This window comes from Salvelinus namaycush, chromosome 15 (assembly GCF_016432855.1).
Source record: "Salvelinus namaycush isolate Seneca chromosome 15, SaNama_1.0, whole genome shotgun sequence".
In the NCBI taxonomy this organism is placed as follows: Eukaryota; Metazoa; Chordata; class Actinopteri; order Salmoniformes; family Salmonidae; genus Salvelinus; species Salvelinus namaycush.
The window spans coordinates 27776321-27920499 of record NC_052321.1 but is presented as its reverse complement, the minus strand read 5'-3'; the positions used below and the strand labels follow the sequence as shown (position 1 = coordinate 27920499).

The window sequence follows — 144179 nt, the reverse complement described above, 5'->3', positions numbered from 1 at the left end:
CAGCTCTGCAGCACATCCCCTGCATGACATCAGCCCTCCTCCAACCCATGCCATAAACAACGTTATTTTTTCATGTTTGTTTCAGATATGTGCAAACGGATAAATAATGAATGAGCAGCCCTGACGGGACACATATTTCACTTAGCGGAAACGGCTTTAATGCAGTCGAGCTGGATTAGGCTCGCAATCACCCCATTTTAAGATGCAGCAAGGGGAAAAGGATGTTCAAACAACATTCAAAGCATGTTGGTTGAACTTTAGGTGTGCTTCCTTCCAATGATACTGACCTAGTTTTGAGATATGCCGTTATCTCTTTACCTGCTTCACTAACTGGAAGGGAATTACTGTAAGGAAGAGGCAGACTTCATCTCATTATTGTCAACATCTATGGAAATCTAGGAAATGTTGTGTCAAGATCATTTGTTTTAATGATACAAAATATTTTCAGAGAATTTAAGGAAATGCTTAACAAATAGAGGGGAATTATCTAAATTAAGGAATTGATTTTGATAATGAATAATTGCTTCCTCAATTTCTTTTTGTTTTATCGTAGCAGCATATCCCTAAGACATTACATTTTGGCCAGACTTTTTTCCTCAGACTACAAAACTGCTTTGCTTATACATTCCTCAACATTTGAATGAACGTAATTATTTGGACTTTTTGGAAAGGATATAGGCAGAAACTACTTCATATGCAGCTCCATGCAGTTCCGTTCCATGCTCTTTGATTTTAGGTATGCCAAAAGTCTGAGACGCAAGTGCAAAATCTTACCCTCATTCCATATTTATTTACATATTCCGAACAGAAGTGTTCTCATGGTGGTTTGAGGGAAGATTCGGCACGACTTTCCGTTTTTCCCAGGTCTCGATGGTTAAATACAACAAAAAAAAATCAGACGTTTTTTTTGGCGAGCGGATGGCTTTTAGAGGGTTTATCTAAACAAAGTTTGGGGTTTGTAAATAGCCGAGGTTATCTGGCCATCGAGCTGGGCCTCCAGATGCCTGCTGAGACAGACCACCTGCTATGGGAATGCCTTCACTGTGAAAGCAACACACTGAACACAGGCAGGCAGGGTGGAAATGGTCAGGCTGCACTCACTGACTGAATTTCCATCTCTCTGTATCTCATCTTCCTTCTCTTTCTCCCTCGTTCTCTCTCTAGCGCTCTTTATGTTTAACATGGCCTGACTGAGGATGAGAGGGAGACTTCTCTTTTCCCTCTCCGGAAGACAGATTCCCCTGTTAGGAGAGTTCCACCCCCCATAGTCTTCCCCTACCCCTCACCCCTGGCCCCTGGACAAAACAGCTGGACAGGAATTGACTCTGCTGCGGATCCAGACGATCCGATCATGTTAAAAAATGACAACTCTTTTGAAGTGCCGGGGAGATGGGCTGGAGGTTTGGGCGGGTGTGAGAAAACTTAAACAAAGGTTGTTTAATATGGTGGTTGCCAGTGGTAGATACTGTAGTTTGAGGGGGATTGCCACAAAAATGTTTTGCTTACAATACAACCCCTTGAAAAACAGCCTGCAGCCCGAAGCATGAAACACAACTCTGTTTTTTAAAGTCTGAACTCTGAGTGTTTTTGTTTTTTTACATCTCTGCTAGGGTTGACATGAAAGTCATAACAGTGCTAGTCCGTGTGGGTGAGGTTGATTCAAAGGTCTGTTTCTTTCTTAATTGCTATGTACTGTAATATATACTGAACAACAAAAAAAAATATGCAACAATTTCAAAGATTTTACTGAGTTACAGTTCATAGAAGGTAATCAGTCAATTGACAAATGTATTAGGCCCTAATCTATGGATTTGTCATGACTGGGAATACAGATATGCATCTGTTGGTCACAGACACCTTTAAAAAAAAAATGGGCCTCAGGATCTCGTCACGGTATCTCTGTGCATTCAAATTGCCATCGATAAAATGCAATTGTGTTCATTGTCTGTAGCTTATGTCTGCCCATACCATAACCCCACTGCCACCACGGGGCACTCTATTCACAATGTTGTCATCAGCAAACCGCTCGCCCACACAACGCCATACATGTGGTCTGTGGTTGTGAGGCCGGTTGGACATAGTACCATATTCTCTAAAACAACATCGAAGACGTCTTATGGTAGAGAAATTAGCATTCAATTATCTGGCAACAGCTCTGGTGGACATTCCTGCAGTCAGCATGCCAATTCCACATTCCTTCAAAACTTGAGACATTGTGTTGTGTGACAACACTGCACATTTTAGAGTGACATTGTGTTGTGTTACAACACTGCACATTTTAGAGTGACATTGTGTAGTGTTACAACACTGCACATTTTAGAGTGGCATTGTGTTGTGTTACAACACTGCACATTTTAGAGTGACATTGTGTAGTGTTACAACACTGCACATTTTAGAGTGGCATTGTGTTGTGTTACAACACTGCACATTTTAGAGTGGCATTGTGTTGTGTTACAACACTGCACATTTTAGAGTGGCATTGTGTTGTGTTACAACACTGCACATTTTAGAGTGACATTGTGTAGTGTTACAACACTGCACATTTTAGAGTGACATTGTGTAGTGTTACAACACTGCACATTTTAGAGTGACATTGTGTTGTGTTACAACACTGCACATTTTAGAGTGACATTGTGTAGTGTTACAACACTGCACATTTTAGAGTGGCATTGTGTTGTGTTACAACACTGCACATTTTAGAGTGACATTGTGTAGTGTTACAACACTGCACATTTTAGAGTGACATTGTGTAGTGTTACAACACTGCACATTTTAGAGTGACATTGTGTAGTGTTACAACACTGCACATTTTAGAGTGACATTGTGTTGTGTGACAACACTGCACATTTTAGAGTGACATTGTGTTGTGTGACAACACTGCACATTTTAGAGTGACATTGTGTAGTGTTACAACACTGCACATTTTAGAGTGACATTGTGTAGTGTTACAACACTGCACATTTTAGAGTGACATTGTGTAGTGTTACAACACTGCACATTTTAGAGTGACATTGTGTAGTGTTACAACACTGCACATTTTAGAGTGACATTGTGTAGTGTTACAACACTGCACATTTTAGAGTGACATTGTGTAGTGTTACAACACTGCTCATTTTAGAGTGACATTGTGTAGTGTTACAACACTGCACATTTTAGAGTGGACTTTAATTGTCCCCAGCACATGGTGCACCAGTGTAAATAAGGTTTTTGAGCAGATGGAACATTTCTGGGATCTTTTATTTCAGCTCATGAAACATGGGACCAACACTTTACATGTTGCGTTTATATTTTTGTTCAGTGTAATATATGTTGTAAATAACAACAAATGAGTTGAAGTAAGTGAGGTTAAGTTATTGATTTAGTTTAACTGGAGTGCTGATAGTGTGTGTGTGTAATGTATATATAGCCTACATATATAACCTACATATATAACCTCTCTGAATCCTCTCCAGCCCTGCCTGATTGGTTTAAACGGCACTCTTATGATCCTAGGTCACCGTATAGGACTGCTTTGACACTCCTCTTTGATCAATAGGGCCTGGTGCATTGTGGTCGGACAGAACAGACGCCCGTTCCCAGCACTGTTTGAGAGGTCACAATGAGAAGTAGCACAGTGCATCAAACAACCCCAACACCCCCTCACACCCCCCAACACATCATCTGACATGACACATGTGAGACAACACGGACCACAACAATGGCTGCCTCCCTTTGATGGATTGAATTCCTGAGTGTTTATTTATTATCGGAGAAGCTGCCCAGCCTGTCTGTCATTCAGCGTGGCGTAGTTGGGGCTTTGAAGTCGTGGCAGCGTGGTGGTGATGCATCATCTCTCCCAGTGAGATGCAGGGAGGCGGCCATCTTGGCAGCACTTCTTGGGGACAGGCCTCAGACACGACGTTTGATCAGGGAAACTTTTCCCTTGTGTCACGGCTCTGAGCAGCTGCAGTGTGGCCTTCGTTGTGGTACAGTATAGAATCTTGGTATATTGATGATTTACGATGGTATGGAACAGCATTTGACTTGCAATTGGCATCAAAGTAATTGGGGTTGGATCCTTTCAAGCTTGTTGTAGGGGTGCAGGTTATTCAAGGATATTTTTGCTCTGATAACATTGAATGGGAATTATTGTGGACATCATTGAAGCCAAAGGAAGTCGGTTAAGACTGCGTCTCATGGAGACATAACATGCCCAGTGTGAGCTACTCCAGGAAGTGAGGTCCTTGATATTCAGGGTCCTTGGGACATCCATACCGCATTGAAGTTGAAATTCAAAATGGTTAAGGTAAGGGTTAGGTTAGGATTAAGGTTATGGTTAAGGTTAAGGTTAGTGTAGAGACTTCCCAAGGATCCCAGATAACACCGACCCAGGAAGTGACGTTGCATGCTAGCTCAGCGCTGCCCCCTCTGATTAAAAAGTCAAGTTGAAGGCCGACCAGGGTACTGCAGGCTGCCAGTAGCAACTAAATTACACTATACTCTTCTGCGTGCGATTTTAAAATAATTGGTTCTAGGACATAAATCTGGTGTATTAGAAGTAATTATTGGTACCATGATTGTCTTCTAAATTGTATGTATTCAACAATGTCTTTAGTACTGTGGTCGGTAATACAATTCACCAAAATGTTGGTTATTTTTCGTTTTTTAAACAACTAATTGGCACATGTCAGTTCAATTATTTTATTTCCAATTCGTTTTTTGTTTTTTTGTGAGCTCAATGCGCACATTGTGCAGTTTCTCTAGAGATAAATCAGATCAAGTCCCGAACTGTGCGATGTAGTAGTAGTAGTTTCCAACAGGCCAATATTGTAGATAGTTTAGCGCAGAAAATGTGGTGATTAACTGAAATCGAACATAATCCATTGCGCGTCCACTTGACCGGGGGGCAGTCCCTACTACCATCATGGGACTTGTATTCATTGTTTTATTCTGTGTTGTTACAGCGTTCAACCCACATAATGCATAGTGCATTTAAAATTATCAAAACCAAAAACTGTGATTAATTTTAATAATCAAACAGAACCTGAACCGACCTCAAAAAGCACTACATCGCTCAGCACTAGGCTTCTAGGCTTTCTGAAGCTTCAATAAGAAGGGGCAGTCATTCTCCCCTGCACGGACCACACATACACACCACCACAGACACACACATACACAGCCAGGCACCAGCCATAGGCCTCATCCCAGCACATTAATTAAAGCTGAAAGGTTACAAAAAGCGGGAGCCAATAACAAGGACACATATTACATTTAAGTTGCCTCTTCTCCTTACACCCTCTCAATAATTCATGTTATCAGAGAGTCTACAAGGAAGTGGGGACTACTCCCAGCCCACCCCAGCCCAGCCCAGCCACAGACAGGGATCGTCTGTCCCCTGTACCCAATCTAAGAAAGAAAGTGTGTGCACCAATACATAGGCTGGCAGCCCAGCCTCATAAATAAATATGATGATTGTTAATGGGGTTTAAGATTACCCGGTCAGTGCTGCGTTCCCCAGACTCCTCCTAGCCCTGACATACGAGTGCATAGGGGCTTCTGTTCCCCGAGGTCCCCGAAAATATGACACCAACAGTGGTCTCTGGGACAACGACAAATCTGCAATATCACAATCTTTCCTTTTCATAATCTTAATCATAATCACCATCCTCATCACTATCATCTCTGTCTTCAAAATCATGACCTCCGTCGTCTTCATTTGCAGTACATGTTAACTTGTTTCAGGAAAGCTTTTTCTTTCCAGAGAAGAGTTTGCTGCAGTTCGGAACTATAGTCTTTTTTTCACTCTCTGTATTCCTCAGACGTTCACTAGTATCCAGCTTGCTGTACAGATATTCCTATTTGAAAGGAAGTGTTTACAGATTTCTATCAGTGTTTGCATGTCATTACATAGCAACTGAAGGCTTTCTCTCTAGCACTAGATTGTGTTTATCTTCGGCCTGGAATAGATTTCACTCTGTTTAAGCACTGATAGCCTGTTTCATCTTCTCTGTGAATACACCGCCTTGACATGGAGTGATATAGGGAAACCGCACATTTACATGCATATTTACATCAAGTCAAGCCAAAATATTGTTTTTGTTACATCATACTTTTTGTTATCATTTTGTGTCAATATGAAACATATTGCTCTTCTCATCCTCTTGTATCAGTTTTGAAATAGTACAACTATTTGGCTGGTAACACAGAGAGTGCCCAGACCATGTTAGGCCATGCAAATGTAAACTGTTCATAGTTCAAGTTTATATGAGTAATAATAAACATCATAAATTCACAGCATCTGGTCCAGAGGAAGAAACTGTTTATTTTTCTAATAGGGAGATTGTATCTAATAGAGAGATTGTATTGCACCCAAAACCTTAGCGATGCTGTAAATACTTGTACTAATTAACTGTAGTGTTGCAGAGTTGATAGTCATCCAAACCTGCTCTTTTTCAATAAGCCACCCTTTAGAACATATGGAAACAATACCAATAGTATTGTCTTTCATATACACTAGATTTCAAGTGGAGCATAAGTTTTTCAAAATGATGTACTGCAAGTTATTATTTATTGAAGTATTCTTTATTCACAAAGTGATTCTTACCATCCTGCAGCTTTTTGGGATCTGGGTCGTTCCACGAAATGGGTGCCTTTTGGATATGCAAACATTTAAGAAATGAACTTTATACTTTCTATACTGTCAACATTCAATTGCATGGAGGATATTTTTAGCCTTAGGACATTAAAATCCTATGAACTAAGAGTAAAACACTGTCTGTCAACCCTGCTACAGACACTTATGTAACTGCCTCACTATTTAAAAAGCATAAATCCAAAATGTTCTCATTGATGAAGTATCCCTTGTACAAATAAACTCACATATAGTATCAAACTGATAAAGTTACATTTGGGCATCTAACAAGATTGACGATAACACGGTTGAGGTTTTAGGTGAAGATCAGCCATTACTCATGTGGTGAAGAGCATGGGACCACACGTTGTTGATGAAAGGAGGAATTATACATATGTCCCACACATAATGAAAGTTAAATGAAATTCAAGTTTCCCAAACATTAATTGAGAGAACAGGGTTGACGTGTTGAGGTCGACCACCTCAGTCGAAGATAAATTGACCAAAAAGAGAGAAAATACTTACTACCCTTTCCACCATGCTGTTCTGAAGACACAAACCATGTCACCTGCTGTGAATCATTTAACTTGGTGGAATGGTCCATTATTTTAAAGGGGTAAATAGTTTGCATAACAGGGGTGGCCTTAAAATGAGGGACATAAGTAAATGCATCACTAATCACATGAAATAAATAATCATCTTCAGACATCACTTTGTCAAAGCAGCAAAATGACTAGGGCTTTACAATGATGGTGAGAACTTGGAGAAATGGTGGATTAAAAATTGGGTAAAATCTTCCTGGAAGTCACACAGGGTTGACGGAGGTATGTGTCAAAATGCTGCATTTTTTGCGCTTTAGCAAGCCTTTACTCACATAAAAAATCAGATGTATTGAATTCTCCATGTGGTCTATATTAAAGTGCACTAAAGTACACAGGCTTTTCAAATTCAATATTGGTGCATCATTTCTACTTAAAATATCAAAGGCACCCAATTCGTGGAATGACCCATCTACAGTATATATTTTCTTGGCTAATTGTATGACCACACCTGTGCCTATATGTTTGACTGTATGACTGTATGAATATATGACTGTATAAGCATGCTCCTTGACACCATGGCGTGGTGTTGTTTCTCTGGGTGAGCTGGTTGGATTGCATGCCTGTAACTCCCCCTCCAGGACAACTTGCACATGGTCTCCCTGCTCCCTGTTCATTGTTCCCTGCACCACCGGGGCTGGAGCTGGAGCCTGCCTCAGCCTCTCCCCCACTCCCTACTCCCCAGCCTCCAGTCCCCACACAGCCCAGAGCTGAGCTGATAACAAGTGAGCGTGCTCCCGGAATGATGGATGAGCCCTAGCCATAGGCTTGTCAGTAGAGGGTGGTGGGCCATATGGAACTGGCATATGGACCTCATAGTCTAAGATGGGCCGAGAGGAGGGGAGTGACAGCGATATACATTAAAGACACTCCTCTGCTCTTAAAAAATGCAAGGTTCATCAGTTTGGTGGGGGAATATTAGTTAGTGAGGCTTCCGAGAGGCGCCAGCCAGACAAACACAGCCAGATGGACCTTCTGTTGTGACTTGGGGAGATACTCTGGATTTATTCAATTTGATCTTCTGTCTCTAAGCTTTTTGGGTTGCGATAATTGCAAAGAATGGGATAGGCCTGATTTCAAGGCATTGAAATAATGTACTTTTTTTTATTCAAGGTACAACTGAGTGTAACATAGACGAAATTCATTGAAATTTGTGGTTTAACATTTTTGGTGTTAAAAATAGCCTGAAATGATTCTATAGAGAGAAATATGCATGCATTAATTATGCCTTTTGACCTAATCGTGATCATTCTATTTTTACTCCTCTCATTTACGATGTGTGTGTGTGTATTCAAGTGTTTTAGTGTGTCTGCCTGTGTGTGTGTGTGTGTGTGTGTGTGTGTGTGTGTGTGTGTGTGTGTGTGTGTGTGTGTGTGTGTGTGTGTGTGTGTGTGTGTGTGTGTGTGTGTGTGTGTCTGAGTGCCCTGTGGAGTGTCTGTGGGCCCTGAGGAACTCTGTTTGATTGTTTAAAGCCCCTCTTAATTGGCGCTTTGTCTGTGGGCTCCTAAATGAGCTGGGACACCCACCGAGGAGGTTCCCGTGGAGAGCGCAAGCCCGTTTGACAACCCCCATGGTGGGGCCTGTCCCGTCACCCCTCAAACTGCCAGCCGTGTGACAGCGGCCTGCACGCACTACAAACACCACCCTGCCCAATTAAAACTCAGCTGTCAGAGAGCAGATATTACACTGTCTCGACTTCGGTGTGTGTGTGTGTGTGTGTGTGTGTGTGTGTGTGTGTGTGTGTGTGTGTGTGTGTGTGTGTGTGTGTGTGTGTGTGTGTGTGTGTGTGTGTGTGTGTGTGTGTGGCTATGCATGCATGTCTGTGTGTATGCAATCGTTAAGGAATGAATGTGCTCCCTTTATCCAGGGCTCACTCTGTGCTTGTTTGTATATATGTCAATTTCTATGTCACCAGGTGTGCTCGGCCCTCATGTCCATGCATGCTGCAGCATATCCACCCCTAGACAGAGTGTCCCAGCCCTGTATTTGAGACAGTTTTTTTTAAAGCGTGTGTGTGTGTATTCTCTGTGAGTTGGGGTGCCGGCAGACTGGCTGGATTGGGTTACATGCAGAGTGATTTGTAATTCTGAGTAATCACTTAGGACAAGGTCTTACACCATTTTATCTGTTCACGACTGTAGGCTAAAGTCAATACTCATAGGATAGTAATGAGTGGAGGCTAACTGAACCCTTTTATTAAAGCTCAGAGGAGTGAATCTGATGCCGGTCTGCTTCCCTTTGAAAGTCTTTTCTCTTTCCTTCTCTCTCTCTTCCCCCCAAACAGACCTGCAGCTCCAGCAGCACTTCCACCTCTCCAACATCCTCCATTGCTTTGGTTTCCAAGTGGGAGGAGAGAGGAAACAGAGAAGGCTGATTTGCTATAATATCATACAAGACTTTATGGACAAGGTAACATGGTGTATGGTGAATTTCACAGTTTATGTTGGGGGAAAAGTAAGAAGACCCAACTAGCAGTGACATCACATGGCCCGACATGTTCTTCCCTAAGAATCTGTTGTTGACCTATATTCTTCTGGCAATTTTGGGGGGTATATTCCTGGTATTATATATTGTCATTACTGCTACGCGTCAAACATCGGGTCCAGTACTAATTGAATCTACATGATGATTTAGGTAAAAGTCGTGATTTACAGACATAAACAAGCAGACGTTATTCAATGGGATTATAGTGAAATACCAGAGATGAGACAAAATCCCCAACAGCCAGGTCCAGATGTGTAATCTGAGATTCAGACATGGGGTGTATACTGTTTTTAGTTTCATCCCTGCCACTGGCAAAATACACTTCTTGGAAACTTCTCACCTCCCCATAACCATGTTTCAGCACTGCATAAAAGCTCACCTCCACAATATCAATTCTACTGACTTTTCTTCAACAAAGGGGATCATTTTATGGTATGGTCTAAGTATTGAAGCTTGCATTTCTCTGAGGTGGATATGGTATATGTGGCGAACAACGTAACATTGTTGAAAAGGTGCACTAGTCCTGTACCCTTGGGCAAGTGTGTGAAAGAACATGATTTAATTGACATAGATATTCTATGGTGGAAATAAAGTCAAGTATATTCATTATTCAGCTGCTGTACTTATTTTATTTGATTAAATCTCTTTTTTATTATTAATTGTGTCCCATTTGATGCCAGATAGTTACCTATTGTGTTGAATTATTGGAAGTGAATACCAGTAAGTACCTACTAGTACTACACAATCTCTCAGTAAATACCATGTGAATACCTATACCTGTACCAGTTCTGTAAATCAAAGCACTGTTCTAACTAACTAATCACTTTGAATACAATTGAACACCAGGATCTCTCTGTGGCAGAAGTCATCTTCCACAGCATGGACTGTACTGTCATAGCAAAATGTCTGCTTTACACTTGAAAGCAGAGAAAGGGACAGTAAGGTCTGCCCTAATAGGCTACAGATGAGGACAGGGACAGTAAGGTCTGCCCTAATAGGCTACAGATGAGGAGAGGGACAGTAATGCCTGCTCTAATAGGCTGCAGATGAGGACAGGGACAGTAAGGTCTGCCCTAATAGGCTACAGATGAGGAGAGGGACAGTAATGCCTGCTCTAATAGGCTACTGAGCTCAGTGGAAAGGAATAGAACTGTCCTTTTCCAACTTAAACGAATCAGAGCCCATGAAGAAGTGGCCAGAGAGAGATAGAAGGGTTGAATTCAAGGGCACCAGGGGGACCAGTCCAATCAGTTCGGCCCACTTTTAAGACCAGTCCAATCAGCAGATCCTGCCTTCAGAAACAGTCCAATCAGTACGGCCCACTTTTAAGACCAGTCCAATCAGTACGGCCCACTTTTAAGACCAGTCCAATCAGCAGATCCTGTCTTCAGAAACAGTCCAATCAGTATGGCCCACCTTCAGAATCAGTCCAATCAGCAGGGCCCACCTTTAGAAGATTTACCTCCTCTCTGCCCTCATCAGAGCAGAACTGGGAGTCACTCACTCACACAGGTCATGCTGATGTACGGTATACCTCACATGCACTGTACATTCACACACACACACAGACACACACACACACACACACACACACACACACACACACACACACACACACACACACACACACACACACACTCACACACTCACACACTCACACACAGACACACTCACACACAGACACACACACACACGCACGCACGCACGCACGCACGCACGCACGCACGCACGCGCTCACACACACACACACACACACACACACACACACACACACACACACACACACACACACACACACACACACACACATGCACGCACGCACGCATGCTCACACACATACACAACACACACACTAATTATGAGAAACCCAGTTACACACCTCCAGACACTTTCCCATATCATCTCATCCTCTACAGAACCCACTAGCCTGCATCTGGAAGCGGGTCCATGAAAAGTGGCTTCTTCCTGATAGCTGGAACCATTTTCCAACCAGTGGAAAAGCTTCTTCTGCCTGCTTCTGCCTGGGACTTGGCCGACATCCAGGAACACTTTGGCTCTACAGCTGTCTTACAGCATTTAAAGCAGCATATGGTACCCAAGTACCATTGTTTCACCACTAAAGACCCGTCTTTTTCATCAAGGGAGAAAGGCTTTTTAACGTACATTTCACTGGGGAAAAAAGAAAAGTTCTGAAAATGAGGGCTGGATGAAAAGAGTGATATGTTTTTTTGGGAGGGGGAATTTTCTTCCACAGGCCATCACTAATGTTGGCAGTGATGCCATTTTGATTCTCAGCCTGTGAGTTTGTGAAACAGCACCATCTGTGTGCTTCCCCCTAATTAGTGTAATAGCCACAAATATTAAGGCAACAGTTTCACATGACAAGCTGTTAGACATGTATGTGTGAAGACTGCTCTGCTCTCTCTCCACTCACTAGAAGTTAACAGGCTGAGAAATACAACTGAGACAATTGCACATGTCCATCTATTGTATAGTCAGCATATTTCAAAATAGATCTTGCCGTATTGCTAAAAATGTGCATGATTGACAGATTTGCACAGAATTGTCGACATTTAATGGTATGCTATTCAACATGATAACATTGCCATTTTTACATGTGTATCATTTCTATCTTATCACCAAAGAAAGAAATCGGAACAAAATAAAAGCTTTTTGTTGAAAATGATGAGAGCAACAAGCACAATTAAACCTCTCACCTGCTGTGAAACACTACATAATCTCTAGAACAATATCATAACGATTCATCAAAGCCAAGATAAAATATTTCATTTATATGACACAATCATCCTCCTGACCGCCTTACCACCATTTAAAAAAATGATCTGAACCAAAAACTGACATTAACAAATGGAAGTTAATTTCTTTCCCTCGGAACACATTATAATCAGTCTAAAGGTTAATGTTTCTGCTAATTTATAAATGCTAGATGGCTGTCAGCGCAAGGGGGAAATGGTTTTGAAGGGGCTGACATAGTAAATTAAGCCTGTCAGATAGTGTCTCTGAGCTGGCGGATCAGAGTCTGCCGTACCCTATGATGTCAGACAGCCAGGCAAACAGCCCCAGGGGCCCGAAGCGCTCAGCTCCCTCGCTCTGCTCAATCCCAGACTTGGGGCACCAGGAATTTAGTGGCTCTTGAATGAGAGGAAAGGTAACGGGATGTCTCATCTTTGGAGCTGGAGCTGGATGGTCATTGGTCAAATAGATCTACAGCAGTGATGAGACGTTGGCCAATGGGCTACAGTCAGAGTAAAGGATCATGGTACCGGAGCTGTCTGGTGTGGCGCTGTAGCACGGTGCATTATGCGGGCAGTATGGCTGTTCTCTCTGACATGGTTTTGGCTAGATAGTGTAGCTACAGATGTAAGTGATGCAGCAGGTTATGATAATTAGGTTAAGGTTAGGAAAAGGGTAAGGTTAGGGTTAGCTACAATGCTACAGTTATCCCAGACGTGACTCGAACATACAACTTTTGATCTGTAGCTGTACTCCATCTAGCCACAACCCTCAGACATGACTGTCTGTAATTGTGTATGCCTGGGAATGGCTGTCTTGCATTGTCCCTTTCATCAAGCTATATCATAGGGAAAATATGCTCCATTTATTGGCACGCTGGATCCACAGATTAACTGGGTAGTTTAAGGTAATAATTGATGGCATGTGTAGGACAATTTAGGTATGAGAAAGTGGGTTGTGAAATTGGCTGTTTTAGTTACGGTCATACACTCAGTAACTGGTCATAGCTTCTATCTAATGCCAGACGCAACTGTCTGCTTTTTTCCTGGCTACCTTTTGGATTGGATGTCAAAGAATAGCCCAGTTTAATTGTGAGGAATAGCCCGGGCAGCACTTGCCAAGTTTGCATCAACTGTTTTTTCCTGAAAATGTCTCCATTCATGGTAAGTGTTACAAAGCCTTGTGGGATGGAAAGAATTACAAACATACAGTAAAGCCTGTAAGCCAATCAGAGACATGGAGGAATTGTTCATGGGGGTAGGGAGGCATAGCGAAGCTCTGACAACCACCGATCTAGTCACGCTGGTGAGATGATGAGGCCAAGAAGCAAGATAAACGCTATTCCAATTCTTGCGCTAGAAAATCCCAAAAATGTGATCCGGGCCAATTTCTCTATCAATGGGAGGAAATGGTAACCGCAAGATTAGAGATCTTCTACTGTAATCTATACAGACTTTTGAAATGTATACGGGCTGCGAGCCAAATACACACACACACACTCACACACAGACACACCGACACACACTCACTTGCGCACACGTGCGCACGCGCACACACACAGAATGACAGGAGGTCTGCCTTGAGAAACACAAGGTAAAAGGGAAGGCCAGTGTTGGCGCCATTTCCATCCATCAGGCATGTGAGGCGGTTGGTTGTAACGAGTGGTTTGTGTTTCTGTTTGTGGTGTGAAAGAGTGACATGCAGGGAAGCACTGCTGGGCCCTATCACTCACTCAGACTAGACCACAGAGAGCTAGAGAAGACTGGATGGGAGGATCTCTCTCCTCCGCCTAGAAAGGTCAGAGAAAGAGTGAAAGAGAGAAAGAAGGGGGAGATAGTGAGAGAGCGAGTGTAGCCCCTGTGCAAAACGTTAGAGCTCTTCTCTCCATCAGTGGTCATTATTGGAGCCTGTCAGGAGTCAGTCTAATGGTGCCTCACCTGACAGCCTCCCAGCCAGCTGCCGCCCTGCCCTGCACCAAGCAGCCAGCAGAGGAAGAGGGATGAGGAAGGATGGAGGAAGTGAGGTGGAGGGAGGAGGGAGGAGGGGAGCAGAGGGAGGAGGGGGAGTGTAGCGAGGAAAATGAGGAGCCAGTAAAAAATGCAATCGATAGCAAACTCATCTTACTGTTTTTCAATGAAGTGACAAAGCACCCAATTTATTGGCAAATCGCTGGTTTAAGGGAGAAATATATTCAATAAAATGAAAGCTCCCCCATCCCTTCTCCCTCCCACCCAATCTCTCTCTGCTTGCGGTGCAAATGTAGCTCTTTTAGGACAAGCCTCGGCTTCTTGTGTCTGACAACAAGCAGGATTATGCAGCTAGCGCCTCATAAAAAAAATTGCAATTATGGTGAAGAGGGCATTGGCGTCTGACTTGTTGGAGGAGGAGTGATTTGTTCGTCCTGTCCAACGCTACTGTTAACATCAATCTCTGCAAAACCCTCCGATAGGTGAAAACCACGCAAGAGGAGAGGAGAGCTTCCGTTGGGATGAGGGTAGATTGGATTACCGCTGTGCTGCTGCTGCTGTAGCTGTGTGAATAATGTCCAAGGTCCCCGGAAGACACCATCAGGAGGGAAAGGTATTCAATTGTCCCCTATACGTACATACTGGAACCACTGGTGTTGTTCTCTCTCGTTGAGCTATGACAGATGGAGAGGGTTTATTCAGGTGTGCTGAATTGTGCTTCATCATCCCGTGCTTTAGTTTTAAGTTGCGAATGACCAGCTTTTCCCACATACAAAACATAGCAATTAAATACATGTTGAGCATTACAAGTTAGATCGACAAGCGATGAGACCTAAAACTATGAATTGGGCATTGGTAACCTTTTGCTACCATTAGCAACTGTTTCTGTCATAAGAGACCATCCATTTTAGTCCTGGTACAGCTCAGCTCAGCGCTGGCAGAAAAGGAGGGCTGAGTCTGTTCTACTTAACTGACTTCTTTATTATTAGAGAGAGAGTGAGAGAGCGAGAGGGAGAGAGGTTGTTAGCTCTGTTCCTGGAGCGTGTGTCTGTGTCTTTGAGTTGACATTCCCCTCTCTGTCTCTGTGTCCCTGGGCCGTGATGACCCCATGCTGGGGCTCCGGGGCCCTGCCAGAAGGGCCCGAGGTGCTTTACCAGTGTGACTTATGGCTGCTGTGAGGACACTGGCTCGCACACACACACACATATGCGCACAGGTACACACACACAGGCATAATTAAACACAGACAGACACAATGGCATACACACACAGGCAGAGGCACAAACAGAGTGGTCGGGACAAGAGGAGAAGGGAGGAGGGTGGGTGTATTGCACACCTTCACGCTCTCTGGTAACAACCATAGCTCACTCAGGTTCTGGAGGCAGGTGAAGGACAACCAGAATTGGCTCAGGATGTAACGCTTGTCACAGCAACACCATATACCACAAACAAAGAATGTTATACCACCTCAAGAAATACACCGCAAATAGTGAAAATATTCAAGAAAACCTGCACTCTACAGATATCCAAGTAATGCTCCCAATGCTCGCAATCCTCCCCATACACCCTACACCCTACACACTCACACCAATGCCCCCTGGCCCCATGCTGTGTTGCACTACTGAGACATGGGGAGCGTGACGGTGCTGGGTGCGTGACGGTGCTCTCCCTCCCGAATTTACTAGGTGACCCTGGGCTTGGTGCTGTTGCTCCCGCTGCCTGCCTGGGTCCTGGGTTTAGCCAGCTGTAAAATGAGGTGCAGGCAGCAGCCTCTCCGCTGGTAATGAGAAGTGGCATCTCGTTCAGGACAACCTCGGGAAAATGGCCTCTATAAATACCTTCTATAAATAAGAGTGTACCTTGGCCCAAGCCCGAGCCTGGGTCTGTGACTGGGTCGTCTCTGGAAAGGTCATCTCTTGCGCCATCACCAGCGTGCTCCGCTCTCTCTCTCTCTCTCCCTCTCTCTCTCTCCCTCTCTCTCTCTCAGTGCAGGTTCATTTTATAAGGTCTTTCTCCTTTGATGGCGTGGCCGAAACCTTCTCTGTTGACGTCTCTGCCCCTCTGCCTTTCTATCCATCACATGACTCCATCCTTGATCTACGTTATGGTTCACGCCGCTGAGGGCATATACCTCAGAGAGAGAGAGAAAGAGAGATAGAGAGAGAGGGAGAAGGAGAACTATAAAAGGGGGGGATGAAGGGGGGCAGGTGTTGGGGGCGAGGAAGGTCTGCCCTCTGTTAATGACTTCCCTAAAGGGTTTATGTGTGTCCACTCCATCGTCATGTCTCATTATGTCAACACCCATGTAGCGTGTCACAGTCAGCTCCCACCACAGAGCATAGTGTTAATGTCATACTCCACTGGAGGTCAGGTTCACCTTCGAAATCTTGTACAATAACATTTTTGAAACATTTTAATGTGTACCTATCCTATTATAACATGAGTGTTTGCATCTGTTGTTGAGGTAGAGCATGGTATTACCAAAACAAAAAAAATCCTAAAGATTTTGGTCATGTTTCAAACACATTCTAAATCCATCTTACTCATTGGTCCTTGGCTTCCAGCTGAAGTCATCCAACAGTGACATTGTCCAGGCGTGGTACACAGAGCACCAGATCAGAGTCAGGAGACTGAGAGGAGGCCCCCTGTCTGTCTCCAAGACACTTCCCCTGGGCTAGGCTGTCCAGTCCTCCCCCTTGGGTCCCTCAGGTTTTCCAGGCCTCCACGACCCAACCAGAGCCCATCCAGAACAGAGCCCCCTCCCACTCCCTGTAGGTCAGCCATTTTAACACAGCTTAATCCCCATCTTAAACTGCCTGTGGCCAACTTAAACTGATTAGCCTTAACCTACCAGCTCTGTCTGACCTGACTCTTGGCCCTGCATCCAAAACCACTTATCAATCAATACCTATATTGATCAAGGCCTCCCATGTCGGACCAAGGGAAAGCATTGGTATTGATTTGACCATGTTAGCCGGGAAGAAATGGTGCCAAATCAGTTTAGACACACCGCATCAGAGGAATATGACAGCACATTTCACAGCATGGTTCCAGTGAGGATTCAATTTGATAAGCGTTAACTGCGGATTTGATATACCAATACAATGAGGTAATCGGCCGGTAATCAAGTCACAAGGTATGCTAATTTAGTCATGCCTGCCCTTTAAATGCAGACAGTACTATGAATCGATCTCTTTGTGAACCTAGCATCAGATCAAATACAGTTAATGGGCATGGCTAGGTTTCTTATGGGTACAGTTGCTGTGTTGAGGGCCCAGCAGGCCATAGCATTTTGACATGTCCCTCCGTCAACCCACTTAATCAAAAAATGTCTCCAAGTCTCACCATGATTGTAAAGCCCTAGTTCTTTTGTTTCTTTGACAAAGTCATTTCTGAAGATAATTTATGTCATGTGATTTTTTGTGAAGCTTGCATTCAATTGTCACTCCATGTTGAACACAACAAGCTCCATTCCCCCTGATGGCTGATTTAATAACCTGAACCAGATTACAGGCACTGGTTACAGTGAGCAGCTTCCTCTTGAGTGGACAGCTTGATGAAACCAGTCTATATTCAGGTCACCCAGAAAATAGGCCTCTCTGTTAACTTCACATACTAAGCATTGCACACATATTATCCTGATAATTCATGTTAAGACGAATTTGTCAACCCTGTTACGGTCAACTGTGTTATGGTCAACCCTGTTACTTTATTTTTGCACTTAATAAGCAGTTACTATCGTTATTTTTTATTCAACCTCTTGAGATGGGGAAATGTGTTTTTTGTTAAGTTAAACATATGCTCTGTGTCACGATCGTCGTATGGTGGAAGAGAGGAGGAGCAAGGCGCAGCGTGATAACAATACATCTTCTATTTATTTTATAACGAAGACGAAACGAAGAACACTGACAAACTATACAAAACAACAAACCGACGAACGTGAAGCTATACAAGCAACTAACATATAGACAGAGACAATCACCCACAAACTACCTAATGAATATGGCTGCCTAAATATGGTTCCCAATCAGAGACAACGATAGACAGCTGTCTCTAATTGAGAACCAATCTAGGCAACCATAGACATACATACACCTAGACTATACACTGCCCCATAAACATACAAAAACCCTAGACAATACAAAACACATACATCCCCCATGTCACACCCTGACCTAACTAAAATAATAAAGAAAAGAAAGATAACTAAGGCCAGGGCGTGACACTCTGTATGACAGAATGTTACATTTACATTTTTTTTTTACCAAGCTACACTTCTCAAAAGGCACCAAATTGGTAGAACGACCCAGTAACCGTTGAAGGAGTCTGGAATCAGAGGGTCGGTGTTCCTTTGACAGTGACCCGGAGTTCCTTTGACATTGACCCTGACTGACTGACCCATAGACACCACAGACACGATTGAGGGAGTCTAGGTCTTCAGAGTACCATGGTGGTGGTGGTGCTGCTGCTGTGGTTTGTGTTTCTTCACCCTAGAGAGATGTCTGTTGTTACATCACCACACACACACACACAAACACACACATGCACACACACACACTTCATTAGATAGGGCATGGGAAAGGCGTTCTTTCTCTCCTCCCCATAAAATATTGATGCCTTGCGCGAGACCAAACCAAATGAGTGAATAAGTCATGTAGCACTGAGACAACACACAAGAAAGAGCGTGTAGACTGTGGAGAGGAGAGCGGTCTTTTGCACTGTTGAATGTTTCTCGCCTACCACAGAGCTTCAAATGGGTGGAGAGAGAAAGGAGGAATATCATACCAGCTGGAGTGGTGGGCTTCATAAAAGGAAAGGGTTTCAAATGAGAGCACTAGAAATAGAAGTGGTTATTGAATTTAAAGGACATAGGGGTTTGATGACCATTTACAATACATTCAGAATACAACACATTCAGCCTTTGAAAAGGTACGAAATACATTATTTAATGCTTAAGATATGGTTATTCTAAAATAGATGGCCTATGGATATCCCCGTTTCCTGACTAGTGTTATGTATGAATTGGCAAAAGGTGTTGAACAAATGACTCCTAGTGGAGCCCTGTCTTTAAAAACTGGACGACGGCCATTGAAAAGATTGAGCTCCATTCTATGATATGCGCTCTAGCAGACGAGGAAATAGCCACTTCCCCTTGAAGCTCCCTGAGGGTCTCATTTTGCGGACATCGCTTTTTTGGGTCAGCGAGTTAATGCAAAAAAGATGTCCTGCCAAAGTCTCCACATTTATCTGGGTGGGTTTTTTGTGTCAGCCTCAGCGTGCCTAATTCTCCCAGGAACTCCCCTCTGTTGAGGAAGACAAGGCTGACTGGCAAACTCACACATTATCTCTGCAGTGAACCCATTCTAGCCTCCTCTTACAGGGCCCGTCGCCAAGCACAGCGCCATGCAGCACATCGGCAGCCTAGGCACACAGACACACTGCACAAGCACACACACGCTTGTATGAACACACACACACACAATGATCTGCTCATCAAAATGTTGTATTTACTAGTCATAAATCACACTTTTTTGTCATTGGTCAAGCAGCCATGTACATCAAATAAATGTTTATTGACATTTAAGCCACTCAGGTAGTGTTTTTAATAATAACACTAATAATAATTTGGTGGATGCTTGTATTTGTCCTATTTCACACAAGTAGAAGTGTGTATTAATACACGAGTGAATTGGAAATGTGCTTTTGCATAACCCACTCTCCCTGAGACACCCTCAGAGAGTGGGGTCACGGCCAGGGTCTGCAATTCAACGGTGACCCCGGAGAAATTAGGGTTAAGTGCCTTGCTCAAGGGCACATCGACAGATTTTTCACCTTGTCGGCTTTCTGGCCCAACACTTTCTGGCTTTCTGGCTTTCTTCACTGGCCCAACGTTCTAACCGTTAGACTACCTGCCTACCATACTTTTTGAAGTACTTTATATGGTAGATAACATAAAAAGAACAATTCTGACACAACCACGGTCCCCCAGGCAATGGCTAAGTGTACTTACTAACCGTCCTCCGTCCAAGTGGTATATTTTTTTTACCCATTAAGCCTTTTCACCCTGAAGAATTCATAAGGCCGTCAAGTGAAAGAAAGGGTCAAATGTTCCCGTTTACGGGGAACGACTGTAGCACAAAGGGGAGTGTGAGGAGCCATTTTGGTGCTGTCAGAGGGGTTTTGTGCTGCTAAAAGGCTGCTGTGATATGCTCTGACATGGGAGACCTTCCACAGAGCTTCTAAGAGCCGTACGTCGTGGGCACTCTCCCCATCACACTGGACGAGATGGACAAAAACACACCTGTCACCGACTGCTGAGCGCTGCTGCACTTAAGAGGTTTCTGGGGTGTTTTCAGACTGATGCCGGACGTGAGGTGTGAGGTGAGTTGGTGATAGTGTTGTGGTACACTTCAGCTCCTTTGTATCTCAACATAAAACGTATCTTTGTGATGATGAAAGGGCATTTCTGAGCTTCGATTATGTTCCATAGCAAGGTTGAGCTCAAACTTCAGGTTAGATTCCTGAGTTCAAGGTAAAATGATGAAGAGATGAAAAGTTGCTTGAAAAGGTGGGTTAACTTCATGTAACTTCAGTGTCTCACAATGGCACATAACTATTTGAGGATATGTCTGAGCTAAGATCTAAATGTAGGAACAACACAGTTCTTTCCTGTAGCCCTTCTTCACTTTACTTGCCTAGTGATTCAAACAGATTGTCCTTCCTACCATCCAATCCATTCAAAACCTCTCTAAATGTTCCCAATGCCTTTCGGGAAGGTTATGGCACTGAGAAAAAAACTGTCATTAGAGAATAGAGACAGACAATCCTCCATCAGCACACCCTCTCCTTCCCTCCCAGTCCCTTCTCTCCCTGCTACCTTTATTCACTTCCCTATTAACAACTGTTACTGGGCTTCTAATTATGCCCCTGTGATCTTGAAAAGTGGCGAGCACGTGTCATCTCCCTCCCAGGGGAGTATGGGTAATTACCAGCATCTATCCAAGGCCGCCCGCCTCCCCTGTTCCTCTATCACCGTGGCGATAATCATGTGGTGCGTCGCCACCAACATCTGTTCCTTCCCTGAGCGATGAGCCAGAAAGGCCTGAGTCTGTCACACTAGCTACTTCCTGTCTGTGTCCTAACCTTTGACCTTTGACAATGCTTCGCTCTGCTAATTTGTTTACTCTTAGAGGTAGGGGGTCTTACAGACATCCCAACAGAATGTAATTAAGTCAGGGTTTAAAAATAAAGGACCTCTACTTGTGTCTGTTAAACACTGTAAGTCTCTTCTCCTTTCTTTTCCATCCAACTCTTTCACACATGCAAACCTCTATTTCCTTAGATTTTTTTGCATTTATCATGCAGTGATATTATGCGCTAACATTATATATTTGTTGAATATGAAGTCATCTTCATAGGACTTCAAATACAACCATCTGCTCCCCAAAATCCAAATTGTCTACCCCAACCATGTCCGTTTTGGCACCTATTCTGATGGATAAGTTCAAATGCTTTGATAGAGTTCACATGGAATGAAATGTTTAAAGAGCAGCCTATATCTAAGATCACTGATTTATTTATTCATTTCATATCACTTCCATAAAAACCCCTTTAGAGTTGATGATGCCTTGACTGACAGCTCGCTCAATGCAGAGCTATCGACTTCTGCAAAGTGGTGAAGGGGGAAAGAGCATCCCAATGTTTTCAAAGATAAATAAAAAATGAATAAAAGGAGACTGTAGACAAAAATAACAATATGGGGTTCTGATAAAGAATGCATGAGGCATGCGAGAGAGTTTAATGTCCAAAATCAAGGAATGACATGGGGAGAGAAGATGACCGCTTTACATAGATATGAGCTGAAGCTATTCATATTTGGTCACTGCTATATCCACAGCAGAGTTTATCTGAGTCCACCTTTAGGGCCTCCTCGTCACTCATGGCCTTCTCACTAGCCTATGCGTGGACAAAGGCATTCAGTAAACATCTCTATAATGGAGCATTAATGCACTATTGTCTGTTGAAGCAGTGTGCTGGGAGATTTGGACATAAATCCCCAGTTTGATTGAGACCCTAACTTGCCCTCAACTGATTACGTAGCTAATGTATACTCTTTGATTCAGCATGATTCTGTACATACAGTGACTTAATACCAGATCTGCCTCCAATGGGAGACCCTAGATCTAACAGTGGCCTTTAGCCTCCTCAACCATTACAACAGAAAATAAAGAACTTGTCGAATTTCATCCATGTATCGTTTCAACCTCCCCTCCCTTCTTTTTACAGTGTGGATCGCAGCTCCGGTCCTCGGGCCAAGTTTTCATGGGAATAGAATAGTATGCAGTGACGGAGTGAGACTCAGAATTAGGGAGTAATCAGGGAACAAATCCTAGGAGACCAGAGAGTCATTTCCCCCCATTTCCACTGATGAGACCCAGCAGCAACTTTTACTTCAACTCTCAAAGTTTTCCCACATAATAAGAAGGACACTTAGCCACTTCTGACCGCACTCACTATGAGAAACAAAGTAGGGATACATACAGTATGGGTATGAAATAGATGGAGGGATACACGTAGGTAAATAAAGATGTATTCCACATGTAAGCTCAGACAAGACGGTAGGAAAAATCAGCAAAGCAGCTTATAATAATGAAGTGCTTTTTGATCAAAGAGGATGGGGGAAAGTGATGTATTTAAGCAGGTCAGAATCTCTCTTTAAAATATGTTTTATTTATGCGCTACTTCTGAAAAGAAAGTCATAGTCAATATTTGGCAGCTGTGACATTAACGAGCAACTTATTAGAAGGGAAAGAGTCATAAATATTCATAAAGATATTAGGGAGGGGTGTTAACGGTAAGCACCTGTCTACTTAACAGTGACAGGGAAGCACTGAGTGACTTTATGAAGACCCCCCCTCCCCTCCTCCTCTTCCCCTAGCCACATGTGTCCTTCCTTACTTAACGTCGCCTCTCCTCGCCACTGACAGCCCCGCTGACAACCCACACTTGAAGAAAAAAAGAACATGTTTTTAGAGATGTCAACTTATGATGGTGAAAGCTCAAGGTTAGGGTTGCTCTCTCGCTTGCTGACTCGCCCGCCTGCTGCCTCCCTCCCTGCCTGCCTGCCTGCCTGCCTGCCTGCCTGCCTGCCTGCCTGCCTGCCTGCCTGCTCTCTCCTGGCATGCTGTATGGATTTTGGCCATCAATGCATCCGCATATTGTGAAAATTAATAATGCATTTTCGTATTTTCTGGGCAGAGGAGATGTGGAATGCGGCGATACATCTGTCATGTTGTCTCCTAAATCCAAAAAGTCAAAGGGTTATGCATTTATTTTATTTTGTCAGAGAGAGATGAGGAGCTGTCGAGGGTATTACTTTGACAGAAAACGTTTTCTTGCAGTATGGGGTATGCATAATTTCATCAGAAGTTTGAAGATGGGGGGTTAATCATAGTTCTGTGTCCTCTGATGTGGAGTAGTCGCTCTTTCAGTCACGTACTACTGTGTGTTTGGGGTGTGTGAAAACAGTGATATGTTGTTTGATCCACAATGTATCATCAACTGTGTGGGCTGTTACTTATTTGGTAGGCTTTTGGACAAGGGGGCTACTTTCACGATCAATGTTATTAAACACTATTAAACATCTGTGTCATGGAATATGTACATTATCTTTATTAAATAATGTGCCAAACATTTATCACACAGTCACACTCTATTGATTCACTTAATTGACATGCTGATATCACAATATATCGTTAAACCATTGTATTTAAACAGCTTACGGAGGATCTGCCTATTTTACCAATGACCACATTGATATGTATGTTCTCCTGTGTTAAAGGCTGTTTGTGCCCATGCCTCAAAGTCACGCTGGAGTGAGTCCGTCCTTCCCTTCTGCTAGAAGGAGGAGGAAGGGGGCATCTGGGACTTCTCAACCTCACCTCGGCGTTTAGGAATGCTGGGAACTCTACAAGAGCGTCTACCTGTCACACCACAGGACTCCAGGCCCAGACAGACGCCGGACCAAAGGTGCTGCTGTTTACCGACGTGTTCCCTCTCCCTCTCCCTCCCTTTTCTCCTCATCCTTCTCTCGTGTTTCCCTCAACGTGAGCCAGACCCCCTTCTGTTCCTCAACAGTCAGAATTGTAGTGTCATGCCGATCTGGATGGGGTGATGGGAGGAGGAGGGGGAGGGAAAGAGGGTGATGGGGTGATGGAACGGAGGAGGGGGAGGGAAAGAGGGTGATGGGGTGATGGGATAAAGGTGGAGGAGGATGGAGGGAGAGAGGGAGGGAGGGAGGGAGGGAGGGAGGGAGGGAGGGAGGGAGGGAGGGAGAGAGGGAGGGAGGGAGGGAGGGAGGGAGGGAGGGAGGCAGGGAGGGAGGGAGGGAGGGAGGGAGGGAGGGAGGGAGGGAGGGAGGGAGGGAGGGAGGGAGGGAAAGAAAGGGGGGGTGAGGCAGCGGAGAGGGTTGTGGTGGGTCAGAGCCCAACAAGCTGTGCTGGGAGGTTGTCCCACCATGGTCCCTTGGCAGGAGGCTCTCTCTCAGCACCAGGTGGTGATGCCCACCCGCCTGCACTGCCAACCTGCCCACCTGCCGCCCCCTCGGCCCTTGCCACGTCTCATGCAGATTTGTTACAAAAACAAGGGAAGGAGGAGAAGAGGAGAGAAGGAGGGGAGGAAGGACAGACAGGGAGATAAACAGAATCCTAACGAGCACCCCCTCCCACACCCCACTCTCACCACACCATCATTCCCCCCATGTCTTTAAAATGCCTTTCAGAAGTTGGGATGCAGGATTGTGACATTGGGGATGTTTACTAATCGACACCTGGCAGTGGGTTCTCTCCTCTTGAATATGTTGCCTAGAAGCTTGTTTCTTACTGTACTCTACACTGAGTGTACAAAACATTAGGAACACCTGCTCTTTTCATGACATAGACTGATCAGGTGAATCCTGGTGAACTGTCCCTTAAATCCCTTATATGATCCCTTATTGATGTCACTTGCTAAATCCACTTCAATCGGTGTAGATGAAGGGGAGGAGACAGGTTAAAGAAGGATTTTTAAGCTTTGAGACATTTGAGAGATGGATTGTGTAAGTCTGCCATTCAGAGGGTGAATGGGCAAGACAAAATATTTAAGTGCCGTTGAACAGGGTATGGTAGTACGTGCCAGGCGCACCGGTTTGAGCGTGTCAAGAACAGCTACATTGCTGGGTTTTTCATGTTCAACAGTTTCCTGTGTGTATCAAGAATGGTTCACCACCCAAAGGACATCCAGCCAACTTGACACAACTGTGGGAAGTATTGGAGTCAACTTGGAACACTTTCGACACCTTGCAGAGTCCATGCCCAACGAATTGAGTCTGTTCTGAGGGCAACATGAGGTGCAACTCAATATTTGGAAGGTGTTCCTAATGTTTCGTACACTCATTGTATATAGAGATGACATAGAGATGTTACAGAAACAGTGCTGGTTGACCATTACCTTAATTCAGGGCTTTCTATGCCAGGCTGCTTTGGTTCATCTAAACTTATCACATCCTCTGTGTTAAGTTCCTTGGCGTCCACATCACCAACAAACTAACATGGTCCAAGCACACCAAGACAGTCGTGAAGAGGGATCGACAAAACCCATTCCCCCTCAGGAGACTGAAAAGATTTGGCATGGGTCCTCAGATCCTCAAAAGGTTCTACAGCTGCACCATCGAGAGCATCCTGACTGGTTGCATCACTGCCTGGTATGCCAACTGCTCGGCCTCCGACCGCAATGCACTACGAAGGGTAGTGCGTACACCCCAGTACATCACCGGGGCCAAGCTTCCTGCCATCAAGGACCTCTATACCAGGCGGTGTCAGAGGAAGGCCCTAAAAATGGTCAAATACTCCAGCCAACCTAGTTATAGACTGTTCTCTCTACTACCGCATGGCAAGCGGTACCGGAGCGCCAAGTCTAGGTCCAAGAGGCTTCTTAACAGCTTCTACCCCCAAGCCATAAGACTCATAAGACTACCCAGACTAATTGCATTGCTCCCCCCTTTTACGCTGCTGCTACAGTCTGTTATTATTTATGCATAGTCACTTTAATAACTCAACCTACATGTACATATTACCTCAACTAACCGGTGCTCCCGCACATTGACTCTGTACCGGTACCCCCTGTATATAGCCTCGCTATTGTTATTTTACTACTACTCTTTAATTATTTGTTACTTCTATTTCTTTTTTTGTGGTATTTTCTTAAAACTGCATTGTTGGTTAAGGGCGTATAAGTAAGCATTTCACGGTAAGGTCTACACTTGCTGTATTCGGCGCATGTGACAAATACAATTTGATTTGATTTGATTTATTGGCGTATGTTGTTGTTGTTTCTTCCCCTCTTCCTCTCCTGTCCGCTCTGTTTGTTCTTTTCTATGTTTTCTCCACTTGAAGAGATGCGAGAGAGGCCTCTGCGAGCCACGTGCACTGTCCTGAAAGCCAACCTTCATGTTGGATCAATACGTCTCTACAGAGGGCCAATTGTTAGTTTGCCTTCTTCTGCTCGCAGAACTACTCACTTGCTTAGATGATGAAATGTATCAAGCTAGATGTACTTTAACCCACTGATGTCTTTTAATACACTGCAGAGGTTTTAAGGAAATTCGAAGCAGAACTTCCAACGCTGCAGGGTGTTTATGTAAGGAAGCGCGATACCTACAGTAGTCAGTTGCACAACTGAATGCATTCAAATGAAATGTGTCTTCCGCATTTAACCCAACCCCTCTGAATCAGAGAGGTGTGGGGAGGTCCATTAATCGACATCCACGTCATCGGTGCCCGGGGAGCAGTTGTTGTTGGGGGTTAACTGCCTTGCTCAAGGGAAGAACGGAAGATATTTCCACCTTGCTGGCTCGGGGATTCAAACCAGCAACCTTTTGGTTACTGGCCCAATGTTCTTAACCGCTAGGCTAGTTGCCCACCCGTACAGTGTGTATGTGTGAGTCCGCATATTCAGACCATTAACAAATGACAAATGGAAAGGGGACATTGACTGTGCTTGATGACCACTTATTACATCAAGGTTCTCTCTCAACAGAGAGATTCCATGTTATGCTCTTCTGATCATTATTAAACTCAGAGTTCTCAGTCATTATGCTGTTCCATAAATAAATACACAGGCAAACGTTCCCAATTAGCCATGTATACACACAGGGAGGTTTCCTCTTCACTAACAGCTACTTGATACTCCCTGGAAAATGAGTCTGGCTCAAAAGATGGATGGAGCCTCCTTTGGACCGTCGGAGGTCAATGATTTCCCTTCCCATGTCAGAGGAGAAACAAACAGCAGGACACAGGAGGCTATTTCTGCTCTGCGACGCAGCAACGTGTCTGGACTCATGAACTCTGTTGTGAGCTCAAGATCCCTGCCTTCAAGAAAATAAATCCTCCCCTCCTCTCCTCTCCTCTCCTCTTGCTTGCCTTCACTCCCTCCTCTCTTTCCCTCCCCCTCTCCCCCCTCTCCCCTTACCTTCATTATGCATTTTTTTGTTTATGCTTTGGCGCAACTGTGGCTGCTCCTGATAGTTTGAGGTCAGGCGTGACTGGCTGCGGGTTACTCTAAATAAATACACAGGGACTAGCCAGGAAGGAGCGGGTAGGCTGCGCTTGCCGCCGAATCACCCTTGATTAATCAGATGGCAGATTCGGGGTGACTTTTTGTGTACACTCTCCCCCAACAACGTCCCATCAATCCCCCACCACCCCCTCCATCCCCTTGCTCCCTTGGAAGGAGATGGAGTCGGGCCGGGCAGACAGGCAGGCAGAAGGGGCATCATTTCCACACAATACTAGCCCACTACACACACACACACACACGCACACACGCACACACGCACACACGCACACACGCACACACGCACACACGCACACACGCACACACGCACACACATACATACAGTACATACACTATAGACTTTGACTGGCATTGCACAGGCTGTGCTTTACTATAAGTGATGCTAGATACTAGAACACATGGCCTGTGGTTACACAGAGACAACTCAGAACACACAAATGCACAGTGCTTGTGGCTGTGTGTTTTTGTGTTTGTGTGTTGGGAGAGAGTGGTGTGGGGAGGGAGGATGAGAAAGACAGCCTTCCCCTTTATTTGTTATGTAGCCATTATATAATGGTGGGAAGATTTGGTTATTTTACCAAGGAGATTTTGAACCTGAGAGAAAAACGGATTATGGTCTAATCAAACTGACCAAAGTCTCTTGAATCTTATCCCATAAACCTCACCTAAGAAAATATGTCAGACAGCCTATAGTCTGAATAACAGATGTATTGCATGCCATCACATGTTCAATCATGCAGTCATTTGATTATCTTTGATCATCCTCTCGTCAGCTCAGTGCACTACCCATCTCATCTGTTCTCCCTTCCCTCCCTCCTTCATCCTCCCTCCATCCGTCTATCCCTCCATCCCCCGCCTTGCCCTCTGGCTGCCATCTTTAGGCTGTGTTGGCCTTTCACCTGTCAGCTCCAATCTGGCAGGGGCCACAAAAGCCTCATATGTACCATGCTGGCCCCTGCCCCTGCCTTCAGCCTCTGGCCCCTTGCCCCTGGCCCCTACGTCTCTGTAGCCCCCAGCATGACTGGACATACCTGTCCTCAGGCAAGATACGACCCCATGTGGCAAGTCTGTCCATTCCAGAGGTTATCAGCTCTGATCGCCGCTATAGACTTCAACCTCAAGACTTCACCTGCTGCCCTGAGGGGCTGGATAGATGGAGGACAAAAGCAAAGGAGAGAAAGAGTGAAGGAGGATAAAAGGAAGGGGCTGATGAGTGAGACAAAGCAAGAGAGGGAATGAGTTGGAAGGGGATGGATAGAGGTATGCCTGGAGGCAGGGATGAGGTGATGAGTAGCCCTCAAAACCAGGCAGGCATGTGGAGACCACCACAGGCACTGTTGAGGGAGAACACAAGGGCTTTCAGGTATGTGTCAAACATGGATCAGCATGCTCACAGTTCTCCAATACTTCTCCACGCTACACAGTGACATGCTTTAGCTGCCCCACAGACATCCTCTGGAAAAGTTCCGGAAGGTAGTGGGGTGTTTTCTGACTGCTGGTTTGACACATTGATTGTTGTTTAATGTGTAAGCTGCGCTTTTTCTTTCTGTCTGTTCGTCTGTCTTTCTTTTTCCGTTCTTTTTCTATCTAAAACATCTTTCTTCCCCTTTCTTTCTGTCATTACTCGCTTCACTTATTGCTTATTAACATACCTGTTAATTAGTGCTGAGTGATTAGTGCTTTTTGAGGTTGGTTCGGTTTCAGTTTAAAAAATGTTTTTTAAATTAAATGCATTATGAAATAATGACATTAAAATGATTAGAGCCTTATAATGGAATCTCGAAAGCCAAAAATAGTGAACATTCAATTGCCAAAACACTGAAAATACTCCACTGTCTCTGTCAGGTCCATATAGAACAATAGAAAATTACTATGAAATAATACAATAGTTCAGTTATATATCATTTCTTATTTCATCATCTCATCTCTCTAGCCAGCCAGCCTGACAACCACCTAACATTATATCTGTTCTCCCCATACTGTCTTTAGTCCTCATATTTAACTAGGCTAGCCTGCCTTAGTTTGCTGAAGAGCTGTGACAATAATTGTACTCGTTTTTCAAAGCAGATATATTATTTATTTAACCTTTATTTAACTAGGCAAGTCAATTAAGAACAAATTCTTATTCACAATGACGGCCTACCCCGACCCCGACGATGCTGGGCCTATTGTGCGCCGCCCTATGGGACTCCCTATCACAGCCAGTTGTGATACAGCCTGGAATCAAACCAGGGTCTGTAGTGACACCTCTAGCACTGAGATGCAGTGCCTTAGACCGCTGCGCCACTAGGGAGCCCAAGGTATATGTATAAGGTATATGTGCTGTCTCTATCCCTTTCTCTGGTATTTCTGTTGTGTAAACTCCTCTCTCCTGCAGCAACGTATGCTCTCTGTGTGTATCTAACCTAACATAGCAGGCGTAAAAGTGTATCCATCTCTGTCCGAGCCGGAAAAGAACAGCCTCAATGGTTTATGGTCATTGTAATTAATTACTTTGTTTTTGCCGTGAACTAGGTTAAATATTTAATGAAAACTACAACACCCTTCAGCCCAGCGTCCCATATATACTGAACAAAAATATAAATGCAACATGCAACAATTTAAAAGATTTTACTGAGTTACAGTTCATATAAGGAAATCAGTCAATTCAAATTAATTCATCAAATTAATTCAAATCTATGGATTTCACATGACTGGGAATACAGATATGCATCTGTTGGTCACATATAGCTTTTTTTTTTAAGTAGGCGCGTGGATCAGAAACCAGTCAATATCTGGTGTGACTACCATCTGCCTCATACAGCGCAATACATCTCCTTTGAATACAGTTGATCAGTCTGTTGATTGTGGAATGTTGTCCTACTCCTCTTTAATGCAAAGTTGATGGATATTGGTGGGAACTGGAACACGCTGTTGTACACGTTGATCCAGAGCATCCCAAACGTGCTCAATGGGTGACATGTCTCTTGAGTATGCAGGCCACGGAAGTACTGGGACATTTTCAGCTTCCAGGAATTGTGTACAGATCCTTGCGGCAAGAGGCTGTGCATTATCAAGCTGAAACATGAGGTGATGGTGGCAGATGAATGGCACAACAATGGCCTCAGGATCTCAAATCAAATCAGATCTCGTCACTGTAATCTGTGCATTAAAAATGCCATTGATAAAATGCAAATGTGTTCGTTGTTTGTTGCTTATACCTGCCCATACCATAACCCCACCACCACAATGGGACAATCTGTTCACAACATTGACATCAGCAAACCGCTCGCCCACACGACGCCACACGTCTGCCATCTGGCCGGTACAGCTGAAACCAGGATTCATCCGTTAAGAGCATACTTCTCCAACGTGCCAGTGGCCATTGAAGGTGAGCATTTGCCCACTGAAGTTGGTTAAGACACTGAACTGAAGTCAGGTCAAGACCCTGGTGATGATGATGAGCACGCAGATGAGCTTCCCTGAGACGGTTTCTGACAGTCTGTGCAGAAATTCTTCGGTTGTGCAAACCCACAGTTTCACCAGTTGTCCAGATGGATGTTCTCAGACAACACCGGTGAAGAAGCACGATGTGGAGGTCCTGAGCTGGTGTGGTTACACGTGGTCTGCGGTTGTGAGGCCAGTTGGACGTACTGCCAAATTCTCTAAAACAATTTTGGAGGTGGCTTATGGTAGAGAAATTAACATTACATTCTCTGGCAACAGCTCTGGTGGACATTCTTGCAGTCAGCATGCCAATTGCACGCTCCCTCAAAACTTGACATTTTGTGGCATTGTGTTGTGTGACAAAACTGCACATTTTAGTGGCCTTTCATTGTCACCAGCACAAGGTGCACCTGTGAAATTATCATGCTGTTTAATCAGCTTCTTGATATGCCACACCTGTCATGTGGATGGATGGATTGTCTTGGCAAAGGAGAAATGCTCACTAATAGCGATGTAAACAAATTTGTGCACAACATTTTACAGAAATAAGCTTTTTCTGTGTATGGAACATCTTTTATTTCAGCTCATGAAACATTTATATTTTTGTTCATTGTAGTTCTTGACTTCATTTTTCTGGTGAATGATTTGATTTCTCTCTAGAGAAATTGTGTGTTGGGCTCACAAAAAAACCCTGAACTAAATAGAATTCAAGTAATTGAACCGACGTCAGTCAATTAGTTGTTTAATAACCAAAAAAAGACCAAATTTCACTTAATCGCTCCGCACTACTGTTAATTCGCTTTCTGTTTGTTTGTTTAATCACATTCGATTAAACTAAATGTATTTCTATGTGTGTGATATCATTCCTACTCTGACAGATTCCATTTCTGTTACTGGACCCAGGGTGTATAACACAAGTCCATATGCCACCAATTGCTGCAAATTGCCCTGGACGCAGATTATCGGCGTTAAAAAACCTGGCAGAATTTGAAGCGTCATTAATTTTCCTGCCGTTTTGTTTTTGCAATGAGATTGGCTTGGCACGCGGCTGGGCCGGCCTCTCATCGTGGTCTCAGACATCATAATCAGGCCCCCATAATCACACTTCCAGAGGAGGGATGTAATGTGCCTGGGGCCGTGGCCAACAGCTCTCTAATGTGGGCCGCCGCGGGCCGCTAGCCTGCAGACACACGGGCCCCGAGACAGATGGAGACCGCCATTAAACACGGGCAATCACAACACAACACAGCACAACGTGCACACACAGAGCATCGCACTGTACAGGGAGAGAGAGACGGCGAGGGAGAGAGAGAAGGAGTGACGGGGGAAAAGGGAAGAAGAAAGAAAGAGGAACTAACTTCACTCTGGCTTACACTAGAGTGGTAATAGAATGTTGATGCTGCCAGTTTATGATCCAATCACAAAAGCAATAGACCTGCTTGGGATTGAGGGTTCATGTCTATTTTAGCTCATCCCACCCATTCACACACCCTTCCCTTCTTCTGTAGGCCTATCTCAAATCTGTATTTCCCCTGCCCTGTTGTCAGTGGTGTGGTTCCTCTTCCTCTCTGTGGTCTTGGTAAGGGATTGGGTACATGGGACATAGAGAGGGGCAGTTTATCGTGTGTGGTGTATGTTTAATATAGCTCGGGTCAGTAGGATGGGAGAGTCCCTCAGCAGCACACACCACAGATAAGCTTCAGTCAGAGGGCTCCCACCCTTTCCTTCTGTTTATATCGCAATTGTCCACTTCCAAGGACCACATTGGCCAGGGATGCTATACATACATTTTGACCTTTCCATTTCCCCTCTCTATCTCTTTTCTTTCCGCTCTGTCTGGGTTTCTGTTTGTAACTCAATCTAAACGGCTTTGTTCGTTTTCTATCCAGCAGTCTGTGGACTGGACAAACTAAGAAGATGATTATATGCTATCTAATAGCAACTCCACTGTAAGCTACAGTATACAGTCGTCGTCCCCCCGTCCCCCTGTCCCCCCCCCCCTCTCTCTCTTTCTCTCTCAAACTGTCGTATATCCTCTCTCAGCGTTACAGGTTCCTTCCTGGATTCTGGGAACATGACTACAAGTGTTTCCAGCTTTACTTCCTGAGTGGAGAGACACCAGAAGTGCTCCGGATGGGGAGTAAAACAGACCCCTTCTCTGTCAACAGAGTCTGCAGCACTCTGCTGGCTGTATCACTATAGGGTTAGACAGGGGCTTTATCTCAGCATGATTCATTTATTACATCTGCCTGCCTGCGTCAGAGCAGGAAAGCGACAGGTCGCATGGCAGTAAACAAACAAAGCAGGACAGACACATCACCCTTTGGACAGGACGCTGCGACCGACCAAACTAGACTAAATGAGGCCAGCGATGAGGTGATATAAGAATTCAGCTAAGAGTGTGAGAGTGTCCCTCTTCTAAACCATCAGCACTTTCTAATCAGACTTTCATTTACAAAAATAAAACCTTCAATGTGGTCATAAATCTCTCCTCCGAGCACTCCTGGCTTTTGTGTTTTCCTTTCTCTAATTGTTCGGTGTCCCCTCATCGTAAATCTCTCAAGGAAGAGCCATTAGCTAAAATGGCTGGCTGGGATTCTGGCTGTCAAGGCACTGTTATACAGTGGAGGATGTCCACAAATTCACTCCAGGCACTGCTGTATACAATACAACTGCCAGGTCAAATGATACAATGTCTGGCTTGTCATTACAAAGTTGAAAGTTCAAATTCAGCATTTGGGAAGGATAGCTTCCATTTCCCTTTATTTTAACCACAGAGTTGGATTGAATTGTCACACACTAAGCACATACAGGATACTGAACCACCAAAGTCAACAGAGAGACCAAGCTGCGCTTCAAGTTTCTCAGGAAAGAAGATACTTTTATCATAGGCATCAATTATCCTAACACAGAGGAAAATATTGTCTATGGTAACATCCAGTAGGTAAGTCCGACTCTATAACAGGCCTCCTGAGCCTAGCCCTGACTGTGTGTAGTCTGCTAGCCCAACTCCCTAATGACGAGCAGGCCTTGGCTTCCTCACTGTGTTAGTAGAGCCCTGAGTTGTACTGTGTTGTGAGTTTCAACTCGTAGTGCTATAACTGAGTATGACGGCTAGCTCCGGGAAACCTGCGTGCAAAATACTTCTCACAATTGAATATCCTGTCTTAAGTGTTTTAGGGGCTTTTGTGTAAATAGGAATCAGTCAGTACAGCAGTAAACTGATTTCCTGTTACAAGTGCAACGGTTAACTGATGGACATGAAAAGGGACTTTGGCAAAGGAATTCACTATGTCATACACTGGCAGACAAACACGAAAGGCTTGGTTCAAATGCTATTGGATTTCTCCTCCTTCTCGTTGACTAAAATTAGATCATGTTTTCAAACACACCAATTATGGGATGACAGAAGCAAGAGACACGGTCAAGAAGTGAAATATGGTGGATGTTCTCTTAGCAATGTTTCAAACTTTTTCAGAAATTCTAGATGTCCAATAGAATAAAGACTATCCCTTTCATATCTGTTCCATGAAAACATGCTTTTATTGGGGGAGAAAAGGTGGTGTTCAAATGGTGTGTTATCGAATGTGTTTGCTCAGTGTTTATGGCTTTAGGGTGAATTATGGCCTAACAAATTCATAGAGCTGACGAAGACCAGACACTTTCTTGTGTCATTATCAGCCATTAACCTGACGAACTGAGGTGAAAATAAATGAAAATAAATATGACAACTGAGTTCATCATTTATTGTCCCTGTATTTGAAGGATGGATCTGAAATGGTGCCTTAAATACTATTTTGTTTTTTCTCTAATCGGCCTAGAACAGAGGAAAGACTATGCTTCATCCCTGATCCAAATCTTATCCTGCTGTATCTAGATTTCCCACTCCTCTTATGGGTAGAAGTAATTTCCTATCAACCCTAACCCAGAACCAAACCGGAGAGTAATATCATCATTAATATGACAATTACCAGGATAAAAACCTTCTTTGTGCACTTGGTTTAAGATGGTAATATAAGTGTGGTGAATTTATGATTAATCTACAAACGCTGCCGTAATGTACCTTATTATTACTATGAATCACCTAAGAGCCAGAACCAGAGGTACAAATGACCTTAACCGTTTAATTATGTCTAATTGAATTTCATTTTCTTTAAAGTCATCCTTTCGGTGTCGTCTTTATGACTATGGAAGAGATGTCTGCCAAGGCATGGTGGATCCCCCCAGAGTTAAATACATACAGTGTACAGTGTTCCAGAGTTAATGGGACAGCTAATTGACAGTGAACCATAGGAGGTTAATAATAGACACTTAATTGACTCCTATCAATTTGTTACACTAGGACCATCACTGCCATCACTGCTAGGCCTCGTTCTAACATGGAGAGGAGCCAGTCTCCTTCCCAGCCAATCCAGGACTCTGCTAGAAGAAATATAGTTCATATACAGAAATATTAAATGAAATCACATGACTTCGCTTTTTTACATCCTAAACCATGATTGCTTGGAGATCAGAATTCTATCCACTGGTTGTTCATCTCTGATGTAGCTCACTGTATCCTAGAGCTGTTCCACTCAGGGCACAGCACCATTTGGCCGGCGGCAAGTGCGTGACACATTTCCATACAGCTATCTGCATTTCTCCATCAGCATCCAGGAAGTGAACGTTTATTTTCTCTGAAGCTACGTAAAGGAATAATACACCCCCCCTATTAATTTAGAATGGTGATTATGACACGTCAGTTACTGCCCCAGGCCCTCTAGGATCAGTCCAAGCCCCCCTCTAGCCTCTCAGCCCTCCAGACCCCTCCCTGTGTATATATCCATTTCAACTGATCCTGAACAATCACACAGCAGGAACAGACATGTTCCCCTGTGAGGGCCTTCTATATGCAGACGCTTACAGTACAACCAACTGTTGGGATCTGAGGCTGTGGGCTGAGACACTGAAACCAATTACAAACTTTAGAAGCCTGTTTAAAACTCAAATACACTACAAAATTTGCAGCAGCAAAAGAATGATCAAATTAAGATCCTACTTCTGTACATACATACATTTGTCTGAGGAGAGGCCAGACCGACTGGACAAACTGTGTGGTCATCAGACCAACCATAAAGAAAATAAATGCACTTCTCTGAGAGCACAGCCCAAATGCACCAATTAAACACTCAACACTCTGACGCTGCACACACTCTCTTTCCCCCTTTAATTCATGGTAATTTTATGTTTATGCACATGAGGCTGGTAGCCTCTTAATTTGATCGAATGTAAATAGTGCTCATTGGAATACAGGGATGGCAGAGGGCAATACATCACTTGGATGGCTTCAACAGTTGAGAGTGAGCTGAGAGATGAACTTTACAGGGAGAGATGCAAGCTGGCTGGGAAACGCAAGGTTTTGGAAGGTTGAGGATATTCATCAAAGCAATTATTGAAAGTGTTTTTCGCTGACATCATAGTCCCAGCTCATATATCAGGCAGTGGCGGCGTGTGTATGACTTAGTGACATAGGTTGAGTGGAGGACATTGAGCAGTAAAAATTAGCAGGTTATCCCGGGTGAAAAATGGGGGGCCCTAAGGAGAAAGCATTTGTTATTCTAAAGAACCCCAGTTTCTGAAGTACATTTTCGGATGTTATTGTTTACATTTCAGCATTCTTGATTGTGGATGTGTCCATGTGCACTTTGTAATAGATTTATTTCCATTATGGTACTTAGTGTTTGTTATCATTGTTGCCATTATTGTTGCTTAGCAAATAATATGCTTTCGGGCAACAGGCTGACACAATAGTGGAATAGTATTTACGGTATTTCAAATCCTCTTGAAAGATCTTTCCAATGTTAGAGAGAGAGAAAAAGAGAGAGAGATAGTGAGAGAGATAGTGAGAGTGAGAGTGAGAGAGAGAGAGAGTGAGAGTGAGAGTGAGAGTGAGAGTGAGAGAGAGAGAGAGAGAGAGAGAGAGAGAGAGAGAGAGAGAGAGAGGTGTGTAGATACTAGTGGATAGTGCCAGGGCAGGGATTCACACGCATGTATTGTGAACACGTGAGGTGAGCTGGCATGAGGAGTGTGTGTGCTGCCTGGTCCCCTGTGTGTGCTCTCTTTGTCCTACAGCAGGAAGCAGCGATCAGGAAGCAGCGATCAGGAAGCAGTGAGCAGGAAGCAGCGGATACCAGCCTCTTGCATCAGCCATCTCCGAGAGAGCAGGCTCTTCCTCAAGAGGAGAGGAGAGCGAGAAAGGGGACATGGTATCTGGCATGGCAACACTCTTCTCTCACACACATAAATGCACACACATCCAAATGCATGCACACAAGCATACACACACACACACTGTAGGCCGTCATTGTAAATAAGAATTTGTTCTTAACTGACTTTCCTAGTTAAATAAAGGTTAAATTAAATACTGCACAATCCCTATGCTTCCCAATTATGGTGAGAGATAGAGTGGAGTTTGGACCCCGTATGTACTGAGGTCACGAACCCCTCCACCCCCGTCTCTCTACTCCTCCAGTCCAGCTGGCCCATCTCACAGCTTGCCCTTTGACAGTAATGTTAGGGAATAACAGTGTTCTTTTACATGGGACATCTGTATGTCCTGTACTGTACTCTCCAGTACTGTACTGATAATATACACCCCATCTCACCATCTGAATCGAAGATGTGGTAAACAAGCAGAAGGCCCCTCCCTCTTGGGAAGCGCCAGAGAACATCAGAGGACTCCCAGGGTCTCCTACATTTGTCCTGCATGGATCGAATCCTCTGAGGCACACGCCCACTGGGCTGGCTGGGAGTCTGCTGACCCTAGCCTGAACCCGGGATATCAGGGGTTAGCCAAGGGCTAGCAGGCAAGGAGCTGAGATGGGTGTGGTGCTGGAGGTTAGCAGAGAGGAGGGAGATGGAGGAGGTAGAGAGAGGAGGGGAAGGAGGGCTAATAAACACAACAGAGGAAGCTACATCAGGATGTTTCTTTTATAGCCGGCTGGTACTTGAAGGTATCAGACCCCTCCTTTTAGCCGGCCAGATGAATCCTGCATAGGGGGAATAGGTGGAAAAGATGAGATCAAGGTTTTTACAAGGTCACGGGGAGGTCAATGATGGGTCATGGCTTTTTGCGATGCTGTGTCTTTGTCGATCCTATCCAGTGTGAGTGGGGCATTGAAGGACTTTACACGAACACACACACACAAACACACACCCCTCCAGACAACCCTTTCCTGCCCCCCCCCCCCCCCCCCCCCTTCCCCCCTCCAGCACTGTCCACTCCTGTCTGATTCCTTGTTTAATTTTTATTACAAGCCTCCTACTGGGGCCTGAACTTCTTGCCCCGTCTGAACTGGGGTGACAGCTCTCTAAATCACTGCGTTTTAGTGGAGCTGCCTCCTTTTGTATACACTTTAATCACAGGACTCCAGCAGCCAGGAATATTGGGCCCAGTGTATGGAATTCACCCCATAAAAGCCATGCAGAGGCCACTGGTGTGCTTCTCATGGCAGAATCGCTGACAGAATTACTTTTGTTTCTCCCTGAGACAGACAAGACAGTGGTTGGCGGGGTATCGGCGGGGGCTCTCTCTTTTAACCGGGTTGACAATCAATCGCCTGGGATCAACAGGTTTTAGGCCGTAAACTTGAGGTCATGTCCCGCCAGGCGGACCGTTTCTCATCTGGCGGCGAGGACGGTAATGTGGCAGCAGTGGTCGCAGGAGGCCTTGGCTTTTGTTTGTTATTTATGGTTAGTCACAGGTTTAGAAATGGTTCTGAATGATCAGAGGCCATCTCTCACACAATGCTCACCGGAGCTTTAGAGCGATTGGTTGGTCGGTTAACCCTCTTGGTGCACAGCGTATCTGTGTGAACGTCTTTCTATGAATCTCAAACTCAAGTCAGATTTGTATGGTAGCTCCTTCTGAGTCTTCAATAAATATGTACACTGTTAGACCCTATTTAATGCTTTTGGCACATGCAAAGTCAACCAAAAGTCAATGATTCATACTGTAAATCATCAGATGAGCAGTCTAGCTGAACTCTTTCTAAGGCCCTCAACGTTCATGGTCCAGACTGAAGCAGCTCTCAGAATACAGTAACACTGATTGCGGATTATAATTTTTTCCATGTGGCTCCTGCGGTTTTCCAGCGCTTACAGTACAGCTAGTCCTGGTTCCCCCTTCTTCATGCCGTCACCCCAGTCCAGGATGTGATTAAATATTAGATCACTAAACTGCGTCCACAGATCAAGTGCTTTCTCCTTGTCTTCCTCCCTCTCCGCAATCTCCTTCTACTCCTCCCTCTCTTCCTATTCCTCCTTCATAGGAGGCGTACTTCTGCCCGGCTGGATATTTATAGTGCCTGTGTTGACATTGGACTCCGTGTTAGAGATATAGCCACGGCTCAAAACCACAAGACAAATGGCAGACCCAGACGGGTTGTGTTCTGGTGGAAAGCTAGTTAGCTTAGCCGAGACTAGGCTAGGGCAGGTGACCTAAGAGAGGGAGAGGATGTATGACCAGGCCACAGTATATTAGGATAAAACAGGTTTTTATTGAATTTGTCAGAATGACTGAGGCACTAAAGAGATATTGGATGTTGACAGCTACTTTGTTTCATCAGTTGGCAGGGAGAGAAACAAAACATGTGTCTGTTTCACCAATAGAGAATGGGTTCGGTCCTCGGAGTCAGGGAAAATGTTAGAAACTGAACTCCAATATATAACTGCATTATTCACCAGTGAGTCAAACTACATGGCTGATTGAAGTAAAGTGGTCCTCCTAAAGCTTCTAAGTCCCTCCAAATCTCATGGAGGAGAGAGTTGGGACAGTCAAATGAGAATGAGTGGGGCTTTAGACAGGCAGCATCCATGAACTGGCCCCCGATGCAGAGCAGGTGCTGGCCCCCGATGCAGAGCAGGTGGTGGCTTTGATTAGGAAGCAGATCGTATAATCTCAGTGTGGGCTCCAAAACAGCTCATACACACACACACACACACACACACACACACACACACACACACACACACACACACACACACACACACACACACACACACACACACACACACACACACACACACACACACACACACACACACACACACACACACACACACACCACATCCGAGGCAGTGCCCTGTGACAAGATATCCACACTCAAAGCCCACAGGGCATATACTGGTTGAATCAACATTGTTTCCACTTAATTTCAATGAAATTACAATGAACCAACGTGGAATAGACATTGAATTGAACACACACGCACACTGTACACCTCACACACACTCTTCATAGATATGGGGCCCATTCTGACAAGAGTCAAGTTGACTTGGCATTGGGCGGGCTGGGGCAATCCAAGAAAAGCAAAGTGGACCCACGAGAGGGCTGAGGCTTTTGTGTTTGCAGAGTGTCACACTTCATCATGCGGGAAACCCATAACAGGGCCGGGAAGACATTTGAAGCTCGGGAGGGTGTGTGGGGATAACATTTGTGGCTACCTCTGATGTCAGCTCCAATATTCTGATTGCAAGCTATTTCCTGGATTAAGATTGTGTTTGTCGGGCGCAAGTGAAGCCGTTCGCGGTATTGTATATCAGAGAGCAGACATCTTAATTTCGCTATCCCACTAAGAGATCTGGGGATGATTCATTGGCAGCAAGTAAAGTCCCAAGTGTTATAGTTGTTTAATGTTACATTTCTACAAAAAGAGTGATAGAATTCCTACTATTATTGTGATGCCACAACTTTAGGTTAGTTTGTACTGTGCAATTCATCTTCATTTTTTTCTCTTCTGAAGTGGAATGATGAGTTTCTGTATTCTAGGCTGTCTATACTTATGACAGTTACTTATGACAGAGTACACAGAGTAGTAAAGAATAAGAAAAAAGAAAACAAATCAGGAAGTATCATTAGTGTTCCTACCCTGGCTGATAATCAGGACAAGGCCTTTGAGGGTGTCTCTGTAAAACATTAAGGCTCTTGTGTACAAAATTGTGTTTGGCAGCAGTCAGGTGACGGTAGGCACGTAGTAGTGCATGTCGTTTCCCTGGCTGCCTTATAATTAGCAGAATGGTGTACTTTAATCGACCACATCCACTTGGCTGGCGCTTCACAAGGGGAACAGAACTGCACCCTTAATTTGATTCTGGGATTTTGGAAGGAAAATCAAAGACAATTTAAAATCAGGAAAATATTCATAGAAAATCACATTTGTACTTAGGGATGCTTGGTCGAAACGTTTCTGTTTCTCTTGTGTTGAGAATGTCCACAGCTCATGATTAATGCTCTATAAGATGAAAATTCATTAATTCAACGTATGTGATTGGCTCCCAGAATCCCTATACAATCCCTGTATGGGATAGGGTTCCCTTTGGATATGAATTAACATCAACGTTTGTGCGGCATGGAGGATATTTGAGATTTATGAATGCAAGCCCCACCTAATCATATTCACAACAGCATCATCCCCTTCAAAATGAGTCTGAGGTTTTCCACACCAAAAACAGAGCTGGAGGAGACAAACACTGATAAACACTTCACTCAAACCAATGATTTGAGAGCTTTCAGTGGAGGCAGAAAAAAGGGAGCCTTCAAGAAGGAAGACAATTTTCATCAACCTCACCCGCTCGCATTTACAAAAGCATCGGCTTTTCCGCCAAATAAAATAAAGATATAAAAGCAGGACATTTTCTGGGGGGATTTCCAGCAATCTCAATCATTGTTATCCAGCTGAGGGGCCTTTTTAAGCATCGCACTGAGATCAAACACAATTTGGATCACGTTTCCTCACATTTCTAATCAAGGGCGCATTAGCCTAAGACATTAATGAGTCTACTAATCCATTTGGGCCCCTCGTGGTAACAGTTAATTGTCTGTAAAAATGTGTACAAATCCCCATTTTGGTTGTTTACTAACTGATTTGGATGTGGTTTGGCCCTAAAGAGGCATCATTATGTTGATAGTGCATTGGAAAATGAGCCTCTTGATCGAGGAAACATCACAGTGGGGCTGAGTTAAAGATACACAGAGCTGCTTTCAAAATGTCTGTCTATCTCACATTAAACTGTCAAATAAACATCAACAATGTTTTGGAACACTGCCACAATATTCAACCAATGACCCCTTGGTGAATATTAACTAATTTCTGTCAAAGTATTCTATAAGAGCTCACAAGCTGTAGAGACACTATGTGAGGCGTATGACTAGTGTACGCTGCTGAACTCAATAGGAACTCAAATTGAGCCCTGCCAGGTAGGCTAAATGCTGTGATGTTGTTTGGATGGTTTCAACCACTGATATGCCTTAGTGAGGCCTGAGTCTGAGAGAGCAGGGAGTTTAACACGAACAGACCGCCAGGTGTTCTGGTTTTGGACCCTCAGCTTCTCATTGGCCAGGGGGATACACCAGGCTTGATCTGGCAGCTAATCACAAGCCGCTTCTGCTTTGTGTTTGTGGCCTTATGAAGAATTGGAACCCAAATTGAGTTCTGCACAAAGTCAGAATCTAGACTCTGGAATGGCTTGAGTTTAAGCAGAGCACACTTTAGGAAGGTTACTGATACACACTAATGTAAGGGGAAATTGTTATTCAAATATGTGCACCGGGAGAAGAACAGAACCTGACTCTATTCTCTCACTGTGAATGTTTGGAAATAAAGTCTGCCCCCTGAGAAAATACAATCATTTCAAATGCTTTAAGGAGTTCAGTTTCACTGCACAGCTGACCCTCAACATTGTTTGTCATTCCCTTGTATATCCTTTGATATTTCTAATAAGTGTGTTATTTCTGTTTTCTAGTTACGCACATTTTTTTGTCATTAGTCTAGTGATGATATATTATTAAAACAAAATGCAAATTGATTTGGCATCAAAGTATAAATTGAATCCTTGCACTAAGGTACACATATTGTCAACATATTTCACTATTTCTAGCATCTGTGTAGTATAGGGACTGTCTATTGAAAAGAATACAAAGAGAAAGGTGCATTTATGTTCTTGCCCCTCCATGTCCGACCTTGAGTGGCCTGTCCTGGCACTTCATTTATCGGCCCGGGATTTCAGCCTTACTTTCTCATTACACCGAAAGATTTTTGTGTCCTTGTGCAAAAAAAAAAAGTTGTGTAATATGTGTAAATCACTTGTCATAATTCACATGCTCTTTTACGGAAAGGCCAATGGTGCCATTTCCTCCGCCTTGCTTCCATATTTATGCGTCTCATATTCACGTCATTACCTATGTCTTGGTTGCACGACCCATCAACACTTTTTATCCCCCTCGCACCAACAAAAATGACATAAAACACTCTTTTATGTCTAAAAAACAGAACACACTTCTTTATTAATTTGTCTGGATAATAAACTACTTAATAAACTACAGCTGATAAGTGAGGTAATTTGCATTGGTCAGAGCCGATGGGCATTATTGGGAAATGACCAGAAGATATGAAGCTGTGTGGTGAAGAAATACCAACACAATTGGAAAATTGGTGCTGATATATTTATGAGTTTACAAAACTGAAGGACAAACAGAGCTATTGGGCGGTGTCCTTTCGGAGAAAGGGCAGCTTTTCAACTGAGAAGGCTAAGAAAAAACAGGCGGCAAGTATCATTTTCACATTGTTTACAGTGTATATTGATTACATTTGATCAAAATCTTATTCATTTATCCATTTACTCCTATCTTATTCACAATCAGAAAAAAAGTTGAAAAGCAATATTAAATCATTTCCACCCTGCATTTGCAGACTGTATTTGCATGCTAAAATCAATTGGAATGATTTTAGTAATGCAATCATTCGCCTTACCACAAGGATGATACTACCAGTGGCCTCTAGCCTACTACTGTATGTATGTATTTCAGTGTCTGCACCACCAGGCTATACCTACACACTCACAGGGTATGGAAGGATTTCTTTAAGGGTGAAAGGAGCTCATCCTCAGGTCTGAGGCTTTGCTCCGCTTTTAAAAAGCAAAAACAGAACACGAGAAAGGAACATAGCAAAAAGCAGTGAGTTGAGAAGATGTCTTCTTCAATTTTGTACATTCAGACAAAATCAGTTGCATTTGGCCTGCTTAGGGGCAGAAGGTGAGGGAAACACACCCCAGCAGTGCAATTATTCTACTCTGGCACAACAACAGATAGCAAAAAGAGCATCAAAAGGTTTCCTTAAGCCACAGCCTTCCCCCAGGGAAAAAAGCACAACCTGTGTGAATACCATAGCATGGATGTTTGGTTTGGGCTGTCTGTCTCTATGGCTACACGTTTATGGGGCGAGCGGGTGAGGGGTTTTATTTTCTGGACTTGTCTTGGGCTATACCCCTTTCAACCTATTTGTGGAATTTTTTAAATAGGCTAATAACAAATAATATAATGACGCAATAAGGCATGACAACCCAGGGATTATTGTGAATAACACGACAGGCCTGTACTAAACATCTAACAAACTCAAAATGAATCATTTACATGAACATTGAAACAAATCATCAAATCAAATGTTATTTGTCACATACACATGGTTAGTAGATGTTAATGTGAGTGTAGCGAAATGCTTGTGCTTCTAGTTCCGACCGTGCAGTAATATCTAACAAGTAATCTAACAATTCCCCAACAACTACCTGATACACACAAATATAAAGGGGTGAATGAGAATATGTACATGTAAGTATATGGATGAGCGATGGCTGAGCGGCATAGGCAAGGTGCAATAGATGGTATAAAGTACAGTATATACATGTGATAGGAGTAATGTAAGATATGTAAACATTATTAAAGTGTCATTATTTAGAGTGGCATTGTATAAAGTTACTAGTGATCCATTTATTAAAGTGGCCAGTGATTGGGTCTCAATGTAGGCAGCAGCCTCTCTGAGTTAGTGGTTGCTGTTGAGCAGTCTGATGGCCTTGAGATAGAAGCTGTTTTTCAGTCTCTCAGTCCCAGCTTTGATGCACCTGTACTGACCTCGCCTTCTGGATGGTAGCAGTGTAAACAGGCAGTGGCTCAGGTGGTTGATGATCTTTTTGGCCTTCCTGTGACATCAGGTGCTGTAGGTGTCATGGAGGGCAGGTAGTTTGCCCCCAGTGATGCGTTGTGCAGACCACACCACCCTCTGGAGAGCCTTTTTTAAAATGTTTTACTTTTATTTAACTAGGCAAGTCAGTTAAGAACAAATTCTTATTTTCAATGACGGCCTAGGACCAGTGGGTTAAATGCCTTGTTCAGGGGCAGAAGGACAGATTTTCACCTTGTCAGCTCGGGGATTCAATCTCTGTGTGGGTGAACCATTTCAGTTTGTATGTGATGTGTACGCAGAGGAAGTTATTTTGAGCTTGTGTCAATTTACCAGGAGGGCAATGTATGCCAAACAAAATCCATTGATTTAAAAATGTAACAAACCATACAACTCCATGCACAAGGACTACTTGTAACAATTTACACAGAACATTTTTACAAAAATACATTTATTTGAAGAGCAGTGCAGACGCAAAGTTTGGTAACAGAATGATGGAACCAACAGCACAAACCGTCATACCATCTGCGCTGTACTTCAAGGAAATGTATTTTTGTAAAATGTTCTGTGTAAATTGTTAAAAGTAGTCCTTGTGCATAGAGTTGTATGGTTTGTTAAACTTTGAAATCAATGGAAATTTATTGGCATATATATATATATATATATATATATATATATATATATATATATATATATATATATATATATATATATATATATTTTTTTTTACATTACGGAGCAAAGTGCTCATTGTAATAAATGTTTTATTTTAAATCAGGCACCCCAAAGGACAGCTTCATTCATTAAGGTCCTTTCATCCAGGAAGTGCTTGCTCACATTAGTTTTTGTGTACATGTCGAACGGCTGCTGTGACTGGTTGCTATGCTGCTACACATATTCAGAGTAAACGAAACATAGATAACATTTTCCGATTATGCATTTAGTAACTGTTTATGTCTACAGAAATATTGCATAAAGAAAATGAAAGTAGTCGCGTTGATAAGGTAAACCTAAATAATTGCTGTCACAGCTCTCCTGTTCTACGTTTTCTAGCTAGCTATCTAAGAAGGATGTGTTGCTTGCTAACTAGATAGCTATATCCTGTACTTTGTTATTTCGTTTAAGATGCAGTGTGGGGGAAATAGCATGCATCGTTATTCGTTACAGAAATAAAGGTTCATAACATTCTGAATACATGCAAGTAAGAGGAACTTGCATTTCAGTATAGAACTAAAGGAAATCACCCTAACATTCGTATGTTTCTGATCATAGTGACAGTGATACGGCTATTTACATAGTTGCACCTTCATGTAGTGAATGCATTAATCCCTCTGACTGTATTGTTGCAGTGGAGGCAAAGACAGCTGTTATAACATGATGCAATGTGTTGCTGCTGGGCACCAGATAGTAGCGCTGGCCAACCTGCGTCCTGCTAACAAGGGTGAGATGTCTACCTGTTTTTCCTCCTGTATGTGTGGGTACTTAAAACAAAATTCAAATATTGGTCAATGTTTCCCCTAAGAGATGTGCCTTGCCAAAGTGGAACAGTAATACTGTAAATTAATGAACTTCTGTTATCCATCACCTGTGTTAGATGAGTTGGACAGCTACATGTATCAGACGGTGGGGCACCAGGCCATAGACCTGTATGCTGAGGCTATGGATCTGCCCCTGTACAGACGCACCATCCAGGGCTCCAGCCTCGACACTGGGAGAGACTACAGCCAGACAGAGGGAGACGAAGTGGAAGACCTCTACCACCTACTGAGCATGGTTCAGGTAAACCTCAACATGGAGGAGTGAGTGGTGACTTGGGGACAGATAAGAGGAGTTGCATTGCTAGTGTTTTAGCAAGATGAGGCAACAGCAAATTGGTTGGCAAAAGAGACTACACTGGTAGCCTATAAGACCAACCTATTTACTCTGCAATCAGTTCTTAGAAGTAGCCTAGTCTGTTGATATCAAGGACCCCCTTTATAAAATGCCATACAGTCTCATCAGACATACTCGTGACTACACTTCAAGGTTCAGAGAGAGCTACGCTAAGCTACATGACATGTGTCACAGTCTATGAGCCGACTATCAATCTATCATCACTCTCTGGTATATGGAGGTTATCTAACGGTTGTGGTGTGTTATAGGGAGGTTATCTAATGGTAGTGGTGTGGTATAGGGAGGTTATCTAACGGTGTGGTGTGGTATAGGGAGGTTATCTAATGGTAGTGGTGTGGTATAGGGAGGTTATCTAACGGTATTGGTGTGGTGTGGTATAGGGAGGTTATCTAATGGTAGTGGTGTGGTATAGGGAGGTTATCGAACGGTTGTGGTGTGGTATAGGGAGGTTATCTAATGTTAGTGGTGTTGTATATGGAGGTTATCTAACGGTGTGGTGTGGTATAGGGAGGTTATCTAATGGTAGTGGTGTGGTATAGGGAGGTTATCTAACGGTAGTGGTGTGGTATAGGGAGGTTATCTAACGGTTGTGGTGTGGTATAGGGAGGTTATCTAATGGTAGTGATGTGGTATAGGGAGGTTATCTAACGGTAGTGGTGTGGTATAGGGAGGTTATCTAATGGTAGTGGTATGGTATAGGGAGGTTATCTAACGGTAGTGGTGTGGTGTGGTATAGGGAGGTTATCTAATGGTAGTGGTGTGGTATAGGGAGGTTATCTAACGGTTGTGGTGTGTTATAGGGAGGTTATCTAACGGTTGTGGTGTGGTATGGGGAGGTTATCTAACGGTAGTGGTGTGGTATAGGGAGGTTATCTAACGGTAGTGGTGTGGTATAGGGAGGTTATCTAACGGTTGTGGTGTGGTATAGGGAGGTTATCTAACGGTAGTGGTGTGGTATAGGGAGGTTATCTAACGGTAGTGGTGTGGTATAGGGAGGTTATCTAATGGTAGTGATGTGGTATAGGGAGGTTATCTAACGGTAGTGGTGTGGTATAGGGAGGTTATCTAATGGTAGTGGTATGGTATAGGGAGGTTATCTAACGGTAGTGGTGTGGTGTGGTATAGGGAGGTTATCTAACGGTTGTGGTGTGTTATAGGGAGGTTATCTAACGGTTGTGGTGTGGTATAGGGGGGTTATCTAACGGTTGTGGTGTGGTATGGGGAGATTATCTAACGGTATTGGTGTGGTGTGGTATAGGGAGGTTATCTAACGGTTGTGGTGTGGTATGGGGAGGTTATCTAACGGTAGTGGTGTGGTATAGGGAGGTTATCTAACGGTAGTGGTGTGGTATAGGGAGGTTATCTAACGGTAGTGGTGTGGTGTGGTATAGGGGGGTTATCTAACGGTTGTGGTGTGGTATGGGGAGGTTATCTAACGGTAGTGGTGTGGTATGGGGAGGTTATCTAACGGTAGTGGTGTGGTATAGGGAGGTTATCTAACAGTAGTGGTGTGGTATAGGGAGGTTATCTAACGGTATTGGTGTGGTATAGGGGGGTTATCTAACGGTTGTGGTGTGGTATGGGGAGGTTATCTAACGGTAGTGGTGTGGTATAGGGAGGTTATCTAACGGTAGTGGTGTGGTATAGGGAGGTTATCTAACGGTAGTGGTGTGGTATAGGGAGGTTATCTAATGGTAGTGGTGTGGTATAGGGAGGTTATCTAACGGTAGTGGTGTGGTATAGGGAGGTTATCTAATGGTAGTGGTGTGTTATAGGGGGGTTATCTAACGGTTGTGGTGTGGTATAGGGGGGTTATCTAACGGTTGTGGTGTGTTATAGGGAGATTATCTAACGGTAGTGGTGTGGTGTGGTATAGGGAGGATATCTAATGGTGTGGTATAGGGAGAATATCTAACGGTATTGGTGTGGTATAGGGAGGATATCTAATGGTGTGGTATAGGGAGGTTATCTAACGGTATTGGTGTGGTGTGGTATAGGGAGGATATCTAATGGTAGTGTGGTGTGGTATAGGGAGGTTATCTAATGGTAGTGGTGTGGTATAGGGGGGTTATCTAACGGTTGTGGTGTGGTATGGGGAGGTTATCTAACGGTTGTGGTGTGGTGTGGTATAGGGGGGTTATCTAACGGTTGTGGTGTGGTATAGGGGGGTTATCTAACGGTTGTGGTGTGGTATGGGGAGGTTATCTAACGGTTGTGGTGTGGTATAGGGAGGTTATCTAATGGTAGTGATGTGGTATAGGGAGGTTATCTAATGGTAGTGGTGTGGTATAGGGGGGTTATCTAACGGTTGTGGTGTGGTATGGGGAGGTTATCTAACGGTTGTGGTGTGGTGTGGTATAGGGGGGTTATCTAACGGTTGTGGTGTGGTATAGGGGGGTTATCTAACGGTTGTGGTGTGGTATGGGGAGGTTATCTAACGGTTGTGGTGTGGTATAGGGAGGTTATCTAATGGTAGTGATGTGGTATAGGGAGGTTATCTAATGGTAGTGGTGTGGTATAGGGGGGTTATCTAACGGTGTGGTGTGGTGTGGTATAGGGGGATTATCTAACGGTAGTGGTGTGGTATAGGGAGGTTATCTAATGGTAGTGGTGTGGTATAGGGAGGTTATTGAATGGTAGTGGTGTGGTATAGGGAGGTTATCTAATGGTAGTGGTGTGGTATAGGGAGGTTATCTAATGGTAGTGGTGTGGTATAGGGAGGTTATCTAATGGTAGTGGTGTGGTATAGGGAGGTTATCTAATGGTAGTGGTGTGGTATAGGGAGTTTATCTAACGGTAGTGATGTGGTATAGGGAGATTATCTAATGGTAGTGGTGTGGTACAGGGAGGTTATTGAATGGTATTGGTGTGGTATAGGGAGGTTATCTAATGGTAGTGGAGTGTTATAGGGGGGTTATCTAACGGTTGTGGTGTTATAGGGAGGTTATCTAACGGTAGTGGTGTGGTATAGTGAGGTTATCTAACGGTAGTGGTGTGGTGTGGTATAGGGAGGATATCTAATGGTGTGGTATAGGGAGAATATCTAACGGTATTGGTGTGGTATAGGGAGGATATCTAATGGTGTGGTATAGGGAGGTTATCTAACGGTATTGGTGTGGTGTGGTATAGGGAGGTTATCTAACGGTATTGGTGTGGTGTGGTATAGGGAGGTTATCTAACGGTATTGGTGTGGTGTGGTATAGGGAGGTTATCTAACGGTATTGGTGTGGTGTGGTATAGGGAGGTTATCTAATGGTAGTGTGGTGTGGTATAGGGAGGTTATCTAACGGTGTGGTGTGGTATAGGGAGGTTATCTAATGTTAGTGGTGTTGTATATGGAGGTTATCTAACGGTGTGGTGTGGTATAGGGAGGTTATCTAATGGTAGTGGTGTGGTATAGGGAGGTTATCTAACGGTAGTGGTGTGGTATAGGGAGGTTATCTAACGGTTGTGGTGTGGTATAGGGAGGTTATCTAATGGTAGTGATGTGGTATAGGGAGGTTATCTAACGGTAGTGGTGTGGTATAGGGAGGTTATCTAATGGTAGTGGTATGGTATAGGGAGGTTATCTAACGGTAGTGGTGTGGTGTGGTATAGGGAGGTTATCTAATGGTAGTGGTGTGGTATAGGGAGGTTATCTAACGGTTGTGGTGTGTTATAGGGAGGTTATCTAACGGTTGTGGTGTGGTATGGGGAGGTTATCTAACGGTAGTGGTGTGGTATAGGGAGGTTATCTAACGGTAGTGGTGTGGTATAGGGAGGTTATCTAACGGTTGTGGTGTGGTATAGGGAGGTTATCTAACGGTAGTGGTGTGGTATAGGGAGGTTATCTAACGGTAGTGGTGTGGTATAGGGAGGTTATCTAATGGTAGTGATGTGGTATAGGGAGGTTATCTAACGGTAGTGGTGTGGTATAGGGAGGTTATCTAATGGTAGTGGTATGGTATAGGGAGGTTATCTAACGGTAGTGGTGTGGTGTGGTATAGGGAGGTTATCTAACGGTTGTGGTGTGTTATAGGGAGGTTATCTAACGGTTGTGGTGTGGTATAGGGGGGTTATCTAACGGTTGTGGTGTGGTATGGGGAGATTATCTAACGGTATTGGTGTGGTGTGGTATAGGGAGGTTATCTAACGGTTGTGGTGTGGTATGGGGAGGTTATCTAACGGTAGTGGTGTGGTATAGGGAGGTTATCTAACGGTAGTGGTGTGGTATAGGGAGGTTATCTAACGGTAGTGGTGTGGTGTGGTATAGGGGGGTTATCTAACGGTTGTGGTGTGGTATGGGGAGGTTATCTAACGGTAGTGGTGTGGTATGGGGAGGTTATCTAACGGTAGTGGTGTGGTATAGGGAGGTTATCTAACAGTAGTGGTGTGGTATAGGGAGGTTATCTAACGGTATTGGTGTGGTATAGGGGGGTTATCTAACGGTTGTGGTGTGGTATGGGGAGGTTATCTAACGGTAGTGGTGTGGTATAGGGAGGTTATCTAACGGTAGTGGTGTGGTATAGGGAGGTTATCTAACGGTAGTGGTGTGGTATAGGGAGGTTATCTAATGGTAGTGGTGTGGTATAGGGAGGTTATCTAACGGTAGTGGTGTGGTATAGGGAGGTTATCTAATGGTAGTGGTGTGTTATAGGGGGGTTATCTAACGGTTGTGGTGTGGTATAGGGGGGTTATCTAACGGTTGTGGTGTGTTATAGGGAGATTATCTAACGGTAGTGGTGTGGTGTGGTATAGGGAGGATATCTAATGGTGTGGTATAGGGAGAATATCTAACGGTATTGGTGTGGTATAGGGAGGATATCTAATGGTGTGGTATAGGGAGGTTATCTAACGGTATTGGTGTGGTGTGGTATAGGGAGGATATCTAATGGTAGTGTGGTGTGGTATAGGGAGGTTATCTAATGGTAGTGGTGTGGTATAGGGGGGTTATCTAACGGTTGTGGTGTGGTATGGGGAGGTTATCTAACGGTTGTGGTGTGGTGTGGTATAGGGGGGTTATCTAACGGTTGTGGTGTGGTATAGGGGGGTTATCTAACGGTTGTGGTGTGGTATGGGGAGGTTATCTAACGGTTGTGGTGTGGTATAGGGAGGTTATCTAATGGTAGTGATGTGGTATAGGGAGGTTATCTAATGGTAGTGGTGTGGTATAGGGGGGTTATCTAACGGTTGTGGTGTGGTATGGGGAGGTTATCTAACGGTTGTGGTGTGGTGTGGTATAGGGGGGTTATCTAACGGTTGTGGTGTGGTATAGGGGGGTTATCTAACGGTTGTGGTGTGGTATGGGGAGGTTATCTAACGGTTGTGGTGTGGTATAGGGAGGTTATCTAATGGTAGTGATGTGGTATAGGGAGGTTATCTAATGGTAGTGGTGTGGTATAGGGGGGTTATCTAACGGTGTGGTGTGGTATAGGGGGATTATCTAACGGTAGTGGTGTGGTATAGGGAGGTTATCTAATGGTAGTGGTGTGGTATAGGGAGGTTATTGAATGGTAGTGGTGTGGTATAGGGAGGTTATCTAATGGTAGTGGTGTGGTATAGGGAGGTTATCTAATGGTAGTGGTGTGGTATAGGGAGGTTATCTAATGGTAGTGGTGTGGTATAGGGAGGTTATCTAATGGTAGTGGTGTGGTATAGGGAGTTTATCTAACGGTAGTGATGTGGTATAGGGAGATTATCTAATGGTAGTGGTGTGGTACAGGGAGGTTATTGAATGGTATTGGTGTGGTATAGGGAGGTTATCTAATGGTAGTGGAGTGTTATAGGGGGGTTATCTAACGGTTGTGGTGTTATAGGGAGGTTATCTAACGGTAGTGGTGTGGTATAGTGAGGTTATCTAACGGTAGTGGTGTGGTGTGGTATAGGGAGGATATCTAATGGTGTGGTATAGGGAGAATATCTAACGGTATTGGTGTGGTATAGGGAGGATATCTAATGGTGTGGTATAGGGAGGTTATCTAACGGTATTGGTGTGGTGTGGTATAGGGAGGTTATCTAACGGTATTGGTGTGGTGTGGTATAGGGAGGTTATCTAACGGTATTGGTGTGGTGTGGTATAGGGAGGTTATCTAACGGTATTGGTGTGGTGTGGTATAGGGAGGTTATCTAATGGTAGTGTGGTGTGGTATAGGGAGGTTATCTAACGGTGTGGTGTGGTATAGGGGGATTATCTAACGGTAGTGGTGTGGTATAGGGAGGTTATCTAATGGTAGTGGTGTGGTATAGGGAGGTTATTGAATGGTAGTGGTGTGGTATAGGGAGGTTATCTAATGGTAGTGGTGTGGTATAGGGAGGTTATCTAATGGTAGTGGTGTGGTATAGGGAGGTTATCTAATGGTAGTGGTGTGGTATAGGGGGATTATCTAACGGTAGTGGTGTGGTGTGGTATAGGGAGGTTATCTAATGGTAGTGGTGTGGTATAGGGAGGTTATCTAATGGTAGTGGTGTGGTATAGGGAGGTTATCTAATGGTAGTGGTGTGGTATAGGGAGGTTATCTAACGGTATTGGTGTGGTGTGGTATAGGGAGGTTATCTAACGGTAGTGGTGTGGTATAGGGAGGTTATCGAACGGTTGTGGTGTGGTATAGGGAGGTTATCTAATGGTAGTGGTGTGGTATAGGGAGGTTATCGAACGGTTGTGGTGTGGTATAGGGAGGTTATCTAATGGTAATGGTGTGGTATAGGGAGGTTATCTAACGGTGTGGTGTGGTGTAGGGAGGTTATCTAACGGTAGTGGTGTTGTATAGGGAGGTTATCTAATGGTAGTGGTGTGGTATAGGGAGGTTATCTAACGGTAGTGGTGTGGTATAGGGAGGTTATCTAACGGTAGTGGTGTGGTATAGGGAGGTTATCTAATGGTAGTGGTGTGGTATAGGGAGGTTATCTAACGGTGTGGTGTGGCATAGGGAGATTATCTGACGGACGGTAGTCCGTGGTTGCATGTGTGTTTAACACACTCCTGGCAGATAAAGCTTACCTGACAGGAGAAAGCTACCTGGACACACAGTCACTCTTCAGGAGAAAAGCTCTCCCCCTGTCAGCACAAACAGCCTGTCCACATGTGTACTTGATCCAACGTAGCTAACACCTTTTTCTCTTGCCACTCTCACACGCACAAGAGCAGCATCAAATTTATAGGGGCTTGCTTGCTGGTCTCTGTTTCTCTCTCTCTGTCTCTCTCGCTCAGTTTCTCTCTCTCTGTCTCTCTCGCTCAGTCTCTCTGTGTGTCTTTCTCTTGCTCTCTCTCTCTCTCTTTATATATATATATATATCTTTATATATATATATATATATATATATATATATATATATATATATATATATATATATATATATATATATATATATATATATATTATTTTTACTATTTTCTACATTGTAGAATAGTAGTGAAGACATCAAAACTATGAAATAACGCTTGTGGAATCATGTAGTAACCAAAAATGTTTAAACAAATCTAAATATATTTCATATTTGAGATTCTTCAAAGTAGCCACCCTTTGCACACTCTTGGCATTCTCTCAACCAGCTTCACCTGGAATGGGTTTTCAACAGTCTTGAAGGAGTTCCCACATATGCTGACACCCCTGTTTTTTAATACCTTTCAATATGTCACTTTGTGAGGATAACTGCTCTAAGCCGTTTCCCCCAAAACAATAGAAGTTGGAGAACAGATTGGGAGGGATCTTAGACCATTCCTCCATTCAGAATCCTTCTAGATCCTTAATATCCTTTGTTTTTGCTTATGGACTGCGCTCTTCATTTCAAACCACAGGTTTTCAATGGGTTTCAAGTCCGGAGACTGAGATGGCCTTTGCAAAATGTTTACTTTGTGGCCAATTAACCATTTCTTTGTGGATTTTGATGTGTACTTGGGGTTATTGTCTTGTTGGAAGTTCCACTTGTGACCAATTTTCAACCTCCTGACAGAGGCAACCAGGTTTTTGGCAAAAATATCCTGGTACTGGCCTGGGTAAAGTTCATGATGCCGTTGACCTTAACAAGGGCCCCAGGACCAGTGGAATCAAAATAGCACCATAACATCAAAGATACACCATAGTTTTCCGTAGGTATGGGGGTTATTTTCCATTTATGCATTCATTTCGACGTCAAACCCACCACTGGTGTGCTTGACCAAAGAGCTCTATTTTCTCTCTCGCTCTATCTCAGTGTCATTATTCTCACAAGGGGAGGGTGCTAGACAATTGAAAAAAGGGGTGTTAGTAATTTTGACCCCTATCTGTTTGCATTTATTTTATTAATTGTTAAACAAAATCTCTTTCTCTGAGCAATTTTAGAAAATAATATATATATATATATTTTTAAATGAGCATACAATATTGGTCAGTATTTGCATTATTTATTTTATACAGTCTTTTTTGCTCATCTTTATCAAACAAAGGTGTCAATAATTATGGACCCCACTGTATGTGTCATAGTCTTTCCACCCCTCACCCTACTCTTTACACCCCTCACTCTACTCTTTCCACCCCTCACCCTACTCTTTACACCCCTCACTCTACTCTTTCCACCCCTCACCCTACTCTTTCCACCCCTCACCCTACTCTTTACACCCCTCACCCTACTCTTTACACCCCTCACCCTACTCTGTCCCTGGTCTGTGATGGCTGGCTCTGGGATTGCTAGGTTTTGCTCATTTCCTATTTCCAGGGCAGGGCTGACGTGACCCTGCCCCTTGTTAGGGCCAAAGGCCAGGCCAACAGGGCCCAGCAGACAGCCAGTCCTCACTGTGTTTACCTCTCTCACAGTTAACTGTGGAGGGCACAGACCTGCAACCTAGAGCCCAACCGATATATTGGTTCACCGATATTATTGGCTGATATTGGCCTTTTACAGATATATTGGTACCGGATGATAATTCAATAAATTAGATGAAAAAAGGGAATTACATGCTGATCTGAACACATGTGGTCATTCTCTTTGTGTCATTATTGTCACAAAGTATGAAATCAATATTTGAAGCATAGTTATTGTTCAGTTGCTCTTCTGGATGGCAGTTTATTAGAATTCAGTGTGTAAAAATAACACTTTAATTTCCTCGCTGTAAAACAGTATATCGGCAGATACAGTGCCATGAAAAATTATTCTTCACATTTCTTCACATTCACATTCTTCACATTTTATTGTGTTACAAAGTGGGATTAAAATGGATTTAATTGTAAAAATACACAAAAAGCTTTTATGTCAAAGTGAAAGATTTTGACAAATAAAAAATTCTGAACTAGAATATAGTTGTCGCGTAAGTATTCAGCCCCTTTGTTTATGCAAACATAAATTAGTTCAGGAGTAAAATCTGGCTGAACAAATCACGTAATAAATTACATGTACTCACTGTGTGTGAAATAATACGTGTTGACATGATTTTTGAACATCTGTAAGGTCCCTCAGTCAAGTATTGAATTTCAAGCACAGATTAAACTACAAAGACCAGGGAGCTTTTTGAAAGCCTCATAAAGAAGGTGATTGGTAGATGGGTAACAATAACAAATCAGACAATGAGTATCTCTTTAAGCATGGTCAAGTTAATAATTACGCTGTGGATTATATATTAAATCACCCAAACACATCAAAGATACAGTCGTCCTTCTGAACTGAGCTGCAGGACAGGAATGAAACTACGCAGGGATGTTACCATGAGGCCATTGGTGATTTTCAAAACAGCTACAGGGTCTGTGATGGTAGAAAACTGAGGATGGATCAACAACATTGTAGTGACTCCACAATAATGACCTACATGACAGAGTGAAAAGAAGAATACAAATATACAGAATTTGCAAGGCGCTGTATATCGGTATTGGTAAGTTTTGTCCTTAAGTAAAGAGCTATACTCACTCTCCATGCAATTTTTCTCAGAAATATGTTTTCTAATTGGGGTGGTTTGTTATCGCACCCTATTATGAGAATTACATTGAGATCAGATACGTTTGTTTAGTTAGTGAATTTTCTGTCTCCAGCCTATATTTGTGAAGTATCTCTCTTGTACTTTTTTATGTCAGTTATGGGTTCTGTGAAAGTACAATCGCTTCCTCTTGAATATCCAGTTGATTCAAAGGTGTGTTTTTTATTCACCTTAGGTTTAGTGCTGAGTTTGTGTTGCAGCGAAGAGGAGTCCGATAATTAGCTGTTAATTTACCCTCACAGGAAATGAGCAGTTTTAGCATAAAAAATGTGTTCTGTTTTGGAAGTGTGATATTTTGAAAGATTCATCCTAGCAGTTTGAATTAATTAGATGTTATTAAAATCTATTTGGCAAATGACACTTGAACATAGATGAAAGCATTTTGTTTTTTAGAAGCTGTGATGAATCTGAGTAAATCTGTTTTTCTTCCTCCCTCTTCTCTTTAAATCCTTGAAGTTCCACAACTCTGCTCATAACATGAGCCAACAGTGCCACCTATGGACCAATCCCATGCGTTGCCTAACCAAACCAAACTCACAACTCCCTTCGGTCTCTTACATGGGATAATTTTCAGTGGAAACATTGTCAATGGTAGAAAAATGCCCAATTATGATATCCCCCCCAATCCCAACAGTGGTGATAATCGCAGAGTGACAATGTGCCCTCTTGCTTAGCCCCCCTGATGCGTGTCTGTGTATGGTCCGCTCTCTGTGAAGTGTGTAACCCGATAGACACGCGAGCCATAACATACCCCGGCCCATCCTGCCATGGCTTTGATCTTTGAACCTGGCCTTTGAGGAGGAAAAATAACTGTCTTCTCAGAGGCAGAGGGGATCTTTCACTCCGTCCTCAGCGTGTGTGTGTGTGCTGATTATAAAGCTGTCTGATGCCCACAGATCTGATGGCTCCTTTTCCCCGGCCCTGCCTAGCATATGTCTCATAAATCAGACCACAGATTGAATGTCAGCATGTCACTCTCTATCTTATATCTCACCGTGAGGGGTTCAGTGTTTTGAGAGGAAATCGTTTTGATGTCAAAATGTCTGTTCAGTTTAGAACTAAACATTTAAAATACATAACTTGTATAATGCATGGATGATGTTTCCATACCTTTTTCTGGGATATTCTTGTCCAGTAAATGGATGGAGCATAGAGCATTAATAACATACAATCAGGTGAAGTTCTGATTCTTCTATATTCATTTCTGTAACCAGAGCTGTTGCCCTGGCCTCACCTTCGCCTGTCCTCCTGTCCTGTACATCAATACTGTACATGCTGTGGAGGGCGGTTGGCTTGGCCATGCTGCCGTGATTAAGATCAACAGTGTCATCCACCCCTGGCTGAAACGCCTGCCCCCCCTCCACCCCCACCCCTCCCTGCAGGCCTGGGGAAAGGTTCATATTAGTCATCTCACATCCCTCAAGTTCTTCATCCCCTCTTTTCTGCTCTGACACACTGGCTCTTTATGCCTGGTGACACTGTGCGAGAGGAGAGGAGGAGGAGAGGGAGGGAGGCAGGGAGAGTGTCCCTTGAAGGATAGGTCAAAGGCCCTAGGTTACATAATAGCATGTTTCTATCTTCATCCTCCACACATGGTGCTATAAGCATTAGCTTCTATCTCTAATATCCTGGCTTGTTCAAACTTCCCATACTGCAGTCTGCACACGAAAGAAGACTATTTTCCCTCAATCCCCTTGCAACTAGATAATTTTTTTGCAATAAAATAAGTATATATATTTTTTAAATTAAAAGGGTGTTACTCTATCTCTGTTTTTTTAATGTTAGTTCTCTTGACAGCACATTTACAGCATAATTGGTATCTCTCCACTAGTATGTTAAGGAAACAAAAACGTGAAGAACTTGAATAGAAATAGAAAGATGTCAACTGCAGTTCAATGACCCTGCGACCTCTGAACTAATCAGTGAAAACAAAAGGTTCCAGCTCATTAGGCTGATGGGGAACAATAGACGATATTAATACCTAGGCTTTTCATTATGAACCGTCTAATTAGCAGCAACATTTCTGTCACATTCCTGCCCTGGCTCTGTGGAGGATGGAAATGTTACATTCAGATCTTATTTCCTGCCATGTAATTAATCAGCCTTTTCAGGAACACAATGCTTTCAAACATGGTTATTACTGAGTGATAGCCTATCCCAGGGCGGTGTAGGCTACTTTTTTTTCTTCCCTTTTTATCAAGCCAAATGCTCAAGATGTCACGGAAAAATACTGGAGAGCGCCAGGCTCCAGTCCCCTTTGGCCTTTGTAGATGTTCAAACATTCCCTTCTGTTGGTGCGTGTTAAAACACCACATTTTTTGCGAGATAATCCCTGTGTTAAACACACAGACACACTCCCCATCCCAGCGTCACCCTCCACCCTCCACTCCATTATCGACAGCAGCCGACTGGGCTGGGGCCCTCCGAGATTGGAGAGGGGGAGTCGACCGTACGTCCACAAGTCCAAACATTATTTTTCTCTGTTTTACCCCTCTCTCTCTCTTTCTGTCTCTTCTTTTTCTCTTCATATCTGAATTCTATTGTGTTGTCGTCATAGCCTTTTCAGAAGCCTTTAGAAGCCTGGTGTTGCGTTGCTGCAGGTGCCGTAGTGGAGAGGTCCTGCTGTGAGGTGTAGACGAGAGGAGAGAAGGAGGAGAGGAAAGAAGAATGGAACAGGCAGAAGAGTCTGGTTTTGAACTTGGAGCCCTGTGTTATCGATTAGGGGGCCAAAGTGTTAGGAGTCAGTCGCTACAAAACACAGCGGTGTGTTGTGAGGGTAGAAAATCAAACACACCCTTACCAGCACAGTGGCGTGTTAGGCACATGGGGGCTCAAAGAAAATTGATTTCTTTAAAAAGCTGCTTAATGCATAAATCACGACCGGTGAGGTCACAGAGAGGCTTTATGAGATAGGATCAATAAGAAGACTAATGTGAGCGTCTTGTACCTGTGATGTGGGGCAAAGATGCATTTTTTCCCCTTTCTCAGAGGTATAATTAGCGGTGTGGTAGAAGCATTAACAATGGATAATGCTCTTCAAAAGTTAATTGATATATCCCAATTAGTTTCATGCTTTTTTCAGGACAAGTGTAGGCTGGCTGTGTGTGTAGTCTAGCTTGTCTCATGTTCTTCTAATGAGGCTAGTAGCATTGCCTAGATTCCTGTTAAACTAGAGTACAGCCAGGCACTCACTGCCTCGGTCTCCTTCTAGCTGTGATAGCCCATTGTTATCTTTTCCTTTGGTCTGAGACTGACTGCTGACTGGAACAGTGACAGTCAGTGGGGTGAGATTGTGGGTTGTTTTGCACACGAGGAAGGATAGCATTACCGTTGAGATAATGGCCGTCTGTATTGTTCTCGCCCCTGTGTGGAAGTGGCGGGACAGGATCTATTAGAACCAGGCACATTTCCCTCAGACCCAACCGACATAGCTAACGGAACAGTCAGTCCCACACAAACATTAGATAAAGAGCCTAGCCTGAAGCCTTTGTAATTTGTTTGTATTTTTCTGCTTAATGTACTTTGCTCAATCTTGTTTAGTGATGATGGAAACAGATAGCCTTATCTTGGCTTGCCAAGGGCAGGAGCTGCTAAGGCTGGTTGGGTGAACATTGTTCCAAATGGAGGATTTTCCCCCCTGGCCACAGAGATGGATTGTAGACATAGCTCAGAGTTATTTGCATCAGATTGCTCAGGACTAGGCTAATATTTTCTTTTGGGCACTCTGTTTAAGAGTGGATGTTACACTTACTTTCATGGATAGTGAGTGTGTACACTATGTGAGTCACTCGCACATGGTGTTCTGAGTTGTTTGATTGGTTAAACCACCAGGGAGTCTGAGAGTTGATCATTTTCTGTTGCTTTTTTTGCTACCCTTTTTACAGTTTTCCTCTGAGATCCACTGATAAAAGAAGAGTTAATCACCCTCGTGAAAAGTAATGTTCCATTAGCATAAATCAGACCCTCATTGCTTCATTATCAGTTCTCAGCCATTTCAACAATTTGACGAGAGATCTGGCTAAATAATAAAAAGTAATTGGAACAGAGACCGTCCGTCTTAAACAACAGCCGTTTCACACAGATACAAAAACACTCAGAGGCTCCTTAGCCCAGAGTGCTCGGAGAGCACCCTGTTGTGAAGAAGTCATTCACCTTTTTATAGCTAGCTGCCTGTCGTCGGTCAGGCCCAAAAGTGTCTCAGTCTGCCTTTCCCTCCTCCCTCCCTTTTGTCTGACCGACCCGATGGCTGAGGGATAGCTCTTAGTCAGTCAAATCCCACCAACCATCTCCCCGAAAATTAAGCAGACTGACTTTTATGTTTTGTTTTGCAAAGCATTCCCTGAAATAAATATTTGTGGCAGCCCCTGTGCCTCCTGCAGCTAAAGCCATAACCAGCAGAAGAAAAACACTGTCTGGAGTCTGGAGTATGTAAAACCTGCATCACAGCCATATTTCCCCCCTCTCTCTCTGAAGAGGGAGGGGGCTGGGAGACTACCACGATGTCTGAGGCCCAGAACGTGAAGGGAGGACGAGTGGTCCCGAGATGTTTGGTTGTATCCTGACTGAGTTTTTCCCCAATTGACAACCTCAGCAGGAAAGCATTTGCATCTTGGAGAGGAGCACGTGAAGGCTTGTTGTTGAGTGACACCGGTTGCCATGGTGCGTTAGGATTCCTTATGAACCCTCCTGCAATCTCGCTGGCTGGAAGCTTCCCAGATATCCGTCTTGGTGTCTCAGACAGTCCCACCTCACCTCAGCCAACTGAGAATGTTTCAGTGACAGAGGAAGGATTAAGGTTTGTTTTATGCCCTACGGAAAAGGAGAGTCACGTCAGGCATTTGTTTATCAGGGCATGTTGTCCTGATTCTTTCTGGAGGGATGCAGATGGAGATGCAGGCTGTCTGGAACTGGTTGCAACATATCCTGTGTTGACCTGAAAATTCTCAATTTTGATCTCTTATTCGTGAATTGCAAGGATTCATAAAAAAATAGTTGATAAACCCCTATACCTTTTCCCACAGCTTGCTTCCCAGTGTTTAGTTAGTTTTCCATGCATGTTGATATGGAAACCCTTCTTGGCCCTGTTTGCTGCTGAATCCAAGGCTTTGTGCTTGGTTTGGCTCAGGCTCTCTGCCTGCCTGCCTGCCTGGCTGTCTGACGTCTGGGCCTCTGTTTACGTAACCATATATATTTAAGAGGGAACTCGTGAAACGTTAATCTCTCTACTTTTTAACCCTGATGAAGTTCTATGTTTTCCAGCTGTGCGGTGTGGCATATTTATGCACCGGCCCTATCGGTGAACACAGCTCTGTCACTGTTAATGAATCACAGCACTGCGAGTGTGTGTGTGTGTGTGTGTGCGCGCGCACTGCAGGCTAGAAGACTCAACAGTAACAAGCTGAAATGGCCCCAAAAAAAGCTCTCCCCTGTCTACAAACACCTCAGTGTGAATGTGTTGAAAGTGAAGTGTTGCGTCTTCTTTTCCTCCAGAATCCAGCCCAGAACAGTCTGGTCATCATTCTGAGGCTGATAGGCGTCACTCATTGTGGTGACAGCGACGAGACAATGGACGATGTCATATCCCTCTATTCAGACCACACCTGGCATTAGAGACCTCTCTGAGGACCATGGTTCCCCTCTTATGAAACTCACTGACTCACTCTGTCCCGCATCATCCCTGGGACTCGTCTGGACCATGTACAAGGCCGGCTATATGAACATCTAGTTTTTTTTCATCCGTTCTTTTCTTTACTGTTGAGGAATGACGCATGGTGAGTCATGGAGGGAACACAACCGTGAACACAAAGGAAGGGCCTGTCTGTCAACAGCTGCTTCTAACAGCCAGCTTCTCCAATTTACAGAAGGGAACATCTCAGAGTCTGGAACCACTAAAAAGGTTTTAGTTTGAGTATGTTTTACAAAGATATTCACAAAGACAGCATTCCCTATGGACAGCTTTTTAGTTATTATTGTTTTCTTGGCCCACATTTGGGATGATGAACCTCACCACCGTGCATATTGTGGTTGTTAGTATTTGTGCCAATTTTCTTGTTGGTATACAATAATATACACCCAAATCAGGGTCAAGATTTTACTCTTCCATGCCCATATTGTTTCAAGTTTTAATGTCACATGCACTAGTAGAGTTAAATGCATTTCTTGCCAGCTCTAACCTCAACAATGCAGTAATCAATAATGTAATAATAAAAATAACAAGGTAGAACAAAAACACACAATATATAAACATAAGAACATGATAAAGTAAGTAAGCACCGCCAATAAATCCACGATAATTGAGAATTTCAATAAGCATTTTTCTACGTCTGGCCATGCTTTCCACCTGGCCACCCCTACCCTGGTCAACACTGCACCCCCCACAGCAACTTGCCCAAGCCTCCCCCATTTCGCCTTCACCCAAATCCAGGTAGCTGATGTTCTGAAAGAGCTGCAAAATCTGGACCCCTACAAATCTGGATCCTCTCTTTCTAAAATGATCAGCCGACATTGTTGCAACCCCTACTACTAGCCTGTTCAACCTCTCTTTCATATAGTCTGAGATCCCCAAAGATTGGAAAGCTGCTGCGGTCATCCCTCTCTTCAAAGGGGGAGACACTCTAGACCCAAACTGCTACAGACATATATCTATCCTACCCTGCCTTTCTAAGGTCTTCGAAAGCCAAGTTAACAAACAGATCACCGACCATTTCGAATCCCACCGTACCTTCTCCGCTATGCAATCTGGTTTCCGAGCTGGTCATGAGTGAACCTCAGCCCCACTCAAGGTCCTAAACGATATCATAACCTCCATCGATAAGAGACAATACTGTGCAGCTGTATTCATAGATCTGGCCAAAGCTTTCGACTCTGTCAATCACCACATTTTTATCGGCAGACTCAACAGCCTTGGTTTCTCAAATGACTGCCTCGCCTGGTTCACCAACTACTTCTCTGACAGAGTTCAGTGTGTCAAATCGGAGGGCTTGTTGTCCGGACCTCTGGCAGTCTCTATGGGGGTGCCACAGGGTTCAATTTTTGGGCCGACTCTTTTCTCTGTATACATCAATGATGTCGCTCTTGCTGCTGGTGATTCTCTGATCCACCTCTACGCAGACGATACCATTCTCTATACTTCTGGCCCTTCTTTGGACACTGTGTTAACTAACCTCCAGATGATCTTCAATGCCATACAACTCTCCTTCCGTGGCCTCCAACTGTTCTTAAATGCAAGTACAACTAAATGCATGCTCTTCAACCAATCGCTACCAGCACCTGCCCGCCCGTCCAGCATCACTACTCGGGACGGTTCTGACTTAGAATATGTGGACATCTACAAATACCTAGGTGTCTGGTTAGACTGTAAACTCTCCTTCCAGACTCACATTAAGCATCTCCAATCCAAAATTAAATCTAGAATCGGCTTCCTATTTTGCAAAAAAGCATTATTCACTCATGCTGCCAAACATACCCTCGTAAAACTGACTATCCTACCAATCCTTGACTTCGGCAATGTCGTTTACAAAATAGCCTCCAACACTCTACTCAGCAAATTGGATGCAGTCTATCACAGTGCCATCCGTTTTGTCACCAAAGCCCCATAAACTACCCACCACTGCGACCTGTATGCTGTCGTTGGCTGGCCCTCGCTTCATATTCATCGCCAAACCCACTGGCTCCAGGTCATTTATAAGTCTTTGCTAGGTAAAGCCCCGCCTTATCTCAGCTCACTGGTCACCATAGCAGCACCCACCCGTAGCACGCGCTCCAGCAGGTATATTTCACTGGTCACCCCCAAAGCCAATTCCTACTTTGGCTGCCTTTCCTTCCAGTTCTCTGCTGCCAATTACTGGAACGAATTGCAAAAATCACTGAAGCTGGAGACTCATATCTCCCTCACTAACTTTAAGCACCCGCTGTCAGAGCAGCTCACAGATCACTGCACCTGTACATAGCCCATTTGTAAATAGCCCACCCAACTACCTCATTCCCATACTGTTATTATAATATATTTTTTGCTCCTTTTCACCCCAGTATCTCTACTTGCACATTCATCTTCTGCACATATATCACTCCAGGCTGTATCACTCCAGTGTTTAATTGCTAAATTGTCATTATTTCGCCACTGTGACCTATTTATTGCCTTTTCTCCCTTATCCTACCTCATTTGCACACACTGTATATAGACTTTTTTTCTATTGTGTTGTTGACTGTATGTTTGTTTATTCCATGTGTAAGTCTGTGTTATTGTTTGTGTCGCACTGCTTTGCTTAATCTTGGCCAGGTCGCAGTTGTAAATGAGAACTTGTTCTCAACTTGCCTACCTGGTTAAATAAAGGTTAAATAAAAATACTATATACAGGGTCAGTTCCAGTGTGTTGGAGCGTCAGTGTGCTTGGTGTGTAGGGCCCTGTGACTGCATAGAGATGGTGCAAAAATGAGAATAAAATACAATATTGATTTAGTCGTTTCTGGCCCTGTCCTGAACCATCTGACCTATCCTGTTACAGTCCACTGCTTTACACTCTAACCCAAACTGCCGTTTCTCCTCACCTTCACAACCCAGAGAGCGCTGTAGATAGGTCACCTAGCTAACCTAGCTGGGGTTGTGTTGTGTAGGGAGGGAATGGTAATGATGCTGATAACACAAATAAACAGCATAGCAATTTCCCCCATCCCACTGGAAGGCTCCTGTGACTGTCACATCCATGACCACAGAGGTGTCTGATCACACCCCTAACAAGGCCCCTGGAGGGTTGTCCCAAATTTGATTAAGCACAAATTGCTTGAACCCCACGCTTTACACCCAGACCTCCAGTGCAGCACACATCGTCATAACAGAACAGGGGCCCCCTGTGTTACCCACGTGTAGCGGAGCACGGGAGAACAATCCCATTTCATTAGAACAGGCCCAGAGCAGAGCTGATATAATGGAGCCTGGGCCATTAAAACCATGTTGTGTCCAGTCACTCACTGATGGAACTATGGGGGGGTCCGTATGACAACAAGGACACGCCGGGGCATGTGATGGTACTGTACTATGTGCCCTTGAGCAAACTGTCATTCAAGACACTTTCATTAATTTATCAGGTCGTCTTCCTGCCTAGTCATGCTATGAGGCTGGGGCAGTAACACTAACGTGCAAGAAGGCACATAAACACCGTGAGCCTGGAGAAAAGACTGACTGTGTAAATACCTGCTTCTGTATGGTATTACAATAATAACTGTTTTCAGCTAATCGTTCAGTGCAAAGGCGAACTTGCTTTATTGAATACCAGATATCTAGTGATTTTATGATAGTTACTATGGTTAATGGCTAATAGTCTGAATCGGAGGACACAGGCCCTTTGGATTAGGCCTAATTTAGAAAAGATCTCTCTGGAGTTTTGAGAATGTCATTAAGACTTCGTTTTGATCATCTACACAATCATTTAATGAGCGTTCTGATGTACTTAATGAATCTGTGAATGTTTAATATTTTATAGCTTCCTAATTGCCCTGTTTTCTATTAATTACTTTGGTCTATTAAATATTAATCCAGATGGAGTGATATGATGGATAACGTGAAGTACCCTATTTAAAATGTAAGATGGAAATGGATGGTCTGTTTGATGTTCAGTAAAATACTGCCCTTAAAGAATCAGCTCTCACTTTGTAAGTGGTAATGCTACATAGTTTCAATCAAGTTCCACACTTTGCTTGTGCATTTTGTCCTTGCATTTATATATAATTGTATTTGTACCAGTGATTCTTAGTAGTAGTAGTGGTAGTAGCAAACTTTATTATCCCAGGGGGAAATTCGTTTTGCAGCACTATTACACTCAAGACACTACAGACAGAATTTGGGATAAAAGTTGGTCTGTCAATATTGATGCAAAACTTGATGAATAAGAATTCAGGAGAAGTGTTGACTCATCAAGCATTTAGTAGAAGAAGTAGATCAACATCGTGCTACATGATAGGCTTGCCTCTGTCTTTCAGATCATATCTCTGTATCTGCTCTTAGACTATAGGCTTAGCTATGCCTATGAATACAATTGAATTACACTCGGATGGTCCAACGTATGTATATATAATTACAATGTATGTCACACACGCTGCCTTGAAATAGAGTTTAATGAGTGTATCATTTTTTGGGGTGAAGCATGTCTGGCAGCCTTAATCTTCTGAGCCGTTTATAATTCAGCCCAGTCCATCCATTTTCATGGGGGATGTTTCGGGGGAGGTTTCCTTTAATGAATTTGACAATTAGTAACAGAAGTTAATGACTATGGGGCCTAGTACCCTGATGCACATGGCTGTGGGCCTGAATGTGCCTGTGATCCAAGCCATATATCCTAATTAAATGTCGTTAGTTTCCTGACGACTACAGCTAGACTAGACAGGCTTTTGTTTAGACTGCCCCTGGTGGGGGTCCTTGGGGTCCTTCTGCACACCAACAGTCATGGAGGAGGAACAGAGAGCATTGTGGGAACGGTCTGAGGTAGCAATGACATGGTGTCGTTGTAGCTAGATTTTCAGAATAAGCAGAATACCCATAGCAAAGTCTAATGTCCAATAAGTCATCTTAACTGAATGTGTATTAATTGTATTGGCTATACGTTTTGACAGTTACAATAGGTTTATTGCGTTATAATTCCAATAGTAGGATATCTTTCTGGGAAAATATGTGCTGTAATTTATAGTACCGTTAACGTATATTCTACCCACAGTCCCAATGGTAACACAATCCAATCATCCTTCAGCCAGATATCACTTCAAGTTTTTAGCAAACATATAGTTCATGATCCATCTCACTCTTTTTCAGGTATTATCCAAGTATAAAATATTTAGTTAAATATGGTCAAGCAGCATGTAACGGCATTCCTCCTCCTCTTCATACGAAGAGGAGGAGTAGTGATTTGACCAAAGTGCAGCGGGTTGTGAATACATAATGATTTATTAAATCAAACGATGAAACACGAAAACAAACACTTGGAAGGATTTTACAAAATAACAAAACGGAGCAGACAGACCTGGACATGGAACTTACATAAATACACGCAGAACTCACGAACAGGAACAGACTACATAAACCGAGACAGTCCCGTGTGGCGCGACAAACACTGACACGGACGACAATCACCCACAAACAAACAGTGAGAACAACCTACCTTAATATGACTCTCAATCAGAGGAAACGTCAAACACCTGCCTCTAATTGAGAGCCATACCAGGCAACCAAAAACCAACATAGAAACAGAAAACATAGACTGCCCACCCAAAACTCACGCCCTGACCAATAAACACATACCAAACAACAGAAAACAGGTCAGGAACGTGACACAGCATGAAAACAGAGTTTGTGTTTTTATAGTGTCATGAATACATGGAACACTTCTGCAATATCCGTCTCTGTAGATGTATGTATTCACACCCGCCTCACAATTATTCCCTCTGCCTGCTTCGCTTTCCCACAGCGGATGAGAAAGAATGTCTAGAATTTGCTCAATCCAAGTCGTTCAGTTTGTCCAGTGCAACGCTAGCCCCCTCTTATTCCTGGCAGTCTCGACGATAGCTATAATGGCGGCAAAAACAAAACGTCATCCAAAAATAACTCTCTCCAGAGCTTTAAGTCAAGTTATTCTTTGCATACGGTCTAGAGTTAGAGCCGGAGAGTCTACATTTTAAAAAGGGGGTGTGAGAGTTTGCTCTTCTCAATGTCTAGAATGGATTGCTAAAGTGGCTATTATTGCCCTTTTGTGATAATTATATCTGTGACGAAGCTAAGAGCCATGTAGTTAAAAGAAAGCCCACTTCATTGTTACTTGATGATTCAGGCCTCAGAGGGCCCACTTTTAATGTTATGTCTGCCTCTGGCTCCCTGAAGGACAGAGGGGAAAGGAGAGGCATTATACTGTGTTGTTTAATCAGGCCCTGCCAAGTTTACAGCTCAATGACCCAATCACATTGTCAACAGTTAGTTAGACACCCCTCAGAGACTGGCCTGTCCTCTACACACTTTTTCTCTTTCTCCCTCTTTCTCTCTCTCTCTTTCTCTCATTCCATCTTTCTCTTTCCCTCTCTTCATCTTTCTCTCTCTCTCTCCCAAGCTTCGTTTGTCTCTTCAGGAACTGACATGTTTTTGAGGAAAAGGTTATCATATCATTAGAAAATAGTTAACAGCCCTGCAGCCTACGTAGAGTAATAGGACAATGCCTCCAGCCCTCTTGACTCTGTGCAGTGCTGCAATGTTATCAGTCTGGAGTAATTATTGTCACAGAACTCTGAATTTCCAGAGATTGAGTTGTATTCTACATTACATTTTACACTGACTATAGTGACTTGCTGTACTGTATGTGTTTGGGCCCATCTCACAGTGCAGTTACAATCAATAGGCAGTAAAGAATCCATCACACACATACCCTAGCCTATCCCTGTACTACCCTAGCCTATCCCTGTACTACCCTAGCCTATCCCTGTACTACCCTAGCCTATCCCTGTACTACCCTATCCCTGTACTATCCTAGCCTATCCCTGTACTACCCTAGCCTATCCCTGTACTACCCTAGCCTATCCCTGTACTACCCTAGCCTGTCCCTGTACTACCCTAGCCTGTCCCTGTACTACCCTAGCCTGTCCCTGTACTACCCTAGCCTGTCCCTGTACTACCCTAGCCTGTCCCTGTACTACCCTAGCCTATCCCTGTACTACCCTAGCCTATCCCTGTACTACCCTAGCCTGTCCCTGTACTACCCTAGCCTATCCCTGTACTACCCTAGCCTATCCCTGTACTACCCTAGCCTGTCCCTGTACTACCCTAGCCTATCCCTGTACTACCCTAGCCTATCCCTGTACTACCCTAGCCTGTCCCTGTACTACCCTAGCCTGTCCCTGTACTACCCTAGCCTATCCCTGTACTACCCTAGCCTATCCCTGTACTACCCTAGCCTGTCCCTGTACTACCATAGCCTGTCCCTGTACTACCCTAGCCTATCCCTGTACTACCCTAGCCTATCCCTGTACTACCCTATCCCTGTACTATCCTAGCCTATCCCTGTACTACCCTAGCCTATCCCTGTACTACCCTAGCCTATCCCTGTACTACCCTAGCCTATCCCTGTACTATCCTAGCCTATCCCTGTACTACCCTAGCCTATCCCTGTACTACCCTATCCTATCCCTGTACTACCCTAGCCTATCCCTGTAATACCCTATCCCTGTACTACCCTAGCCTATCCCTGTACTACCCTAGCCTATCCCTGTACTACCCTAGCCTGTCCCTGTACTACCATAGCCTGTCCCTGTACTACCCTAGCCTATCCCTGTACTACCCTAGCCTATCCCTGTACTACCCTATCCCTGTACTATCCTAGCCTATCCCTGTACTACCCTAGCCTGTCCCTGTACTACCCTAGCCTATCCCTGTACTACCCTAGCCTATCCCTGTACTACCCTATCCCTGTACTATCCTAGCCTATCCCTGTACTACCCTAGCCTGTCCCTGTACTACCCTAGCCTATCCCTGTACTACCCTAGCCTATCCCTGTACTACCCTATCCCTGTACTATCCTAGCCTATCCCTGTACTACCCTAGCCTGTCCCTGTACTACCCTAGCCTATCCCTGTACTACCCTAGCCTGTCCCTGTACTACCCTATCCATGTACTACCCTAGCCTATCCCTGTACTACCCTAGCCTATCCCTGTACTACCCTAGCCTATCCCTGTACTACCCTAGCCTGTCCCTGTACTACCCTAGCCTGTCCCTGTACTACCCTAGCCTATCCATGTACTACCCTATCCCTGTACTATCCTAGCCTATCCCTGTACTATCCTAGCCTATCCCTGTACTATCCTAGCCTATCCCTGTACTACCCTAGCCTATCCCTGTACTACCCTAGCCTGTCCCTGTACTACCCTAGCCTGTCCCTGTACTACCCTAGCCTATCCCTGTACTACCCTAGCCTATCCCTGTACTATCCTAGCCTATCCCTGTACTACCCTAGCCTATCCCTGTACTACCCTAGCCTATCCCTGTACTACCCTAGCCTATCCCTGTACTACCCTAGCCTGTCCCTGTACTACCATAGCCTGTCCCTGTACTACCCTAGCCTATCCCTGTACTACCCTAGCCTATCCCTGTACTACCCTAGCCTATCCCTGTACTATCCTAGCCTATCCCTGTACTATCCTAGCCTATCCCTGTACTACCCTAGCCTATCCCTGTACTACCCTAGCCTGTCCCTGTACTACCCTAGCCTGTCCCTGTACTACCCTAGCCTGTCCCTGTACTACCCTAGCCTATCCCTGTACTATCCTAGCCTATCCCTGTACTATCCTAGCCTATCCCTGTACTACCCTAGCCTATCCCTGTACTACCCTAGCCTGTCCCTGTACTACCCTAGCCTGTCCCTGTACTACCCTATCCCTGTACTACCCTATCCCTGTACTATCCTAGCCTATCCCTGTACTACCCTATCCCTGTACTATCCTAGCCTATCCCTGTACTACCCTAGCCTATCCCTGTACTACCCTAGCCTATCCCTGTACTACCCTAGCCTATCCCTGTACTACCCTAGCCTGTCCCTGTACTACCCTAGCCTATCCCTGTACTACCCTAGCCTATCCCTGTACTACCCTATCCCTGTACTATCCTAGCCTATCCCTGTACTACCCTAGCCTGTCCCTGTACTACCCTAGCCTATCCCTGTACTACCCTAGCCTGTCCCTGTACTACCCTATCCATGTACTACCCTAGCCTATCCCTGTACTACCCTAGCCTATCCCTGTACTACCCTAGCCTATCCCTGTACTACCCTAGCCTGTCCCTGTACTACCCTAGCCTGTCCCTGTACTACCCTAGCCTATCCATGTACTACCCTATCCCTGTACTATCCTAGCCTATCCCTGTACTATCCTAGCCTATCCCTGTACTATCCTAGCCTATCCCTGTACTACCCTAGCCTATCCCTGTACTACCCTAGCCTGTCCCTGTACTACCCTAGCCTGTCCCTGTACTACCCTAGCCTATCCCTGTACTACCCTAGCCTATCCCTGTACTATCCTAGCCTATCCCTGTACTACCCTAGCCTATCCCTGTACTACCCTAGCCTATCCCTGTACTACCCTAGCCTATCCCTGTACTACCCTAGCCTGTCCCTGTACTACCATAGCCTGTCCCTGTACTACCCTAGCCTATCCCTGTACTACCCTAGCCTATCCCTGTACTATCCTAGCCTATCCCTGTACTATCCTAGCCTATCCCTGTACTATCCTAGCCTATCCCTGTACTACCCTAGCCTATCCCTGTACTACCCTAGCCTGTCCCTGTACTACCCTAGCCTGTCCCTGTACTACCCTAGCCTATCCCTGTACTACCCTAGCCTATCCCTGTACTATCCTAGCCTATCCCTGTACTACCCTAGCCTATCCCTGTACTACCCTAGCCTATCCCTGTACTACCCTAGCCTGTCCCTGTACTACCCTATCCCTGTACTACCCTATCCCTGTACTATCCTAGCCTATCCCTGTACTACCCTATCCCTGTACTATCCTAGCCTATCCCTGTACTACCCTAGCCTATCCCTGTACTACCCTAGCCTATCCCTGTACTACCCTAGCCTGTCCCTGTACTACCCTATCCCTGTACTACCCTATCCCTGTACTACCCTATCCCTGTACTATCCTAGCCTATCGCTGTTTGCCTGTGTGTGTTTGTGTGCACCTCTCCCTCCTTGTCCCCTCGTTCTGCCCAGGGACTGCTCTGTGTGTGTGTCTCTCTGTCCCAACACACACAGACAGTATATTCTTTATCTGATTAGCTGACACGTCTGTGTGGAGCTCTGTGCAGTGCGGCAGCTGAGCAGAGCAGCGTCAGGCCCAAGGCAGGGCATGGATTTCATTTTAAAAAGTATCAACGGTTTACACGCCGCTCGCTTTAATCAGCATGTTTATCAGGCAGAGAGAAATTGCAGGAAGGACCACAGGGAGAAGAGGGGGGTTATCTTAAGGACCAGTAGCCTGGGAAATTGATAATGGCTACAAGGTAATTTACTGGCAACTTGTGCATCCCTCCACCGCGCCGCTGCCTAGGCCGGCCCCTCATTCTAATTACAGGCCATGTAATGCACTAATGAAGCTGCGGGGTGTGTGTGTGAGTCTGTGTGTGTGCTCTGTGCCAGTCTGGAGTGATTTCATGAGCTTGAGATTGAATACATCTCTGGGCTATGTGTATGTGGGTGGGTGGGTGGGTGGGTGGGTGGGTGGGTGGGTGGGTGGGTGGGTGGGTGGGGAGGCCAGTGCTTGAGATTGAATACGTCGCTGGGCTGTGTGGGTGGGGAGGCCAGTGCAGCCTCCCTCCAGAGTCTGTGTGTGTGGCTGTCTCCCAAGATGAATGTGATGTGAAAAAGTATCTGATTAATATTTGGCAGTGTGACAGACACATTAGCCCTATATGATGTATGTATTTCATATATTAAGTCAACGAGGTGATGCTGTGTTTTGGAGCTTGGTGTTGGTAGATGTGTGGTCTGTGGTGGGATATTAGGGGGCAGCTCTGTTTGCAGTGACAGTCATTCAGGGTTGTCATGAGGACAACATGTCTGGAGGACACTCCCTAACTACTAACTGTTGTTTTCCAGACTGGTCTCCCTGACTCACTCAGTAGCACAGTGAGTCCTTTTGCAAACTGACTAGCATAATACTAAACTGGGTCAGTTCTGTCTCATGTGATGGGGTCTCACTGAAGAGTGTGTGTGTGTGTGTGTGCTCAGTTCTGCCCTATGTAACGGTCTCTGACCTTGCAGTGTGGTCGGACAGTTCCATGTCCAGGTCACACAAAGCTACTGATAAGAAGCAGACTGGCTCTGCTGCTCCTGTGTTAGTGTTGTTGTTCTGATGCTCCGGCTCCAGCCAGGCCCAGCCAGGCCCAGACAGGACGAGGAGTTCACCCCCCCCCCCCCCCCCCCACTAGGGGATGTGTGCAGGGCCAGGAAAGCCTTGATATGACCATCATGTAAATCCCCACCTATCTGATGGAGGGAAAGAACACTGTTTTCTCAGAGTGTGTGTGTGTGTGTGTGTGTGTGTGTGTGTGTGTGTGTGTGTGTGTGTGTGTGTGTGTGTGTGTGTGTGTGTGTGTGTGTGTGTGTGTGTGTGTGTGTGTGTGTGTGTGTGTGTGTGTGTGTCTGCGCGTGCATCTCTCTCTCCGTACGGGCTCGTGCGTGTGTTCATAGACATCGTTCTCTCATAGTGTCCTCTTTTTTTTTTTCTTCAAGTGATATTTGGATGGTTATGTGACCTTTTGGCCCAATTAGATCATCAGCAGACATCACCATGACTCTGTGACTTGTTAAAATAAACACTCATATGACGGAACAGGAAACCGTTGTGATGTGAGAGTTTAAAGTATATAGCGTTTCCTAAAGGAAGATTTTCCTCCTCCTTCCCTCTCTTCTCTTCACAGGAAAAGGAGGATGTCGAGGGGGTGTCTGTAGGGGCCATTCTTTCAGACTACCAAAGAGTACGAGTGGAAAATGTGTAAGTAGAACAAGTGTGTACACACACACACAAACAAACACACACACACACACACACACACACACAACTACATGCCTGAGAGACACTGTATTCCAAACAAAGATGATGTACATATGTTTACTCCATGATGTTCAGTCTAGCTGTATTTTTATGGTACAGTTGTATTACCAGAATGGCCAATGGCTTACTTACGTAATGGGAAACAATGTATTGTTATACACGACATCAGAAAGGACATGTCACTTTTTAATCTATACAGTAGGACATTGGATACAGGTGAAAGGGTTTCTATGATAGTACCTTTGGGAGAGGCCTAGTATGGGCCTCTCTCTCGCTCTCCCTCTCTCTGTCACTGTGGTAAGGTACATTCCAGCACAAGCCTCTCTCGTCTTGTGTTCCCAACACAACCACAGAGCTCTCAGCTTATGAACAAATCCTGCTGTCAGTCATGTATTGTTTCAGCCACTCACACACACTCTTTCCCTCACATACACACTCACACACCGCAGGCGTTCTCTGAGACAAAGACATGTACGCCCAAGAGTTTCGGCTCCAGTTACCGGCACACAGCCTATGTGAGTGTGTTGTGTATGCAAGTAAATGTGTGTGTGCGTGAGTGTGACACAGACAGTTATAGTGTAAAGGAGGTGCCATTTTAAGATAATTACCCCTCTTTAATTCCCCCTTTTTCTGCTGAATCTGTTGAACAAAGCCACTAGCACCAGAGACGGCTCAGAGTGTGTTCCATCTGAGCCTTGGTGTGGCAGCCTGCCCGCAAAACTAGTGAAAGTGCCCAACGCACTTTGAAGGTGTTGTGATCCTGGTAATTTTTCATTCTGACCCCTCCCTCCCTCACCTGTTCTCCCAGGTGTGTGCGACTGGGTTTGCAGCCCCTGGCCTACCTGTGGCGCCGTGACCAGGCAACCCTGCTCTCCGAGATGATATCGTGTGACCTCCACGCCCTCCTCATCAAAGTGGCCGCCTTCGGTGTGTCTCTCTCCTTTTCTCTTTCTCTCTCTTTGATCAGGGCAGCGGGTGAGCAGTCTAACACCGCCCTTCTCTCATTGCCGGCTTAGTGCTCTGCTCTTTTCTCAGTCCAAAAGGTACAGGTTAAGTAGGAGAGTTTGTTAGAGGGGAGTGAGGAGAGTTTGAGATTGAGAGCGGGGAGGGAACGGGAGGTGGAGGGTTTGTGTTACCAAAGAGAGAAAGAGAGAGTAATGTGCAATGTTCCGAATCATCAATCTGTGGTTTTTAGCAGCAATGTTGAGACTTGTGCCAGGGGGCAAAGGCAGCAGAGTGGAAAAGAATATGAATAGAAAGATAAGAAGCAGAAGGGAGGAGGAGTGACGGGGGGGGGGGATCTTGGCAGTTGAGCAACTGTACAGGTGATTGCACAGCGCATTAATGAAACCTGTCAATAACACCGCGCAGGCGTCCCTATTGTGGTGGGAGGCCAGTGTTGCGTACCTCACAGCTTTTGCATACCTCATAACTTATGGGCCGTGAAGATTAGATTAGAATCTAGTATATATCTCATTTAAGCTCCGGCACAAAGGGAAAAGGTTAAAGTATCGTCACCTAGGTTTGTCTTCTTGGCCAGTGTGGAGCCTGGGGGATAGAAGGATTGGTTTGCAGAATAAGAGGAGAGAAAAGTGTTCTTTCTTTGTCTTCAGTGTGCTACCTGTATCTACTTGACAGTTGAGTTGGATCCCTTTGATAGTGAAAGTGATAAATTATAATTATGTGGCAAATGGTTATTTTTTACTTTGAAACGACTTGTGGTGATAGATCATTATGGAGACACTGTTTACATGCTCTTAAGTGCTTGTTGTCGCCTTCAGGAGCAATCAGTTGAAAGGGGTGCCAGCTAGACTGATGACCTAGTGAACTGAATGTTGTGACATGTTCAGGTTTCTAGATGTCTCTCAACACCATTGAAATGGTCACTGTTGGAATGTAGTTCATCATTTACCTGCATTATTAGTCTTCGTATCTATGACTATTTCTCATTTTTTACGTTTGACTGTTTGAAGTGTTATTAGTCTTTTTTTCCCCTGTTCAAACTTGAATCTTTCACTTTTTAAAGAGAGAGATAATTGCAAGAATCCAATTCTGAGCCTGTTCTAATTTTACTGACAAGATCATTGTGTTCTAGCATCTCCGTAAAGTAAACGTGTTATCATTATGTTCTTTCTCCAAGTGAAGTCCCTTTATCTAGCTTTATCTAACACATGCTTTTGACTTGTGTATTCCACTTGGGTTACTTCTTCTCCCTTTGATGTCAATGATCACACTGTCCTTTCTTCCACCCTGTTTGAACGCAATCAACCGAGAGAATGTTAGAGAGGATAGTAATTATGCTAATGCAGGGCTTTTTAAAACAACGTCATCTTCATTTGGTCGCCGAGACAAAGCCTCTTTGTGTCTGGCCCAGGAATGCTGCTCTGCTGTATGCTGCTGCTCTCTGCTATCGCCCCAGCATCGCTAGTCCCTTCAAATTACCGCCCAAAGTCATTCACAGCCAGAGAAAACACCTCACCTTAAAAGCTTAAGTCCCCCAGTGACCAGGCCACCGTACTGCCAAGCTTTCAACCCCTTCTGTTAACACATAGGCTACTCCTCTAAAAGAAAAAAGAAAATTCCACACATTCATTTTGTGAGTGTGTGTTTGTTTGTGTGTATTTTGTGTTTTGGCTACAGGTAGAAGGGGAAGATGTTATCGTGGTCCCTGACTCCTCACCTGTCCCGAGGCAGGGGTAATTAGAAATGAGAGAATTTAATGGGGCCGCGAGCGCCTCGGGCCCTTTTAAGGCACCACTCAAATAATTGCAGCTTTGGTTCGAAGCAGGTCTGAGCAGCGAGGTGTGCTGTTTGGGGGGGTATTGGGTGACAGATGGGTGTACCTGAGGGGATGAGGTAGGGGGCGAGGGGGATTTGCCTTCGCAGACCTCAGGAAGAGATAATAACAGCTCTCTCAGGGTTAAAGGTCAAAGCCACATCTGAAATGACAGAGAATGCTGCGATGTTAGAGATGCTTCTGGTTCATCTGGCACTGTCTGCAAGATAGCTTTTTCTTTGTGGGGGATGAAGGGATAGATACTGGGTGGTAGTTTCAGTCTCATATTCCTTCATTGCCTACTTAGAGAGACAGGTGAGAAATGTATGGTAAACAGCATTTCCTACTGCTTTTGCTTTTTGGGGGGAAGGGAAGAGATTTTGAAGGTGACAAATCCCTATTGTCAAAAGACAGCTGTCCAAAAACTGGATGATCCTGTAAATGAATTCCCAGGAAGCGCTTATTTTCATACTGACGTTACTCTAATCCACAGTTGGAGAGAAAAGAGAGAAAGAACAGACAGAAAAAGATTATTGTCACATTTCTGTCTCCTGATATCCTATGTAGTGAAGGCTATTGCATGTCTTAAGATATTGAGCACAGCAGAATATTATAAAGCCAAATAAAAATGTCTCTAAATGTGTATTAGATGATCATTAAGTTTTACCTGAGTTGGGTCCTCATTGTTTTCACATACAGCACAACTGCTCTCTTCTTAGCAAGTGATAATTGGCAATTCCAAATGCCAGTATTAAATATTAATGTAATTAGTTAACTGATTGATTAGTGTTGGTGTGTGTAGGTGCACATGCAGGTTCAGCATTCTCTGCAGCAGCTAATTGCTCTGCAGCTTTAGCGATAATTGCCATTTTTGAAATCAAGGTTTCTCCGTCGGAAACCTTTTATCACATTGTGAGCTGAGCTCTACCCTTTGCGCTAGGCCTTTCTTTGTGTTCTGAAAAAATAAAACATGGACTGATTTGCATTCACTGAAGACCATACTGTAGCTACTGTTTAAAACCATGGACTAATTTAGTTATTTCAGAAGGCCTAATGGTTGGTTTAGTTTTTAGACAATTGTCTATTTGAAATGCGATGTTGTCTTGTCTACTGTCAGAAACACCAAACCTCTTTGAAGGCGGAGGAATAGATATGTTTTCTTCTGAAAGTCAAGTCAGCTTCCATTGTCCTTTCAATGGCCGGGGCCAAATTAGCCTTGAAAGACAAGCAGTGCCATAATTTGCTGTTGACATTTGATGTACCACTGACAGTAAAGCATTGTGATGAAAACAATTAAAGCAACTTTAACACAGTGACAGTAAACGCTAAACCGTCAGCCTCAGGTTGCACAGCTTAACCTTGACTCAGGTCACAGACCGCCGTTCCACCCCTCCTTTCCTCCATCACGTTGGGATGGAAAGTTGCTAACAACAGAAAGACAAAAGAAAGTGGAGGATTAGTCATTTAGGCTTGACATGCCAAGTAACAAGACTCCTTTTTTTACCTGTCTATTGGCTCATGTGACCTGACCTTGTGGGGCCAGTTCAGTCATATACATCTCTGTCAACAATGTTATTAGTTTAGTGTAAGGTTCAATGATCAACTGTTTTGGCCCAGCTCGCCACAATGAACTGATATAAAATCAAATCAAACTTGATTTGTCACATGCGCTACAACCACATGCGCTACAACCACATGCGCTACAACCACATGCGCTACAACCTCAGAATGAATACAACCTTACCGTGAAATGTTACTTACAAGCCCTTAACCAACAGTGCAGTTCAAGAAGAGTTAAGAAAATATTTACCAAATAAACTAAAGTAAAGAGTAACACAATAACATAACAATAACGAGGCTATATACAGGGGGTACTTGTCCCGAGTCAGTGTGCAGGGGTACAGGTTAGAGGTAATTTGTACATGTAGGTAGGGGTGAAGTGACTATGCATAGATAATAAACAGCTCGTAGCAGCAGTGTACAAAACAAATGGGGGGAGTCAATGTAAATAGTCCATTTTGCTGCTAGAATGGATACATCAAGACCAAGAGTCAATGGCACCTATTGAAGTCAAACTATACAAAAGTAAAGATGGAACTCCATTCTGTATCATTGATACCTCCTCTTTATTGTCAGTTAGTGTCTTTTCCCAAAAGTCAGGGACAACATCTGTGTAAACCTTGCAATAAGGTTTTAATTGCCCAAAATATCTTTTTATTTAAATGTGTTGGATATAACAGATTCCATCTTTGAGGCGGGTGCTGCTCTATTCACCCTGCCTATTATTCCTCTCAGAGACATTGAATTTCAGATAAGAGCTTGGACGCATTTCACATATAACCTCAATCTTATCATCTTTTGTTTGTGGCAGCATCCCTCCCTTTCTTTCTCTTTCTCTCTCCCCCTGTAAGATGAGGTGATACTGAACAGCTATTGTTTTCACTAAGGTCTTTGAGAGCGTTGTTCAAAGGCTTGACGCGGCTCACCTTCTAGCGGGAGATGCTTATTTCATGCATTTAAAAGCTAACATGTTTCACATCCTGAATCCAATTTTCTCTCCCTTTTCTCTCTGAAGGCAGGGATTAAAGCCAAGCTGTCAGTCGGCAGACATGCCAGATCTTAAGACGACTTGTGGATGGCTGCGATATTCGGCTCTGGCATTGGCAGTATCTAGAATCTCTCTCCCAGGTTTTAATGTAGCATTAGGTGCAATGTAGCAGAGTGCCAAGGACACTGAGCAGGAGAACACAGCTAGTTTAAATTAAGAAGGTAACTCATGCTGTAGGTTTACATGATTCATTTGATGAAGGGCGCTTAGGCTTTTGCCAGTGGGTAAAAAGTATACACAAGGTTTTGCTGTTGAAATAATTGGCTGTGGCTATATAGGTCTAAGAGAGACCCACAAGCAGAGGTCAGTAAAAGAGTGAGAACCCCTTTTCTGTTAACACTGCCTTTTTTTCAAACATTTTGTTTCAAAGATCAGTTTATTATGCATCATTTCAAATGTTTTTGTTGTAGTAGTCTAATAAGCAGGTAGTAATGGATATGATGGTGTTCTTTCCATACAATTTTTTTGTGTACAGCATAACCATCAATACACTTACAGAACACACATTTCTATACAGTATTTGCAAAGTTTTACATGTCATGTAAAGTCTTAAACATATTACTGACGTGATTGTTCAAATAGGGCAAAACCTCTCTTTTTCCACACTAATTTCAAGCTTTGGCAGAGTAATTTTGTGAACACTGTACCCCTTAAAACGCGTTTCCTCATTACCCCACTCTCTGCTTTGAAAAGTTCACTGAATTTAATTGCGGTTTTATAGGATAATACGGGATAAAAAGCCTTTTAAGGGCCAGCTATTCCTTTTGTCTCCCAGGAAAGCTTCCCTCTCTTAAAGTGCGGCCAACCTGTCTCTGGCGGCAGACAAATGGCAGCTTCTAGTGGGCTTATTTGGGTTTAATGTGGCATAATGAGGTTATGTAATTGGGTTTAGGTCAGGTTGTAAAACAGGTTGAGAGGAGATGGGGATGTGAAGACCATGTAACTGAGTGCAGTGTTAAGATTGCTGGATGAAGCTAACAGTAACAATGTGGTGGGCTGGGCTCACAGTACGTAGCCACTGAGTAACACTCACAAAACGTGTCCAGTATGGATTCAGTTAGGCCTATCTTATGGTTCAGCAAGTAGAAGATAAACAGATATCTGTTGCCATTATTCATTAATTGGGGGAATTTCATCAAGTTGAAACTACTTTTATGTCATTGGAAGATTGGCAACACAAGTCTGAATAGTTATATACTGTATGGTATATTATCACTTATTCCTGTCACGCACATCTCTAAGCGCTTGCCACCTCCCTCCCTGTAAATATCAAATCATGTATCATATATTATTTAAGGTTAGGCAAAGTTAATGAACACATTAAAAAAAGCGAGATCCCCTCAGCAATTTGAAGCCAATCATTAAAATTTGTTAAAAGGCATGACTAATTAAAAAGGATATTTAAATGGGATTGAATTTTAATGCTTTTTCTCTTATTACCTTTGTGCGGGGTTAAGATGAGAGGGTGACGAGATTAGATATTCTCATACTAATTAAGGCCACAGCTCCCCTGGGTGGAGAACAAGGGCCTGGCTCATTCTCTCCTTCCATCCCTCCTCCTGGTCTTCCCTCGCTCCTTCACATCGCCGGACCATTGGAGGCTTGGGAGGCCTAGTTGAGGCTTAACTTGAAACCCACTTTGGGATGCTGCATGCCCCTCCACAGAGCTACCGTGGAATCTAACCTTGACCTTTTGAGGTTGTCAGGACAGGAAGATAATATAGTTTCTCATGTTATGATTAACTTTTGCCTTCTAATTGCATAAAAACTTGTAAATGAGCAGGATTAAATACATTTGAATAGGATAATGAATGTTCAGAGGTTTTGATAACCAAATATATCGGAACAGAATACTGTGGTGTTTGTTGTGTTGGCACTTATGTCAAAATAGCATATCAGTTTGTTATACTGTAGGTAATTACTTGTTTGTTAATGTGTCAGACTATGTATTTGCTTCATCTTGGCCAGGTCGCAATTGTAAATGAGAACGTGTTCTCAATTTGCCTACCTGGTTAAATAAAGGTTAAATAAAAAAAATAAAAAAATGTGTGAAGAGCCACACTGAGAAGACATTGGATATGGGTGAAACTAAGTGAGCCACCAAAAAGCCTCTCAGTCACATGAAGCTGAACATGGCCTTGCTAATCTTGTCTATGGTAGTCTCCATGGCTATAGAATCAGATAGGCTAGCTAGATTGGATTGGCTGAGGCTCTAGCATGAACAGGAAACCACATTAGGATCATTTATATGACGCCTCCTTGGTCATTGTGTTCACCTGGTTTCACCTTTACTCCCATCTGTTGTCTAGCTGTTTGTCTTTGTTGTGTCTGCTGAGTTACATGCTGTCTCATTGGCTGTTTGAGGTAAAGAGCAAGTAGGGTCACCTGGGGTGATACCATAAGTAGCTTGTTTGTTTACTTTGAGGATCAGAGCTGTTTATTCTCAGGAGATATCGTGTGACCTCATCGGCCTCCTCATCAAAGAGCTAAAGGTTGGAAAGGAGGCTTCATCAGGAACAGGTGTCAGAAAAAGGTTTGACAGGTGGACGCGGGATTTTGTGTCACGCAGAGAGTAAAACCATAGACACTTAGAGTGGAACACAGGCTGTTAGTGCCCTTAATGCACAAGTACTGTAACTTAATTGACATGCTAAGCCATTAGTACAGCCATGGTGGCTATTACTGGCTAATGTTGGAACCTCTAAGAATTGAGTGACTGCCTGGCTTATACATTCAAAGGTGGGGTCTTTTTGTTCTCTAAGCTTTGATCTGAAGTCAAATTAGGACGAAGAAACTGAAGTAAGAGGTAATGGTGTTCTTGGAATGTGGCACTGGTGGGTACTGGCTGGGTAAACAGACATAGCACTCTTCCTCCTTTCCTCCTGTTTCTCTCTGCTGCCCCACACAAAGCTGAGGGCCTGTGAGTCACTTCCATGCACCGTTTAAGGGGAAGGAGAGTGGGAAGGCAAATAAACAGGATATCTCTCCCTTTCTCTCCCTCTCTCCCTTTCTCTCCCTCTCTCAGAGTTTAGGTTATCAAAGGGAACCAGATGAGGGGTGCTTCTCTCTTTTCGCCCCGCTGAGACTGAAAACTGTTACCCTTACCCGGAGAGATCTGTGTACACTACTTGCAAAGTCAAATAAATAGATCCAGTGTGGAGGTTTACGGGTGTGTCTGTGTGACTGCCCGTAAAGCATCAGCGCCTGTCATCTTCAATCACTGTTCTCTGTCCCTGATCAGGCCTCCCTCTCTCCTGTGTGTGTGTGTGTGTGTGTGTGTGTGTGTGTGTGTGTGTGTGTGTGTGTGTGTGTGTGTGTGTGTGTGTGTGTGTGTGTGTGTGTGTGTGTGTGTGTGTGCGCGCGCGCGCAGGGCTGGATCCTGAGAAACACTTGGGGAAACCTCTGGCTGACATGGAGCCCTATCTAACTCAGGTCAGAGCATTACCTCACCAAGCTGGATCTGGCTTTGTTATATACTTATGTCACCCTGAATGAACTCACTAAAGAGTGGCCTGCTTTCAAACTGTTACTGCTTTCTTAGCATCATTGAGTTTAATCTAAAGACTCAATATATGACCAACAGTGATGTTTTGGCTAGTGTTTCAAACATTTAGATTTAGAGTAAAGTGATGGCTTTTAGGCTGGATCTTAAAATGAAATGATTATGAACATATTGTTTTTGTTGGACAGCTTTCTGAGAAGTATGGAGTCCATATCTGTGGAGAAGGGGGCGAGTACGAGACATTTACTCTCGATTGTCCTCTGTTCAAGAAGAGACTTGTTATGTAAGTCCAGCATTGAAAGTTGTATCTTTCTTGAAATGAATGTACAGACAAGAAAGTATATACTAATAATAGTTTTTTCATCTTTCTGCAGTGATGCTATGGAGACAGTGATCCACTCTGCAGATGCCTTTGCTCCGGTTGGCTACCTGCACTTCAGTATGATGCACACAGAGGACAAGGTGAATGTAAGTCTTCCTTCTTGCAGAGTTGGGCTATTTTCATGTCAGCGTTTAGTGGTTTCAGTTGAATATGTAAATGCAATTCAATGTTTTACTTTATAATATTAAGGATATTAACATAAATAAATTTGTCTTGCACACCATTGATACAGAAGTCACTCGGTAAACAGAATAAGTAGAATTGAACAGTCCCTAATATTTGCTTTTTTGATACGTGATAAGGAGGGGAAGCACTGTGGGACAGGGGAGAGATCCGCCTCTAGAGGGTCTCCCTCCCATCTCTCCACCGCTCTCTCCTCTAGCCCCACATGGCCTACTTTGACATCTGCAATATTCACTCCTGCCTGAAACTAGGCCTGGCTTAATAAACATGTCTGCTCAAATTAAGGCATTTAGGATTCAGGTAGCTGGTTAAGCAGACACGGTGGGGGGATAGAGGGATGGAGCGGAGTAAAGAATGGTGGAGGTGAGGAAAGGTGGGGGGATAAAGGCATAGGGATAATGCCCTGGCTCCTAGTGTGAGAGACATTATCTGGATCCCACAGTTTGTGTATTGACTGTATGTACCCATGCAACACATTAGATTGACTCATGTCACTTTTCCCGTTGCAACATGTTCTCATTGGTTTCCTTCTGGCTGCCTCTGGTCTGGTAGGGTAGAAGAGGACTAAGAAGTGTATGTATCCTTAGATTTGGTCAACCTACGTCGACACAGTTAACTATGATGTCAGATAAGGTTGTGTGTAACACAACAGCCCCTCCGTTTAACAGTATTACAGTGGTCTGGTCTGGTCGCCACTAATTATCTTAGCAGATTGGAGGCTACAACCAGTGAGTAAGAGAGAGACGGGAAACTAAATAAAAGCAACAAGCTTAGTAAACAACAGCATATTTGTCAGTTACTCTATGCATTGTATTTGTAGTAAAGAAAACCATTAAAGAATGGTGAGAGAAAGAACCAACTTGGAACCAAGAGGATGAGAGTTCTATCTAGTATTTGATAGAGGAGCTGTGCTAGCTGCATTCATTTGTGTGTATGTTTGTGTGTGATGGGGTACACGGGGGGGTCACAGGGGTCACACGGGTGGGAGCAGCCCCTAGCAGGCCAGTGCTCCAGGGTATGGTTTTTGTGTGTGTTTGTGTGTGTTATTATGGACAGAAATCATACCCTTCAACCCCGGTGACCCTCCAGCTTCCATCCTCCATACCTACAGCTATGTATTTTCTACCCCCACACACACACACATCCCCACAACCCCCCTGGGTCGCTGTTTGGGGGAAGAGCAGGGAGATTCCCTGGGCCTGGGATTCAGGGGAGAGGAGAACCTGCCCTCATGCTGCAGTCCAAAGCTCTTTCCATCAGGGTGACAGATCAGCCCTGACACCAGCACTAGAGGACTAGAGGAGACGGCACTGGGGCGGGCGGTGGGCAACACAGGGGGTGGGGACATCACGGCCCTCCATCATTTGCCCCTCAGTTTTTCCCTTCCTGTGTAGGCAGCAACGGAGAGGGGCTGAAGTATAATTAATTTGATTATCATATGGCCAAATGCAGCTGACAGCAGGAAGGTGGGGGTGAAGGGGGAGGGGGGGATTAGTTGTTAAGAACATTGGAAATATGTATTTAAATGTTTTACGCCCTGGTGGAATTTGGCAGGTAATATGTACGCCGTTGAGAATGCTAATGTTTTTATATTTTTTTAAGAAGAGGGTAAGGAGGCAAAGTTCTAAATAAACAAATGAATATAACACCAGTGTGGTGAAATCCAAAGCATGTCAAAGCAAAGCTAGGAGTCAAGAAGAGTGACAGCCGGCATGATTGAATTTACAGTATCAGAAAATGCAACCGCCTGCCGCCCCTCCCTGCTTGGTGTAATTCATGAATATGTTAGCATGTTGTTTCATATTCATTCACCTTGAAGTTATTTGTGGCTAGGCCCTCGTCAGAAACATAGTGACATACATAGCCTAGCCTGTGTAGTGGCGGCTTATTGAAAAAACAAATTGTGCTCTGTTTGGTTGTTTGCGCTGGTTGTGTGTAGTTATTTGATTTTGGGGCTGTGTCTGTTTGGCTTGATGTGTCCCCTGCTGGTGTTTTACTGCAGGGCGCGGTGGCGAGTGCTTTGCCCCTCGGTAGTTGTCCTTGCCAGAGTGTCATTGAAAAGATGACTGAGGAGGCTGATCAAGCTGAAGACATCCAGGAAGAATTTACATCAAATGGCGACCTTAGTTGTCATCGGGGCCGTGGTGAGGCGTGTGTGTGTGTGCGTGCGTGTGCGTGTTCTGTGTCATGTGGCCAGTGTCATTATGCTAGCTCTTTTGAGTGATCACTTGACAAGAGCTGTCGTTCTAAGAACATACATTTATGACTGTTTAGGAATTACATTTTTTGTTACTGTCCATTTCTGAATGAATTATTACTTAGCTGTCGTATACTGTAGCTGTCGACTTAGCTGTCGTTGATTTTGCTGTTAAAAATACTCTTCATATCTTCTAAAACATGTCTCTCCCTCCAGACGTCCCGTCCTGCTCACCTAAAAGCTCCAGGGGCTACCAGTGGATCTCAGGCATCACCGGGCTTCACAGCCCAGACCCAGGGATCCAGAGTCAGACCAATACAGCATTCACTCTGCTGCAAGGTGCAGTTCAGTACAGCAAAACAGGGGGGGAAGTATACTGACTGCAAACTAGTTTGTAACTCTGATGCTGCAAACTAGTGCATCACAAGTTCAAAAAACCGACTTGTAAAACGTTCCCAAGGCTACTTGAAAATTCTTTAGGTTCTCAGGAACTCTAGTGATAAGTCACAAACTCAGACTAATGCCCTAACCCTAAATAATCTATGTTCGCTTCGATCAAATAAACATTTAGAACTATTGAGGGAAGAGAAGGTTCAGGACTGCTTTTACTAGAGGTGATATCAGGAATATAGAATATATTAAGTGGTTGGTGCTTGGGATATTGGAGTGGTTGCCAGTACTCTGTAACCCCTTTGCGAGGTTTAACCCTCAAACCAGACAATTGAGAAAACGAAGGGGGAAAACTCCTTTGTTCCCAGGACACCTTTCTTTCTCCTTGTTGTGTTAGCAAAATGCACTTGAAGAGGTGCGGCAGGTTGGGCCCGAGCAAAAAGCAGGAGAGAGATCAGCTCTTTATTCACAAATGCTCTTTTTAAGTTTGGGAGGCAAAGCGTTAAAGAGGCCCATGTGTAAGCTGCTTTGTCCATCACAGGGATGGAATTGCAAGCGCACCACACGAGGACAGACACTTTAAATGAACCCAGAGCGGAGCACACCCCACTCCTCTTCAAACAGACACTCACTCTCACACACTTACACAGGCACACTGTGTGGGTTAGCTCTTTTTCGCCCCGCAGAACTTTTTCTAAAAGTGCACACTTTAATAGTGCATCTGAATTGGGGGGGGGGGGGGGGGGGGGTAGAAAGATGAAACGCATATTTAATCGTGGTACGCGGCTGAACAGCCTTCACAGCGCAGAGACAATATTAAAGGAGTTAATATTTAATCGAGAACCTCTTTGTATGAGGGCGAAGTGTGTGAAGTACTCTGAGATGCCAGCGTCGGCAAAGGAAAACAAACTTGATGCCAAATCATATTATATGGGGGAGAAAGGCCTTGCTTCAAGCCCCCTGTCTTGCCTTCCCTGTGCTCTTTAAGGGAGCTGAGCTATGTACAATGCATGGGATGAAAAAAAACATGACTCTCAGAACTATGTCAAGGTAAACATAGCTCAATGTGCATTCCAAAGTATCACCACAATCATTTAGCAACCTAAACAGGTTGTGTTCTCCCTACAATGACAAATATTTGTGTGTATATCTGTAATCGGTGTCTTTGTCCTGTGTAGGTGAGCTGGAGAGGAGAGGCTGGCAGCTGAAGCATATTGTTCTGGTTCACCTGTATGTGAGGAACATGGAGGACTTCATTTCACTCAACAAAGTCTACACCACCCACTTTGGCATAAACCCTCCTGCCAGGTACCATAATGGACCAGTAGGCTGCCTCTATTGTCTAGAGAGGTTTCCCCTCCCTGTCTCCTACCTCGTATTAATGTTATTTACACACACCTTTCCTGCGTTCTTAGATCAGTGCAGATGAAGGACAGGGGATAAGGAGAAGAGCATACAGACTATTTAGCACCCTTAGACTGACCCCTCACCCAAAAAGCAGAGACAATCACATATCCTCACTAAATCCTTCACTGTCAGTAAACAGTTGATGAGTATAAAGATCATATCATCGGGCTCTGTTCCTTCATGTCCTCCCCTCATCTTCATCCCTCCCTCCACCTCTCAAGGGTGTGTGTCCAGGCACCTCTACCTGCCGGTCAGCTCCTCCAGATGGACTGTCTGCTCCACGACTGGCCCCCGGTGCCACAGGAGGCCCAGCAGGAGGCTACCTTTCACCACAGAGAGGCTCTTCATGTCCAGAGCCTGTCCCACTGGGCTCCCGCCAACATCGGGCCCTACAGCCAGGCCCTCAGGGTAAGAGACCTCCACGGGAGGGGAGACGGAGGGGAGGGTGGTGGGATGGATGGCTGGGTTGCTGGGTTGGGTCTTTTAGACTCCAAGGAACTTAGTAGAAACATGGAGAGGGGGTGTGGTGGTTGGGTTGGGGATATATGTGTGTCTCTTTATACTGGGGACTAACAAGCATAAAGAGGTGAGGGGGGAGACTGATGGCTAAGTGGCTAGATGGGGAAAGACAATCTTGTGTTTCTAGGGGCTTTACAAGGAGCAGAGTGGTGCATAGAAAACTCTCAGTGAAAGACAGATCGATAAGAATGGTTGATCATTCCAGGGATCGTTATAACTAGCTACAACTTTGTTGTTTGAGTCTGACGAGGAACTAGAAACAAATACATAGCCTTTGAAATCCGACTAGGAAACAAAGCTGTGATTTCACTGAAGTTTGTAGTCTGAGAGTGTGTATTTGTCTGCACTTTTGTAAAGTTTGGAGAATGTAGCCTTGTGTATGTGGGTGTGTGTATACGTGTGTCTATCTACATCCGCATTCGTGTGTGAAGTTTGTAGGATGGAAGGTTTTTTCTTATTGTTTAAACACACAGACTCAGCTCAACAGGAGAGAACACAGGAAGTGAGTGTATCCGTGGTTGCGTGGGCGGCTGGTGCTGTCTGTTTACCCACTCTGTACTGGGGATTACACTTGTCAAGTTACTGTCAACAAGGAAAGTGTCCATCTCATCCACAACGACCTTGATCTCCCATCCAAACCTCCGATGAGTAAGAACACGTGTGTATGGATGGATGGTTGAGGTAGAACCGTTGAGTGTTGGGGATAACTTACAGAGTAATGATATCATGCTGTGCACACTGTTGTTGATCTCATAGAAGGTTAAGAAGGTTCAGACATTTTAGGGGATCAATAAAGTTATTATTGACATGAATAATTCAAGCCTCAGATTGTTAAATGAGCCTTGGATAAGCATGTAGTGCAGGATGTGTATTCTTTTATCCTACTCTAATACTACGATCAGAGCCTACGCTTGTACCGTAGACCCTTAGGGACATACAAACTAACAGTTATATGTCGTTTCGCCTTTAAACAACAGAAGCATTTGTCTCTCTTAATGTGATTATTCCTGATCATTCAAAATCCAAAGCAATTTCCCCAGAAAACAATGAAATCGGATTTGTTTGCACTGAACTCTGTAGAACGATCCCAAAGACATTAGCTTGTCTCTCAGCCTGCTGACTCTACCTCCATGCTATACTATACTGGTTCAATTAGAACACAAATATATGAACAACATTTTTTATATATTTTTTTAACCTTTATTAAACTAGGCAAGTCAGTTAAGAACAAATTCTTATTTACAATGACGGCCTACCCCGGCCGAACCCGGACGACGCTAGGCCAATTGTGCGCCGCCCTATGGGACTCCCAATCACGGCCGAATGTGATGCAACATCACTGTGTTTTAGGGGGAGAATTTTACATATTGGTACAATTAGGCCCTCGCTATGAGCATGCAGATGTGTTGCTCCACAGCTCACGCCTTAATGAGAATCTGCTGTCGCCATGGTGGCGAATGTTGCCGTGACAATATAGCCTAGCATTGGGGTCGCGGCAACAATATATAGTGCATTCGGAAGTATTCAGACCCCTTGACTTTTTACACATTTTGCTACGTTACAGCCTTATTCTGAAATTGATTAAATAGTTGTGTTCGCCTCATCAATCTACACACAATACCCCATAATGACAAAGCAAAACAGTTTTTTAATTTTTAAATGTATAAAAAATGAAAACTTCAATATCACATTTACATAAGTATTCAGACCCTTTACTCAATAATTTGTTGAAGCACCTTTGTCAGCAATTACAGCCTCAAGTCTTCTTGGGAATGATGCTACAAGCTTGGCACACCTGTATTTGGGGAGTCTCTGCAGATACTTTCAAACTCTGTCAGGTTGGATGGGGACTGTCACTGCATATCTATTTTCAGGTCTCTCCAGAGATGTTCGATCAGATTCAAGTCTGGGTTCTGGCTGGGCCACTCAAGGAAATTGAGACTTGTCCCAAAGCCACTCCTGTGTTGTCTTGGCTATGTGCTCAGGGTTGTTGTCCTGTTGGAAGGTGAACCTTTTCTCCAGTCTGAGGTCCTGAGTGCTCTGGAGCAGTTTTTCATTAAGGATCTCTCTGTACTTTGCTTCGTTCATCTTTCCCTCGATCCCGACTAGTCTCCCAGTCCCTCCCGCTGAAAAACATCCCCACAGCATGATGCTGCCACCAACATGCCCCACCGTAGGGATGGTGCCAGGTTTCTTCCAGATGTGACGCTTAGCATTCAGGCCAATGAGTTAAATCTTGGTTTCATCAGATCAGAGAATCTTGTTTCTCGTGGTGTGAGAGTCTTTAGGTGCCTTTTGGCAAACTCCAAGCGGGCTGCCATGTGCCTTTTACTGAGGAGTGGCTTCCGTCTGGCCACTTCCATAAAGGCCAGATTGGTGGAGTACTGCAGAGATGGTTGTCCTTCTGGAAGGTTCTCCCATCTCCACATAGGAACTCTGGAGCTCTGTCAGCATGACCATCGGATTATTGGTCACCTCCCATACCATGGCCCTTCTCCCTCGATTGCTCAGTTTGGCCGGGTGGCCAGCTATAGGAAGAGTCTTGGTGGTTCCGACTTCTTCCATTTAAGAATGATGGAGGCCACTGTGTTCTTGGGGACCTGCAATGCTGCAGAAATGTTTTGGTACCCTTTCCAAGATCTGTGCCTCAACACAATCCTGTCTCGGAGCTCTACGGACAATTCCTTCAATCTCATGGCTTGGTTTTTGCTCTGACATGCACTGTCAACTGTGGGACCTTATATAGACAAGTGTGTGCCTTTCCAAATCATGTCCAATCAATTGAATTTACCACAGGTAGACTCCAATTAAGTTGTAGAAACATCTCAAGGATGATCAACTGAAACAGGATGCACCTGAGCTCAATTTCTAGTCTCATAGCAAAGGGTCTGAACTCTTATGTGTCACGTTCCTGACCTATTTCTGTTAGTTTGTTGTATGTGTTAGTTGGTCAGGACGTGAGTTTGGGTGGGCATTCTATGTTTTCTGTTTCTATGTTGGTTTAAGGGTTGCCTGGTATGGCTCTTAATTAGAGGCAGGTGTTTGGCGTTCCTCTAATTGAGAGTCATATTTAGGTAGGTTGTTTCACAGTGTTCGTTGTGGGTGGTTGTCTCCTGTGTCAGTGTTTGTCGCACCATACGGGACTGTTCGGTTTGTTTTGTACATCGTCATTTTGTGTAGTCTATTTTCCCTGTTCGTGCGTTCTTCGTGTTTAATGTAAGTTCGTCGTCCAGGTCTGTCTACTCCGTTTGTTGTTTTGTTAGTTATAGTGAAGTTCGTGTTTTTTCGTCTTGTCTTTAAATAAATTATGTGTTCACAACCCGCTGCGCCTTGGTTCCATCACTACTCCTCCTCTTCGGTTGAAGAGGAGGAGGACTACCGTTACAGAACCACCCACCAATCCAGAATCAAGCAGCGGTGTAATCAGAGGAAGGGACAGCGCAAGAAGGAGGAATGGACTTGGGAGGATGTATTAGACGGTAAAGGTTGCTACACATGGGAGGAGATCCTGGCTGGAAGGGATCGCCTCCCATGGGGACAGCTGGAGGCACTGAGGAGAGCAGAGGCAATCGGAGAAGGGAACCGGCGTTATGAGGGGACGCGTCTTGCACGGAAGCCCGAAAAGCCCGTGAGTACTACCCAAAAATTTCTTGGGGGGGGGCTAAGAGGTAGTGGGCCAAGGGCAGGTAGGAGACCTGCGCCCACTTCCCAGGCTAACCGTGGAGAGCGGGAGTACGGGCAGACACCGTGTTACGCAGTAGAGCGCACGGTGTCTCCTGTACGTGTGCATAGCCCAGTGCGGGTTATTCCACCTCCCCGCACTGGTAGGGCTAGATGGAGCATTGAGCCAAGCGCCATGAAGCCGGCTCTACATATCTGGCCACCAGTACGTCTCCTTGGGCCGGCTTACATGGCACCAGCCTTACGCATGGTGTCCCCGGTTCGCCTACATAGCCCGGTGCGGGTTATTCCACCTCCCCGCACTGGTCGGGCGACGGGGAGCATTCAGCCAGGTAAGGTTGGGCAGGCTCGGTGTTCAAGGGAGCCAATACGCCTGCACAGTCCGGTATTTCCGGCGCTACCTCCCCGCCCCAGCCCAGTACCACCAGTGCCTACACCACGCACCAGGCTTCCAGTGCGTTTCCAGAGCCCTGTTCCTCCTCCACGCACTCTCTCTATGGTGCGTGTCTCCAGCCCGGTGCCTCCAGTTCCGGCACCACGCACTAAGCCACCTGTGCGTCTCCAGAGCCCTGTACACACTGTTCCTTCTCCCCGTACTCGTCCTGAGGTGCGTGCACTCAGCCCGGTGCCACCAGTGCCGGTACCACGCACCAGGCATATAGTACGTTTTGAGAGTCCAGTGTGCCCTGTCCCTGCTCCCCGCACTAGGCTTGAAGTGCGTGTCTCCAGTCCGGTGCCTCCAGTTCCGGCACCACGCACCAGGTCTACAGTGCGTCTCAGCCGGCCAGAGTCTGCCGTCTGCCCAACGGCGCCTGAACTGTCCGTCTGCCAAGCGCCGCATGAACTGCCCGTCTGCCATGAGCCTACAGAGCCTTCCGCCAGACAGGATCAGTCTGAGCCATCCGTCTCCGCAGCGCCATCTGAGCCATCCGTCTCCGCAGCGCCATCTGAGCCATCCGTCTCCTCAGCGCCATCTGAGCCATCCGTCTCCCCAGCGCCATCTGAGCCATCCGTCTCCCCAGCGCCGTCTGAGCCATCCGTCTGTCCCGAGCCATTAGAGCCACCCGTCTGTCCCGAGCCGTCAGAGCCGTTAGTCAGTCAGGAGCCGCTAGAGCCATTCGTCAGTCAGGATCTGCCAGAGCCGCCAACCAGACAGGATCTGCCAGAGCCGCCAACCAGACAGGATCTGCCAGGGCCGCCAACCAGACAGGATCTGCCAGAGCCGCCAACCAGACAGGATCTGCCAGAGCCGCCAACCAGACAGGATCTGCCAGAGCCGTCAGTGAGCCATGAGCGTCCAGAGCCGTCAGTCAGCCATGAGCGTCCAGAACCGTCAGCCAGCCATGAGCGTCCAGAGCCGTCAGCCAGCCATGAGCGTCCAGAGCCGTCAGCCAGCCATGAGCGTCCAGAGCCGTCAGCCAGCCATGAGCGTCCAGAGCCGTCAGCCAGCCATGAGCGTCCAGAGCCGTCAGCCAGTCATGAGCTGTCCCTCAGCCCAGAGCGGCTATTTGTCCAGAACTGCCCCTCAGTCCAGAGCTGTCTCTCTGTCCGGAGCTGCCTTTCAGTCCGGAGTTGCCCCTCTATCCTGAGCTACCCCTCTATCCTGAGCTACCTCTCTATCCTGAGCTACCTCTCTATCCTGAGCTATCCCTCTGTCCTGAGCTATCCCTCTATCCCGGTGCTGCCCCTTGTCTCGATGTTACCCAAAAGATTAAGTGGGTGTAATATGAGGGTGGTCATTTGTAGGGGGAGATGTAAGCTGGGATTGACTATGGTGGGGTGGGGACCTCGCCCTGAGCCTGAGCCACCACCGTGGTCAGATGCCCACCCAGACCCTCCCCTAGACTTTGTGCTGGTGCGCCCGGAGTTCGCACCTTAAGGGGGGGGTTATGTCACGTTCCTGACCTATTTCTGTTAGTTTGTTGTATGTGTTAGTTGGTCAGGACGTGAGTTTGGGTGGGCATTCTATGTTTTCTGTTTCTATGTTGGTTTAAGGGTTGCCTGGTATGGCTCTTAATTAGAGGCAGGTGTTTGGCGTTCCTCTAATTGAGAGTCATATTTAGGTAGGTTGTTTCACAGTGTTCGTTGTGGGTGGTTGTCTCCTGTGTCAGTGTTTGTCGCACCATACGGGACTGTTCGGTTTGTTTTGTACATCGTCATTTTGTGTAGTCTATTTTCCCTGTTCGTGCGTTCTTCGTGTTTAATGTAAGTTCGTCGTCCAGGTCTGTCTACTCCGTTTGTTGTTTTGTTAGTTATAGTGAAGTTCGTGTTTTTTCGTCTTGTCTTTAAATAAATTATGTGTTCACAACCCGCTGCGCCTTGGTTCCATCACTACTCCTCCTCTTCGGTTGAAGAGGAGGAGGACTACCGTTACATTATGTAAATAAGGTATTTCTGTTTTTATTTTTAATACATTTGCAAAAATGTCTAAAAAACGTTTTTTACTTGTCATTCAAATCAAATCAAACTTTATTTGTCACATGCGCCAAATACAGCAAGTGTAGACCTTAACGTGAAATGCTTACTTACAAGCCCTTAACCAACAGTGCAGTTCAAGAAGAGTTGAGGGGTATTGTGTGTAGATTGATGAGAATTATTTTTATTTTTTATCCATTTTAGAATAAGGGTGTAACGTAACAAAATGGGGGGAAAGGAAAGTGGTCTGAATACTTTTGAATGCACTTTAGACTGACAGAGGAGATGCAGTCTGAGACCAAAACAACCTCCCTCAACCCCCCTCTATCCCACTTTAGGAGATAATGAGTGGGATCCTATTAAAGAAAGGGGGAGGGGAAGAACAGCTCAAATTATATTAAATATTCTGTGGTCTTAATTATTTCCCCTGAAGAAGTTGTCAGTTTGGTGTAACAGTCACACGGAGAGAAATTATTCAAGTTTAATTTAGGAATGATTGCATTGTCTTGTTTTATGGCAATACGTTGATTGGTGAAATCTATTGTTTGAAGTTCTGTTGTTAAATCGCTTTAACGTGGCTGTTGAGACCCACTGAATAAGGCAGTAGACTGAATATGGCAGTAGGCTGAAATGGCCAGTGTGAGGGTTTGCACTAACAATGACAGTAGGCTGAATATGGCAGAATGCTAAAGTGGCCAGTGTGAGGGACAGCACATGGCTCCTGACAGGTCTGGCACACTGGGCATGCTACGTCTGACTAGGACTGGGAGCAGGACTGGTGGTAGACCAGAGAGTGTCATGGGAAGAAAAGCTTGACGTGGCGTGTGATAGATGTTGGACCGCTTCGTCTGTCTGTCTGTCTGCTCCACTTTCTCTCTCCCTAATCTCAGACTAACTGTTGATATCATCTGGCAATCTGACAGATCCCTATCTGCCCTACTGATGTACAGAATATGTTAACCTTTATGATGCCGTCGCGGCAGGCCCTTTGGGTGTGTTTTGGTTACCATCGTTAAGGTGAAATCAATCGGGAGGCTCACAAAGAAGGGACAATAATTTAATTTGTGGTTTGTTTATGCGTTTTTTGTGACACCCTTGATTAGTTTCTGCTTGGAGGTCATGTTTAACATATTATTAGCAGTGATATGGGTAATGAGGGTTTTCTTCAGGGGTGACACATTTGATTGTGGTCACTGCTCTGCCTTAAGATACAATACCAGATATCAGAGTTCCTCTTCGAACCAATTTGTTCCTGTTTTGGTATTTTGATGTTTATCAGTGATTTAATGTGAATTCTCTCCAGACTCATGCTTTGTCTACATTATTTGCATAATTGAATTATCAAAAATGCCCCTGTTGTATCACATCAATCACTGGTGTAAAAAAGAGCAGTTCCAGCTTTAATAAAAGATATATAAAAGAAAACGTCTACGGTTTCAGCTTTTGAAACCACCCATGCTATTTACAACAACCATCAAGTTATGCCAGGAAAACTTTCTTAAAAACTGTCATAAAAACAGATATTACTCCATTGTTGAGTCAAGTCACTCAGTATCACTCAGCTTCCACAACCACATTGTCCCATTATCATAATAATAATAGGAAAAAGTCCTATATTCTGTAGCATCCACGTCTTTGTAAAGAAAAACCCATTTGTACTCATAACAGATGATTAAGCTTGCGGGTTGCCAGATGGAGAAAATTGACCCTTCATTAACCAGCGTGCTAGTTAACAGCAGGAGTCCCAAATGGAATTGGAAAGGAAAGGGGATACCTAGTCAGTTGCACAACTGAATGCATTCAACCAAATTTTATTCACACCTATTTGATTTAGTGCTGCCCATTCTATTCCCCACAATCACAATCCCATTGGAGCAACATTACAGGCACAAACACAGTAGTGCCAGATTTACTCCTGAGCTGCAGCAGCATCAGTTGAATGGTTGTTAAACATATCCTCTTTCCTTTGTTAAGGTAAATGGAGCACCCCTGGGATATTTGGTGGGGTAATGATATTCACTGATCAAATTGTAGAAGAGCGTTTGGGGAGCTAGCGGGGTTAGCCTCAGGTTGCCAGGCCAACGCTCTGCTCACCGCTCACCCTTCCTTCACTCCCCTAATTGTGAGTGACATTCAATATTGCGGAAGCCTCTCGCGAGCCTGCAATAGGATTTGCATTGGATTTTGAAAATTGTGAAAGTGGACTCGGAAGCATGGAGGGGAAAGTGGATCTGATGTTGGCAATTAGTGTCAAAGGGAGGAGCAGAAACGTGGTGGGCGGTAGAATTTGAATAATCTTCTTAAGGGAGGCTAAATGTGTTAAAACAATGAGCTGAGCTGAGGCTGACCCTCTTGTTGGGGAAGTTCACAGGTCAAGTTAGGCAGAACCTCCCACTTAGGCCTGTCTGTCCTCTCTCTGGTTCTATCTGAAGAGAACATAGGGAGGGATTTCCTCCTCTCATATAAAGATGAAGCACTATATGTGAGGGTTCTCTGATTGATGATTAGGGAGCCAATAGAGCTTCATGGTGAGTTGACTGACTGACTGAGTTTCAGGTTGGGAGAGGGAGAAAAAAGAAAGCTTAGCTTTTGATCAATAGCCAATATTAAGCTAAGTGCTTTGTTTTATGGCAAGTTGTTCTTCCTCTGAATATTTCACAGCCATAATGAGCTTACTTCCACACCTCATTGTCCCCCCCGCCCTTCTCTTCCATCACCCCTCCCTCCCTCACCCCCCTCACCCCGTCCGCCAGCCAGTGGAGGCAACATGCACCTAAATTACCACAGGAGGGTAATTAGCTACTCTAAAAAGGAGGCGTCTAGCTTCAGGGGGCCAGAAAGATCTATGCAAGTCAGACGTGTGTGTGCGTGTGCGTGCGCGTGTGTGTGTGCGTGCGCGCGCGCGCGTGTGTGTGTGTGCATGTGTGGGATGACAGATACACATTATGTACTGATTAATTTGAACGTTTAACTTCATGTTTAATACAACAAAAATAATCCCATAAAAAATGTGCGCTCTTTGCGGAGGCCTCTTTCAGGGCCCCTGACGGCTCTCCCCTTCTCCATAATATACTAAAACACCCGCTTTTACCTCGCCTCCCTGTCATACTTTATGGATTTCTTCATAAACACGGCCTATACTTCATAAATGTCAACATTTTCAAGTCTATTAACATTACTTCTAAAGCGCTTGATAAAAGAGCAGGGCATGGGTGAAATAATGCACCAATAATACGGAGTAGCGCTGGAGGCTAGAACAGTAGGGGCTGCTCTCCAACGAGCGCTGGCAGACAATGCAGGGGATGTTATCAGCTCTAATAAAAGAACAAATGATCACTTCCAACCGAGGAGGAGAAGGGAGGAGGAGGAGGAGGCAAGGGGAAAAGGAGGGGGAGAGAGCGAAACAGTTGTCGAGTAATTGAGCTGATGAAAAATGAGGTTTGCAGCTAGAAGGGTTTGATCAGCCGAGAGATTGAAGATGAGGGTACTTTTCTTTTCGTTCAGTCAGTGGCCACAGTTTCCTTGGAGGATGTTATACATGGATTTGTGTTGGAGCTGGAATTAGTTGACGTACGTCAAAATATGTTTTAGTTTTTTCCCTCAGTTGAATATCTGAGTCCTAGAAAAAGTAATACGTTACTCTGTTTTGGAAGGTGGTGATTCAAAACGGCTTTTTGGACTGACAGTTGTGGTGAAAGTCCCAAACGGGTCTAACTTCTTGTCTCGTCTCTGAACATCATCTGTGTACGTCTATACGGACTCACTCAGACCGTACCAAACGTTGGGGTCAACTGTACACACTTGAGCTTGACAAACATACCACTCACTTTCATACCCGCATCGGCCTAATAATGATTCACCTATGACTAGCCATGGTTCTCATAGATGAGTGACAGGACAAGTACACTGTGTTCAAAACAGATAGTTACACACAGTGATGAACACGCATGCTCACACACAAACATTATGGGACACGTAGGCCCCTAGTGAGAGTGACTGAGCATCCGTACGTCTCTGTCCCTCTGTGAGTCACCAGAGTGGGTGAGGTAACTGTCCTGTCCCAGTAGCTGTCCTGTCCCACCACACACTGCACTTGGGGGTCTGGTGGATTTAAGTGGAGAACAACAACAGGGTCTCCACCCCCTCCTTACCCTCGTCTTCCCTAAAACAAGCCCATTTAAGGAGACGGATATTTGCCCTGACACATGGTCTCTGCTCTGGACGTGGTCTCTGTGATGAGGACAGTGGTGGAATCAGAGGGCGGGGGTTGGGCGTCTGTGTATATTTGTGTGCGCATGGATGAGTATGTGTGTGTATGTGTGAGGCAGTGACGTACGGTGAGGTCGGTGGCTGGGTAAGCACGGGCTATTATCAAAGCCAGATTTACTCACAAATAAACCTTGATGAAGTCTAAGTTCACCATACAACAGATAGCTTCAACAACCAGAGTGACATAGGCTGTTAACAGAAATTTGCACCAAATATAAATACCAATGTAGCCAAGATACGCAAGCGATAGCCTCCGATGACGGCATATTTCATATCATCTGATAAAATGACACACTGCTCATCTCAGCTCATTCATAGACCGATGTAGCATCCACAGTTACAACTGATAGGTGGCGCTATAAGATCACATTTCATCCGAATAATTTGAAACACAAGCTTAGCCTTTCACAATGGATTTACAATTCTTCCAATGCACAGCGCACACAAACCCACACAAACATAATAATATTATTATCTGAAATATTATTACACACATATAATAAACAACGTTCTAATTCAATTTCCATATCAACGATCGAAATGACTGAATGCAGTTCAAAATGTCAAAAAAGTGTCTCATCAAAACTAAATTCTAGATCGATAAATCAAAAGCATTCAAAGGCATGTTGTCTATTCTCATGATTAAACAGTGAAAACATGAAATTGCTAAATTGCATTTAGCCCTACCTTTACTTGTGAATTAAGTCCATTCGTCTGGTGAACCTCTCGGTGACAGTGCTGTAGAAGTCACAGCAGAGCCCCATGGGCAGTGCTGTAGAAGTCACAGCAGAGCCCCATGGACAGTGTTGTAGAAGTCACAGCAGAGCCCCATGGACAGTGCTGTAGAAGTCACAGCAGAGCCCCATGGACAGTGCTGTAGAAGTCACAGCAGAGCCCCATGGACAGTGCTGTAGAAGTCACAGCAGAGCCCCATGGACAGTGCTGTAGAAGTCACAGCAGAGCCCCATGGACAGTGCTGTAGAAGTCACAGCAGAGCCCCATGGACAGTGCTGTAGAAGTCACAGCAGAGCCCCATGGACAGTGCTGTAGAAGTCACAGCAGAGCCCCGTGGACAGTGCTGTAGAAGTCACAGCAGAGCCCCATGGACAGTGCTGTAGAAGTCACAGCAGAGCCCCATGGACAGTGCTGTAGAAGTCACAGCAGAGCCCCATGGACAGTGCTGTAGAAGTCACAGCAGAGCCCCATGGACAGTGCTGTAGAAGTCACAGCAGAGCCCCATGGACAGTGCTGTAGAAGTCACAGCAGAGCCCCATGGACAGTGTTGTAGAAGTCACAGCAGAGCCCCATGGACAGTGCTGTAGAAGTCACAGCAGAGCCCCGTGGACAGTGCTGTAGAAGTCACAGCAGAACCCCGTGGACAGTGCTGTAGAAGTCACAGCAGAGCCCCGTGGACAGTGCTGTAGAAGTCACAGCAGAGACCCATGGACAGTGCTGTAGAAGTCACAGCAGAACCCCGTGGACAGTGCTGTAGAAGTCACAGCAGAGCCCCGTGGACAGTGCTGTAGAAGTCACAGCAGAGCCCCATGGACAGTGTTGTAGAAGTCACAGCAGAGCCCCATGGACAGTGCTGTAGAAGTCACAGCAGAGCCCCATGGACAGTGCTGTAGAAGTCACAGCAGAGCCCCATGGACAGTGCTGTAGAAGTCACAGCAGAGCCCCATGGACAGTGCTGTAGAAGTCACAGCAGAGCCCCATGGACAGTGTTGTAGAAGTCACAGCAGAGCCCCATGGACAGTGCTGTAGAAGTCACAGCAGAGCCCCATGGACAGTGCTGTAGAAGTCACAGCAGAGCCCCATGGACAGTGCTGTAGAAGTCACAGCAGAGCCCCATGGACAGTGCTGTAGAAGTCACAGCAGAACCCCATGGACAGTGCTGTAGAAGTCACAGCAGAACCCCATGGACAGTGTTGTAGAAGTCACAGCAGAACCCCGTGGACAGTGCTGTAGAAGTCACAGCAGAGCCCCGTGGACAGTGCTGTAGAAGTCACAGCAGAGCCCCATGGACAGTGTTGTAGAAGTCACAGCAGAGCCCCATGGACAGTGCTGTAGAAGTCACAGCAGAGCCCCATGGACAGTGCTGTAGAAGTCACAGCAGAGCCCCATGGACAGTGTTGTAGAAGTCACAGCAGAGCCCCATGGACAGTGCTGTAGAAGTCACAGCAGAGCCCCATGGACAGTGCTGTAGAAGTCACAGCAGAGCCCCATGGACAGTGCTGTAGAAGTCACAGCAGAGCCCCATGGACAGTGCTGTAGAAGTCACAGCAGAGCCCCATGGACAGTGCTGTAGAAGTCACAGCAGAACCCCATGGACAGTGCTGTAGAAGTCACAGCAGAACCCCATGGACAGTGTTGTAGAAGTCACAGCAGAGCCCCATGGACAGTGATGTAGAAGTCACAGCAGAACCCCATGGACAGTGTTGTAGAAGTCACAGCAGAGCCCCATGGACAGTGCTGTAGAAGTCACAGCAGAGCCCCATGGACAGTGTTGTAGAAGTCACAGCAGAGCCCCATGGACAGTGTTGTAGAAGTCACAGCAGAGCCCCATGGACAGTGCTGTAGAAGTCACAGCAGAGCCCCATGGACAGTGCTGTAGAAGTCACAGCAGAGCCCCATGGACAGTGCTGTAGAAGTCACAGCAGAGCCCCATGGACAGTGCTGTAGAAGTCACAGCAGAGCCCCATGGACAGTGCTGTAGAAGTCACAGCAGAACCCCGTGGACAGTGCTGTAGAAGTCACAGCAGAGCCCCATGGACAGTGCTGTAGAAGTCACAGCAGAACCCCATGGACAGTGCTGTAGAAGTCACAGCAGAGCCCCATGGACAGTGCTGTAGAAGTCACAGCAGAACCCCATGGACAGTGCTGTAGAAGTCACAGCAGAGCCCCATGGACAGTGCTGTAGAAGTCACAGCAGAGCCCCATGGACAGTGCTGTAGAAGTCACAGCAGAGCCCCATGGACAGTGTTGTAGAAGTCACAGCAGAACCCCATGGACAGTGCTGTAGAAGTAACAGCAGAGCCCCATGGACAGTGTTGTAGAAGTCACAGCAGAGCCCCATGGACAGTGCTGTAGAAGTCACAGCAGAACCCCATGGACAGTGCTGTAGAAGTCACAGCAGAGCCCCATGGACAGTGCTGTAGAAGTCACAGCAGAGCCCCATGGACAGTGCTGTAGAAGTCACAGCAGAGCCCCATGGACAGTGCTGTAGAAGTCACAGCAGAGCCCCATGGACAGTGCTGTAGAAGTCACAGCAGAGCCCCATGGACAGTGCTGTAGAAGTCACAGCAGAGCCCCATGGACAGTGCTGTAGAAGTCACAGCAGAGCCCCATGGACAGTGCTGTAGAAGTCACAGCAGAGCCCCATGAGTGCTAAGTACAGCAGAGCCATGGCTGTAGAAGTCACAGCAGAACCCCATGGACAGTGTTGTAGAAGTCACAGCAGAGCCCCATGGACAGTGTTGTAGAAGTCACAGCAGAACCCCATGTCCATGATTTTATTCTACATGCACACAGCAGGCCCACGGTCATGTGTGAAGACGCCTTCCCAAGGCCTCCTTCGGTTCCATTTTCACACTGACACAAAAAGTAATTCCCATTCCGTCCACAAAGTAAAGTAAATGTCCAAAATGTTTAAAAGACTGGGTAAAAAGTATAAATTGGTAATGACATTTCAGACAAGTGGACAGTCCAGTACTCACTGTTCGTCTGCCCGACAGCTAAAATTGTTTGAGGTGAAGTATGGTGTCCATTTCTCAGGTTGTTTTTGCTAGCTAGCTTTGAGTTTGTTCAGTTCAAGGGATGCGAGCGCCAAATGATGTAGACACGGCCAAATGTACACAGCTTACCCCAGTCAATACCCAACATGTTAAGGCAATATGCATGTGCAACACGGGAGGTTGGGGGCACCTTAATTGTGGAGAACGGGCTTGTGGTAATGACTGGAGCAGAATCACTGGAATGGAATCAAATACATCAAACACATGGTTTACAGGTGTTTGATGCCATTCCATTCTGCTCCGTTCCGGATAAAGATTTGAACGGATTTGAAATGTCTGAAAAGGAACGCATAAAAAACACCTGAATCATTGAGAAAAAAACATTAGATAACAATTTTGTATATTATTTTCATTCTTTATTTGGCTTTTCATAACAGGATCTGATGAGGAGGCGTTTGTACAGGGGGTGTGAGGGGGTGGTAGTGGGTAGTAGCAGGGCTGGGTGGGACTGAGATGGGGTCATTATCTATCCCCCCACCATCACACACACCCCTCCTCTCCCTGCTGTGACCCCATGGAGGCTGAGTGCCAGTGGCAGCAGTCATTTTCAGGAAGAAGAGGCTGTGTGAGGCAGGCTGCACTACCCTAGCCCACTCCAGCCCTGCCTCGGCCACGTGGTTTGGGAGGCTGATATTAGCTAATATCGGCCCAGGACATGGGAAGGACTGGATCTGTCACAGTGCATTGGGCTCTCACTGCGCTGGGCCACTGTCGCCCACCTTTCTCTACCCGTGACACACACAGACACAGACACAGAAACGCCCACACACACACAGGTCTTCATTAATGGGTCCTGCCTTGACAACTGATCCTGATTGGCTATGAACAACTCTTCATGTATTATTGGTGTCTGACTGGCTTGGTTCATGTAAACAAGCCGGGGAAAGGAGGGACAGGATAGCCACCACCATCGCAGGCACACACATATACCACACTCACACACTCACACACACCTACACACTGTATGAACAGAGTCATAGACCTCCACACACATGTGCACACACACACCCTAGCCACATGCCCCAGTGCAGTGACCCTTACACACCCAGCCGGTCACTGGAGATCAGAGATGCTTTCTCTTCTGTAGTGGGTGGACTTTCTCCCACTCCCCTGGTATAGTCAGTGAAACCATGTCTAGTGTTTGTTATTGGCTTAGAGAAGTGAACACAATTACTGATCTCCATTTCTATTTACTTATAAACTCCATTGAATTGAATAGAAAGTTCAGTGGATGAATATTAGGGGAGAAAAGGAAAATTAATACACATATTTAACTGTCAGGACTCAGGATGTATGGATGTGATTTGACAGATTCATTTAAGGGCTTTAATGTCTGTAGGAGTGAGTGAATAAGTGACATGCAGACGTGTGTGTGCGTGTGCGCTCGTGCTCGTGCTCACTCCAGTCCTGTCAGCTATGCCCACTCGTCTCTGCAGGGGGAATCAACACACCCGGGCATCACTGAATATAGTTGCTAGTTACCATAGTAATAGAATTGTCATAATCGTGTGCGTGAGTCTGTTTACTCTTAGCTTTGTCACTGTTGATCAGTCTAAAGGAGGACATTAAGGAATAGACCAGCCATGTCACAAAAGATGTTTGATTAACGCCACGTAACAATGTCAAAGTCAGAGATGCATATTAAAACCCTCAATCCATTTTTACCATCCAATCACAAACACTTTGTTCCAAATATTGTTTTTCTTTGGTATGAAATTCCACCAGAATATTGTCCCCTTTTTTAGCATTGTAAAATGGGAGTGGCTCTGTTTTATTGTGTGGTATAAATAGCAGAGTAACAAAGGCATACATAAAAAGAAAAACGTCCAAGCTGTCCAGTCCCATCACTGTCTGAGGAATGGGAGATGTATGACCATTCTATTACAATGGTAACTAGCAACTATATTCAGTGATGCCCGGGTGTGTTTATTCCCCCTGCAGAGACGAGTGGGCATAGCTGACAGGACTGGAGTGAGCACACACACACACACACACACACACACACACACACACACACACACACACACACACACACACACACACACACACACACACACACACACAGAGAGAAAGACAGACAGACAGACAGACAGACAGACAGACAGACAGACACACAGACACACAGACACACAGACACACAGACAGACAGATGAAAAATACTCCTTCTGAAGTATAGAGGTGGGTGCCAACATACAGTATAGTAGCGATATGGTTAAAAAATAAACACAAACAAACCTGGCTTAGTGTACATAGTTCCACACAGCACAATGCAGGCAGGCTACTTGAGTAGTACGATCTAGTCTAATAAAGGTTAACAGCCACAACACAGAACAGCCCAGCGCTAGCCTACACACTGTGAATATAGCTAATACACTGTATATAAACACACAGGAAGACAGGACAGCAGACAGAGTTGAATAGAGATGGTGCTGACAGAGAGATAAAGGGATACATCATACATAAACGGAAAGAGCACAGTAGTAGTGTGCCCTAGTAACAAGAATCATCACCTTGAGGTTAATATACTGCTTAGTGTGTGAGTTCAAGAATGCCACAACTGACTTTACACCGCTGTTTGTTTTATAGACTGTATTTTGGTGGTATTGGTTATTTTTAGACTTTCTATGACTGCGTTGCTGCTATATTTAATTTTATATTTCTACTATATTCAAAGTGACAGTAAGTGCTTCTGGTGAAAAATGATTGTTAGGTCGTCGTCATCATACGACGGTGGATGAGCATCGCAGTTTTGTCTTCATTTATTAAGGTGATTTATTGATGGCTCAGGGAAAAGTTAGCATTTATGTCCCATTTACTTCTGGACACTCACCTTTTCATGAATTTCACATTGAGGTGGTGGGTACGGTACAAAGCCACGGTAACTTTTAACCTGGGTCACACATTTTTCAACAGCCATTGCCATTTAAGTACACTTTACAGAGGTGTTGTGGATGAATTATAGACTATTTCCTGTTTTAAGCAAGCGCTGCGTTACTGTGGACATATAACCATGTTCGTCTTTTTCCAGATGTATTATTGATATGGTTGGATTTATTATGTAAGTATCTGTCAGATACTATGAATGTTAGTGGGCTTTTTGGGCTTTGGGGCTTTTAGGGGGAAAGAGAAAAGTACAAATATAGTATTTAATGTTTTTTTATACAGAAATTGTTTGATTTTAAAGTAGAAACTTCGTAATTCAATGTTTTCTTCTATACATTATCAACAGCTTAAATAAAAAAAGAACTAGAATTTTATAGACTAAATAGTATATCTAGTGGATACAGTATCTATTCAATTAAATATTCAGTCAAATGTATACTATAAAGCCAAGAAGGATAGAGGAACAAGTTTGACACTTTTTTCCAAATAGGAACCAAAATTGACCTGAACAATTTAATCAGATCCTGAATTTGTAACTGCAAGAAATATTGATTCAGCATTTTGAACATAAAAACCATCCAAATTATTTCCAGAAAATTATTTCCTTTCTGACATTCCATTGACCTTAATCCACCTTTCCTTGACTTGTATGGGATTTATTTTTTATCGGTAAAAACATTTTGTTGTTGTCCAGAACACATCTGAGAGGAGGTAGAATATATCTGGCCATACACACTGTATAAAGTGTAGGCCTACATTGAGAATGCTTAGCCGCATTCCCCTACGACCACAGCATTTTCCATGCAGTCATACTGCCATCTCTTGAAAGGAAAGGGAACTACCACAACCAATCCTCACTGGGACATTCTCTCTGCCTCTCTCTGTTTGTCTTTTATTCCTCTTGCCTGTATTTGTATTGATGTCTACTGTACTGCAGGTTGTCCACTCGCTTTAAGCAGAGTTCCTTTAGTGCAACCTTGGTGTGGCTGGACCCTATCTGCTACAGTAAATGATGGCTGGACAAGGCGATGCGGTAGGACTGGCCTCTGCCTCTCCAGACCAGCGCCTTTACCAATGAGACAGCCTCACGTGTCACCACAAGTCACGGGGGAGACAGTGGACATCACTCACTGTGTCACCCCCCTTGCCCCCCCCCCCCCACACACACACACACTAATACACAACAACAACACACACATAAATGACATTCATAGAACTGACTGATATTGACAAAATATGACCATCCAAGTGATTTTCCAGATATAAGATTACATTTGAGTCTTGATTTCAGGTGCGCAGGTTAGGAGTTGACTAATCTAGTCTTTTCTTTGACTGTGAATAAAATGTAAATAAAGCTTGCATGGGCCACTCTGTAAAAAAACAGAAACATGACTGAAAGAGGTGGTCACAGCTGGAAAGGGAGCATGAACGGGGGTTGAGGGTTGCAGTTTCAACATCATTCAATCAGACAAACATGCCCCTCAGCTGAAACAGCGAAACCCTTCCGATTCTCTCGAATTAGGGAGATTAGCGGGAAAGCGCATAATGCGGGATGATGGAATTTGTCATAATTTGCATTGTCCTGGAATGATCCTGTTTGATAGAGCGACGCATCGAGGAGCTTGTCATGTCCCACGGGCAGGTCATAGAAGAAGCTTGGCAGAAATGATTTTTGAGATATGTGCATCAGTCGTAAAAGCCTCACAACCAATTTGTCAAAAAAATCTGAGGTCGGGACAGTTGAAGGCACCAGGGCATTTTGCTTTAACGCACAAAGAAAACGTGGTCTTCTATCACTTCAGCACGCAACTCTGATGGTCTGGGCTACCACACTCTTCATTAACATGTACCTTTATCCGCTTGACTTTTTATATTTTATATTTTTTAATTTATATTTTATTTATAAAATTATTTGGGTTGAAGTAAATTTAAGATAAAACACAGCAATACGTTAATTCTAATATATTTATTTTTGTCAACCGAAATTGTCAAATTCTAAAATTCTAAATTATTTATTTATTTGCTCCTGTATTGTGGCGTGTGGATGTGTGTGAGGAGGGTGTCTCCCACAATAACACAAAGCAGTCCCTTCTGACCTTGATAATACTCCCCAACGCAGCCTAGGCTACAGACAGACGAGTAATCAGCATAAAGTTGACCAGAGCCGACGTGACAGTGTTACTTCTCCACGCGGGCATCTCTGGAACGGGCATGTCGAGGGCAGACAGGCAGGCAGAATGGAAACGGCATAGTGAAAGCGAGAGAGGGGCCAATGTCACGTTTTGTCTTTATAGTGTCTTTTCACGATTCCTGATTATTTTTCTTTCTCAAATATTTGTTCTGGTAATAACTATTCTATTTTGAACATATGTCCGTAGGTCTTTTTTGTCTCCATATGCAGTTCTGGACCAGAGAGGATGCTTGAGAGATCCCCCATGTTTGCCTTTCTTTGTGAGTTTCGTTCAGGCTATTTATGTCGCCGTTTAAGTAACACTGATGTTGTGTGACAGTTGAGCATACAAGGGTTAGGCTCAAACTAGAGCACAAACTGAAAAAAGGGACATGGAGGATTAATAATATGAAGAAATTTAAAAAAAATACAATTTAGTTTTCTTTCAGAAGAAGCCTTAATTAAGAGAGACTAAGATGGTGAAAGATACAAGAGAAGGGGAGAAAGGTTTTGGTTCTCCTGAACATGTTATATTTCTATAAATGAGGTGTCAGAAGCCCCAGAATCTCCTCAGGGCGTAGCACAACATGAGCCCATCTCTTATCATTTCTTATTCGGAGACGTGATGTGCTTTGAATGCACTAATGCTGAAAGAGCCCCACAGACTTGAAGCCAGTTGAAGATGGAATCACAGCACACAGACCTGACAAAGTGACATCCACCGTGGAAGGATGAAACAGTTATTCCGTATCAAATCCAAAAAGCAGAAATAATATATGCACTTAAATGCGTGGAATTAACTTCTTCCTTGATCCGCACATTTACAACTATTTGCCAACCTTTAAATATTCAAGAACTAAAAAATACAGGAAAGAGATTAAGAATTTTGTGGCATGAAATAAGCATGTTCCTTTATAGACTATGAGATTGTGAGGTTTAGAAGGGCGATTCGTTCTAATACAGTTTGATAGGTGTTATGACATGCCTTGCTCCAGTGTTCTAGTGATTGAGTCATTCAATATCCCCCCCTGCCTTCAGTCCAAAGTACTACATTCACCCATTTACTGTGGACCCACTGTTAACAATGCTCCAAAGATTCAGAAGCAAACATAATTCTGTTACCAATTCTTACTCACATTATGCTGCATTTAGTCATACACTGTTTAGCCCTTTCGTTTTGTGTTATGTGTTTCCTTCCTGCGTTAGCCAAAAGTCACAGCATATTAATTTGATTCATTTTGTACATTTGTATTATCATTCCCTTAGTTAAATTACGCATGAGGGCTCAATGGGAGATGTGAATGAGCATATCTGATAAGCAGGCCATGGAGCTGTTCCCCCTCACCCTGTCCTTGGACCAGGGAGAAAACCTGACTGTTTATCAATACCAGGTCACTTTACCTGCACTGGCCCAGTCTGGTTGGTCTATACCCAGCCCTGCTAATGACACAGAGTCAGACAGTCATTCAGCAGAATTGAGCCCAAAGAGTTACTTTACAACACCAATGTAAATATAGCCTAGCACCCTAGCCTGTTCATGCCTTGGAGGTTTCTAACTAAAACGACAATTAAGAAGGCCTCAGACACGCTAGGCGTGTTACAAGAAGCAGTGAAGGCTTGAGAGCAGATGGATTCATCCATGCAACCGGTGCTAGTGTTCCAGCATTTGCATACGTGTTACTGTCTGGATCCTTGGGGCTCAGTGACCTTTTGACACGTCGTTGGGTTTATGAAAAATGATGGTGTTTAAGCCATGAAATAAAGGTTGATAAAGCATGAAGCCAAAACACAGATTCAATTAATGCTAAGCAGGCAGCGTGTGCCGCGACTGCCTCAGACGTCTCACAGAGAGGACGTTTGTGTAGCTTGTAGGGAAAATAAGGTCTGAGACACATTTAGTGTTAAGCCAGACTAATAGATTTTGTAACCCTGAGGTACAATATTCAAAACTCGGCTTGCACAATAACTAAATATGCATTTTCAGTAAGTCAGGAAACAATTGAAATATCAGATTGAAAAACATAAGCTACATTGTACCTTTTACCGTTTAGGGTCAGGATATCTGCAATTGCAGTGAGAGGGAGTGGAGGCTAAGTATACCATTCACCATGAACACGCCTTACTATTGATTTAACTGTGAAATATTTAATATCGCGTGTCCTTTTCTCACTGGGCTATTTACACTCCTACGGTTACCGTTTGAAAAATACTTGACTTGTTTATAGGAAGTTTAATGTAATATGCTATTGTTTGACCCTTATGAATATTAACAGTCTCATCTCTGGCCTATTAAAAATGCATGTGGCATTGTGCTTGTTGATCACGTTTAGGACGCCCATGCAAATTGGACTGTCTTCCCTGTCAGTGCAGTAGATAAATAATGTAGCTGTGTTGTATATTCAGGGACACACCATTGACAGTCAATTAACAAGTTTGATTGGTGTGTGAACTCATTCTTTTGAACTGTTAATTTTATGTAAATAGTATTCGTTTCCCTTTTTCCTCCACTCTCAGGTTCGCCGTGAAAAGCCGATCCCTCGTTAACCCCCCCCCCCCCCCCCCCCCCATGTGCCAGTAGTAACCTGAGCTGGAGCTTTAATAATTGATCATCACACACCTGCTTGGTGGAAGCTATGGGGAGTTTGTCTTTAACAGTCAAGGGGGCATGCGCTGGCCTCTTGATATTCAAATCAACAAATGGTAGTCCTCCTTTTTTGGAAGTCAAAATGGGGAGCTCTTTTTATGGCTTGTTACGAGGTCCTCGCCACCCGTCCGAGTTTATCAAGGCTCCTCAGATGGAGGAGATATGATGGCCCTTGATGGCTCATAAATGGAATGCCAATGACGATTTGTTGTTGACGTCTCCAACAACTCAGGCTTTTATGTTACGCTGCAGACCAGACGTAGATGTATGGTTCGCGCTTCCACAGATAGTGCTCGCAGGTAAATGATCAGGTGGTTGATCCGACCGTTTGAAAGACAGGAGGCCTCCCTCCTCCATCCCCCTCCCCTCCTCTCCTCCCTTGCGTCCTCTCTCTCATCTCCTCCTCTGTCGTGGTAATTTGGAGCAGCAGAGGCAGATGCTGAAGATTCATCAAAGTTGACAAGTGAACCCAGGAGCTAGGAATCATGGGAAACCCATATGGAAATGGCTGTGGCCATATCCCCCTCTAGCAAAGAGCTTTATGTTGTTCTGTTATTATCAAATCAAATTCTACAAACTGCTGATTTTGTCATGGTGAAGAAAAACCTTTGTGTGTGCTGCAGCAGTATTTTAAAGCGGCATCACACTGCCCTTGAATGTCCAGTAGTAATGTCCACTATGGTGCATTGATGTGTACTGAAAATACAGTGTAACTCAAAACATATGCACCATGTTATCCTGCGTTCATCCCATAGCTTTGCAATGCTTCTTATCTGCATATTTTGCTCATTGGAAATGTGATTAAGTAATAAAGGCTACGTTTATGTAAAAGCAATTTCCCCTGTCTCATTGATGTGGACTCGATATCTCAGATAAGCCTAGTAGGTGATTGGATCTGTAACACCTAGAACCTTAGGGTGGTGGGGGTTAGACAATTGGCCTCATTTGCTACTAACAAAGTGAGCAAGGGTACTGACTCAGTGGAGGTGAGGAGGGGGTTGGGGCGAAGTGCTAAGCCTTCAGTAATACCACTGGTCCACACTTGGTAACCCTGGTAATCTGGGGGAGAAATACAATACCCATGTATGTACGTATGGTAATCGGTTAAGGACCCTGCTCTCACGCCATGTATCAATTGATTTTGGTCTCCTTGATCCCTCTGGAGGTCAGCGTCTTCACAGACCCTGAAGGTCTCTGCTTAGACCACCAATTAACACCCTGTCACCAGCGGCTGTTTGCGTTGACTAGGAAGTGGCATGGTGGCCACACTTTGATATCCTAATGTAGCAAGGTGATGGGTGTCCAGGGACCTGACCTCTCCACTAGTCTCATTGGTCCCCACGCATCCTTCTGCATTAATCGCATGGATTTCTTTGAGCTTAAATTATTGAGCTTAGGAACTTTGTCGTCTAACATGCCGTTTATCTGGGAATCTCAGCTTATTATGGCGTGGCTAATTATGCTCATGAATAAGACAACACAGACAGACCCCCGTTTGAACGGATCTGCTCTCACGCATGCTAAGGCACCTGCTTATCTTCCTGGTGGGAAATGTGTATTATTGGTGATATGATACATTGCGAAAAAAGATGGAACTTAGTTGATGCTCTAATCAAACAGGCTGATAATTGATGTTCATTTCGGACGTTACACCTTACTGATGTCTGCACTGTGTTATTTTGACAGGACTCAGGTAGAGTTAAGTTAGTTTGATTAGGAAATGAACGGCACTTCTTTGCAGTTAGAACATGTTTTTGTTTGTCAGTTTTCACGTTCAAGTTGTGTCAGGTCTGTGTTTGCAGTTTGCACTCTATAGCTTTACAAAATAGTAAATGTTTCCATTGTAGTCCTCCATGAGGTGTGTATATGTTTGGAAATTAAATAAATAAGTTAGCCTCAATTCTATATCGAACAGCCCAACGTCTTCACCAGCCATTTGTCCGTTTGAGAGAATGACTGCATTTATCATCTTTGACCAGTAGCCAGTTCTGTGGGAGTGTGTAATTGAGTTTCAAGCGATGGATTGAGTTTGAGGAGAGATTTATTCTCTGAAAGCAGGAGTGTGTACATAGGCCACATGGCCAAGCAGAAGCACAGCCATTCTATAGGGCAACTGAGAGGGAAAACATGAACCCCTGGAAAGAGCTTTGGTTGACCGCTGCCAGGATGTATGAGACTGATGTCAGGGTCTATAATGTGAATGGAGCTGAACAACCAAACAGTTCCTGTTTAATCACATATATGGCTCAATTCCATTGGAAGAACCAGGGGGAACCAGAATGAAAGTGAACTAGGGAGAACCAGGAGGAACCAGAATGAAAGTGAACTAGGGAGAACCAGGAGGAACCAGAATGAAAGTGAACTAGGGAGAACCAGGAGGAACCAGAATGAAAGTGAACTAGGGAGAACCAGGAGGAACCAGAATGAAAGTGAACTAGGGAAAACCAGGAGGAACCAGAATGAAAGTGAACTAGGGAGAACCAGGCACAGGGTTCCATAGTTACACCATGAAATAGGCTAGCATCAGCTTAACTAACGTGTGATTGTGTGGTACCTTTGCCCCTTTACAGGTGGATGAGGCAGTGTTCTGTGCAGGCCAGATCGCCCTGGTGCCTTGTACCATGCAGCTGGTGAGGGCTGGAGCGAGGACCCAGGCCTGCCTGTCCTTCAGCCACATAGAGAAGGTTCTGGAAGCAGTGATCAGCAGCCTTACCCTGGGCCATGTGCTGCAGGCCCACTGCTACGCCACCCGCAGCCAAGACATCCCTGTCATCAGAGCAGTCTGGGACAGCAAGCTGAGGGCCGCACAAGAGAAGGTGAGCTATTTTATCAACTATTTATCCTTTGTATAAATCCTTTGTGTATTTATCCTTTTGTGAATTTGATCAATAGCATAAATAAATGGAATTAACCTCTACTCACACAGAGTAGGCAAAAAAACAGCATCTGTGTGTGCTTCCATCTCCATTTGAATAAGGGAGAAAATGTGATAGACATATTAGACATGCAGCCTTGAATTCTCTATCAGAATTTAATGGGCAAAAAGTGGAATTTCCAAATGAGCCAAAGTCCCACCCTCTCTCCCCCTTCAGAGACCCAGAGCTCTGTTGCTGATATTTACCAGTGAGTGTGCTCATGAAAAGTTGATGATGTGGGAAACACTGGTGTCTTTGATAATATGGAGCTTGGCACAGAAGCAGATGTCTTCCGTTAGAACCTCCCTAATCCTTTATCCCCCCTTTTGGAGTTAGGCTGAACTCTCTGAGCAGCTTATCCCCCTCCAGTCCATGCCCCCGCCCCAAACCCCTCTCCCCTGCTACAGACCCTCTTCCACATGGCTAATAAGGGCACCAGGCTCCCCAGCCAGGCCTGCTCCTCCCGCGGTAATCTGCCAGCCCTGGGGAATAAGGGAGCAGGAGAGAAGGGAAGAGCCCACCTCCAACATGTGTCTCAGACTCTGTGGTGGGAAGTGCAGTGGGGGAACTCACTAAAAGTGCAAATCAGGAACTTTCTAAAATGTGCAGTGGGGACTCACTAAAAGGGCAGAATGGGGACTCGCTCACTTGCAGGACTTGCCTTCATGATGGAGATAGCAGACTAGATACCCTCTTAAAGCTCACACTGAGTGTACAAAACATTAACAACACCTGCTCTTTCCATGACACAGACTGACCAGGTGTAAGCTATGATCCCTTATTGAGGTCACTTGTTAAATCTACTTGAATCAGGTTAAAGGATTTTTAAGCCTTGAGACAATAGAGACATGGATTGTGTATGTGTGCCATTCAGAGGGTGAATGGGCAAGACAAAACATGTAAGTGCCTTTGAACAGGCTATGGTAGTAGGTGCCAGGCACACCAGTTTGGGTCAAGAACTGCAACGCTGCTGGGTTTTTCACGCTCAACAGTTTCCCGTGTGTATCAAGAATGGTCCACCACCCAAAGGACATCCAACTTTACACAACTGAGAAGCATTGGAGTGAACATGGGCCAGTATCCCTGTGGAACGTTTTTTGACACCTTGTAGAGTGGGGTGCAACTCAATATTAGGAAAGTGTTAGGAAAGTGTTTGGTACACTCAGTGTATAGGCTCCACAGAAGAGTCTAGTGACAACTTATTGATAGAGTTGGACCCATAACAAAGTGAGGACCCATAACTCTATTGTGAGGAGGGTAATAGGAATTCATGTGAACTGTTCCCTGCCCATAGCTGGCCTCCCCCAACATGAGTAAAATAAACGTATAACACAGGGAATGCTACTAATTAGCATGTAGTTTAAGGACTGTCAGACCATTGACTCACTGAGGTCAAAGCTTAGGGAACTAGTTGGCTACAGCATCAGGGCCAGGTCAATCAGGGCCATGTCAGATGTGCTCCAAGATGGCCAACATTCAATAAATTGGTGAAAACAAGTCTTTGATGTGTCAAGCGGACTGCTTATTGGCACCTTGAGAGTCCTCTATCTGAACTGGCACTTGAATGAACCCCTCCACAGATTGACAGCTCTGTTAGTTTCCCCCCAAACAGGTTAGTTAACCCTCTCTCAGCCCTTAGACTATTACAGTGGGCTAGCTGGTAAGGGTTACTAACCTCCCACCTCCCCTTTGTGAGGTAGTCTTTGAGTAGCAATAGATGCTGGTAGTTCCCAGCTCCTCCATCCCTCCTCCCCTCCCTCCCTCTCTCTCAGTGCAGGTGAGGAGGGAGGAGAGGAGAGGATCCAGGGGAGAGAGAGAGGCTGTGGCAGGGGCCTGCTTGCGTTTCATCCTGGGCCTGGTGAAATGGCTCTGTCCCTGGGGTGGGGATTAGACAAAGCGCCGGTGCTCATTTGAAGTGATTGTAATGAGAATATTTAACACAGGTCAAATACAGATAACACCACTCCTACAGAGACTGTTGAATAACTTATCCTCTCCTTTATTCACTCACACACACACAAGGCTCAGGACTGGCTGAGTGCACCTGCAGTAAATGGGATCTTTATGTTCTTGGTACCTGTGTTTTACTGTGTGCTTTTTACCTGGTATTTACTTAGAAGTTCAACTTAGAAATTCCATGGTAAAGTGGTCATTATTAAACTTTTTGTAAGATAATGATTTAAACTAGAAAGGGTAAAGCTCCAGGGCCAGTATTTGGATGTGGATCGTCTTAACCATTGTCTTTGTCAGTAGCTATTGTTTCACACTAGAGACACCTGATGAGGTGGCTCAGCACAGAGACCACATTTTGACCCATGCAATTAGCTACATAGGAAACCAATAGACCCCGAATCCACCCCTGACTAAAACCAGGCTCACTTTGAATAAAAGTGTCTTCTCTTGTTAGTTTCAACAACTTGACTCCCAGGTCGCACTCACTTTTACCTGACCAGCTCCTGCAGCCAGTCAAGCAACACTAAAACCCTCTTGCTATTCATTTTCAGAGTGACGAATAATAACGGCCCAAAACATTTATCACGTTTACCTCCGGCGCCGCACACAAACGTAACCAGCAATCAGAGCTGTGATGAGGTGGGAGACATCAGGCTGCTGAGGCAGAAGGAAACACAGCCGCGTGGCTCCGTGTTGATGATGTGCGTTGATCATTTCTCTAATCAGGTGGACGAGGAAGCTCGCAGGGGTTAATTGGGAGCACGCCGGAGCCGCCTCGCATGTGAAATCGTATTTATGGCGCGTCGAACCGCGAGGTCAGTGTGTGAGTGTGATGAATAAGGAGGTGTGCATACAATACGTCTGTAATTGTTAGCCAGACTTCTCAGTTGGTATGGACAAAAGGACTGGAAAACACGGCGACTTCTTTTGTGTTGATGATCAATTGATTTTCTCCTAGTTATTAGTTAGGCTAAACGTTTGGTATTCATGAATGCACATTATGTGATGTGTGATTGAATGGCAATTTCCATCATAAGAAGTTACACAAGATCACAGTGTGAAGTCAAGTGCCATGCTATGGTCGTTTTCTGTGTTTGTCTGAATCCTGGCTTGAGTGTTCTGTAGTAGGCCCTCTTTATGGTATCCATCAATCTCCATCTAACTCCATGGGTACCCCCACACACCTAAACATATAGGCCCTTATATAATAAGGGTTCCTCTCACTCCCTCTTGTATATCCCCTGTCCTCCCTTTAACCCTGTTCTGCCCCCTCTCTTCAGGAGGGAGCTGTTAGTGTTAGCTAACCTAACGCACCTCCAACACCACAGCAGCAGTAGACAGGCTTTGGTTTATACAAGTGGCCCCAGGGCTACAGCCAGCCAGCCAGCCTGCAGAGGAAACGGAGAGACGAGAGGGGGGATATTGTGAGGACTGGTGGCCCACTGCTACACCAAGCCTGTAGAGGGAACAGAAAGAGAGAAGAGGAGAGGGGGATAATGTGGGCACTAGTGGCCCACGTCTCTCAGGTAGCCACACAGAGGAGAGCCAGGCAGTCCCAGCCACGCGCTGAAGGCCTCCCGCTGGGCAGGAAATGTAGGGGAACTGCCTAAGCGGCTAGGCCCCATCAGCTCCCTGCTGCTCGCCGGCTTTACACCACTTCCTTATTACGGTGTTTACCGTTCGCCTTTCACGCCTCTCTGGTCCCCAGCCCTGCGCCAAGCGTCTGTGAGAGAGAAGGAGCGGGGGAAAGGAAGGAGGGAGATAAAATAAACATGGTGGAAAGCAGGTCACATCCTCCTTCGACAGTGGCTGAGTGAGTTCCAGATTTTCACAGAGTGCGAGAGAGAGAGAGGGGGGTTGTGCTAGTGAGCCAACTGAATGAAGGGATGAAGTAATGTGATGTATTGCATTATGGAGAAAGCAGCATTAAAGAGCAGGGCTGCCCCAATCACACGTACATACACACCATGCCACACACACAAACTCTACTGCAGGCACTCAGCTCAGTCATATATCACAATGTGTCACCTCTTTATTTTATTGGATTCATTTAATACATTATTTCTAGTCAGGCAGAGGGTGTCAGGTGGGTAGAGTGCTTTCACTCCTGACAGCAGGGAGACACACTACAACAATGAAGCACTGAAATCACAGGGAAGGGAACAAGATTCTCAGAAAGGACCAAATGTACTGCACCAAGCGCTCTCTGTTCATGTAACATTTGGAGAGATAAATAAATAAAGGAGTTGATTTAACCACCTCAGACAAGTCTGGGAGGAAAAACAAAGTCTGGAAGTTTAGATCTGTGTGACTGTCTGCATTGATCGGCCAGAGGCTAGAGTACCGTAGCATCGACATCGAGGTTCTCTGTCGTCTCACTGGGTACGGTACCTCAGCACCCTGGGCCAACAGGATGGCCTTTAAGCCTGGTTAAGCAGGGCTCTTCTCCCCCCTGTCCCCCTCACCACCCCATCCCTCCCCCCTCCCAGAGCAATGAGTATTGACAAGTGTAGACCTGGGCCCCTCCAGGAGAATTCTTTGCCGTGCGCTATGTGCTAATCTAAAATGTATCAAAGCAGAGGACACATATGTATCGTGTCACACCACACAACACCACACAGGCCTGCCGTCCCTGTCACACTATTGTTCCCTGTTGTTGTTATTATTCACCATCACCACTAGCTAGGGCTTCACAGTGAAGAAATGGAGTGAACAAATTTAGGCTCTCCTCTTTAGGCCCCCCCCATCGTCCTTCTCCCCTCTCCAAGGCGAGAGGTTGGCTGTTGATACACAATTAGGCCTTAGCTAAAGTTTAATCTGGAGGTAAGTGGTGCAGGCGTTCATGTAGCCGGCGTGTTGGGTCGCGATGGGTTTGTTTATCGAGGGGGACAAAGAGGCCGCTCGTCTGCTCTTGTCAATGATTTTTTGTGTGAGTGAATTACAAAATAAAGTGTATGTAACCTGTTATTATTCTGCACTTACGAAGTGGGGTGTAAGTGGATGAAAATTGATCCAGCAAATTGAAAAGGGGGTTAAGTGTTTTTGTCCTATCGACTCCAGCCGAAATGACTTGTATAAAACGCTCATTTCTCTCCCATTAGCAGATGAGGGCCGCAGCCAAGTATTATTTGAGGGCTACATTGTGCCGAGAGCTGGCAGAAGACATTTTGTAGCTGATAATTGCCCACTGACACTGTCTGGAGGGGGAAAACAGATTTGAACTCTGCAAATATAATCATTTGAAGCCATCACGGCAGTTTTCTGCTAAATGTGGAAGGGTGATTGGTGAAATGGCCACAGCATGAATCATGATCTCCTTTGAAACGGTGAAAAGGGCTTCTTTGAAAGAAGCTGTCATGTTATCAGATGGACTTATATGTGCTGTTGTTGATGGATAGCTGTGTCGGCATCCATATATGTTTGTTTGACAAATGATTATTGTCCATACCCTGGAATATAACCCAGGCTCACCTTTCCATCTCAAATCTTCCTCATGTTCCTCTGACACCCTGCATATCCTTTCTCTCAGGTATTGGATATACAAATAATTATCTTTGTGATAAAATGTCCATTAATTGTCTCAAATATAAAGGGCACCTTTCTATATTGCAGGAGGAATCATTCGGGGAGCAAGAGATTCAGAGTGGACCCTTGGTGGTTACCGTGGTCCCTGCCTTACCCAGGGGAGCGGCTGTGGAACTGCACGTCATTGCTGCCCACGACGACCCCAGACACAGGACTTCCTGTCACATGACTACTGAGGTAGCGTGTGGAACCATAGAATGTCATGCCATGCTGTCCAGCGATAGCCAGTGTGCCACTGTATCCTTGGCACTGATGGTGCCCAGCTCTGCGCCAGCTGTTTTAGGGGTGGAAGGGGAGATACTGGGGGCACTGGTTGCTACCCTTCAGAGTGCCATGCAGAAGATTGGTGGTGGCGGGATCTCTCCACTGTGTGCCAGGGTGTTCTACAAGTGTAACAATGCTCTGGCTGGACAGCTTGTAACAGGTAGGTAAACCACACACTCTACACTGCTCCCTCCTCATACACATAGCAATGCATGTTTAAACATTTTCAAATTAAAATTAATTTGAGTTAAATACAATTAAATCTATTTGGTATAAAGGTGATCTTTATGTTACTAAGATCTTAAATTAAGCAACCGAGATTGGGTAACTGTCCGCCTAAAACAGTGGTATTCCCCCAAAAATAGTGGGGAACCCTTTTTTCCCCCTGAAATTTCTGGAGACCCCATTTTTCCACCAATAATTTCTTGTGACCCCACCCCACCTCCAAAACATTTTTATTTTTATATCAACAAATAACATGAAATTCATTGCATTTTCATCTAAAAGAAACAAATCCATCTACTCAATACAATAAAAAATTACATATTATCTTTCTCAAAAACCTTTGTCCCATACAATAATCTGTACTCTACATTTTTTGTTAGAAATAAAACAATATATATGCAGTTCCAGTGAGAAGTTTGGACACTAACTCGTTCCAGGGGTTTTCTTTATTTTTACTATTTTCTACATTGTAGAATAATAGTGAAGACATCAAAACTATGAAATAACACATTGAATCATGTAGTAACCAAAAAAGTGTTAAACAAATCAAAATATATTTGATATTTGATATTCTTCAAATAGCCACCCCTTTGCCTTGACGGCTTTGCACAATCTTGGCATTCTCTCAACTAGCTTCACCTGGACTGCTTTTCCAACAGTCTTGAAGGAGTTCCCACATATGCTGAGCACTTGTTGGCTGCTTTTCCTTCACTCTGCGGTCCAACTCATCCCAAATCATCTCAATTGGGTTGAGGTCGGGGTGATTGTGGAGGCCAGGTCATCTGATGCGTCAAGTAGCGCTTACACAGCCTGGAGGTGTTGAAAAACAAATGCTAGTCCCACTAAGCGCGAACCAGATGGGATGGCGTAACGCTGCAGAATGCTGTGGTAGCCATACTGGTAAAGTGTGCCATGAATTCTAAATAAATCACAGACTATCACCAGAAAAGCACCATCACACCTCCTCCTCCGTGCTTCACGGTGGGAATCACACATGCGGAGATCATCCGTTCACCTACTCTGCGTCTCACAAAGACACGGTGGTTGGAACAAAAAATCTCAAATTTGGACTCATCAGACCAAAGGACCGATTTCCACCGGTCTAATGTCCATTGCTTGTGTTTCATGGCCCAAGCAAGTATCTTCTTATTACTTGTGTCCTTTAGTCAATCAATCAATCAAATGTATTTATAAAGCCCTTCTTACATCAGCTGATGTCACAAAGTGCTGTACAGAAACCCAGCCTAAAACCCCAAACAGCAAGCAATGCAGGTGTAGAAGCACGGTGGCTAGGAAAAACTCCCTAGAAAGGCCAGAACCTAGGATGAAACCTAGAGAGGAACCAGGCTATGAGGGGTGGCCAGTCCTCTTCTGGCTGTGCCGGGTGGAGATTATAACAGAACATGGCCAAGATGTTCAAATGTTCATAGATGCCCAGCAGGGTCAAATAATAATAATCACAGTGGTTGTCGAGGGTGCAACAGGTCAGCACCTCAGGAGTAAATGTCAGTTGGCTTTTCATAGCCGATCATTCAGAGTATCTCTACCGCTCCTGCTGTCTCTAGAGAGTTGAAAACAGCAGGTCTGGGAGAGGTAGCACGTCCGGTGAACAGGTCAGGGTTCCATAGCCGCAGGCAGAACAGTTGAAACTGGAGCAGCAGCACGGCCAGGTGGACTGGGGACAGCAAGGAGTCATCAGGCCAGGTAGTCCTGAGGCATGGTCCTAGGGCTCAGGTCCTCCGAAAGAAAGAAAGAAAGAAAGAAAGAAAGAAAGAAAGAAAGAAAGAAAGAAAGAAAGAAAGAAAGAAAGAAAGAGAGAGAGAAAGAAAAATAGAAAGAGAGAGAGAATTAGAGAGAGCATACTTACATTCACACAGGACACCGGATAAGACAGGAGAAATACTCCAGATATAGCAGACTGACCCTAGCCCCCGACACATAAACTACTGCAGGATAAATACTGGAGGCTGAGACAGGAGGGGTCGGGAGACACTGTGGCCCCGTCCGACAATACCCCCGGACAGGGCCAAACAGGCAGGATATAACCCCACCCACTTTGCCAAAGCACAGCCACCACACCACTAGAAGGATATCTTCAACCACCAACTTACCATCCTGAGACAAGGCTGAGTATAGCCCACAAAGATCTCAGCCACGGCACAACCCAAGGGGGGGCGCCAACCCGGACAGGAAGATCACGTCAGTGACTCAACCCACTCAGGTGACGCACCCCTCCTAGGGACGGCATGGAAGAGCACCAGTAAGCCAGTGACTCAGCCCCTGTAATAGGATTAGAGGCAGAGAATCCCAGTGGAGAGAGGGGAACCGGCCAGGCAGAGACAGCAAGGGCGGTTCGTTGCTCCAGTGCCTTTCCTTTCACCTTCACACTCCTGGGCTAGACTACACTCAATCATAGGACCTACTGAAGAGATGAGTCTTCAATAAAGACTTAAAGGTTGAGACCGAGTCTGCGTCTCTCACATGGTAGTCAGACCATTCCATAAAAATGGAGCTCTATCGGAGAATGCCCTGCCTCCAGCTGTTTGCTTAGAAATTCCAGGGACAGTAAGGAGGCCTGCGTCTTGTGACCGTAGCGTACGTGTAGGTATGTACGGCAGGACCAAATCGGAAAGATATGTAGGAGCAAGCCCATGTAATGCTTTGTAGGTTAGCAGTAAAACCTTGAAATCAGCCCTTGCCTTAACAGGAAGCCAGTGTAGAGAGGCTAGCACTGGAGTAATATGATACATTTTTGGGGTTCTAGTCAAGATTCTAGCAGCCGTGTTTAGCACTAACTGAAGTTTATTTAGTGCTTTATCCGGGTAGCCGGAAAGTAGAGCATTGCAGTAGTCTAGCCTAGAAGTGACAAAAACATGGATGAATTTTTCTGTATCATTTTTGGACAGAAAGTTTCTGATTTTTGCAATGTTACGTAGATAGAAAAAAGCTGTCCTTGAAACAGTCTTGATATGTTCGTCAAAAGAGAGATCAGAGTCCAGAGTAACGCCGAGGTCCTTCACAGTTTTATTTGAGACGACTGTACAACCATCAAGATTAATTGTCAGATTCAACAGAAGATCTCTTTGTTTCTTGGGACCTAGAACAACCATCTCTGTTTTGTCCGAGTTTAAAAGTAGAACATTTGCCGACATCCACTTCCTTATGTCTGAAACACAGGCTTCCAGGGAGGGCAATTTTGGGGCTTCTCCATGTTTCATCAAAATGACAGCTGTGTCATCCGCATAGCAGTGAAGTTAACATTATGTTTCCGAATGACATCACCAAGAGGTAAAATATATAGTGAAAACAATAGTGGTCCTAAAACGGAGCCTTGAGGAACACCGGAATTTACAGTTGATTTGTCAGGATAAACCATCCACAGACAAATTGATATCTTTCCGACAGATAAGATCTAAAGCAGGCCAGAACTTGTCCGTGTAGACCAATTTGGGTTTCCAATCTCTCCAAAAGAAGGTGGTGATCGATGGTATCAAAAGCAGCACTAAGGTCTAGGAGCACGAGGACAGATGCAGAGCCTTGGTCTTTGATGCAGAGCCTCGGTCTTTAGCAGTGGTTTCTTTGGAGCAATTTGACCATGAAGGCCTGATTCATGCAGTCTCCTTTGAACAGTTGATGTTGAGATGTGTCTGTTACTTGAACTCTGTGAAGCATTTATTTGGGCTGCAATCTGAGGCTGGTAACTCTAATGAACTCATCCTCTGCAGCAGAGGTAACTCTGGGTCCTCCTTTTCTGTGGCGGTCCTCATGAGAACCAGTTTCATCATAGCGCTTGGTGGTTTTTGCGACTGCACTTGAAGAAACTTTCAAATTCTTTAAATGTTGCGTATTGACTGAACTCTATGTCCTAAAGTAATGATGGACTGTCAATTCTCTTTGCTTATTTGAGCTGTTCTTGCCATAATATGGACTTGGTCCTTTGCCAAATAGGGCTATCTTCTGTATACCACCCCTACCTTGTCACAACACAACTGATTGGCTCAAACGCATTAAGAAGGAAAGAAATTCCACAAATACATCTTTAACAATGTGCACCTGTTAATTAAAATGCATTCCAGGTAACCAATTGAGAGAATGCCAAGAGTGTGCAAAGCTGTCATCAAGGCAAAGGGTGGCTACTTTGAAGAATCTCAAATATATTTTGATTTGTTTAACACTTTTTTGGTCACTATATGATTCCACATGTGTTATTTAATAGTTTTGATGTCTTAACTATTATTCTACAATGTAGAAAATAGTACAAATAAAGAAAAACCTTTGAATGAGTAGGTGTGTCCAAACTTTTGACTGGTTGGCGACCCCACTGCAGACCCCGACTTTGAATATCACTGCCCTAAAGAATGTTTGGGGTGACATTGTTAAAGATATTTCCATACATAAAGTTGTGAGAACAACGGTCTAGTAGAAACCAGTCTCTGGAGGGAAGCTCATCTTCCTTTGTGTTTAATTATTGGGAGTCATTTGCTCTCTGTTGTAAAGAACAGCACTGGGGCTGGCAGCATCCTCTGTCATCATTATACTGTTATGCCACCATCTTACTCTCTCAGGATTCTGGTTCCTCATCAAGACAAATATGGAATGGCATTTATTTTCCCCTGCGAGACTCGTTTTGTCTTTAGAAAAGGTCCAACCAACACATTCATCAACCAGACACAGTTGAATCCACTCCAGACCCCACACTTTTACAGTCATTTCTCGACCTTGACATGGGGAGTATGAAATTATAAAGTGATGAATAGGAATTAACATAGTCGACAACAATATGTCTGGACATAAACATGGGTGTTTGTTTTGTCACATAATTATATGATGACAATTCATGAAAGGTCGTCAGTTCTTGTTCTGAACATCTCAGGAGAGTTTGAAATCTACTCCGTTCACACAAAGTAGGGCTGAAATTAAAGGATGCTCTGACATTTTAGTACTGCAATCGTGTTTGATGTGAATATGGGCATATAATACAATGTTGTGTTTTAAAATTGCTGAATTTTAATGACGTTGGATCTCAAATATGTAAAAAAACACAACGTCCTTTTGGTATTTTATTGGTTTATACTGTTTCACCAGAGCAGTTAGAACAGAAAAATAAGTGTATTTTTTAAAACTTTTCACACAGACTTAAAAAGTGTATTTTTAAAAGTCCACAGCTTACCCCTCATTTCATATTTCTATGCTATGTGCTCAGACACTTTCCCTTAAGCCAGTTATTGACTCATCATTGAACTGGAATCTGTTACCTTTCCTCAGCACGCACAGCCCCAGCCATGGCCTGGGAGAGGGCCTGTGGCCAGGCAGCCTTCATGGTTCACAGCCCAGCTCCGCGCCTAATGCTTTGCAAAAGTCAAAGAAGGAAAAGTAGCACCTCTGGCGCTAGCCGTCACAGCCACAAACTGCCACTGTTGTAGCGCAGTGCAACACCGCTGAAAAATGTGACCCACCCCGAGTCACTATCGTTGCGCTTCACGGCTGATAGACAGACATATGCTCCGGATGAAACCTTTTACATGTTGTCTGAAGATGTTACTTACGTTACAGAGACTCAACAACCCTACATATGGCCTAGTTGTGTCAGATGATTTGCACTTCTAATGAAGTGATTTGTCTACTATTTAACAATATTCTTATAAAAACATTTCAAAAGACATATTAGTATGTTTTCGTTGTTTTCTATAAATAATGAGTAAAAATGCTGTTATAGATCCACTGAAATGTTGAAAGAAAGGCATCAATTGTTTCATAAAAAATCTATTTACAGTGCATTCGGAAAGTATTCAGACCCCTTGACTTTTCCACATTTTATTACGTTACAGCCTTATTCTAAAGTTAATTTCATCATTTGTTTTACCCTCCTCAATCTACACACAATACCCCATAATGACGAAGCAAAAACGGGTTTTTAGAAATGTTTGCAAATGTATTTAAAAAAAAAACTGAAATATTACACTAACATAGGTATTCAGACCCTTCACTCAGTACTTTGTTGAAGCAGTGATTACAGCCTCGAGTATTCTTGGGTATGATGCTACAAGGTTGGCACACCTGTATTTGGGCAGTTTTTCCCATTCTTCTCTGCAGATCCTCTCAAGCTATGTCAGGTTGGATGGAGCTTTGCAGCACAGCTATTTTCAGGTCTCTCCAGAGATGTTCGATCGGGTTCAAGTCCGGGCTCTGGCTGGGCCACTCAAGAACATTCAGAGACTTGTCCCGAAGCCAGTCCTGCATTGTCTTGGATGCGTGCGTTGTTGTCCTGTTGGAAGGTGAACCTTCGCCCCAGTCTGACATCCTGAGCTTTCTGGAGCAGGTTTTCATCAAGGATCTCTCTGTACTTTGCCCCGTTCATCTTTCCCTCGATCTTGACTAGTCTCCCAGTCCCTGCCACTGAAAAACATCCCCACAGCATGATGCTGCCACCACCATGCTTCACCGTAGGGATGGTCCCAGGTTTCCTCCAGACGTGACGCTTGACATTCAGGCTAAAGAGTTCAATCTTGGTTTCATGAGACCAGAGAATCTTGTTTCTCATGGTCTGAGAGTCTTCAGTTGCCTTTTGGCAAACTCCAAGCGGGCTGTCATGTGCCTTTTACTGAGGAGTGGCTTACGTCTGGCCACTCTACCATAAAGGCCTGATTGGTGGAGTGCTGCATAGATGGATGTCCTTCTGGAAGGTTCTCCCATCTCCACAGAGGAACTTTGGAGCTCTGTCAGAGTGACCATCGGGTTCTTGGTCACCTCCCTAACCAAGGCTTGTCTCACCCGATGGCCTAGTTTGGCCTGGCGGCCAGCTCTAGAAAAAGTCTTGGTGGTTCCAAATATATACACTGCTCAAAAAAATAAAGGGAACACTTAAACAACACAATGTAACTCCAAGTCAATCACACTTCTGTGAAATCAAACTGTCCACTTAGGAAGCAACACTGATTGACAATAAATTTCACATGCTGTTGTGCAAATGGAATAGACAAAAGGTGGAAATTATAGGCAATTAGCAAGACACCCCCAATAAAGGAGTGATTCTGCAGGTGGTGACCACAGACCACTTCTCAGTTCCTATGCTTCCTGGCTGATGTTTTGGTCACTTTTGAATGCTGGCGGTGCTCTCACTCTAGTGGTAGCATGAGACGGAGTCTACAACCCACACAAGTGGCTCAGGTAGTGCAGCTCATCCAGGATGGCACATCAATGCGAGCTGTGGCAAGAAGGTTTGCTGTGTCTGTCAGCGTAGTGTCCAGAGCATGGAGGCGCTACCAGGAGACAGGCCAGTACATCAGGAGACGTGGAGGAGGCCGTAGGAGGGCAACAACCCAGCAGCAGGACCGCTACCTCCGCCTTTGAGCAGGAGGAGCACTGCCAGAGCCCTGCAAAATGACCTCCAGCAGGCCACAAATGTGCATGTGTCTGCTCAAACGGTCAGAAACAGACTCCATGAGGGTGGTATGAGGGCCCGACGTCCACAGGTGGGGGTTGTGCTTACAGCCCAACACCGTGCAGGACGTTTGGCATTTGCCAGAGAACACCAAGATTGGCAAATTCGCCACTGGCGCCCTGTGCTCTTCACAGATGAAAGCAGGTTCACACTCTGTTCACACGTGACAGAGTCTGGAGACGCCGTGGAGAACGTTCTGCTGCCTGCAACATCCTCCAGCATGACCGGTTTGGCGGTGGGTCAGTCATGGTGTGGGGTGGCATTTCTTTGGGGGGCCGCACAGCCCTCCATGTGCTCGCCAGAGGTAGCCTGACTGCCATTAGGTACCGGGATGAGATCCTCAGAGCCCTTGTGAGACCATATGCTGACACATGCACATTTGTGGCCTGTAGCGGTCCTGCTGCTGGGTTGTTGCCCTCCTACGGCCTCCTCCACGTCTCCTGATGTACTGGCCTGTCTCCTGGTAGCGCCTCCATGCTCTGGACACTACGCTGACAGACACAGCAAACCTTCTTGCCACAGCTCGCATTGATGTGCCATCCTGGATGAGCTGCACTACCTGAGCCACTTGTGTGGGTTGTAGACTCCGTCTCATGCTACCACTAGAGTGAGAGCACCGCCAGCATTCAAAAGTGACCAAAACATCAGCCAGGAAGCATAGGAACTGAGAAGTGGTCTGTGGTCACCACCTGCAGAATCACTCCTTTATTGGGGGTGTCTTGCTAATTGCCTATAATTTCCACCTTTTGTCTATTCCATTTGCACAACAGCATGTGAAATTTATTGTCAATCAGTGTTGCTTCCTAAGTGGACAGTTTGATTTAACAGAAGTGTGATTGACTTGGAGTTACATTGTGTTGTTTAAGTGTTCCCTTTATTTTTTTGAGCACTGTATATACAGTACCAGTCAAACGTTTGGACACACCTACTCATTCAAGGGTTTTGCTTCATGGCCCAAGCATGGCTCAAGCAAGTCTCTTCTTCTTATTGGTGTCCTTTAGGCGTGGTTTCTTTGGAGCAATTTGACCATGAAGGCCTGATTCACGCAGTCTCCTTTGAACAGTTGATGTTGAGATGTGTCTGTTACTTGAACTCTGTGAAGCAATTATTTGGGCTGCAATCTGAGGTGCAGTTAACTCTAATGGACTTATCCTCTGCAGCAGAGGTAACTCTGGGTCCTCCTTTCCTGTGGCGGTCCTCATGAGAGCCAGTTTCATCATAGCGCTTGATGGTTTTACGACTGCTCAAATTTTCCTCATTGGCTGACCTTCATGTCTTAAAGTAATGATGGACTGTCGATTCTCTTTGCTTATTTTAGCTGTTCTTGCCATAATATGGACTTGGTCTTTTACCAAATAGGGCTATCTTCCATATACGACCTCTACCTTGTCACAACACAACTGATTGGCTCAAACGCATTAAGAAGGAAAGAAATTCCACAAATTAATTTTTAACAATGTGCACCTGTTAATTAAAATGCATTCCAGGTAACCAATTGAGAGAATGCCAAGAGTGTGCAAAGCTGTCATCAAGGCAAAGGGTGGCAACTTTGAAGAATCTCAAATATATATATATATATATATTTTATATGTATACACACACACACACACACACTACCGTTCAAAAGTTTGGGGTCAATTAGAAATGTCCTTGTTTTTGAAAGATAAGCACAGCTGATTATTTATGGAATATCTACATAGGCGTACAGAGGCCCATTATCAACAACTATCACTCCTGTGTTCCAATGGCACGTTGTGTTAGCTAATCCAAGTTTATCATTTTAAATGGTTAATTGATCATTAAATCAAATTAAATTGTATTAGTCACATGCGCTGAATACAACAGACCTTACAGTGAAATGCTTACTTACGAGCCCCTAACCAACAATGCAGTTAAAAAATATATGGATAATAATAAGAAATAAAATTAACAAGTAATTAAAGAGCAGCAGTAAAATAACAATAGCGAGACTATATACAGGGGGGTACTGGTACAGAGTCAATGTGCGGGAGCACAGGTTAGTTGAGGTAATATGTACATGTAGGTAGAGTTGTTAAAGTGACTATGCATAGATGATAGCAACAGAGAGTAGCAGCGGTGTAAAGGGGGTGCAATGTAAGTGGTCTGGGTAGCCATTTGATTAGGTGTTCAGGAGTGTTATGGCTTGGGGGTAGAAGTTATTTAGAAGCGTCTTGGACCTAAACTTGGCACTCCGGTACCGCTTGCCGTCCGGTAGCAGAGAGAACAGTCTATGACTAGGGTGGTTGGAGTCTTTGACAATTTTTAGGGCCTTCCTCTGACACTGCCTGGTATAGAGGTCCTGGATGGCAGGAAGCTTGGCCCCAGTGATGTACTGGGCCGTTCCCACTACCCTCTGTAGTGCCTTGCGGTCGAAGGCCGAGCAGTTGCCATACCAAGCAGTGATGCAACCAGTCAGGATGCTCTCGATGGTGCAGCTGTGGAACCTTTTGAGGATCTGAGGACCCAAATCTTTTCAGTCTCCTGAGGGGGAATAGGTTTTGTCGTGTCCTCTTCACTACTGCCTTGGTGTGCTTGGACCATGTTAGTTTGTTGGTGATGTGGACATCAAGGAACTTGAAGCTCTCAACCTGCTCCACTACAGCCCAGTCGATGAGAATGGGGGCATGCTCGGTCCTCTTTTTCGTGTAGTCCACAATAATCATCTTTGTCTTGATCACGTTGAGGGAAAGGTTGTTGTCCTTGCACCACATGGCCAGGTCTCTGACCTCTTCCTTATAGGCTGTCTCGTCATTGTTGGTGATCAGGCCTACCACTGCTGTGTCATCGGCAAACTTAATGATGGTGTTGGAGTTGTGCCTGGCCGTGCAGTCATGAATGAACAGGGAGTACAGGAGGGGACAGAGCACACACCTTTGAGGGGCCCCTGTGTTGAGGATCAGTGTGGCAGATGTGTTGTTACCTACCCTTACCACCTGGGGGCAGCCCGTTAGGAAGTCCAGGAATTCTGTTGCAGGGGGAGGTGTGCAGGGGGAGGTGTTTGGTCCCAGGGTCCTTAGCTTATTGATGAGCTTTGAGGGCACTATGGTGTTGAACGCTGAGCTGTAGTCAAGGAATAGCATTCTCACATAGGTGTTCATTTTGTCCAGGTGGGAAAGGTCAGTGTGCAACAGAGATTGCATCATCTGTGGATCTGTTGTGGCGGTATGCAAATTGAAGTGGGACTAGGGTTTCTGGGATAATGGTGTTGATGTGAGCCATGACCAGCCTTTCAAAGCACTTCATTAGAAAACCCTTGTGCAATTATGTTAGCACAGCTGAAAACTGTTGCCCCGGTGCACAACCTAGCAAGAGGACAGGTACATTAGAGTGTCTAGTTTGAGAAACAGACGCCTCACAAGTCCTCAACTGGCAGCTTCCTTAAATAGTACCCGCAAAACACCAGTCTCAACGTCAACAGTGAAGAGGTGACTCCGGTATGCTGGCCTTCTAGGCACAGTTGCAAAGAAAAAGCCATATCTCAGACTGGCCAATAAAAAGAAAAGATGAAAAAGAACACAGACACTGGACAGAGGAAGATTGGAAAAAGTGTTATGAACAGACAAATCTAAGTTTGAGGTGTTCGGATCACAAAGAAGAACATTCATGAGAAGCAGAAAAAAATGAAAAGATGCTGGAGGAGTGCTTGACGCCATCTGTCAAGCATGGTGGAGGCAATGTGATGGTCTGGGGGTGCTTTGGTGGTGGTAAAGTGGGAGATTTGTACAGGGTAAAATGGATCTTGAAGAAGGAAGGCTATCACTCCATTTTACAACGCCATGCCATACCCTGTGGACGGCACTTAATTGGAGCCAATTTCCTACAACAGGACGATGACCCAAAGCACAGCTCCAAACAATGCAAGTACTATTTAGGGAAGAAGCAGCCAGCTGGCATTCTGTCTATGATGGAGTGGCCAGCACAGTTACCAGATCTCAACCCTATTGAGGTGTTGTGGGAGCAGCTTGACCGTATGGTACGTAAGAAGTGCCCATCAAGCCAATCCAACTTGTGGGAGGTGCTTCAGGAAGCATGGGGTGAAATCTCTTCAGATTACCTCAACAAATTGACAACTAGAATGCCAAAGGTTTGCAAGGCTGTAATTGCTGCAAATGGAGGATTCTTTGATGAAGCAAAGTTTGAAGGACACAGTTATTATTTCAATTAAAAATCATTATTTATAACCTTGTCAACGTCTTGACTATATTTCTTATTAATTTTGCAACTCATTTAATGTATGTTTTCATGGAAAACAAGGACATTTCTAAGTGACCCCAAACTTGTGTGTGTGTATGTGTATATATATATATATATATATATATATATATATATATATATGACAAAATGACACACCGGAAATGGCCACTGGACTGGATGGCACTGACTGGATGGCACTGACTGGATGGCACTGACTGGATGGCACTGACTGGATGGCACTGTAGACGAGCGCCTCGGTTTAGCGGGATGTCTCCCTTCCCCATAGAGAGGAGCCTGGCTGCACCCGCTGTGCTTGGCCTCTCGGCCACATTGTTCACTCACCTCGGCCTAAATGAACAATTTTCATGAGCCAATGCCTGCTAATTATGTTCTCGTTTAGCGGTTAATTTGAACCAGTTTGGAAGGCAGTGTAGCACAACTAAAAACCATGGACGCAGCTCTGGGCTCTCTCTCCCCTGCTTAAAAGCCCCATAAGCCCAGCAGGCATTGGCAATTTCACACAAAATGCCCCTCTTTCTATCCTGTTCTCTCTCTCGCTGTGCCCGGCCACAACAGTACTCTAATCTCCCTGCTACCCAGTCATGTATATATTTACGTATTGATTGATTAAAATGAAAAACAAAAAGGTAATGCTAATGCTAAATATTGTTGGTATTAATGATGGGCAAACGATACATTTCAAAATGTGGAGATTTAACAGGCGCATGCAGGCTGGGTTTTTTACCCCCTGTGTTGGATGTGAAGCAGAATAATGGCTGGTTCCCTTGGGTAGATGGTTTAGTTCCATCCCATTGCTAATGTGATTGCTTTTAGGATCCTGCTTAATGGCCTCTGTCCCCTGCACCTCGCAACCAGGCTCCCCACTTCTCTGGGTGGGGGAACGGGTGTGTGTGTCGAGTGTGGGGAGGGTTCTTTCAGCAGCACACATACTACACACATGTAGTGTACACACACATAGACGGATGGTCACTCCATTTTCACCTTCACCCCTCGCCTTGGTCCCAGGCACACAAAGGCCCTGTCTGCCTCAAAGCTCAAAGACTTAAAAGGCCTTGTTTCAGAGGTGTGATGAAGGCTTTGTCTCTTCTCCCCTAATGTTACCATTACTCTCTGTGATCTCCCTGCCTCTCTCTGTTGTCTCCACTTGATCTTCAGAGGGTCCTACATCCCAGAGTGAAGCCTTACGCTCAGATAACAACCATATTTAGCCTTTTCATAAAATAGGAAAAAGGCTGTGTGTTCAGTGGGGGCATTTTAAGCCGTCGCACATATTAGCTAATTAGCCTGTACGGGTTCTTTGTGTGTGTGTCTGGCGTGCTGCGTTCTGCTCTAATGAAAGACAATGAGGCTTATTAAATGGCACTGAACAGTGCTGGTAACCTTTCTGTCCTGATTTCTCTCCACAAGTTCATCATGGTGACAGAACTTCTCTGCTCTTACACTGAGGCTTGCTATTGAAACTGGGTATAGTTCACTATAGATGAGTCTCTATAGATTGTAACTCCATTGAATTAAATGTAAATTCAGTGTGAATGTAACCACAGATTGACAGTTGGTGACACAGGTTTTTGAAGCTTTGATATAGTCATTTAGCAGTTATTTTTATCCTAAGTGACAAAATGGCATGCTCTAAACTCAACATATGTGGCTCACGCGGGAATCAAACCCACGACTAGGGCTGTTGCGGTGACCGTATTACCGCCACACCGGCGGTCACGAGTCATGAAGGCAGTCAAATTCCACGTGACCATTTAGTCACGGTAATTAGGCTTCTCCAAGGTCTGATGATCCTGCTGGTCATTAGTAGCCTACCAAACTTGCTAACTGCCTGGTACTCAGCACTCTATTGTCCCTCTAATCACTCTGACATCAATGCAAATGTTTTTGAAAATCTAATCAAACACTTAATGAGAGCCCATGAGCTCATGTTGCGCAACATTTCTATAGGCTATTCAATTGCGTGAGAAAACAGACTGGTGGCCGCTAATAAAAAGAGGATCCCATCAGCTTTCTATAGGCTTGAATACTATATTTGTTTCTCAACTTTCCTAATATTAAGCACATTGCTTATATTTACAACAGGAGTATAGCCTACCTAGCTGGCATGAAAATAAACCGCGGGGAAAAACGTCCTCCATTCGCTATTTAAGTGCATAGATTACATGTATTGTTTCCCACTGACACTGTTTCAATACAGGTGCATGATAATGGTCCATTCTAAATCAAAACAAATGTCACACATATTATTTAGTACATGTAAAGGCAAGATTATGTCAAGAATAGTCTGATGGGTGACAATATTAGCCTATCACTTGTGAATTACTATGTTACCACTTGTGCATGATGCCCAACATAAGAAACAATACCTTTTTTTTTTGCGACTCTGTTCGAATCATAGTCGCACACCTCATGTAGCCTAGCCCATAGGCCTATATGTTTTGATAAGATTTGTATCACTAAAGTGGCCAAATAACTTCTTAAAATGAAGCACATTAATCCCCTTTACAAGGGGTGTAGATCCTAACTGGCATACATAAGCAGCGCGTGAGTTTCAAGTTTGGGGAAGTTCATTTTCACCATAAATGTTCCTTTTATAATAAAAGCATTACATGAATAATTGCATTTGCGGTCACTTTTGATAATGGTGTTTTCCTCTAATGGAATATCTGCGCTTATAGTCTCCTAGCATGTGCACATTGCTGCGCTTATAATGTGAAGGAATAGCCTAATATGTTATCAACATTTTACATTCTAATCTGTTGCGTAATTATTATTTTTTTATGCTAGTGGTTGTATTATTTAGGATCTATCGCATCCCACAACTGTCCCAGGCTATGTTTGGAATATTTATTTCTCACACAGAATAGAATAGGTCGACCTTTGTACTATGGGGGATAGTAGATTGACATAGGCTAGTGCTTTTGCTGTTCGTTAGGCCTACTCATATTGTTGGCTGACAAAGTAAATGTGGACAGTTCTCCCAATATCTTCAATATGCACCTCAGAATTGGATAAGGATGCGCACAGTTGCGTCCCGATGTGTCTGTCTTCACTTGTAGCCTGTAAGAAAGCACTCAGGCAGAAGCACACAACGGCCACTGGCCGCAAAAGGCTTGGATTTTTTAGCGTGCATTATGGCCACACAAAGAGGATGCCACCATGAAATTCTAGGCATTTTCAAGTGATTGTGAAATTGTGAATGAGTGACTGATGTAGTGTGTACAGCCTTCGCAAAAAACAAAGCAGAGCTCATGCCTTTCAATAAACTTTTTTCAAATCATCATTAGTCGCATCATGCAGCCTTACAATGTATTAAAAATCAAAACATATAGCCCAACGCTTGTAGAACAACTGAAGTTAAATTAATAACTCTATTTTAAGCATATAGCAATACCTATTTCTTTGTTAAGCGCTCATCACAATAGCCGCATGTGCGCACTCCCCCAAATAATTTGGAGAAAATATCCTTTCTATTTTATTAAGCTTTGTTCAATTGTATTCTTCATACTATAAAACAATGCCACGGAATTCTAAGAAAATCTTGTCTGCTATATGAACTTGTGTAGCCCACAGCCATTTGGCATAGCCAGATCAGGACCTAACATAAAGACAACTCAGAGTATGCTATTCTGTTCTTATGATATATACTACATTTTATTTACATCATGTTTCTTTAGACCAGTCTAAAATAAATAAGGGATTTATTGTGATGGTGTAGGCTATATTAGATGGATTTATTAGACTTTTTAAAATGTAGATGTTCCAAAGGTCTGCATCAGTGGCTTGTAGGCTATGCGTGGAAGCCAGGAGATGCTACCTATGGAACTAACAAGCCCATGAAAGCCATCCATTCGAGGCCAGGGGAACAAAAGTGACTATTAGGGGCTGAGGAGCAGGAGAGGACATGGTGGCCACATCATCCCAGTGGGCCACTGCTAAATGGACAGGCTGTCAGCAAGGAGACAGCCAAAGACACTCTCACATGTCCACTGCCTGTCTGTCTGTAGACACACACACACACACACACTAACCCTCTCGAACAATCTCTCAGCTCCGCTCAAGCTGAGAGCCAACCGTCCCAACACAGCTTCCTTACATCCCAACACGACAGGGGTGCAGGATCTATTCCACTAGATCCCCCCACAACAAGCTGCTGCTCATTTGTCCATTGGTTTAAGTGTGTGTTGGGGAGGTAGGTTAGGGGTTCGGGATGTAGTTGGGTGTAGGAAGGAGTGTGTGTGTGTGTGTGTGTGTGTGTGTGTGTGTGTGTGTGTGTGTGTGTGTGTGTGTGTGTGTGTGTGTGTGTGTGTGTGTGTGTGTGTGTGTGTGTGTGTGTGTGTGTGTGTGTGTGTGAATGTGTGTGTGAATGTGTGTTAGAATGCCTGTGTGTGTATTCTGTGTGTCTTGGGCAGGGGTTGTGTGGGTTCAGTAGCTTACAGTCCAGCCCTTGCGGACCATATGTCTGCACTGCAGGGAGTTGAATGGGGGGCTATACAATCTGCCGGGGATTTGAGAATGTCAATATTCTGTGAATGGGCCTGTGTTCCCTGGTTGAAGGGTTAAGTGCAGCCTCGGTCCCGGGGCAGCCCCACCGGGACGGACATCTTAGGGCCTCGTGCCTGATCCTAAGATCCTGAGGTACAAGCAGATTTACAGCTTTTCAATGGGGAAGTCAGATGATATTAACAACTTTTTTCTCTCTTCACATCTCTCTCTCTTTCCCCTCTCCTACTCCCCCGCCTTTCTCTCCCTCCCTTATCCCCCCCCCCCTCTCTCACCCCCTACTTCACCGCCTCTATCTCTCTCCCAGGACTTGAGGAATGTTTGAGGACCACTCTAGGCCAGGCCAGCCCATCTGTGGCCTTTGCTCCAGTCCTAGACTTGCCTGACTCTGCTGTCCTCCACCTGTCCTGCTGGCTCAGTCTGTAGAGAGTGAGACCTATCTGGACAAGAGAAACCACTCTCCCCATCCACAGCACGGAACTACAACTTTAGAGGAATGCTAAAGGAGGGACCATGATCCACCCAGAGAAGAAGAGGGACTTGGATGTTCATAGAGACCACTTATATTACAGACTACATTTGGACACACACCAACCCTTTGCTTGATGGCCTTACTATTTGTTATTGATGTGTGGTGTGTGAATGTGCTGATGTAGTATGTTTCTGTACATATATGTATAATTGCGTACATATGAGTATAGAGGCTTACTTAAGACACTAGGCTAGTAATCCACTGTATCCTTCAAACAAGGCTTCCAGCAGCTGTCACTCTGAAACAGAGAGAGCATTTATGAGACAGATCTAATGTACAGTACAGGACAGTACAGCCCAAATGCCACAGCACCAGAGAGCTGCAGTCAGTGTATCCCAGACCACGAGCTAAGAGCTACTATATATCCCTGGATCTTCTACTGTTATCAATAGATTCACACTTAGCAAGCTAACACCCCTAATAAAATCCTAGGTTGTAGAAAAGCTATACATTGATTTGTTTTTAGGGTGTTATGCGTTGTTTGTGTCTGCCTGGTGTTTGGCACGGCCAGAGACGTGTTAATACAATAGGCAATCAGAACCAAGCACCTGAAAAGATTAAGCCTCTTTATGTTGCCCATTGATTCTAACACAGTCTGGTTTATAGGAGAGGGTCGTTCCCCTAGCCTACACACAGCTGCAGGGCTGGCGTCCACACAAAGAGAGCGGAAGAGTGTGTGTGCGTTCTCTATATATAGTGTGTGTGTTTGTGCATGCGGGGTGTGAAGAAAACAACACCATTAACTATTGCTCCTGGAACATTTATTTTCTCAAAGATTATGAACCGTATTGACGAGCTCAATTGGAATGCATCTTTACTCAGGCTCTATTCTTTCCATTGTGCTGGGGGATGGAGGGAGCAGAGTGGGCTATTGATCTCAACCATCTATCTGTTGTTTTCATTGCTCTTATCAAAAATTGAACAACAGAGGCAACCAACAGCGGCTGAAGATTTTATTGAAGGTTCAAAAAACAGACAAGCAATTATCTATGAGACTGAGCAAAATAACGCACCACTATAATACATGTTGAGATGAACCATGTAGGTTTAGTCTACCTAAAGGAAACGCAAGGGCACAAATATGGAATATAACGAGAGGAAAAATCATGTATAAAACAGCAGCACCAATGTGTATAATAAATTCCTTATTAAAATGCTGAACACATGTTGGAAGTTTAGACTCTGCTCTTTGTCTTTGTTGAACTGTGAGTCCAAAGCATTCCTTTGCCTTATTGAAATAGCAAGCAGATCTCTGGGTAGACACCCCGAGGTAGGAATCTTGTGGTCGGTACAATCCTACATCCTGTTTTACACACTCTTTAATCTGAACGTGGTAGGCCTACGGGGATAATGTCAGCATTTTAGAATGAGTCAACAATGCCCCAGTCATAACATTTGGTGCCAAACACAGACAGACAACCACTTGTCGATCACCACAGAAAGCAATTATTTCCCAGACATGCAGACAGACACAAGCAGAGACATCAAGCATGTTGTCACACCCCTGGACATGGGCTAACACATACAGTAAGGCTACTGTACAGACTGTGTTGTCTGTCTAGACTAACTGCTCAATGTTATCACCTCTGCCCCCTCAGAAAACGAATCAAGACAGGGTGACATTTTTATTTTTCCTTGTATTCTTTGTGTGTTAAAAAAAATCTACATTGTCTACTTAAGAAACCGGCAGCAAGCTCACACACAAGCTAGTAGTTGTCGTGGCTAACATTGTCCTTTGTGTGCAGTGTACCAGCCTGCGGCCCATGTCATTGTGGCCAGGCACATGGACTTTGACTGTGTGTGTTAGATTCTTCAGGCTACTCAGGCAGGTTTTGCAGCTCCCTTCCCCCTGGCAGTTGTCTACAGTGGGGGAAACCTTGTCAGGATATCTCTGGGGCTTCAGACACTGGCCACAAATCCACAGTGTGGATTATATGATTATCATGTTTTGGATATTTTTGAAAGTGTTCTTATTTGTGTTTCTTGATTCACAATTGTGAATACCAGCAACCATCATGAGACATGTATCACTGACATGTACTCCTTTATACAGCTTGACGATGAAGCAGTTTATCGAGTGGTGTGTGCATCCCTCTTGTGGCTGGTTTTATGAACTGCAGCCAAATAAGCGGCTCAGTTGAGCTTCCTGGAGGCCTACTTTAGTTCCATGAACAGTTTGTTTGTTCTATTTATTTGTGTATTTTTGCATCTCTAAGTATTTAGTCAAGCACCTAATCCAAGGGTGACTGAGCTCAGGCAGTAAACAGTAAGCTTCCAGACATCTTCAAAACTAGAAAGCCACTCGGGTTAATTGGTTAATCTTGAATTAAACTACAAGATGTGGGACATCGAATTAGAGGCTGAGGTAAACATATACGTCTATAGTTGGATTTCCAGTACCCTTTCCCCTTTTTTTTACTATTTTTTATCTCTGACTGATTGTAGACAGGTGTGTCTATGACTGGTCGTGCCAGTATACAGTGTCTAGGTCAGTTCAATGAGTCCGGGGCAGATTTGGATTATGGATAGAATCTTAATCTGCAGTAAAAAAAAAAAAATCTAGAGATGAGGCTGTGTAATTAGTTTGTGTCTCCATTGGTGTGCTAAACCAACCACAATCCTATTACAAATAACTCGTTCAAAGTGTGGTAGTGGATTTCTGCGAAGTTTTTGGTTTGTTACTATCACCTCGGATAGTTAAATTAAGGTTAGATAAAATAAACGTAATAGATACTGCCACTAAAGTAGACGTCCGACCCGAAGTGACGGTAGTGTGGGAACCTAAAATATGTCTTGCTGTTTCCGTCCGAGCATTATTGACAGACGGACACAGTTAATTTTGAACGCTGTTGTCGCTTAACCTCAATTTATCGTCGTTTTCTGGATCACAAAGCATACATGTTTCTTGTGTTTCTCATTCTGGAGAACAACAGTCAACCGGACTTGTGCTTGGTGAGTCTTTTATGCATTTATCATGGTGTAACTGGTAGGCTAAATGAAACATTAGGTAAGATTAGCTAACTATCATTTTCAGTGTGTCATTCTGGATTGAATCAAGCTTTCCGTAATATGTTACTACATCTCAAGTTAGGCCTATTTTATGTTAAATAGGAGTTTTAATGATCAGGTGACATATTTTATTACAACAGCATGATGAAAGTTGTGAATAATTAATGGTTTTGCCTTCCCGGGTAGACAAGTTTTTGTTGTTGTTAGGTTGAAGAATGCAGTTGTTTTGAGATTGATTCAATACATTCTGTGTTATTGAATAGCCTGTTCTATGCGTATACACCCATATCAACATTGTATTTAAGCTGTTTTTATGTTTTTCCTAGATTGTTCAATGAAGGAGAATCATAAAGCATTTGTGGAACATAGGAACGAAGAAGGCAACAACAATGCATCAGTGCTCTGTTTGTCAGAAGGGTTTCCCGAGTGGCTCTAAACTCCAGAGACACTATCTCATACACACAGGCCAGAAGCCATTTATCTGTTTGGTTTGTGGAAAAGCCTTTAGACAATCTGTACATTTAAAGAAGCACTCTGAGACTCACACAGGGAATTACTGCAATTGGAGTCCACCCACAGACAGTTTGCCACATCCCATATCAGTACCTACAAACCTTGATCCATCTCTTAAGAAATCAGGACATTATTTGACTACCGATACCCCACTGTTGCCTACAGTGTCTTTTCAAAGAGATGGGACCATGCAGAGGACATTACTAGAGATGTACACTACAGCCACAGAGATCAAACCGCAACCTGAACTAATCCCACCTGCTGATAATGGTTGCTTTATCAGCCAACAAAGCACTCTACCAAGTGGAAATTACTTCACAAATGTAATACTGCAAGATAACATGATCGGCTCTGATGGAATGGAGAACAGTGCGTGGTACACAGACAATGTCCACACATGTACAGTCTGCCTAATGTGTTTTAGTTCGTCTCACCAGCTAGAGAGGCACTTACCAGTTCACAGTCATCCAAAACCATTTGAGTGTAGCATTTGTGGGAAGGCCTTCAGACTAAGGGTACATTTGAAAATGCACTCTCAAATACATGAACGTAGATCTACTGGGTTTAAGACTATCCCCATGCTAGGGTCTCAGCAGAGCTCTTCCAGAGGTAGAATGAGGGTGAACCACGAATGTCCAACCTGTTCAAAAACGTTCTGTTCTCCATCCAAACTAAAGCGTCATTTTCTTACTCACACTGGCCAGAAGCCCTTTTCCTGTGAGGACTGCGGGAAAACATTCAGGCAGGTGTCACACCTGAAAACCCACCTATATGCCTCACATAATATATCAAATTCCCAAAGTGGGCATACCAAACAAAAACGAATAGATGCAAGAAACAAAAATAAAGAGATGGAGCTACAGTGTGAAATAAGTGTCAGTGCTCCACAGCACCTGGACAAGTTGGAAGCAAAGTCTCCTCTTCCTGTCAAAGTGGAGCCGAATACCAGTGGTACCAGTCACTTTCAGTGTAGCATTTGCTCGAAGACATTCAGAAGTTCAATTAGACGCAGGCAGCATTACATGATGCATAAAGAAGTAAGACCCTTTCAGTGCCGTGTCTGTGGCAGAGCCTTCCATCTTTCAACCCATTTAAAGAGGCACCAATTCAGCCATAAGAACTTAGATGAATCTCAGAACACAAGTCAGGTGGATGATCACAGGGATGCTGTGTCGAAGACAGAACATGCATACCAGAATTCAGACAAAGGGATGACTACTCCAGGGACTAATGATTTGAAAGTATTTGAGCTTGATATTACTGTTAAACCAGAGCACTGGAAGCTGAATTTCAAAGTTGATAAAGACTTTCCAGTTTCCACTCTGCAGGACTCAACTGCAACATCTTACCTGGAGACACCGGTATCTGGTCAAACCAACAGCCAGTGTAAGAAGATCAGCCAGAAAACAAAGAATCAGCCACTGAACCATCAATGTCTAGCATGCCTTAAAAGTTTCCCTTCTCCATCCAAACTGCAGCGGCATATGTTGACCCATACTGGTCAGAGACCGTTTGGGTGCTACACATGTGGGAAGAGGTTTCGCCAGCCAACACATTTAAGGATCCACTCCCGCACTCATCTGTGGTCCAGAAATGGCAAGCAAAGATATGCTCAGTGTTCTAGACCTCCATCACGTCGTATGACTGAGTACAGAGGGTCTCCAGTGGGTGTCCAATTTCAGGAAAAGCTTCCCGAAAAGCTCAATTTTGATAGGAACTTTCACCTTAACTCCCCTACAAAGAGTCAGTCAGGTCAAGGCAGTGCTTTTACATGTGGACACAATGAATGCAATAGTAAAGTGCCGTTTCAGTGTTCAACATCCTCGCTATCCAAGCTTCGGCTCCCTCTCCAAATGCCACCAGAAACAACACTGAATCAAAGTGGCAACTTACAATTGAAAAATCAGGCAAAACCTTCAGCAGGAAAAGTTCACAATGACCAATGAATGTAAATGTAAATGTAAATGACCCTTTCCTGAGTATAGGTCCTGAATTGGCTGTAAAAGGTGCTGATGCCACCCCTGTGGGGAATACAAGCCATACCCAACACCAGTGTTTGCTATGTTTCAAATATTTCCCATGTGCCTCTAAACTACAAAGACACAACCTTGTACACACTGGCTTGAGACCTTTCCGATGCCTGGCATGTGGAAAAACATTCAGACAGGCCACACACCTCAATGTCCACGAGCGAACTCACAACAAGTGGAGACCCTTCAGGCCTGCCTCTCGACAGGGAAATAGAATGAAAGTAAGAAGGCAGCAACAACATCAGTTCTCTAAAGTCTGTGTTCAAGTTCCTGTGGCGAGTTCTATGAAAACAACAGAGCTGTTACATTTGAATGGTGTGAATGACTGGAGACCATTCCAGGACAATTTTGGGGATAATAATCAAGCAGAGGCACAACAGAACAACAACATAGTCAACACTTCTAAACAATCCATACAAAACAAGTTGCACAAGCGCAACAACTCCAGGGCTATAAACAAAGTGATCTGTGTTAAAAGAAAAGCACACCTGTGCACAATTTGCCAGAAGGGCTTTGACACTCCAAGCAAACTATCCAGACACTTTCTCATACACACTGGCATAAGACCATTCAAATGCAGTTTCTGCACTAAAACTTTCAGACAGCCTTGCCACTTGAGAAGCCATGAAAAACAAACACATGAGAATAGAACATGTAGTGATGTCCAGGAAAACAGCAGGTTTTGGGACCATGAAACTCTTGCCTCTGCTCAAGGAAAGACACTGAGATGCCACAGTCCTACAAAGTCCTACAAAGACATGCCACAGTCCTACAAAGACAGTTCTGATCACTGCTCAGTCACTGATGAGGGGTTAGAACATTCTTCACAGACAAGAGACCCAAGCTTTGTGGCAAAACAAGACATACCAGATGATAGTATGGAATCTGGGAGTAGACAAAGTGAGGACTATTGGTGCACTGAGTGTCACAGTCACTTCTTGTCCCCATCTGAGCTTGCTACTCATCTAAATGTTCATGTCCAAAGCAATGAGATTGCAGGTCAGACTTCATTGCAACAGGAAATGGGGGGACACATGGATGTTCAAACCAATCGAGTCATAGCAGATGCAGACAGCCATAATGTTATCCAAAATGAGAGGCTTGATCATTACTGGTGTGAAAGGGATCTTCAGGTCCATAAATGTGTCTCAAGAAATCTAATTGAGTTTAGTCAGTCAAGCCCATATCAGTGTGCAATTTGCTTCAAGGATTTCAAGACTCCCTCCAAACTCCAGAGACATTATGTCACCCACACAGGAGAGAGGCCATTCTAGTGTAAAGTGTGTGAGAAGACTTTCACACAAGCGTCTCATCTAAAAACACACCAACGCACACACAAGTAAGACATGGCCTTAACAGATACATTTATATTTTAGTCTTTTAGCAGACACTTTTATCTAGAGCGATTTAGAATAGTGCATACATTTTCGTATTAGATCGTTGTTTTTATTTACCTATATCTAATATGATTTATTTATCTCTATCTTTTCTCAGTTTAGTTTTGTATGCCCACAACACTGTTCAGAAAGATTAAAATTACAATTTGATTGATTTGAATAAAATGTGCATTTTATTGTCATTTGTTGATTCCAGAGTTTTTAAAATGAAATTATTGTCATGTGAAGCCAAGGCATTTATGGTAAAAACAATTTGCGTGTTATTTATTGGTTAAGAGTTATTTTTTAATCATCTGCATAATTGACATTTATTTAATTGTTTTATTTAACCTTTATTTAACTAGGCAAGTCAGTTAAGAACAAATTCTTATTTACAATGACGGCCTACCAAAAGGCAAAAGGCCTCCTGCGAGGACGGGGGCTGGGATTTAAAAAATATATATAGGACAAAACACACATCACGACAAGAGAGACAACACAACACTACATAAAGACAGACCTAAGACAACAACATAGCATGGCAGCAACACATGACAACACAGCATGGTAGCAACACAACATGGCAGCAGCACAACATGGTAGCAGCACAAAACAGGGTACAAACATTATTGGGCACAGACAACAGCACAAAGGGCAAGAAGGTAGAGACAACAATACATCACGCAAAGCAGCCTCAACTGTCAGTAAGGGTGTCCATGAATGAGTCTTTGAATGAAGAGATTGAGATAAAACTGTACAGTTTGAGTGTTTGTTGCAGCTCGTTCCAGTCGCTAGCTGCAGCGAACTGAAAAGACAAGCGACCCAAGGATGTGTGTGCTTTTGGGACCTTTAACAGAATGTGACTGGCAGAACGAGTGTTGTATGTGGAGGATGAGGGCTGCAGTAGATATCTCAGATAGGGGGGAGTGAGGCCTAAGAGGGTTTTATAAA

At 44.4% G+C, this 144179-nt stretch overlaps 2 protein-coding genes across 4 annotated transcripts; both read left to right on the top strand.

Annotated features, from left to right (window-relative positions):
- Positions 1-46296: 46296 nt before the first annotated feature.
- Positions 46297-137473, top strand: dph6 (diphthamine biosynthesis 6). Of its 2 annotated transcripts, XM_039009690.1 has the most exons (15): positions 46297-46446; positions 46792-46883; positions 47037-47221; positions 74693-74766; positions 75635-75753; positions 83581-83642; positions 83901-83995; positions 84087-84180; positions 86280-86421; positions 86691-86813; positions 88043-88172; positions 88493-88679; positions 113217-113462; positions 119127-119523; positions 136076-137473. In XM_039009690.1, the coding sequence occupies exons 1-15, from the start codon at positions 46424-46426 to the stop codon at positions 136192-136194; spliced, it is 2088 nt and encodes a 695-aa protein (XP_038865618.1). In that variant the 5' UTR covers positions 46297-46423; the 3' UTR covers positions 136195-137473. The 2 variants fall into 2 exon arrangements, with proteins under 2 accessions (XP_038865618.1, XP_038865620.1); XM_039009692.1 differs by lacking the exon at positions 46297-46446 and having other exon boundaries at positions 46823-46883; positions 47122-47221.
- Positions 137474-139141: 1668 nt separating this feature from the next.
- On the top strand, positions 139142-143359 carry LOC120060397 (zinc finger protein 770-like). 2 transcript variants are annotated; one of them, XM_039009688.1, is made up of 2 exons: positions 139142-139252; positions 139636-143359. In XM_039009688.1, exon 2 carries the CDS (start codon positions 139699-139701, stop codon positions 141766-141768), a length of 2070 nt encoding a protein of 689 aa, XP_038865616.1. In that variant the 5' UTR covers positions 139142-139252; positions 139636-139698; the 3' UTR covers positions 141769-143359. Both variants share the same exon structure in this region, with proteins under 2 accessions (XP_038865616.1, XP_038865617.1).
- The last annotated feature ends 820 nt before the right edge of the window (positions 143360-144179 follow it).

Excerpts from the sequence above, each read along its gene's own strand:
- LOC120060397 (XM_039009688.1), top strand. The coding sequence starts at position 139,699 with ATGCATCAGTGCTCTGTTTGTCAGAAGGGTTTCCCGAGTGGCTCTAAA.
- dph6 (XM_039009690.1), top strand. The coding sequence starts at position 46,424 with ATGAAAGTAGTCGCGTTGATAAG. Across the intron at positions 83,643-83,900 it reads TGGAGCCCTATCTAACTCAG|CTTTCTGAGAAGTATGGAGT; the intron begins GTCAGAGCATTA and ends TTTGTTGGACAG. Across the intron at positions 88,173-88,492 it reads GGCATAAACCCTCCTGCCAG|GGTGTGTGTCCAGGCACCTC; the intron begins GTACCATAATGG and ends CCACCTCTCAAG.